At 45.9% G+C, this 144179-nt stretch overlaps 1 pseudogene; it reads right to left on the bottom strand.

The window, feature by feature from the left end:
• Window positions 1-26616: 26616 nt before the first annotated feature.
• LOC123139219 (T-complex protein 1 subunit epsilon-like) lies at window positions 26617-134891 on the bottom strand (annotated as a pseudogene).
• Window positions 134892-144179: the final 9288 nt, after the last annotated feature.

Raw genomic sequence — 144179 nt, 5'->3', positions numbered from 1 at the left:
AAATGGAGGCTTTGTATCGACTTTACCGATGTTAATAAAGCTTGTCCCAAAGACCCATTTCCCTTGCCGCGCATCGACCAGATTGTTGACTCCATGGCCGGATGTGATTTGCTTTCATTTCTTGATGCATACTCAGGATACCATCAGATCTTCATGGCAGAAGAGGATGAGGAGAAAACCACATTCATCACCCCGTGTGGCACATACTGTTTCGTACGGATGCCTTTCGGTTTGAAGAATGCTGGTTCAACATTTGCAAGGGTAGTCCACCACGCTTTTGAGCCGCAGATGCACAGAAATGTGGAAGCCTACATGGATGATATAGTGGTCAAGAGCAAGGACAGGGCGACCCTTATTCAAGATTTAGACGAAACATTTGCAAATCTGCGCAAGATCAACCTCAAGCTGAACCCCGAGAAGTGTGTGCTTGGAGTCCCCTCCAGCAAGCTTCTCGGGTTCTTTGTGTCTCAACGGGGAATTGAAGCCAATCCCGACAAGATCAAGGCCATTGAGCAGATTGAAGCACCAAAGCGCGTCAAGGATGTACGAAGGCTTGCCGGTTGCGTGGCTGCTCTCAGCAGGTTTATCTCTAGATCTGCTAAGCGCGCCCTACCATTTTTCAAAATCTTGAAAAAGGCAGGTCCAATGAAATGGACTCCAGAGGCGGAGGCTGCGCTGCAGGATTTGAAGAGATACCTGTCCTCCACTCCAACACTTGTCGCACCTAAACCACAAGAGAAGTTGCTGCTGTATATAGCGGCAACCAATCAAGTTGTTAGTGCTACGTTAGTGGTGGAAAGGGAGGCGGATGATGAGCCAGCAACCACGGCAGATGCATCCAACGACAAGCAAGGGGCTTCGCCGACAAGCTTTGGTCCGGCAAGCTCTGGTCCCGACAAGGATGGATCTGCGCAGGAGCATGAGAAGATGCAGAAGAGAATGGTGCAGCGCCCAGTTTACTTTGTCAGTTCCCTTCTGCAGGGTGCTAGGTCAAGGTACTCTGGTGTGCAGAAGTTGCTTTTCGGCCTCCTCATGGCCTCGAGAAAGCTGCGCCATTACTTCCAAGCACATGAGATCACAGTCGTCACTCGTTTTCCGCTGAAGAGGATACTGCAAAATCCAGAAGCAACAGGCAGGATTGTCGAGTGGGCATTGGAACTGTCAAGCTTTGGCCTCAAGTTTGAGAGCACTTCAACTATCCAAAGCAGAGCGTTGGCAGAATTTATAGCAGAGTGGACGCCAACACCAGATGAAGAAACTCCAGAGATGAGCATCCCCGTCAAGGAAGCGAGCAAAGAGTGGCTGATGTACTTTGATGGTGCCTTCTCGCTGCAAGGCGCCGGTGCGGGTGTGCTGCTTGTCGCACCCACCAGAGAGCACCTCAAGTACATAGTCCAGATGCACTTTCCCAAGGAGCAGGCAACCAACAATACTGCAGAGTATGAAGGATTGCTTGCCGGTCTCAGGATCGCAGCAGACCTTGGGATCAAGAAGCTCATTGTCAGGGGTGACTCACAGCTTGTCGTCCGCCAAGTGAACAAGAACTATCAGAGTCCATTGATGGAAGCATATATTGATGAAGTGAGAAAGCTAGAAGAGAACTTTGACGGCCTACAGATGGAGCACGTTTCGAGAGCTCAGAACGACGTTGCCGATGGCCTGTCAAAGTGCGCCGCACTGAAGTTACCTGTGGAACTAGGGATCTTTGTGCTCAAGCTGACTCAACCGTCTGTAACGCCATCGACTGGACAGAGCAAGAAGAGGAAGTTGATTTCTGGTGACTACTTTCCGGCAGAGCTCCCCGAAGCCTTATGGTTTGTTCCGTCGTAGCAAACGCTCCCGACAAGTTTTGCTCCGGCAAGCTTGCCGGGGAACATCAAGCTCCGGCGGAGCCACAGGTTCTCGCCGTAGAAGCGGATGTTCTCGCAGCAGCAGATGTGCCTTTAGTCCTTGTTGTCGAGCCGCAAGCTCCAGCATGGGCACAGCAGATTGTCCATTTCCTTCAGACAGGAGAACTTCCTGAAGAGCAAGAAGAAGCGGAGAAAGTAGCCCGGCAGTCAAGTATGTACCAGTTTGTCGACAACACACTGTACAGAAGAAGACTCAACGGTGTGAAATTGAAGTGTATTTGCCAGGAAAACGGACAAAAGTTGTTGGCAGAGATACATGGAGGCATATGTGGTCACCACATTGGCGCAAGAGCACTTGCCGGCAAAGCGTTCCGGCAAGGTTTCTTTTGGCCAACAGCCCTCCAGGATGCAACTGCACAAGTGACCAAGTGTGAAGCGTGCCAGTTCCATTCCAAGCAGATACACCAGCCAGCTCAAGCTCTCCAGACGATCCCTTTACCCTGGCCATTTTCGGTCTGGGGGCTCGATATCCTCGGCCCCTTCCCCCGAGCTGTCGGGGGCTTTGAGTACTTGTACGTTGCAATCGACAAGTTCACAAAGTGCCCGGAAGTGCAACCAGTGAGGAAGGTGACAGCACAGTCAGCAGTCAAGTTCTTCAGGTCAATTGTTTGCCGTTTCGGGATCCCTAACAGGATCATCACCGATAACGGCACACAATTCACGAGCCGCACCTTCATGCAGTACGTCCAAGATCTTGGCGCCAAGGTTTGCTTCGCTTCTGTTGCTCATCCGAGAAGCAACGGTCAAGCGGAGAGGGCAAATGCTGAAGTGCTGCGCGGGCTCAAGACCAGGACTTTCGACAGGCTGCACAAGTGCGGACGGAACTGGATCGAGGAGCTGCCGGTGGTTCTTTGGTCGATCAGGACGACGCCAAATCGAGCCACTGGCCAGACACCTTTCGCTCTAGTCTATGGAGCAGAGGCAGTTCTCCCCATGGAATTCGTATACGGATCGCCTCGAGTGCTCGCTTATGATGAGCTTGAGCAAGAGCAGCTGCGACAAGATGACGCGCTGCTCCTTGAGGAGGATCGTCTTCAGGCTGCTGTACGAGCTGCTCGATACCAGCAAGCTTTGCGCCGCTACCATAGCCGCAAAGTTAATGCCAGAAGCTTCGAGGAAGGCGACCTTGTTCTTCGGCGCGTTCAGTCCGCCAAGAATTCCAACAAGTTGACGCCGAAGTGGGAAGGCCCTTACCGGGTGAAACGAGTCACTAGGCCCGGCGCTGTCCGCCTTGAGACCGAAGATGGCGTTCCGGTGAGCAACTCCTGGAACATTGAGCATCTTCGTAAGTTTTACCCATAGGGCGCGGTTGCCGGAACCTGTTCCGGCAATCACCTTTTGTACAAGTCTTGCCGATGTTGCACGTAATCCTTTGTACAAAGCCGGGCGCAGATCCCGTGCATAAGTAAAACTCATGTGCTCTGCACAGCTTGTCAGTTTCATGCATTATATCTTTTTCTTGCATGTGTTATCTGACACTTTGTGCAGCGCCAATCCCTAGTAAGCGATAACGAGCCGAAAGGCTCCATATCTTTATTTTCTCTTCTTTCTTTTTCCCAAGGAAGATTCCCTCGCGCACAAGTTTGCCGGGGGGAGGAGAAGATAATGATGTGGAACAGGCGTCGTTCAAGAAAGTTTCGCCTTAACGAAAACCTTGCCGGGAAGCAAGCGACAGAAAAGCTAAGTTGCCAAAGTTTGAGCAGTTAGTTTTAATTTTTAAGTTATTTTCCTCGAACGACCATGCTTTGTATGGAAAACCTGTGCGCGGAGGAACCAACTCGTAGCTAGTTGCGCCCTTACTTTGTTTCGAGTCCGCTCAACAACTTAAGTGCGATGCAACTAGTCACGACAAGGTTTCTTGTCGGAAGCGGCACCGCCAGCAGGCTGCTGACGTCCCGCACTCAGCGCTCGCGGCTCGGGCGCCTGCGCCGACAAGTTCCCTAAAAGCGTAGGGTAAAAACATACAAAGGAAGGAATCTAGTAAAGGAAATAACATAGCAGTCGATACCAGAAATAAAGTTATATTACAAGATAACTTGTCGCAGCTCTAACAGACTGTTTTCATAACATGATTAGCAGCGACAAGGGAAAACAAGAAACGGGCGGCCTAATCTACGCGATCGCCCTCAACCCACCTGATCTCGCTCACCTTGTCCACAATGGGTGCGACAAGGGCCTTGAGCGCTTCCCGATCGGCGTCCGGCGGCAAGGATTTGAGGATGTTGGTGAGGTTGAGGCCTAGATTGCAGAAGGCCACCTTCATCAGCACCTTCTGGAGAGCTCCTGCGCAGATCTTGCGCGACTCGTCCGCCAGCTGCTTGGGGATCTTCTCCCAGAGTCGCTGGAGTGCCGTCGCCACGCCCTTCCCCTTGTCGTCTTTTGGAGCCATGGCGAAGGTGGTGGGGGAGATCGGCGGCGTTGGTGACGCTGGTGGCGATGGGGGGCGGAGCGCTGCTCTCTCTCGGCTTGGAGAAGAAGGGGGGAGCGGCGGAGGTTTGTGAAGATGGAGTAGTAGCAACCAGCGAGGGGGAACGAACTGCCCCTATTTCCCCTGCTTATAAAGAGGGAGGGGGAGGACGTTTCGCCCTTCCGAATAAAGAAACCACCCACGATCTCTCCCATGACGCCGCATTCGACGCGTGCCGTTAGGGAGGACGCGGTGGATACGGAGTCAGATACGGCCTGGCCCAGGCCGCGTGTGCCCGTGCCCTGTTTTGGGCCTGGCCCAACAGCGCTCGGCACCGTGTATGGCCCAGGCCCAGGGGCTCCTGTCGGTGTACTAGAATAGGGGTACCCTAGTACCCCGAACATGTGCACGGGCAGTTGCAGCACCCCGCGCCAAGGCTTGCTGGGCGACCGCCAAGGTCCTCCGTGGTTCCTTTGGAGCCATTCAAAGGACAAAGTATTTAAGCTCAGGAGACAAGGCCCCGGCAAGAGGAGCTTGCCGGGAAGGCCAACCAAGGCATTTCAAGGAACTTGCCGCGACGCGTCGCGCGTCCCAGCAAGGCTCGGCGAGCGACAAGCTTCCGGGCCCAACAAGACAACGGCCGCGGCAAGGCGCTTGCCGCGGCAGGCGGCCACTCTGTGCCCGCGCTCCAGCGCATCCACCAACGTGTCGCCCTGAGGGGTTTTTCAGGCACGCGTGGCGGGAGGCTGTGCAGCCAGGGGTGCGCGGTGGCATGCGATGCTGACAAGATCGCCATCGTGGCAGGCGGTGGCGCCCCTGACGGTCCCTTTCTGCACTGTTTGGGCGACGCAGATGGGCATTTACTGCCTTTGTCCCCTGCCGTCAGGGTTAGGTAGGATACACTGTACAAGTAACTGTACCAACCACCTCGCTTTTTACATTTGTACCCTTCTCTGTGTTGCCACCTGTCGGTGACCCCTTTAGCGTATAAAAGGAGGCCCATGCACAACGTAGAGGGGGTTCGACTCTTTCGTAAGCCAGAAAACACTTAGCTCTCTGGGGCAAGAAGATAATAGAATCAGACAAGCGGCAGTAGGAGTATTATCTCTCCGGAGAGCTCCCAAGCTGGGTAAACTGCTCGTGTGCCTCGCCTCGATCCGCTCTTCGTGCGATCTCCGCCCCCCGCCGAACCGAAAGGGGCCCGGTCCGCCGGCCCCATAGGTGTTCGCGGATCAGTTTCCCCGACAATAATATACCCAAACATAACTCATTGTGTTGTCTTCCTTGTCCAACTTCAACTGATTTTCTCAAGTTTGAAAATTATTAATGGGTATTCACAATCATGAAAGATGTCCAAGATAATATATTTATATGTGAAAGTTCTCTTCCTTATACTAATCATTCATGAATTGCTTGTATAACCAATATTGTGATTGTCAAGCTTGAATAGATTTCACTTTCTAAGCCCAATATGAAGCTACTATTAGGTATGATACAAGCATATGAAGCACATATAATTTCAACTTTATGATATTCAATTCATTCAACAATTTTCCTCTTAGGATATAAGTGAACAACGAGAGTAAATGACAAACTACTCCAAAAAGATATAAGTAAAGATCAATGAGTAGTCAAATAGGTAGCTATGTGAGGACTCCCTCTAAGTTAAAAAAATCAGTCCTTAAGTGTTTTATTCAAACAAAAAAGAAAACAAAATAAAAATCCAAACATAGCACAACTCATGTGAAGAAGCAAAAACTTAGGCTCAACCGAAACTAACCAATAGTTATTGATGAAGAAAGGTGGGATGCCTAGCGAGGCATCCCCAAGCTTAGATGCTTGAGAATTCTTGGAATATTAACTTGGGATGCCTTGGGAATCCCCAAGCTTGAGCTATTGTGTATCCTTAATTCCTCTCATATCACGGTTTCCGTAAATCTCAAAAACTTCATCCACACAAAACTCAACAAGAACTTGTGAAATAAGTTAGTATAAATAAATGCAAAACCTTATAATTATGTACGGTAACAAATTACTAAAATTATAATTAAACATTGCATACTAAATGCCTATGCATATTTAATACTCCTATTCTCAAATAGAATCATTAAACAGGCAAACATATGCAAACAATGCAATCATAACAACAACCTGCCTAACCAGAACAGTCTGTAAAGGATGAAGAAGGATCCATACTTATTTAACCTAAAAAGTTCTGAAAATTTACCACACTATGGAAAATTTATCATAGCTTATTGTGTCAAAAATTCAAATTTTACCACATTCTGACTTTTCTAGAGAATTTACGCAATAGCGTGCAACTTTCTGTTTTGAAGCAGCAACTCATATACTTGTAAAACTAAGCATGGTGAAGGACATCCTTGACACTTTTATTGAAATGAAAGATACAAAACATTATTTAAAGTAACATCAAGCAAATCCTTACAAAATAAAATGACGCTCCAAGCAAAACACATATCATGTGACGAATTAAAATATAGCCTCGAGTAAGGTTACCGATAATATTGGAGACGAAAGAGGGGATGCCTTCTGGGGCATCCCCAAGCTTTGTTGCTTGGTATTCCTTGAATATTACCTTGGGGTGCCTTGTGCATCCCCAAGCTTAGTTTCTTTCCACTCCTTATTCTCCTCATATTGATATCTCACCCAAAACTTGAAAGCTTCAATCACACAAAACTTAATGGAACTTCGTGAGATGCGTTATTATGGTAAAACAAATCATTCACTTGGGTACTGTCAAGAAAAGATTCTTAATTGCTTCCACATTATGCCTAATGTACTCTATCATTTTCACAATTTACATTGACCAATATAAGCCATAGAAACCATACAACAAACAAATTATGCATTAAAAGCATGATCTGTCACTTCAAAAATTCTGAAAAAATAGGAAAAAGTGGGTAATTTGTATATAAATTATGTGTAAAAATTTCATATCAAAATAGCATTCCAGTAAAATTAGGGAATTTCTGCACTGGACGCAAAAGTTTCTATTTTTGCACGGAATCAAGTCAACTATCATCCACACTATCCCAAAGGATTTACTTGCAATTTATTGAAACAAAATCTATAAAACATGATTAATACAGTTGCTTAATCATGTGAACACACAAAAACAGTAGGTATAAATATTGGGTTGTCTCCCAACAAGTGCTTTTCTTTAATGCCTTTGTAGCTAGGCATGATGATTTCAATGATGCTCACATAGGAGTAAAGAATTGAAACATAATAAGAGCATCATGAAACACATGGCAAGATCATTTAAACCGAACCCACTTCTTATGCATAGGGATTTTGTGAGCAAATAATTTATGGGAACAAGAATCAACTAGCATAGGAAGGCAAAATAAGCATGACTTCAAAACTTTCAACACATAGAGAGGAAAATTGATATTATTGGAATATGTAAAAGCATATGTTCCTCTCTCATAATAATTTTCAGTAGCATCATGAATGAATTCAACAATATAACTATCACATAAAGCATTCTTTTCATGATCCACAAGTATAGAAATTTTATTACTCTCCACATAAGCAAATTTATTCTCATCAATAGTAGTGAGAGCAAATTCAACAAAATAAGTATTATGAGATACTTGATTCACATAATCAAATTGAACATTAAAATCGTGATGACAAGTTTCATGGTTATCATTATTCTTTATATTATAAGTGTCATCACAATAATGATCATAAATAGCAACTTTTCTCTCATAATAATCAATTCAAACCTCTTCCAAAGTAGTGGATTCATCGCTAAATAAATTCATGAGCTCTCCATATCCACTTTTATCATTATACCAATAAGATTTAACACCCTCCATAATAGTGGGATCATTACTACCTAGAGTTGACACTCTTCCAAACTCACTTTCATCAATATATCATCATAAATAGGAGGCATGCAATCATCATAATAAATTTTCTCATCAAAAGGGGGACTAAAAATATCATCTTCATCAAACATAGCATCCCCAAGCTTATGGCTTTGTATATCACTAGCATCATGGATATTCACAGAATTCATACTAGCAACATTGAAATCATGCTCATCATTCATGAATTTTATGCCAAACATTTTATTGAATTCTTCTTCTATCAATTGAGCACAAATTTCGGATCCATCATTTTCAAGAAAGACATGATAAAGACAAATAATATGAGGCAACCTCGATTCCATTTTTTGTAGTTTTCTTTTATAAACCAAACTAGTGATAAAGCAAGAAACTAAAAGATTCAATTGCAAGATCTAAAGATATACCTTCAATCACTAACCTCCTCGGGAACGGCGCCAGAAAAGAGCTTGATGTCTACTACATAACTTATTCTTTTAGACTCATGTTGGGCCTCCAAGCGCAGAGTTCTGTAGGACAGTAGAAATTTTCCCTCAAGTGGATGACCTAAGGTTTATCAATCTGTGGGAGGCATAGGATGAAGATGGTCTCTCTCAAACAACCCTGCAATCAAATACAAGAAATCTCTTGTGTCGCCAACACACCAAATACAACGGCAAATTGTATAGGTGCACTAGTTTGGCGAAGAGATGGTGATACAAGTTTAGTATGGATAGTAGATATAGGTTTTTGTAATCTAAAAATAAAAAAACATCAAGGTGGCAAGTGATAAAACGGAGTATAATGGTACTGCAATACTTTCACTAGTGCAATCTCTCAACAGTGCTAACATAATTGGATCATATAACAATCCCTCAACATGCGACAAAGAATCACTCCAAAGTTCTTATCTAGCGAAGAACATAAGATGAAATTGTTATAGGGTATGAAATCACCTCAAAGTTATACTTTCTGATCAATCTATTGAGCTATTCCTATAAGTGTCAAAAACAGCCCTAGAGTTCGTACTAAAATAACACCATATGATACGCGTCAACCAACTCTAATGTCACCTAGATACTCCAATGTGACCACAAGTATCTGCGACTTAATTATATGGTACGCATCAAACAACTTCAGATTCATAATATTCCAACACAAAGAACTTCAAAGAGTGCCCCGAGATTTCTACCGGAGAAAGTAGGACAAAAACGTGCATCAACCCCTATGCATAGATTACCCTAATGTCACCTCGGGAATCCGCGAGTTGAGTGCCAAAACATACATCAAGTGAATCAATATAATACCCCATTGTCACCACGAGTATTCATATGCAAGACATACATTAAGAGTTCTCAAATCCATAAAAGTATTCAATCCGATAATAGTGAAACCTCAAAGGTAAAAACTCAATTCATCGCAACAAGATAGAGCAGGGGAAACACCATATGATCCAACTATATTAACAAAGCTTGTAGTACATCAAGATCGTGCCAAATGAAGAACATGAGAGAGAGAGAGAGATCAAACACAGAGCTACTTGTACATACCCCTAGCCTCGAGGGTGAACTACTCCCTCCTCGTGATGGTAATCGCGGGATGATGAAGATGGCCTTCGGTGATGATTTCCCCCTCCGACCGGGTGCCGGAACAGGGCTCCAGATGGTATTTAGAAGGTACAGAGGAGTGCGGCGGTGGAGTCAAAGTTCTAGCATTATTTTTGGGGGTTTCTCTATTTATAGGATTTTTTTGGTGTCGGTCTCATGTCAAGATGGGCTATAAGGGGCCCACGCGGCACCAGGGCGTGGCCACCCCTGGGCGCGCCCTAGTGGATTGTGGGGCCCTCGTGGCTCTTCTAGTCCTCCCACGAAGCTTCTAGTGTCTCTTTGTTCCAAAAATATCATCAAAAAGTTTCGTTGCATTTGGAGAACTTTTATTTCTGCACAAAAAAAAACACCACGGTAAAAACAACGTCAGTACGGGTTAGTTCCATTCAAATCATAACAAAATCATATAAAATTATTGTAAACATGGCATGAATACTTCATAAATTATAGAGACATTGGAGACGTATCAGCCTCATCCACGTCCTCTCCCCCGTCCACATCTGGCCTAGCTTGCTCCCTCGTCGGCAACACTAAAACCCTAGCCATGGGTTTTTTGGCAAGGGGAAGCTCCATCCGGTGCTAGCTCGTCCCGAGCGCCTCCTTCTTCACCGCCACCAGCTCCTACACGCGGTGGGCCACGAGAAAGGTTGTACATCCTGGTGCACCAAGCACGCTTGAACTGGCAGTACCGCTAGCTGTTGTCGTATTCAAATGTCAACCTGCCCCATGGTTGGCATTTTGACCCGCACCACATCCTAGTGCTAGTGGTGCCACGGGCGCACGTGGAGGAGGTGCGCAAGTGCTCTCCTTACGCCAGAGCAGCGGCGTCTCCGTGCTCTCCTTACTCCGGACTCCCTCAACTGGGAGGCCTGGTCTGCGATGGAGCACGACCTGGCCCGCCGCGGTGGCGTGTAGCTTAACCCCAGCTACATGTCGCTGCCCTAGAAATCAAGCAAGAGGAGGAGGAGGTCACCTACCAGGCCTCGTTGGGGTGGTATTGAAGAACAAGGAGGATGTGCACTCGGACGGCTTGGAGGAGGCCCTCGTCCTCTCTACTATTGAGGATTGCATCACCCCCCTCCCGCCGTCGTCGGTGCTTCCTGAGCCAAAGGCCAAACTGCTGCCCACGGAGCCCGAGCTGGAAAGGTACGCATGTACCAGCTACCTCCGTGAGTGGGTGAGCACGCCACCCGTGTGGCTGGGCGCAATACCGGAGGAGGAGGCGGCATACCTCCAGTAATGGAGGGCCTGCACACTGGCGGTGGATCGCGTCGAGGGTAAGCGACAGATGCAAGAGGAGCGCGAGGAGGAGGAGCATCGTGCCCGCTAGGCATGGGAGGTAGAGGAGCGTCGGGAGAGGGGGGATCGTGCCCTCCACGTAGTAGTGTAGCCAGCGGGGCAAACAGCGGAGGCGGTGGCGCATGCGTGGGAGGAGGCATTCTCTTGGGCTGGGCCGGCGCCGAGTTGATCATCCTCACTGGCCTGAGGGAGGACGAGACTCCTAGGGCAGCGCATGGGGAGGCGCATACATTTTTAATTTTAATTTATGTTTTATTAATTTTTAAGTGAACTTTGGTTAGCTGTTGACCGGTTGTTTCATGTTTAATTATGTTTAAGTTTGCACACTTGGTTTCCCTTTTTTTATAAGTTGGCGCACACAAAAATGTGTCAGGCCAGCGTTCGATGCAAGAGTCGACCCAAATGAAAAAGCGAACACCACCGTCTATTCGGTGACCCAAGCGGACAAAAGGCAGACAAAATAGAGGATCTCTAGTAGACACCGTGAAAATGCCTAACGTGTAAAATTCGGGCCGGTATACGGTTTCGGACCAATTTTATGTTTAGAACAGACCCTGCAAAAATTCGCGTAGCCATAAACGTTTTACAGACCACCAAAACCGTGAGCCTCCAACCTATATTTCTACAGTTTGGAGGGAAGTATACAAGCCACAAACTGGCCAGAATTCTCCGCTCTCCACGGGCGTCGCTCTCCATACCAGAGGGCTCCAGCCATCGATTTCTTGACCTCCGGCGAAGTCCGGCCTTCTCTTTTCGTTTCCTTGCCTCAATCCCAACCAACTCCAAAGTTCCCCATCCAATTTCTCATGGCGGTGCGCGGGCGAGTGGTGGGGCGCATGCAGCCGGCGACCGGCGGGCGCGGGCGAACAGTGCGCGACGCCGGCGGGCAACCTGCAGCTGCGCAGGCAAGCGCGCGCGAGCGAGTCAGCATTCTGAGTGGCATGGCGCAGGCGAGCGCGCGCGAGCAGGCGAGCGAGCGGCGAGTGAGTTGTGGGCGACCTACCCCGGCGAGCGGCAGGCGAGCTGCACAGGCAAGCATGCGCGGGGGCACTTCAACAGGTCCACATTATGCATACTAGATGACTCGTTGCACCCATGGCGCAAAAAGCCAATCTGAACCGGGTTATATGGGTATTGTAGTGCATATGTCAGCGCCTTTAATCGATTGAAAGAGAAAGAAAGAAAGAAAGAAAGAAAAGCCTATTTAAGATGGTAGATCCATAAAATCAATTTAGCAAATGTTATGTCTGCATAAAACAGAACCTTATCAGCCAAAGAGGGCATTCATATTTCAGTATCGATATGGATTCATAGCTTAAATCAAACTATAAAGGGGGGCAGTCCAACAGATTATGTTTAAAGTATCAACTCAAGGTACTTCATAATAAAATCTCATGAATCATCGTCAGCTCAAAATTTTCCGACATGCCTTCCACTAACTCGCGCCTTCTTTTAGTTGAACCTGCATAAAAAGTAGAGCCGGGGAAGATTAGAGGCATGACTATTGTTAGTTGACCAAACTGAAAGACCTAGTAAAACCCATGCTATGAAAAATCTCATCTCAATTAACACAATATAACTATATATGCACGAAAAGAAGAGGCAAAACAGTACCAAAACTAGATTGAAAGAACATGCATGATATGGTAGCATCTACTGGGACATCAATGAATAAATCTAAAATATGGCAATGTATCTAATAAACACAATCAAGTTTCCAAAAGGATGTCTTTTACCCGAAGATTACAGTCAAATTAAATTAAAATTACATCACCTTATTCAATTCTGATTCAAGCACCATGAACAATAGCATCCATGGAGTTCATTTCTAAACTCTACATTTATTTAGCAAGCACTTCTAACTTCAGGATGAGTGTTTACTGTAATTTTTTGGAGATGTACAAGCATATTAACTTGTTAACTCGGCAAGTAGATGCATAAGCTAGCAGTTACTATTCTCAGAAAATGAGCAGGCAGGAAATAGTACACGACACTTTAGGGGCCCAGGCCAACGCTACATCTACAGACTATTTGCAAAGGAAAAGGAAACTGATTGTGTCTTGAATAAAGCATAAGTATCTACAGACTATTTGCAAAGGAAAAGGAAACTGATTGTGTCTTGAATAAAGCATAAGTATTCACAGATGTACTAACAAAGCACGATCACTTTGTGGCATCAGAACCATTCGGTCAAATCTTGTATATGGAAAATGTGTTGTATACTAAGATAATAGAATCACACTAAGAACTATCCATCAAATTTCTAGCTCTGGAAAACACAACAAAATGAAAAGCACTGCTATAAATTGTTGGAATCGTAGCCTAAACAAAGAGAAAATCTGCGTGCTTGAAAAACTCTAGAACTGACAATGAAATTTAGCCACTGGAAGCAACACACACACAGAGACAGACAGACACACACACGCGCGCGCGTGCGCGCGCAATAGGGAGAGTATTCCATTGAAACTATGAGTCTTTTTAAAGATTCCACTATGGACTACGTACGGAGCAAAATGAGTGAATCTGCACTCTAAAATATGTCTATATACATCCGTACATAGTCTATGTTGATATATCTAAAAAAACTTATATTTAGGATTGGAGGGAGTAGCCACTATGTAATGGCATCCTTGTTAACTCACACAGCCCTCAAGGTGCACACATCAAAGGATGTGCAATTTCCTATTGTAATCAACACTTGCAATTAACAAGATAACTCTTATCAATCAATGGCAAACAAGGAACTGACTAACCTTCTCACTATAATTGATTGGGGGTGTATTTGACTTGGTTTCCCCATCTGAGAATCTCTCATTCCCAATTTCTCTGACATAATTTTTGAACTCCATTTCAGACAATTGGGATGAGGAATGTTGCTTTATGTATACTTCATCCTTACCACCAACCATTACAGAAGTAATAATATGTGTGCCGTAATTCTCGATAAAGCTGAGTAGAAATGAGACAATGGCACCTTGTTATTATATGATAAGGGCAGGTAATATGCAAAAAGTTATGTAGGATAGCCAAATGTAAAACTGACCCTGATAGCAGGGTCAATGGAGAAGATTACCTACTGACCTAGCCAATACTGGTGGATCCCAAGTATATGAAATTGCGAGCTTTACACTCTCTTGCAGAATCAGTTTGTCACTATTTATTTTAACTCTATATAGCGGAATAGAATTGTCATCAACTGCAAGGGCCTTTGTCGCGGCTGCATCATTCTTCTAAGAACCTTTTGACACCAGATTTTGGCACGGCCAAGAACTTATTTAAGATGGCCTCAAATGTAGAAGTGATCTACATGAAAGAGTTACGTATTGTTGATATGAACATCTTTGAAGTTTGGGTCATCACCGCCCGATTTCATCTCGAAGGCCGAAACTATGCTCAAAGTACTAAGATCTTATATCCAGAGTGCAGTTTGGCCGATTAAGCCCCCAAGACGACGTCAAATGAAAAAAAAATCTACATGGATTGTCTTCGTCTCGTCGAAATGATTGATTTTGATATAAATATCGTCCAGATCCGAGTTTGTATGCAAAATTTAGAGCAATTGGAGTGCAGCCCTGTCACGAGGCGAGATGTGGCACGCCCCACCAGACGCATGTCTGATGGGTAGCGCGAGGGAATAGCCTATTTTGCGCGACCGATTTGGCCCTCAAGATGACTTCTGATTAGAAAACTTTCAACATGAAAGTTGTTCGCCTCATTGAAACGGTCAAGACTGATTTTGGGCTCGTTTTCATCCGAGATTGTTTACCACACCAAAAATTACCCGCAAGGCGCGGCCAGTTTAAACCGAACAGTTTTTGGAAAGTTTGGACAAACCCAATCCGAGTTGGACTAGGGTTTTGGACGTGAATTGAAGCCTTTCCTTGCACGGGAGGTCCAGCCGCCTCTTATATACCTAAGGGGTGACGGCCGATTGAACGACACACAATCGAACAAATCATCTACCACTTTTTATCTTTTATCTTTTCTCCTTAACCCTAGTTCTTCTTCTTCCTCGTTCTTCGTTCGTTCTTCTTGTTGCAGAACGGCGAACCAAGAGGCCCTAGGGGCGATCAGGTCGACCTAGGGCAGCCCATAGCCTCCGCGTGCCCTGACGGGGTCCCTCCCAGGCGTGTGGAGTTTCGGGTCCTCGAAAGCACCCGTCGGATTGCCTGCGTACCACGCTTCCGGCCGGGTCTCCTTTGATGTGAGATGTGGTGCATCACCCTCGGCGTTGGAGGTACACAGTGACGTGTTTGTGTGCGAACACACTTTTTGGCGACTCCGCTGAGGACAAAGCTTTGAACGGTCTCCAGTCCGTTCTTGCTACGAATAGATCGTCATCAAGTTGCTGCAATCTACAAAGATAATATGAATACCCAATTCCCCTTTGTAAATGCAAATAATTCATATGTTGTTGCTGGATCACCTAATGAGCATAATGTAACGGCTAGTGCTAATTTTATCAATCATGCATCTAATTGTGCGCATGGGCCGATGCAAAACAATCTTCATGCTTCAAACTATTATGATTTTAGCAACGTACAATATATGTATCCAAACTTTCATGCATCGGCAACCCCACAAATCCATATGCCGATGAACAACATGATGGGTTTGGTTAATCAATTTGAAACACCTCATGTTAAAATTTCAAATAACATAGAAGAAAGTGTTTCACCTTTTTATTCATCGGCAACTAATTTGCAATATATGAATCCAACCTTGCCGATGGATGGGAGCATTGGCCATGCTACTACTAGCTATTCAGCCAGTTACTCTCAACCGTCATATGCTACACCTCATGTTAGTAATTTTTTGGCACCGTATACAACTATAGATGCTCATAATTCGGCCCCGCATCTTCATGGTCATAGCCGAATAAGTGAAAATTTTATAGAAACACATGTGCCATCATCAAATACTGTAGCATATAATGCATACTCTATGCAATTCAAGAATTTCGGCAACACTCACGAATCATTGCTGAAAGAATCTGAAAGTATTGCGGAGCAATTCCTTCCAGAAGCGGTTGTGGTTGCATTAAAAAAGAGCTTGGCACAAAACAAGAGGATTAGTGCTCTTTGCCTTGAACAATATGAAAAAGGGTTGTTTCCTGATTATGCTGCAATAAAGGCTAGAGTTTTGCAGGAAGATGAAACTTCATCAATTTATAGTATTGGTGAGTGAGCATATGGTTATACAACAGTGCATACACCTCCACCTAGTACCGCAACATATTATACACCCCCTACACAATTGCAAATTTTTGGCAACACTAACACTTCATTGCCGAAAGATCCTAAAAGCATTGGGGGGCAAACTAATCTAGAGCGGGCTGAAATTGAGAGGGGAGTTAAAGCTTTGCGCGATAGTGTGCAAGTACTTCGCCAAGAGAGAATTGATAGGGAATTAGCTCAAAGAAAAGAAGCCTTGCCAATTGATGTAACCGGTGTGAAGAATGATGATTCGGAAACTAAAAGTGCTTCGATTGAAAAAGCCAAATCAAGTAGTATATATTCTGAATCCATCACATCCAAAGAGGCAAACATTGCTGAGAAAGGGAATGCCAAGCATAGGAAAACAATGGTGCTTGATTTTTCTGAAGTTAATGGAACCTACTTCCTGCACTATGAGTTCCGTGCCGTAGAAGTTGATAAGCTTCAAGGACAAGAACAAGTAGCAGAACAAAGTTCGGCTGACAAAAACCTTCAGTGTAATGATGCACGAAATCAAGAAAAAGATGATGAAGAGACGTTGGGGAGCCACCCAAAAATGAAGCAAGATATTGTTCAAGTCACACCACCATCATGCTCTCCCAACATATTTGAAGAGGTATGTTTAGCAAGTAATTTACCTATTTTCAGATTTTGTCAAAACTTTATTGTTGATGCATCTATTAGAAAAATCTTCTTAAGTAATTTTGAAAGACCAATGAAGAAGGGTAATTTATTTGTTAGCAATAAAATTGTTACAGAACATATCGGTCAACCCATTGCACCATTTATAAAGACCGATACTGACTTATTGTTGCAATCAATGCTTTCCTCATTTCTTTATTTAAAGTTTGTATCTACATGGGTAGCTTTGCTTGTTTCATATTTGGCTTACTCTTGGTCTCAATTGAGGCATGCATGTTCTAACTATTTTTGTTTTAGAAACAGAAAGCCAAGGTTAGATTCTTTTCAAAGAACCAATGCTAGTATAATATCTTATCCAATGACATCGGTAAAAGAATGCAAAATAAAAATCGTAGCCGAATGGGTTGATACCAAATCTGAACAATTCGTTTGCTTAACTCCTAAGCCGTTTTCATAGTAAGATCGGCTAGAAAATAAAAAAATTACCTTCAATTCCAATATGTGTGATCAAATCTTTGATTTGTTGTTGAGAAATAATTATATTAGAATTCTTGATCACCATGTTGAGCCATCTGTCCAGGGAAAAATGTATTGTAAGTTGCATGATTCGTCCAAGCATAATTTTGAGGATTGCAACATGTTTCTTCAAATAATTAAATCATCCATTGATAAAGGACAATTGAAATTTATTGAGACACCAAGAGATGACCAGTCTATTCCGATTGGTCCCGATGGCAGAAAGTTTTTGCATCAGCTGCTTCAAGCCGATCCACTTAAAGAGAAGGTAAAAACTGCAGGTGATGAGATCAAGCTTTCAAGTAAAGAAGTTGTTGAAGAACATAATGAACATAATATTGAGGGCGAGAATCCCATCGACGCTACAATGGAGACGCCAAGGACTGGGGGGCAGCAAGCAAATCCAATGAGCGATGAAAGCAAACCAAAAAAACAAAGGCCGAAATAAGCACAATTGTAAGGGATCAAAAATCACCTTCGCTGAACTATTGGATAAATATCAAAAGAAGAGTGAAGAGAAGAATGCTTATCGGCCAAATCATGCAAAGAATCCAAGATCACCCCCAAGGCGCAAATATGAGGATCGGTATTGGCAAAGTGAGTTCATATTGTTATTTTGGGTCGCCAATGCCAATGCCGTGAATGCCTCCCTACGCTCATATAGATCCATATTCATCATGGGACAGGTATGATACAAGGGCACATTCTCCATCTTATTTTAGATCATCTCACCAATACTATGCAGCTCCAAGAAGATCAGCATTTGAACAATCATGCGTCAAAGACCACTTTCAATCACAAGGAATTGGTCCAGAGCTCAAGGAAGAAGAAAGAGGTGGTAAAGCAAGTTTACCACGTGAAAAGAGATGGTCATCAGTGTGCTACTTCAGATTTGATCTCAAATAACAAAGAGCCAATTAAAGTGTTGACATTGGCTACAAAAGGAAAAGAAGTGAAGCAATCAATTGATAGAAATCAGAGTGTCAAACCTGAAGAAAAGAAGTTGAGGGTGCACAAGGCCCAAAACGTGTTGTCATTGGTTGAAACAAAATCACAGTCGAAGTTCTCACTCGGCTTATCGTATTGGCAAAAAAAGGAGTTACAAAAGCTTAATGCACAAGAACTTGAAGAAAGGAACATGGCATGGGTTCCCAAAGGAAGCACTCAAAATATAATTATGTGCAAGATTCGACTACAAGAAGTGTGCGAAGGTGGGGAAGGAAAAGAGTGAAAAATATGAAGGACCAAGCCGAAGATTTCAACATCTTCAGTCTACACATTATCCATATTCTTCAACTATGTCATTAACGCCTATGCCAAGGAATTTGTCATCAGGTATGATTGGTAATCCTCAATGGGCTTATTTTAATCCATGGATGCAATATAATTTCTTACATCATGAAAGGGTATTGCCAAATCACTATACATTTGGTTAGCTACAAGTTTGTTGCTGATCCAAAGGGCCTACATACTTGATTTGTCATTTCATTTGTTTATTTCGGCTATATGTGTTTTGAATGAAGTTTACATGGTAATGGATGATATTTATCTATCGTCCTAAGATTATGTCAATGCATGGCCGGTGTAGTACTCTAACACCGTCCTTAGTTTGATCGGAGAGCGAGACAAGTACAATGTAGATTATGTTTTGATAGTTGAATTCATAACAATGGCCATGGTGTTGGTGTTGTTTATATATCTCCATATAGTGTTATTCTGTGAAGCATCGTGCCTCTTAAAATATTTACTGCACAATAATCAAAGCCGAATATCCAATGTTATTCGGTTTGGAAATTTTGCCACATGTGCTAAACATATTGAGGCTTTCGGTGATTCTTTGTGAGTAGTGCAACACATATCCAAGGGCTATCAATGTTTTGACGAATCACTTATAGTTTATCTTGGAGTATGTCTAGATGCAAATTTTACCTTGGGTAGTTTTAAAATTAATCATATATCTAGGCATGAAAATTGAGGAGGGTTGGCATAGCAAACATATGGCTACCATGTTGGTCATGGTGTATTGCACTTATATCAATAGCTGATGCTTATTCTTGCCAACATAGGTAAGGCCGAATTGGAGCTCACCACCTCGGCCACTAATGCAACTTTTATGCAGGCAAAGTAAGGATTCGAGAAAGTTCATTGTTGATTATCTGCAAGATCCTAGAAGAAGGGTGGACAATATGGTTGATGGATGGTTTTGACATGCATACCTATGGAACTTTATATTCAGATTAATGAAGTTGAGAAAGTTTTACCCAAGCTTGCATCAAAATATTCACACAAGTAATGGACGATATAAACTTATCGTCCTAAGAATATGCAAAATGTCCGATGGAGTGTTGACATCATCCTTAGAGCAAGCTATGTGCAAGTTATTTTTCGGCACATAAGCTTTGCCGAAAAACAGGGGGGCATGTGTTGACACCAGATTTCGGCACGGTCAAAAACTTATTTAAGATGGACTCAAATGGAGAAGTGATCTACATGAAAGAATTCCATATTGTTGATATGAACATCTTTGAATTTTGGGTCATCACCGCTCGATTTCATCTCGAAGGCCGAAACTATGCTCAAAGTACTAAGATCTTATATTCAGAGTACAGTTTGGCTGATTAAGCCCCTAAGACGATGTCAAATGGAAAACTGATCTACACGAATTGTCTTTGTCTCATCGAAACAATCGATTTTGATATAAAATTCATTCAGATCCGAGTTCGTATGCAAATGTTAGAGCAATCGGAGTGCAGCCCTGTCACGAGGCGAGATGTGGCGCGCTTCACCCGACGCATGTTTGATGGGTAGCGTGAGGGAATAGCCTGTGTTGCGAGAACAATTTGACCCTCAAGATGACTCTTGATTAGAAAACCTTCAACATGAAACTTGTTCGTCTCGTCGAAACGGTCAAGATTACTTTTGGGCTCGTTTTCATCCGAGATCGTTTACCACATCAAAAATTACGCGCAAGGTGCAGCCAGTTTAAACCGAACAGTTTTGGAAAGTTCGGACAAACCCAATCCGAGTTGGACTAGGGTTTTGGACGCGGATTGAAGCCTTTCCTTGCACGGGAAGTCCAGCCGCCTCTTATATACCTAAGGGATGACAGACGATTGAACAACACACAATCGAACAAATCATTTACCACTTTTTATCTTTTATCTTTTCTCCTTAACCCTAGTTCTTCTTCTTTCTCGTTCTTCGTTCGTTCTTCTTGTTGCAGGACGGCGAACCTCGAGGCCCTAGGGGCGACCAGGTCGACCTACGGCAGCCCATAGCCTCCGCGTGCCCTGACGGGGTCCCTCCCGGGCGTGTGGGGTTTCGGGTCCTCAAAAGCACCCGCCGGATTGTCTGCGTACCACGCTTTCGGCCAGGTCTCCTTTGACATGAGCTGCGGTGCATCATCCTCGGCGTTGGAGGTACACAGTGATGTGTGTTAGACTATGTATAGCTTCTGTACCTATGTACGTATATGGTACATATTGTAACACAACCATTATATATAATGAGATAAGCCACCCCTAGAGGGTTGCGCTGGTTCCCCAAAACTTATTGTCTTACATGGTATCACGCTAGGTTACGATCGCTTCCGCTTCTAAACCCTAATACCCGCACCGCTGCCGCAGCCGCCGCCGCCTTCACCGCCGCCGCCGCCGCGCCACCGATCGCGCCGCCGCCATGTCGAGCGCCGCCACCACCGGTTCCACTGCTGCGGGCTTCCTCCCGGCCTCTCTTGCGGCTCTGCTCAACCTCCCGCTCGATGTCGTCTCTGTTCCGGCTCCGATCGGGACAAGGAGCACCGGCTCCGTCTTCTCCACGCCGCCGGCGCCCTCGCTTGGGCGTGACCTCGTGGTCCACACCGCGGCGCCGCCGTCCGCTGCGGACTCCGCAGGCGTCGTCCCGCCGCTCCTGCCGCAAGCGGATCACACTGCCCCGCTGGCGGGGTTGGCGGCGTCCGCCCCGGCCGCAGGCCTTGCGGCGTCCGCACCGGCCGCGAGCTTTGCGGCGCCCGCCCTGGCTGCGGTCCCGCCTCCTCCCGCATCGGCTTCGGTGCCTCCGGCTGCCTCCATGGTGTTTGCACCCCAGGCAGCCTCCTCGATGGGATTGTCTTCGCCGCCGCCGTTTCACTTCGGTCATCTCATCATCATCAAGCTCTCCGCCGACAACTACATCTTCTGGCGTGTGCAGGTTCTCCCGCTCTTGGGGAGTCACTACCTGCTAGGCTACGTCGACGGATCGCTTCCCTGCCCACCCGCGCTGGTAGACAGCGTGCACGGTCCGGTCTACAATCCGGCCCATCGCGTCTAGACGGGGCAGGACCAGGCGAACCTCTCCTCCATCCAGGGGTCGCTCTCGCCGGCAGTTGCCGGCCTTGTTGTCTTCGCGAAGACGTCTCATGAGGCCTGGACCATCCTTGAGCGCACCTTTGCAGCGCAGTCCCAGGCTCGTGTCTCTGCACTTCGTCGTCAGCTTGGAGAGTGTCAGAAGCTTGACTCCACTGCCACTGAGTTCTACAACAAGGTCAAGGGCCTCGCCGACACATTGGCCTCCATTGGACAGCCCCTCACCGACTCCGAGTTCAACTCGTTTATTGTCAATGGTCTTGATGAGGAGTATGATGCCTTAGTCGAGATCATCAACGAGCGGGGCAACTCGACACCCATGCTGGCACACGAGGTTTTCTCTCGGCTCCTTCTCACTGAGCAACGGGTCGAGACTCGCCGCACCAGGGGCACTGGCTCCCTCTCAGCCAACGCCGCCACCAAGGGTGGCCGCTCTTCTTCATCACCCCGGTCTCCCTTGGGGCTGCCACCGTCGCCCGCCTCGGCCCCCCACCTACTGCGACCTTACCGGGGGCTGGCGGTCCACGTGTGTGTCAGCTTTGTGGCCGCGATGGGCACTGGGCCTCCAAGTGTCATAAGCGCTTCCAGCGAAGCTTCCTTGGTCTTGGCAATGACGGCAAAGATACACGCAACAATGCCCGTCAGGTCGCCATGGCTGATCGTCCCGCGCCGCAGAAGCAACAGGGACACACTCAGTCCTACTCCATCGATCCACACTGGTACATGGACTCTGGGGCGACAGAGCATCTAACCAGCGAGATGGGGAAGCTTCACACTCATGAACCCTATCATGGCTCCGACAAGATCCACACCGCCAATGGAGCAGGTATGCACATCTCTCATATTGGTCAAGCATCTCTTCTCACTAGACATGCCAATAGGAGTCTTCAGCTTCGCAATGTTCTTCGAGTTCCATCTGTGACCCGTAATCTTCTTTCAGTTCCTAAACTCACACGTGATAATAATGTGCTTTGTGAATTTCACCCTTTTGATCTTTTTATTAAGGATCGGGGCACGAGGGACATTCTTCTTAGTGGGCGGTTGTGCCAGGGCCTCTACCGTCTGGAGCATCCTGGTGTCGCTCGTGTTTTCAGTGGAGTTCGGGTCTCTCCGTCACAGTGGCATGCTCGTCTTGGTCACCCGGCCACACCTATTGTCCGTCATATTTTGCGTCGTCATGAGCTTCCTAGTTTGTCTAGTCATAAAGATGTAGCAGTGTGTGATGCTTGCCAGCAGGGGAAGAGTCATCAACTTCCTTTTTCGGAGTCCAGTCGTGAGGTGAAACATCCTTTAGAACTTGTGTTTTCAGATGTATGGGGTCCTGCTCAGACTTCTGTCAGTGGTCATAATTACTATATCAGTTTCGTTGATGCTTATAGTCGCTTTACCTGGCTTTACCTTATTAAACGCAAATCTGATGTGTTTGATATTTTTGTTCAGTTTCAAAAACATGTGAACGTCTTCTCAAGCACAAAATTGTTCATGTCCAGTCAGACTGGGGGGGCGAGTATCGCAACCTCAACTCTTTCTTTCAGTCGCTTGGGATAGCTCATCGTTTAGCATGTTCACATACACATCAGCAGAATGGTTCAGTCGAACGTAAGCATCGTCATATTGTTGAAGCTGGTCTTACTCTTTTGGCCCATGCATCTGTTCCGTTTCGGTTTTGGAGTGATTTCACCACTTCATGCTTTCTCATCAACCGTACTCCTACTCGTGTTTTAAACATGAAGACTCCCATTGAGGTTCTCCTTAATGAACAACCTGATTATACCTTTCTCAAGGTATTTGGGTGTGCTTGCTGGCCGCATCTTCGTCCATATAACAAGCGCAAGCTTGAGTTTTGTTCTAAGAAGTGTGTTTTTCTTGGCTATAGCTCTCTTCATAAAGGTTACAAATGTCTTCATGTTCCCACTAATCATGTCTATATATCTCGGGACGTCGTGTTTGATGAGCATGTTTTTCCCTTTGCCAACCTTCCTGTGTCCACTGTCGAACCACCATCCCTGCATTCATCCTCTGTTTCTTCTGACCAATTTGATGATGTTGCATACTCTCCTTTGCTGTTACCTAACCATGGTGCAGGAACCGGACGTGGAGCTCGTTTGGAGCTGTTAGAGGATTCACCATCATCATCGTCGTCTTCTGGTGGGCACGTCGATCGCCCTATGTTGCATGGCATCGATTCGGGTGCCCATGCATGGTCACCCGACGAGCCCGTCGCGCCGAGCATCTCCACTGCTCGGTCCGTTTTGCCAGCGGCCACCGAGTCGCCCGCGGCTCGGCCCGTCACGCCGTCTTCGCCCGCGGCTCGGGTCCTCACGTCGCCTTCATCAGCGGATCGGCCCGCGACACCGGCCGCGCCACGGCCCACTATGCCGAGCTCACCATCGGCCCGGTCTGTGATGCCGGAGTCGCCAGCTGCTTCGTCTGCTCTGCCGGTTTCGCCGGTGGGTCGGCCTTCTTCGCCAACCGAGTCCGAGGCTACCGTGACTGGCTCCTCATCACCGGCTGACTCGTCAACGTCGCCGTCCTCCAGCCCGTTGCAGGCTGCTCCGTCGACCTCGGTGGTTCCTGTGTCCCGACCACATACACGCAGTCGCAGTGGCATTTTCAAACCTAAGGAATGTAAGGATGGTACTGTTGCTTGGTTGGCTGCTTGTTTGGCTGCTGCTGTTGCGGATCCATCTTCTGAGCCTCGCTCATATCAGGCTGCCCTGCGCATTCCACATTGGCGAGAGGCTATGGAGCAGGAGTTTCATGCTCTTCTTCGTAACAAGACATGGACTCTCGTTCCTCCACCACCACGGGTAAATGTTATTGACTCAAAATGGGTATTCAAAGTGAAGAAGCATTCGGATGGATCTATTGAGCGTTACAAAGCGCGACTTGTTGCTCGCGGTTTTCGGCAGCGTCATGGTCTTGACTATGAGGACACCTTCAGTCCTGTCGTCAAGCCTACCACTATTCGGCTTCTTCTCTCCATTGCTGTTTCTCGTGGTTGGTCACTTCGTCAACTTGATGTGCAGAATGCTTTTCTACATGGATTTTTGGAGGAAGAGGTTTATATGAAACAGCCGCCTGGTTTCTCTGATCCTGATCGTCCTGACTATATCTGTCGTCTTTCCAAAGCACTATATGGTTTGAAGCAAGCTCCTCGTGCCTGGCATGCCCGCCTTGCCTCTGCCCTTCGTGCTCATGGGTTTGTGCCGTCTACTGCTGACACTTTGTTATTTCTTCTACAGAAGCCAGAAGTCACTATGTATCTTTTGGTATATGTCGATGATATTATCCTTGTCAGCTCTTCTCAGTATGCTGCTGATGCTCTTGTCTGCTCTCTTGGTGCTGATTTTGCGGTCAAAGATCTTGGGAAGCTTCACTACTTTCTTGGAGTTGAGGTCACTTCTCGTGCTACTGGTCTTGTCCTTACGCAGAAGAAGTACTCCTTGGAGTTGTTACAGAGAGCTGGCATGCTGAAGTGCAAACCGACCACCACACCCATGTCGTCTACCGACAAGATAACAGCTGTTGATGGTGAGCTTTTGTCTCCTGCGGATGCCACAGAGTACAGGAGCATTGTTGGTGGACTTCAGTACTTGACGATCACGAGACCAGATATCTCTTATGCTGTTAACAGGGTTTGTCAGTATCTTCAGGCTCCCAGAGATACTCATTGGGCTGCTGTTAAACGCATTCTTCGTTATGTTCAGTTCACCCTGACATTTGGTATGCATATTCGGCCGACTTCCTCTCGGGTCCTTTCGGCCTTCTCTGATGCAGATTGGGCTGGTAGCCCAGATGACAGGCGATCCACGGGGGGTTATGCAGTATTCTTTGGCTCTAATTTGATCGCCTGGAGTGCTCGGAAACAGGCTACTGTGTCACGTAGCAGTACTGAAGCTGAGTACAAGGCTGTGGCTAATGCTACTGCAGAGATTATTTGGGTGCAGTCTTTGCTTCAGGAGTTGGGTTTGTCTCAACCACAGCCTCCTATTCTTTGGTGTGATAACATCGGTGCTACATACCTTTCTGCAAATCCAGTATTTCATGCCCGAATGAAACACATTGAAGTTGACTATCACTTTGTACGGGAACGTGTATCACAGAAGCAACTCCAGATCAAATTTATCTCATCTAAGGATCAACTTGCAGACATCTTCACTAAGCCTTTACCGCTGCCACAGTTTGAGGCTTGTAGGCGCAATCTTACCCTTCTCAGTTCTTTAGAAAGTGGCTAAGATTGAGGGAGGGTGTTAGACTATGTATAGCTTCTGTACCTATGTATGTATATGGTACATATTGTAACACAATCATTATATATAATGAGATAAGCCACCCCTAGAGGGTTGCGCCGGTTCCCCAAAACTTATTGTCTTACAATGTGTTTGTGTGCGAACAGAACCACTAAAGTTGAAGAGCGAGTTGAAGGAACCCAGTGGGACTGTTACCCAGCGGGACTGTTTCCAACAAGCTTGCCTTCCTGTTGAAATGCTCCGCGCCTGCGCGATAAATGGTGATGCCAATGTCAAATACGGTGAAGGGAACGTCCATGAAGCCTAACATGTATGGTACGATCTGCATAGCAGCAGATTTGCGTCATAGTACACGCAGAAGAGAAGAACACGTGCATGATCTGATCCAACGCCCCAAAATCGGGACTTCGGTCCAGAGCATCTCCTCACTTTCTTGAAGCTGCAGACGGAGGGCCGGGGATTGGATCTTTTGCCCCATTTTACATGGGGTTTGATGATTTTCTCCATCATTGTCTCAATGGCAAGTGGCCCGGCCCCACCCGACAGCCTCTCAGGCGGGAGGCAAATTATCAAATGAAGAAGTAAAGTGTGGCAAAAGATTCAATTTCTCGCTCGTCGAGGCAGCACCAGGGGGGCTCGCGGTTGCCGTTGTAGGCCTCCACCTTGACGTCGGGGGGCACGCCGCAGAGGACGCTGCCGCTGATGGGCAGGTCCCGCGCGCGGGCCTCGTCGAGCGTCACAAGCCCCCCGGCGCCCTTGTAGTGCAGAACAGTGAAACTGTCACGTATCTGGATACTGCCAACACTGGTAAAACTGTTTTGCACTGTATGCAACACAAGAGTATCCCAACTGTATGGACAGATTGACCACTAATTAGTTGAAGGTACAAGCACACATGACCTAATAAAGGATGTGGAGATATGCACATGCGAACATGAAGGAAGAGATACTAAGGGTGCCACATAGGCAGAAAAATGATGTGGCACAACAATTAAAGAGGAGAGAGAGCATTATGGTGATCCCAATAAGAACCAATGCTAAGCACGTGAACCTAGACAAAAAGACTATCAACCAATATATGAAGGAGTTTTATTACTAAACAATTAAATAGAGGAGGCTTAGCTACAAAATCTAAGCACCGATGCATTGGGGTCATTAGTTGTTAAGCATTTTAATGCACTTAGCACCCCACTTTAGCACCTATGCATTGGGAGAGGTCTTATCCATTGAAACATACCGCCACGGATGAAGATAGTTACAGCTCTGGAATTTGCACACCTCTCAATGCAAAGCATTCGATCCTTTGTTGTTCCAAATGACTTCTCTCTAACCAATGCAGCCTGTTTAAGCAAAGTATGCAGATAAGCAAACCATGTGAGATACAAGTAGTATAGTACGTATATACTTCCTCCGTCCGAAAATACTTGTCATCAAAATGAATAAAAGGGGATGTATCTAGATGTATTTTAGTTTGAGATACATCTCTTTTTATCCATTTTGATGACAAGTATTTTCGGACGGAGGGAGTATTATACAAAGCAAGTCATTAAGACATAGCATAATTATATTACGATTAGTTTCAGAGTAGGGCATTTTGGAGACCGAGCTCTATGGAGCCCTTTATTTTGAATAGTCAAAATTCATAAATTTTGGTTTAAAAAAATTCTGAAAAAAGTACACATGTATGCAAGGATGTAAAGTGTATGTGTGAAAAATTTCAGGATGAAATACCTTGAATTGCAAGCTGTACAAAAAAAACAAAATCATGGACTTTATAGATGAATAGTACATATGCTAAAAGGCCCTAGATCTGTCTTTTTTGTGTAGCACACATTTTAATGTATTTCGGCCTGAAAATTTGCACACATATACATTATGTATCTGGGTATAATGTATCTGGGTATATGTGTATTTATTTTCAGAATTTTTTGAAACTAAAAAGGTTGAATTTTAAAGTTTTTAAATAAGCCTCCATGAAGCTCGGTCTCTGTTTGGCATTTTCGCTAGTTTCAAGAATATTTTACTTTTGCATGGTATCTTGGTGGCAAACATCCTCATCGCTAGGTGCTGAAGGAACGCATTTATTACACCAGAGAGAAGTGGCAACCCTACTCAACTACCAAGAAACACGTAGAGATTAACATTGTTGAGAATTTAATTTTTAGTTTATTGTCCTGAGGTCAATCAAGTCACCCTCACAAACCCAGTTGCAGGTAATTAAAGTCAGCGGACATATTAACAATCACTGGATATGGTACAGAGGCTGAATCAACTAATTCGGATCAGAGGGAGTATCACTTATCTGTTTAACTTGTTATATACTATTAAGAAATAGTATAAATTATGTAACCAGGAACCCTCCATCCCCGACCCTGTCGCTTCCTCTCCGAGGCGCTCCCGCGGTCACCCCCGGGAGGAACCCTAGCGCCGCCCTCGTCGCCCCCTTCGCCTCAACCCCCTCCCTAGCCGCCACCTGGGGCGTTGGCGGCGGCGGGGCGGCTCTTTCCCACACGCAGTTGGGGACTCCGCGGGGCGTTTCCATCTGCCTGGTGGTGCCGGGCGTCGGGCTAGCCCTGCCTCGGCTCCTTCTCCTCCTTCCGGCGTCTCTCGCTGGTGCCGCCTGTGGGAGTCCTAGACTAGGGGGTCCTCGGGCGTCCGACCTATTGGTTTGGGCCGGATTGATGGGCCGTCAAGCTACAAGATAGAAGGTTATCTCTCATTCCGAAGGTGACTCTCACATGCGTGGATGGCAAGTATAAGTGTCCGGATATATTGTTCCTTTCTGTAAAACCAACTTTGTACAATCCTACGCCCCTCCGGTGTCTATATAAATCGGAGAGCTAGATCAGAGGCAGGATCATAAGATTGCTAGGCTAGCTATCTAGGGTTAGCCGAATCGATCTCGTGGTAGATCAACTCTTATAACCCCTATACCCTCGAATATAATCAAGCAGGAGTAGGGTTTTACCTACATTAAGAGGGCCCGAACCTGGGTAAACACTGTGTCCTTCTCCATTTTACTATTGATCCTTAGACGCGCAGCTTGGGCCCCCTACCCGAGATCTGCCAGTTTTGACACCGACATTGGTGCTTTCATTGATAGCTCCGCTATGTTGTCGACGGAAGGATCGATGGATCACCTCTTCATCAACAATGACGCCGCATCCAGGGAGACCTTTCTTCCTGGACAAGTTTTTGTGTTCAGTGGCTTTGTGCTTCGTGCCAACTTGATCGGCCGCCTCGAGCAGGTCGATAGTTACGCCCCCGGCCACCAGATCAGGTTCGAAAACCTGAACTATGTTGCCGACATCCGAGGAGACCTAGTCTTCGACTGGTTTGCGGACTCGGCCGCCACTCTATGTCCCCGTCAGGAAGACTCTTTAGATCCCCTGTCAGATCCCATCCAGGGGTCAACATCAAAACCTACCTCGGCCTTGGATCTAGGGTAGGACTCGTCGTCCGAAGACATGAGCTTAAGCCCCACCGGACTTTTTTCCCTTACGGAACTTCCTACCGAAGACCCAGATGCAGGCTTAGACTTGGCCCTGGGCAACCGTTCCAAACTGCCGAGGTCTGCACTTAGCCGGTCCGATCAGGCGCCTCATGCTGAACATAGCGCGGCAGGCCCGCAGTTTCCGGTCCCACTCCCGCTCCTAGATGAAGCGTTGGGTTTGATGCCATCTCTCGCCATCATGGAGGCCTTACCTCCGAACTGCACCCAACTCGGTCTGGGGGCTAAAAGAGGGGAACTTTACGCCCCACCCACCATCCACTTGATAGCCACTGTCGAGAGGACTTAACTGACATGCTAGATTATGCATCCGAAGACATCGACGGCGTGGACGACGATGCCGATGCTGAACCAAGCCAAGTCCCACCCGTCACGGGGCGTTGGACGGTTACCTCAACCTATGATGTGTACATGGTGGACACTCCGAAGAACGACAAGGATAACCCTAGCCCAGATGAGGACAAAACCCATCGACCAACCACCAAAGCGCCGACGCTAGCGGCACCGTTCACGATCGCGTCGGACAAAGGATATCAATACCGGCACCAGATACAATGAGACTCCGGATGATGCCGAAGATCTCGAATACCCCGTCGAGCCCATGTCCGAACAGGATGAGAGGGAAGATGGTGAACACAACCCCGGACATGCTGACAACGAAGATGTGGAGGACAGCAATTACAAGCCGGAATCTGAAGAGGAGGTTAGCCTCGGTGACAAAGATTTCATTGTCCCGGAGGAACCCCTCGACCAAGAATGCTTTAAGAAACAGCTCATTGCCACAGCGCGGAGCCTGAAGAGGAAGCAGCAACAACTCAAAGAAGAACAAGACACGTTGAACGAAAGGTGGACTAAGGTCCTGGCCGCTGAGGAATACGACCAAGAGCGACCTGTCAAATGTTACCCTAGGCGCAAGATGCTACCTCAATTCAACGACGAAGTCCTTGAACCAATACCGTCGAAATACAATCAGGCAGATAACCCAGACCGGCCACCACGTGGACGAGATAAAACGTCATATCAAACCGAACACCAACCCGCACCCCCTCGCTGAAGAGGCAGGGAGACTACAGCAGCGGGATATAAAGCTGGTCAGACTAGATCAATCTACGGATCAAAGGGCCGTGCCCCGGCGCGAGATAATGGCCATGAAGCCCGAAGTGACGACCGTTACTATGTTTAGGATCAGTACCAAACTTAGATGTCAGCCGACCTCCGCCACGATGTTGTGCGATATAGAGGGGCCACACCCCCCCTATGATTCACTGATGAGGTTGTGGAACATCAGTTTCCAGAAGGGTTTAAGCCCGTAAACATCAAACCGTACGATGGTACGACAGATCCGGCCGTCTGGATTGAGGATTTTCTTCTCCACATTCACATGGCTCGAGGGGATGATCTCCATGCCATTAAATACCTCCCTCTAAAGCTGAAAGGACCAGCATGGCACTGGCTAAACAGCCTCCCAGAAAACTCCATTGGAACCTGGGAAGACTTGGAGGATGCTTTTAGGGCTAACTTTCACGACACTTATGTCCGCCCACCGGATGCTGACAACTTCAGTCACATAATTCCGCAGCCTAGCGAATCAGCTCGCAAGCTTTGGAATCGGTTCTTAACTAAAAAGAACCAGATCGTAGACTGTCCGGATGCCGAAGCCTTAGCGGCCTTTAAGCATAGCGTCCGTGACGAATGGCTCGTCCGGCACCTGGGGCAGGAAAAGCCGAAGACCATGGCAGCCTTAACGACACTCATGACCCGCTTCTATGCGGGCAAAGATAGCTGGTTGGCTCGTAGAAGCAACAACTCAGGCAACCCCGGCACCTCTGAGGTGCGGGACGGCAATGGTAAACCTCGCCGCAATAAAAACAAATGTCAGAACAACTGCACCGACAACGCAGATGATACGGCAGTCAATGCCGGATTCCGCGGTCCTAAGTTCGGTCAGCGAAAGAAACCTTTCAAAGGCAGCAAGGATGGGCCATCCAGCTTAGACAAAATCCTCGAGAGGCCCTGCCAGATTCATGACACACCCGATAAACCTGCAAATCATACCAACAGGGACTATTGGGTCTTCAAATAGGTCGGTAAGTTAAATACCGAAAACAAGGGAAAAGGGCCTCCAAGCAAAGACGAGGATGAGCCTCGTCAGCCAAACACTGGGGGTCAGAAGCAGTTTCCCCCTGAGGTGAGGACAGTGAACATGATATATGTCACTCACATCCCCAAAAGGGAGCGCAAGCACGCACTTCGAGATATCTACGCCGTAGAGCCTATTGTCCCCAAGTTCAACCCATGGTCAGCCTGTCCGATCACCTTTGATCGTAGGGATCACCCAACCAGTTGATCCAAACATTGACGGATACCACCTCAGTAGAGTCCTTATGGACGGAGGAAGCAGTCTCAACTTGATATATCAAGACACTGTCCGTAAGATGGGGATCGACCCGTCACGAATCAAGCCTAGTAACACTACCTTTAAAGGTGTGATACCAGGAGTGGAGGCCCGTTGCACGGGCTCAATCACACTGGAGGTAGTATTCGGCTCCCCAGATAACTTTCATAGTGAGGACTTAATCTTCGACATCGTCCCTTTCCACAGTGGCTACCATGCACTGCTCGGACGAATTGCCTTTGCCCGCTTTAATGCAGTCCCGCACTATGCTTACTTGAAGCTCAAAATGCCCGGACCTCGTGGCATTATTACAGTCAATGGTAATATGGAGCGCTCACTCCGTACTGAAGAGCACACCGCAGCCCTTGCAGCAGAAGTGTACAACGGCCTCATCGAGCCGAACAGCTCGCCGGCCAATAAAGCCAATGACGCATCCAAACGAGTCCGGTCCGCGCATAATAGCGATAAGTCAATGGATCCGGACCTTGATTAGCAGTTCGGCCTCCGCTGACCACCCCATCAGGTCGCGGCTTACGTACCGTGCGTACATAATTACGCACTAAAAATACCTTGGGTGGCGTTGGAGGCACACTGCAGAATAGGTCCATTACACGGCTTGACCATAATTGGACCGCATATATCTTTTTCCTTTTAACACAGGTTCATCAAGAGCCCTACTTATAAGATGGTTGTTGCAGGAGATCCTTTCAAGGCCAGCTCGTCCCAACCATCAAACTCTCCTCTCAAAGGACTCACTACTAAGGAGAAAAGGCGCAGACGTGCGGCAGGGCATAATTGGAGTTTCTTTTCCGATATATGATTTTCAGGCCCTGTGTTAGACTTTCCCTTATGTAATTTCTTTCTTTTTTCCTCAGGCATGTAATATGACCTTAATACTGAACGACATTGCCTATCATCGACATATCAATAAAGATTTAAAGGGCACAGATGATTATCACCTTCTTGGTTGGGTTTTTGGATTTTTTTTCCCAGACATCCGCGCTCCCCTTACATTCGGCTGGCATACGTGGCTTGACTCTGTCGTTATACCGGGGGCTCTATTCGGCCCCGCAAAATTCTCAAAGTCCGAACACCCATAGGGAACTCTTCGGTGTCCCAGATATTGCATTATATGCATCTGCTCCAAATCATGTCTTTGGTCTATAGTTGGGTTTCTCGGCTCCTATGTTTGCCACCTTACGTTCTGCAAGTTCGGCTAAGGTAGTAAAGGGAGAACTACTGCGATTGTATTTCCGGTTCATCCCGTCAAGTGCCTCAGTAGAGAAAGCCGAAAACTCATTGTCATGATAAGCGAGAGTGGGTCAGCGATCCGGTGACTTAGTGTTATACTACAAATCATTCGCGATTTATGCTGTGTTATACGAGGGGCTAGGTTTTTTGACCAGCCGCGTTACAAAGGCGCCGCACTCCGAATTGTCGATGATGCAACGAGGGGCTAGTACTTAGCGCCAACAATGGACTCTTATGCTTGAAGTGAAAGTACTAAAACCACATAGTCTGATTGCCTGGTTCACTTCGCAAGACGCCTCCTACATCGGACCAAGACGTTGGATAAAGTGCGTTCATGCGATCCCGAACACCCCTGTAGTCTCTATGTGGGGGCTGAAGCCGACGACTAGTAAACTTTCAGAGATATAAACAGCAAAATAGGAGGATAAACTGATAATAAAGCATAAACGTAACTATTATACACTACGAGTTCATTACACAACTCTTACAACCGGACACAACAAATCAAATATTATGTCCTTGGAGCACTGGCCTTCTACAATACGGGCTCCCTCGAGGACCTCGTCAAAATACCTTTCCGGCTGCCGGTGCTCCTTGCCCTCAGGTGGCCCTTGATAACCCATAAGTGTAGGGAATCAATTGTAGCTTTCGATAAGTAAGAGTGTCGAACCCAACGAGGAGCTAAAGGTAGAACAAATATTCCCTCAAGTTCTATCGACCACCGATACAACTCTACACATGCTTGACGTTCGCTTTACCTAGAACAAGTATGAAACTAGAAGTACTTTGTAGGTGTTGTTGGATAGGTTTGCAAGATAATAAAGAGCATGTAAATATAAACTAGGGGCTGTTTAGGTGAAGACACAACTAAATTAGTTTTAGTAGAGAGCTTTTTGTCACGAGAAAGTAATTTGTCCCTAGGTAATCGATAACTAAACTGGTAATCACTATTGCAATTTTATTTGAGGGAGAGGCATAAGCTAACATACTTTCTCTTCTTGGATCATATGCACTTATGATTGGAACTCTAGCAAGCATCCGCAACTACTAAAGATAAATAAGGTAAAACCCAACCATAGCACTAAAGCATCAAGTCCCCTTTATCCCATACGCCACAACCCCCTTACTCGGGTTTATGCTTCTGTCACTCAAGCAACGCACTATACATGAACATATTGCAACACCCTACAGCGGGAATCCTTCACGCTTGCGCGGCACGGAGGGCACAATAGGACAACACCAATAATAAAACATGCAACTCAAACCAATCACGATCATCAATTAACCCATCATCAATTAACTCAACACCAATATCAAAGCCAATTTTAATTAACAATGATTTGTGATTTAGTAGTGAGCACAAAGTAACATATATCATGCAACAATGAAGTCTAACTCTCTTCCTATGCATCGGCATGTCATAAAAGAACAATTCATGCACACATAGTAAAGGCCAATGCATAGTATAAACAGTTTCTTACATTTTTATCATATTGGAAACATAGGGAGGTGGAGATATAGTTCCTCTCTCATAATAATTGCAAGTAGGAGCAGCAAGCACATGCATATTATATTCATCAAAATTATCATGTGCAATGGTAAAAGGCAACCCATCAATATAATCCTTAATAAGCACAAACTTCTCTGATATAGTGTAGTAGGAAGAATTCAAAAGATAATCGGACTATCATGCGTGGGTGCAATAGCAACAATTTCATGTTTAACGTAAGGAACTATATCAAGTTCATCTCCATAAGCATAATTCATATTGGCATCTGCTACGTCTTGAGCTTGCGTTGGTTTTCCTTGAAGAGGAAAGGGTGATGCAGCAATAGTAGCGTAAGTATTTCCCTCAGTTTTTGAGAACCAAGGTATCAATCTAGTGGGAGGCTCCTCAAAAGTCCCACACACCTACACAAACAAACAAGAACTCGCAACCAACGCAATAAAGGGGTTGTCAATCCCTTCACGGCCATTTGCGAAAGTGAGATCTGATAGAGATAATATGATAAGATAAATATATTTTTCATATTTTATGATATAGATTGGAAAATTAAAATATGCAAATAAAAGTAGATTGAAAGCTTATATGATAAGAGATAGACCCGGGGGCCATAGATTTCACTAGTGGCTTCTCTCAAGATAGCATAAGTATTACGGCGGGTGAACAAATTACCGTCAAGCAACTGATAGAAAAGCGAATAATTATGAGATTATCTAGGCATGATCATGTATATAGGGATCATGTCCGTGACAAGTAGACCGGCTCCTGCCTGCATCTACTACTATTACTCCACACATCGACCGCTATCCAGCATGCATCTAGAGTATTAAGTTCATAAAAAACAGAGCAACCCATTAAGAAAGATGACATGATGTAGAGGGATAAATATAAAGCCCATCTTTTTATCCTTGATGGCAGCAATACAATACGTGCCTTGCTGCCCCTACTGTCACTTGGGAAGGACACCGCAAGATTGAACCCAAAGCTAAGCACTTCTCCCACTGCAAGAAAGATCAATCTAGTAGGTCAAACCAAACTGATAATTCGAAGAGACTTGCAAAGATAACTTAATCACAGATAAAAGAATTCAGAGGAGATTCAAATATTTCTCATAGATAAACTTGATCATAAACCCACAATTCATCGGATCTCGACAAACACACCGCAAAAGGAGTTACGTCGAATAGATCTCCAAGAAGATCAAGGAGAACTTTGTATTGAGATTCAAAGAGAGAGAAGAAGCCATCTAGTTAATAACTATGGACCCGAAGGTCTGTGGTAAACTACTCACAACTCATCTAAGAGGCCTTGGAGATGATGTAGAGGCCCTCCGTGATCAATTCCCCCTCCGACGGAGCGCTGGCGAAGGCTCCAAGATGGGATCTCGCGGATACAGAAGGTTATGGCGGTGGAAATAATTTTTCATGGTCGCTTCTGATGTTTTCAGGGTACATGGGTATATGTAGGAGGAAGAAGTAGGTCGGTGGACACTCGAGGGGCCCACGAGGGTGGAGGGCACGCCCACCTGTAGGGGGCGCGCCGGACACCCTTGTGGTCGCCTCGCTTGTTTCTTGACTTCCACTCCAAGCCATCTGGATCACGTTTGTTCCAAAAAGATCGCTCCCGAAGGTTTCATTCCGTTTGGACTCCGTTTGATATTCCTTTTCTTTGAAACACTGAAATAGGCAAAAAACATCAATTCGGGCTGGGCCTCCGGTTAGTAGGTTAGTCCCAAAAATGATATAGAAGTGTAAAGTAAAGCCCATAAACATCCAAAACGGGTAATATAATAGCATGGAACAATAAAAAATTATAGATACGTTGGAGACGTATCAGCATCTTGGCCACAAGCATAGCAAGCATCATGAAAAAGGGATATTTCAAGAGAATCAACCAGATCATAGCAATCATCATAGTAATCATCCTTCGGTAAGCACGAAGGGGAATTAAACAATTTATGGGTTGAAGAGTTACTCTCATTAGAAGGTGGGCACGGGTAGCTAATCCGCTCTTCCTCCTTTTGTTCTTCGCTCTCCTCATCATCTTTTTCATCCAATGAGCTTACAGTTTCATCAATTTCTTCTTCCATAAACTCCTGCAAAATATTAGTCTCTTCTTGGACAGCGGAGGAGTCCTCAATATATAGTTTAACATAGGCATTAGAAGCATAATTATCATAACAATATTTAAGTATGGCAAAATTTTCAGATTTGTAAAGAGTAGCATCATACGTTTCAATCAAAGAAGCAATTTCATAAGCACCCGTAAAAGCAACAAATTCTTCAATTTGTTGAACATCATAGTAATTATAAACAACCTTAGCATACAAAGATACGATTCCATTATCACTAAACTCACATTGGTAGGGAAGGTGTTTCTTAGGGTTTTCAGAACAACAAGTAACACCATATATTTCACATAAATTCCAAGCATACATTGCAAACGATGAATTTGATCCAGTAAAAGTTTCCCTTTTCAGATATGCGGTGTCGCACATAACAAGCATGCTCATCTAAAGATTTTCCCTCAACTAAGCTAGTGGGGGGTTCAGCACGAGCACAAAGGGATCGAAGATGATCTAAGTAAAAAACTTCAGGAGTGTGATAGATTTTGAGTGGTTCTTCAACCATTGGTTCAGTAGGTAGAACTAATTTTTTTGGTATTTTGTGTTTCCTACCCATAACTAAAGATAGAGAACAACTTAGAACAGCAAATAAAAATTACTTAGTGATAAAGCAAACAAGCACACATGAGAATATTCACCCCATGCTATGACTCCCCGGCAACGGCGCCAGAAAAAGGTCTTGATAACCCACAAGTGTAGGGGATCAATTGTAGCCTCTTTCGATAAGTAAGAGTGTCGAACCCAATGAGGAGCTAAAGGTAGAACAAATATTCCCTCAAGTTCTATCGACCACTGATATAATTCTACGCACGCTTGACGTTCGCTTTACCTAGAACAAGTATGAAACTAGAAGTACTTTGTAGGTGTTGTTGGATAGGTTTGCAAGATAATAAAGAGCATGTAAATATAAACTAGGGGCTGTTTAGGTGAAGACACAACTAAATTATTTTTAGTAGAGAGCTTTTTGTCACGAGAAAGTAATTTGTCCCTAGGCAATCGATAACTAAACTGGTAATCACTATTGCAATTTTATTTGAGGGAGAGGCATAAGCTAACATACTTTCTCTTCTTGGATCATATGCACTTATGATTGGAACTCTAGCAAGCATCCGCAACTACTAAAGATCATTAAGGTAAAACCCAACCGTAGCATTAAAGCATCAAGTCCCCTTTATCCCATACGCCACAACCCCCTTACTCGGGTTTATGCTTATGTCACTCAAGCAACCCACTATAAGCGAATCATGAACATATTCCAACACCCTACAACGGGAATCCCTCATGCTTGCGCGACACGGAGGGCACAATAGGACAGCACCAATAATAAAACATGCAACTCAAACCAATCACGATCATCAATTAACCCATAGGGATTCTCAAAAAAAATAACCCATAGGACAAAACGGATCTACTCAAACATCATAAGATAGCCATACATCATTGGGAAATAATATATAGCGTTGAGCACCATGTTTAAGTAGAGATTACAGCGGGTAAAAGAGAGGTTACATCGCTGCATAGAGGGGGGAAGAGCTAGTGATGAGGGTGGTGAAGTTGTTGGTGTAGATCGCGGTGATGATGATGGCCCCCGGCGGTGTTCCGGCGCCACTGGAAGCAAGGGGGAGAGAGCCCCCTTTCTTCTTCTTCTTCCTAGACCTTCTCCCTAGATGGGAGAAGGGTTTCCCCTCTGGTCCATGGTCTCCATGGCGTGGGAGGGGCGAGAGCCCCTTCGAGATTGTATCTGTCTCTCTATTTTATGCGTTCTCAGATTCTGCCCTTCCACCGTTTCTTTTATATCCGGAGATCCGTAACTCCAATTGGATTGAAACCTTCGCCCAGATTTTCTCCAAAAATTAGCTTTCTTGCGGCAAAAGAAGAGCATCAACCACCTTACGGGGTGCCCACAAGGGTCAGGGGCACGCCTGCCCCCTGCCTCGTGGCCCCCTCGAGCACCGTCTCGCGTTGATTCTTCTTCCCAAAAATCACAAATATTCCATAAATATTCTCCGTCTGTTTTTATCCCGTTTGGACTCCGTTTGATATTGGATTTCTGCGAAACATAAAGCATGCAACAAACAGGAACTAGCACCGGGCACTAGATCAATATGTTAGTCCCAAAAATAATTTAAAATTTGCCAAAAGTATATGAAAGTTGTAGAATAATGGCATGGAACAATCAAAAATTATAGATACGACGGAGACGTATCAGCCCTACGGTGGCAATCTCGGTGGCTTTCATCTTCGCCCACTAAACCTTCACACGGGCAAAGGCCATCCGAGCACCCTCAATACAGGATGACCACTTAACAGCATCAATTCGAGGGAGCACCTCCACCAACCTATTCACGATCCTGAAGTGGCTGCTGGGTACGGCTTTGGCCGGCCATAGACAGACTATTACGTCCTTCATGGCCAGGCCGGCCACCCTATGCAGCTCGGATAACTGCTTCATCTGGTCACTCAGGGGCACTGGAAGCTCCGGCGCATGATACTGCGACCAGAACAGGTTCTCAGTTGAGCTCTCCTCTTCGACTTGGAAGAATGCGGCGGCATCCGCAATACTCCTTGGCAAGTCGGCGAAAGCGCTTGGAGAACTCCGAACTCCGATTAGTAAAATATATCTTCTACTAGCATACCTACTATGCATAATAAAGGCCTTACCAGCCGCAATCCACCTCGCCTCTTGGATCTCCTGGCGAACGTCTTGGGCATCAGTCCGGGATTCTTTCAGGCTCTCATGGGAACTCGTCTGCTCCAAGGACTCGCATCTGGCAATGGCATCCTTGAGCTCTTTTTCAACCTCACCCACCCGCGCCTCATGTCGTTGGTGGGAGGTCTGCTCTTCTTCTAAGCTTTTGGCCGCCTTGTCTGCGGCCACCTTGCTCGCCTCTGCCTCCTTTTTGGCTTCGGCAAGGGCACTTTTGAGGGACTCAATCTCATAGGCGCCAACTGCAGGCATAGTTAAAGCATTTTTAGTCTGTTTCAAATGGCTAACACATATATAACTGGAGATATATACTCAATGCATGCATACCTTGCATCTCCTCAAGCCGCTTATTAATGTGGACGACCTCTTCATCAGCCAGCCACAACTTCCGAGTAAGTTCGGAGACTTCGGTGGATTGGGCGCTCGCCGCCAGTAGGGAAGCCTGTTGTACAATAGAGTGTCACCTTTTCCAAACACTATGTGATCCTCTGTCGGGCTTCGTCAAAGCCAGACAAAGTCTCAGGGGCTACTATCTGTACACAGGCATATTCCTCTATTAAAATTGGTTAGAAAATTACATCGCATACCTCAAAGCTTCTTAATAGGCTGGTAAAGGCTTCGTTCAGCCCGCTTTTGGTGGACTGAATCTTCTCAACCACCATACCCATCAGGGTACGGTGCTCCTCCACGATGGAAGCACGATGAAGCGCTTCCGCCAAAGTATCCGGCACCTCCAGATTGATGGAGGCCGTCGGTGAAGTCGACGCTCCCCCCTCCTTCAAATGGGTCCGCTGGCCCATTCAGGACCCGTATGGGTCTTCAGAATGATGCTCGGCTGGGGGCCTGATTAGTCATGGCCCCGTCGTCAGTCTCCATGGGGGTAGGACCCCCCATATCTTCGGAGGTCGAGGTGTTACCCTCTGATGTCGTCTTCACGGCCTCCCGCCTCTCTCCATGGCCTGGAAAGGCTCTTCAGGACAAAACTTCAGTTTCATCCACGGCGGTTGGCGGGGAGGCCCGTGGAGGCGTTTCACTCTCCCCCATCCCCGGCTCCAGCGAATTCCCCGAAGATGAGGATAATTGGGGGAGGTCGCGGGCCGGACTGAAACACATAATATAATATGTTAAAAACTACAATTATAAAAGCTGATATATGTAAGGCATCCTCGGATACTTACGAGTCGGCCAGGGGCTTCGACCTGAGGCGCCGCTCGGGGATGGCTTCAGCATCCGAATCTGAGTCGTCGGAGAGGGATATCTTCCCCCTTTTGGATGCCTCCGCCTCTTGGTCTTTGGAGGCCGCTCTTTTCTTCCTCCTCCCCTTAGGGGAAGAGTCGCTCTATTCTTCCTCCTCCTTTTCATCTTCATCTCCCTCACGGGAGGAAAAGGCTTCGGAATCCCCAGACATAGCATCTGGAGGACCTTTACAACGGGGGCCATTTTTGGCCTCCTTGCCCTTCTTCTTGGTTTTCTTCTCCGGTGCCTACTATGGCGCCAGAACCAGCATCCTCGTTAGCAGAGGATCAGCTGGGTTTTTTGGCAGCGGAGCCGTACACTTGATCCGCTCCGCCTTCTTCGTCCAACCCTGGTTAAAATATGAGAATCTCAATACACCCTTGTGATTTCCGGACTAAGTTATGTTCGGAAACTAGAAAACTTACCAGAGTGGCTGGGTGAGCACAGTCGAGGCCTATGTCATCGGTCATCTACGGCCACGACTTCTGCTTTCGGGCCTTGAAAAGCAGCCTCCAGATATCTTTGTATTGTTCGGGAATGTAGTAATAATTCAAAATTTTCCTACGTGTCACCAAGATCAATCTAGGAGATTCTAGCAACGAGAGAGAGAGGGAGTGCATCTTCATACCTTTGAAGATCGCTAAGTGAAAGCGTTACAAGAACGCGGTTGATGGAGTCGTACTTGCGGTGATTCAAATCGTGGAAGACCTGATCTAGCGCCAAACGGACGGCGCCTCCGCGTTCAACACATGTACAGCCCGAGGATGTCTCCTCCTTCTTGATCCAGCAAGGGGAGAGGAGAAGTTGAGGGAGAGCTCCGGCAGCACGACGGCATGGTGGTGGAGCCTGTGGTTCTCCTGCAGGGCTTCGCCATGCTCTATGGAGGAGGAGGATGTGTTGGAGGAGGGAGGAGTTGCGCTAGGGGAAGGGTACGGCTGCCCTCCCACGCCCTCACTATATATAGGGGGAAGGGAGAGGGGGCCGGCCCCTCTAGATGGATCTAGAGGAGGGGGCGGCAGCCAATGGAAACCCTAGATGGGTTTGGGCGCCCCCACCCCTAGGAAACTTGCCCCCCCCCCAAGCCGGGAGGGGTGGCTGCCCTAGGGGTGGCGCCACCACCTCTCCTGGTTATGTGAGATGGGGTGGAAGGGGCGCACAACCCCTTAGTGGGCTGGTGTGCCCCCTTCCCTTGGCCCATAAGCCCCCCCCCCCCAGCACTTGTCAGGGCCTCCGAAACTCCTTTCGGTCACATTGGTCGTCACCCGGTACCCCTGGAACAATTTATGACTCCAATACCCTTCGTCCAATATATCGATCTTCACCTCCGTACCATTTTGGAGTTCCTCTTCATGTCCGGGATCTCATCCGGGACTTCGAACAACCTTTTGTAACCACATACTATTTCCGATAATAACTCTAGCATCACTGAACCTTAAGTGTGTAGACCCTACAGGTTCGGGAACCATGCAGACATGACCGAGATACCTCTCTGGTCAATAACCAACAGCGGGATCTAGATATCCATGATGTTGGGGATTCAATCAATCCCGTACATAATTCCCTTTGTCCATCGGTATGTTACTTGCCCGAGATTCAATTGTCGGTATCCCCATACCTTATTCAATCTCGTTACCGGCAAGTCTGTTTACTGATTACGTAACGCATGATCCCGTGTCTAACTCATTAGTCACATTGAGCTCATTATGATAATGCATTACCGAGTGGGCCCAGAGATACCTCTCCGTCATACGGAGTGACAAATCCCAGTCTCGATTCGTGCCAACCCAACAGACACTTTCAGATATACCTGTAGTGCACCTTTATAGCCACCCAGTTACGTCGTGACGTTTGGTACACCCAAAGCATTCCTATGGTATCCGGGAGTTGCACAATCTCATGGTCTAAGGAAATGATACTTGACATTAGAAAAGCTCTTAGCAAACGAACTACACGATCTTGTGCTATGCTTAGGATTGGGTCTTGTCCATCACATCATTCTCCTAATGATGTGATCCCGTTATCAGTGACATCCAATGTCCATGGTCAGGAAACCATAACCGTCTATTAATCAACGAGCTAGTCAACTATATGCTCACTAGGGACATGTTGTGGTCTATGTATTCACACATGTATTACGGTTTCCAGTTAATACAATTATAGCATGAACAATAGAGAATTATCATGAACAATGAAATATATTAATAACCATTTTATTATTGCCTCTAGGGCATATTTCCAATAGTCTCCCACTTGCACTAGAGTCAACAATCTAGTTCACATCACTATGTGATTGTAATGAATCCAACACCCATGGGGTTTGATCATATCTTGCTTGTGAGAGAGATTATTAGTCAACGGGTCTGAACCTTTCAGATTCGTGTGTGCTTTACAAATCTCTATGTCATATTGTAGATGCAGCTACCACGCGCTATTTGGTACTATTCCAAATAACTGCTCTACTATACGAATCTGGTTTACTACTCAGAGTCATCCGGATTAGTGTCAAAATTTGCATCGACGTAACCCTTTATGACGAACTCTTTTACCACCTCCATAATCGAGAAAAATTCCTTAGTCCACTAGTTACTATGGATAACTTTGACCGATGTCATGTGATCCATTACTGGATCACTCTTGTACCCCTTGACTGACTCATGGCAAGGCACACTTCAGGTGTGGTACACAACACAACATATTGTAGAGCCTACGTCTAAAGCATAGGGGACGACCTTCGTCCTTTCTCTCTCTTCTGCCGTGGTCAGGTCTTAAATCTTACTCAATACTCACACCTTATAACACAGCCAAGAACTCCTTATTTGCCGATCTATTTTGAACTCCTTCAAAATCTTGTCACGGTATGTATTCATTTGAAAGTACTATCAAGCGATTTTGATCTATCCTTATAGATCTTGATGTTCAATGTTCAAGTAGCTTAATCTAGGTTTTCCATTGAAAAACACCTTTCAAACAACTCTATATGCTTTCCAGAAATTCTACATCATTTCTGATCAACAATATGTCAACAACATATACTGATCGGAAATTCTATAGTGCTCCCACTCACTTCTTTCGAAATACAAGTTTCTCATAAACTTTGTATAAACGCAAAATCTTTGATCATCTCATCAAAGCATATATTCCAACTCCGAGATGCTTACTCTGGTCCTTAGAAGGATCGCTGGAGCTTTGCATACTTGTTAGCATCTTTTAGGATTGACAAAACCTTCTGGTTGTATCACATACAACCTTTCCACAAGAAAATTGCCGAGGAAACCATGTTTTGACATCCTATCTGCAAGATTTCTTAAATAATGCAGTAACTACTAATATAATTCCAACAAACTCTTAGCATCGCTATGAGTGAGAAAGTCTCATCGTAGTCAACTCCTTGAACTTGTCGGAAAACATCTTAGCGACAAGTCGAGCTTTCTTAATGGTGACACATACCATCATCGTCTGTCTTCCCCTTTAAAATACATCTATACCCAATAGCCTTACGACCATCAAGTAGTTCTTCCAAAGTCTACACTTTGTTTTCATACATGGATCCTCTCCTGGATTTTATGGCCTCGAGCCATTCATCGAAATCCGGGCCCACCATTGCTTCTCCATAGCTCATAGGTTCATTGTTGTCTAGCAACATGACCTCCAAGACAGGATTACAGTACCACTCTAAAGTAGTACGCGTCCTTGTCGACCTACGAGGTTTGGTAGTGACTTGATCCGAAGTTTCATGATCACTATCATTAGCTTCCACTTCAATTGGTGTAGGTGCCACAGGACCAACTTCTTGTGCCCTGCCACACACTAGTTGAAGTGACGGTTCAATAACCTCATCAAGTCTCCACCATCCTCCCACTCAATTCTTTCGAGAGAAACTTTTCCTCTAGAAAGGACCCGTTTCTAGAAACAATCACTTTCACTTCGGATCTGAATTAGGAGGTATACCCAACTGTTTTGGGTGTCCTATGAAAATGTATTTATCCGCTTTGGGTTCGAGCTTATCAGGCTAAAACTTTTTCACATAAGCATCGCAGCCCCAAACTTTTAAGAAATGACAGCTTAGGTTTCTCTAAACCATATTTCATACGGTGTCATCTCAACAGAATTAGTGAATGCGGTTGTCTCTAATGCCTAACCCATAAACGATAGTGGTAATTCGGTAAGAGAGATCATGGTATGCACCACATCCAATAGGGTGCATTTATGATGTTCGGACACACCATCACACTATGGTGTTCCAGGCGGTATTAGTTGTGAAACAATTTCCACAATGTCTTAATTGTGTACCAAACTCGTAACTCAGATATTCATCTCTATGATCATATCATAGACATTTTATCCTCTTGTTACGACGATCTTCAACTTCACTTTGAAATTACTTGAACCTTTCAATAATTCAGACTTGTGTTTCATCAAGTAAATATACTTAGCATCTACTCAAATCATCTGTGCAGTAAGAACATAACAATATCCACTACGTGCCTCAGCACTCATTGGACTGCACACATCAAAATGTATTACTTCCAACAAGTTGCTTTCTTGTTCCATCTCACTGAAAACCAGGCCTTTCAGTCATCTTGCCCATGTTGTATGATTTGCATGTCTCAAGTGATTCAAAATCAAATGAGTCCAAACGATCCATCTGCATGGAGTTTCTTCATGCATGTATACCAATAGACATGGTTCACATGTCTCAAACTTTTCAAAAATGAGTGAGTCCAAAGATCCATCAACATGGAGCTTCTTCTTGCATTTTATACAAATATGACTCAAATGGCAGTACCACAAGTAGATGGTACAATCATTACTATCCTATATCTTTTGGTATGAACATGTGTATCACTACAATCGAGATTCAATAAACCATTCATTTAGGTGCAAGACCATTGAAGGTATTTTTCAAATAAACAGAGTAACCATTAGTCTCCTTAAATGAATAACCATATTGCGATAAACATAATCCAATCATGTCTATGCTCAACACAAACACCAAATAACAATTATTTAGGTTTAACACCAATCCCTATGGTAGAGGGAGTGTGCAATGTTTGATCACATCAACCTTGGAAACACTTCCAACACATATCGTCATCTCACCTTTAGCTAGTCTCCGATTATTCCATAGCCTTTTATTTTGAGTTACTAACACTTAGCAACCGAACCGGTATCTAATACCCTGGTGCTACTAGGAGTACTAGTAAAGTACACATTAATATAATGTATATCCAATATACTTCTGTCGACCTTGCCAGCCTTCTCATCTACCAAGTATCTAGGGTAGTTCTGCTTCAGTGACCGTTCCCCTCATTACAGAAGCACATAGTCTCGGGTTTGGGTTCAACCTTGGGTTTCTTCACTAGAGTAGCAACTGATTTGTCGTTTCATGAAGTATCCCTTCTTGCCCTTGCCCTTCTTGAAACTAGTGGTTTTACTAACCATCAACAATTGATGCTCCTACTTGATTTCTACTTTCACGGTGTCAATCATCGCGAACAGCTCAAGGATCATCACATCTATCCCTGATATGTTATAGTTCATCACGAAGCTCTAGTAGCTTGGTGGCAGTGACTTTGGAGAACCATCACTGTCTCATCTGGAAGATTAACTCCCACTCGATTCAAGCGATTGTAGTACTCAGACAATCTGAGCACAAGCTCAACGATTGAGCTTTTCTCCCTTAGTTTGCAGGATAAGAAACTTGTCGGAGGTCTCATACCTCTTGACGTGGGCACGAGCTTGAAATCCCAATTTCAGTCCTTGGAACATCTCATATGTTCTGCGACGTTTCAAAAACATCTTTGGTGCCTCAATCCTAAACCGTTTAGCATTACGCACTAAACTATCACGTAGTCATCAAAACGTGTATGTCAGATGTTCGCAACATCCACAGACGACGCTCGAGGTTCAGCACACCGAGCGGTGCATTAAGGACATAATCCTTCTAAGCAGCAATGAAGACAATCCTCAGTATACGGACCCAGTCCGCATAATTGCTACTATCAACTTTCAACTAAATTTTCTCTAGGAACATATCTTAAACAGTAGAACTAAAGCGTAAGCTACGACATAATTTGCAAAGACCTTTTGACTATGTTCATGATAATTAAGTTCATCTAATCAAATTATTTAATGAACTCCCACTCAGATAGACATCCCTCTAGTCATCTAAGGTGATACATGATCCAAATCGATTAGGTCGTGTCTGATCATCACATGAGACGGACTAGTCATCAACGGTGAACATCTCCATGTTGATCGTATCTACCATAGACTCATGTTCGACCTTTCGATCTCTCGTGTTCCGAGGCCATGTCTGTACATGCTAGGCTCGTCAAAGTCAACCTAAGTGTTTTGCATGTGTAAATCTGCCTTACACCCGTTGTATGCGAACGTTAGAATCTATCACACCCGATCATCACGTGGTGCTTCGAAACAACGAACCTTCTCAATGGTGCACAGTTAGGGGGAACACTTTCTTGAAATTTTAGTGAGGGATCATCTTATTTATTCTACCGTCGTTCTAAGCAAATAAGATGTAAACATGACAAACATCACATGCAAGTCATAAAGTGACATGATATGGCCAATATCATCTTGCACCTTTGATCTTCATCTTCGAGGCGCGGCATGATCACCATCGTCACTGGCATGACACCATGATCTCCATCATCGTGTCTTCATGAAGTTGTCTCGCCAACTATTACTTCTACTACTATGGCTAACAGTTAGCAATAAAGTAAAGTAATTACATGGCGTTTTTATTGACATGCAGGTCATATAATAAATTAAGATAGCTCCTATGGCTCCTGTCGGTTGTCATACTCATCGACATGCAAGTCGTGATCCCTATTACAAGAACATGATCAATCTCATACATCACATATATCATTCGTCACATCCTTTTGGCCATATCACATCACATAGCATACGCTACAAAAACAAGTTAGACGTCCTCTAATTGTTGTTGCATGTTTTGCGTGGCTGCTATGGGTTTCTAGCAAGAACGTTTCTTACCTACGCAAAAGCCACAACGGTGATATGCCAATTGCTATTTACCCTTCATAAGGACCCTTTTCATCGAATCTGATTCGACTAAAGTGGGAGAGACAGACACCCTCTAGCCACCTTATGCATCAAGTGCATGTCATTCGGTGGAACCTGTCTCACGTAAGCGTACGTGTAAGGTTGGTCCGGGCCGCTTCATCCCACAATGCCGCCGAATCAAGATAGGACTAGTAATGGTAAGCAACTTGAACAAACCGTCGCCCACAACTACTCGTGTTCTACTCGTGCATAGAATCTACGCATAGACCTAGCTCATGATGCCGCTGTTGGGGAACGTAGTAATAATTTAAAATTTTCCTACGTGTCACCAAGATCAATCTAGGAGATGCTAGCAAAGAGAGAGAGAGAGAGGGAGTGCATCTTCATACCCTTGAAGATCGCTAAGCAGAAGCGTTACAAGAACGCGGTTGATGGAGTCGTACTTGCGGCGATTCAAATCGCGGAAGATCTGATCTAGTGCCAAATGGATGGCGCCTCCACATTAAACACACGTACAGCCCGAGGACGTCTCCTCCTTCTTGATCCAGCAAGGGGAGAGGAGAAGTTGAGGGAGAGCTCCGGCAGCATGATGGCGTGGTGGTGGAGCTTGTGGTTCTCCTGCAGGGCTTTGCTACGTCTTGAGCTTGCGTTGGTTTTCCTTGAAGAGGAAAGGGTGATGCAACAATTGTAGCATAAGTATTTCCCTCAGTTTTTGAGAACCAAGGTATCAATCCATTAGGAGTCTCCTCAAAAGTCCCACGCACCTACACAAACAAACAAAGAACTCACAACCAACGCAATAAAGGGGTTGTCAATCCCTTCACGGCCACTTGCGAAAGTGAGATCTGATAGAGATAGTATGATAAGATAAATATATTTTTGGTATTTTATGATATAGATTGGAAAAGTAAAGATGCAAATAAAAGTAAATTGGAAGCTTATATGATAAAAGATAGACCCGGGGGGCATAGATTTCACTAGTGGCTTCTCTCAAGATAGCATAAGTATTACGGTGGGTGAACAAATTACTGTCGAGCAATTGATAGAAAAGCGAATAATTATGAGATTATCTAGGCATGATCATGTATATAGGCATCATGTCCGTGACAAGTAGACTGACTCCTGCCTGCATCTACTACTATTACTCCACACATCAACCGCTATCCAGCATGCATCTAGAGTATTAAGTTCATAAGAACAGAGTAACGCATTAAGAAAGATGACATGATGTAGAGGGATAAACTCATGCAATATGATATAAACCCCATCTTTTTATCCTCGATGGCAACAATACAATACGTGCCTTGCAACCCCTATTGTCACTGGGTAAGGACACCGCAAGATTGAACCTAAAGCTAAGCACTTCTCCCATTGCAAGGAAGATCAATCTAGTAGGCCAAACCAAACTAATAATTCTAAGAGACTTGCAAAGATAACTCAATCATACATAAAAGAATTCAGAGGAGATTCAAATATTTCTCATAGATAAACTTGGTTATAAACCCACAATTCATCGGATCTTGACAAACACACCACAAAAAGAGTTACATCGAATAGATCTCCACAAGAGAGGGGGAGATCATGGTATTGAGATCCAAAGAGAGAGAAGAAGCCATCTAGCTAATAACCATGGACCCGAAGGTCTGTGGTAAACTACTCACAACTCATCGGAGGGGCTATGGTGTTGATGTAGAAGCCCTCCATGGTCGATTCCCCCTCCGGCGGAGTGCCGGCGAAGCCTCCAAGATGGGATCTCGCGGATACAGAAGGTTACGACGGTGGAAATTGTTTTTCGTTGGCTCTCTGGATGTTTTCGGGGTACGTGGGTATATATAGGAGGAAGAAGTAGGTCGGTGGCTGCCCGAGGGGCCCACGAGACAGGGGGCGCGCCCTGTAGAGGTGGGCGCGCCCTCCACCCTCGTGGCCGCCTCGGATGCTTCTTGGCTTGCACTCCAAGTCCTCTGGATCACGTTCGTTCCAAAAATCACGCTCCCGAAGGTTTCATTCCGTTTGGACTCCGTTTGATATTCCTTTTCTTCAAAATACTGAAATAGGCAAAAAACAGCAATACGGGCTGGGCCTCCGGTTAGTAGGTTAGTCCCAAAAAATGATATAAATGTGCAAAATAAATCCCATAAACATCCAAAAGGGGTAATATAATAGCATGGAACAATCAAAAATTATAGATACGTTGGAGACGTATCAGGCTTCGCCAAGCTCTATAGAGGAGGAGGAAGTGTTGGAGGAGGGAGGGGCTGCGCCAGGGGAAGGGTACGGCTGCCCTCCCACCCCCTCTGTATATGTAGGGGAAAGGGAGAAGGGAGCCGGCCCCTCTAGATGGATCTAGAGGAGGGGCGGCGGCCAGGGAAACCTTAGATGGGTTTGGGAACCCCCACCCCTAGGAAACCTGCCCCCCCCAAGCCGGGAGGGCCGGCTGCCCTAGGGGTGGCGCCCCCACCTCTCCAGGTTATGTGAGATGGGGTGGAAGGGGCGCACAACCCCTTAGTGGGCTGGTGTGCCCCCTTCCTTTGGCCCATAAGCCCCCCCAACACTTGTCGGGGCCTCCGAAACTCCTTTCGGTCACACTGGTCGTCACCCGGTACCCTTGGAACAATTCTGGACTCCAATACCCTTCGTCAAATATATCGATCTTCACCTCCGGACCATTCCGGAGTTCCTCATCATGTCCGAGATCTCATCCGGGACTCCAAACAACCTTTGGTAACCACATACTATTTGCCATAACAACTCTAGCATCACCGAACCTTAAGTGTGTAGACCCTACGGGTTCGGGAACCATGTAGACATGACCGAGATACCTCTCCGGTCAATAACCAACAGCGGGATTTGGATACCCATGTTGGCTCCCACATGTTCCATGATGATCTCATCGGATGAACCACGATGTTGGGGATTCAATCATTCCCATACATAGTTCCCTTTGTCCATCGGTATGTTACTTGCCCGAGATTCGATCGTCGGTATCCCCATACCTTGTTCAATATCGTTACCGGCAAGTCTCTTTACTCGTTATGTAACGCATGATCCCGTGGCTAACTCATTAGTCACATTGAACCCATTATGATGATGCATTACCGAGTGGGCCCAGAGATACCTCTCCATCATACAGAGTGACAAATCTCAGTCTCGATTCATGCCAACCCAACAGACACTTTCAGATATACCTGTAGTGCACCTTTATAGCCACCCAGTTACGTTGTGACATTTGGTACACCCAAAGCATTCCTATGGTATCCGGGAGTTGCACAATCTCATGGTCTAAGGAAATGATACTTGACATTAGAAAAGCTCTTAGCAAACAAACTACACGATCTTGTGCTATGCTTAGGATTGGGTCTTGTCCATCACATCATTCTCCTAATGATGTGATCCCGTTATCAATGACATCCAATGTCCACGGTCAGGAAACAATAACCATCTATTGATCAACGAGCTAGTCAACTAGAGGCTCATTACGGACATGTCGTGGTCTATGTATTCACACATGTATTACGGTTTCCAGTTAATACAATTATAGCATGAAAAATAGACAATTATAAGGAAAAAAGGAAATATAATAATAACCATTTTATTAATGCCTCTAGGGCATATTTCCAACACGTACGTCAGCTGACCCCTAGTCCAGACCCTTGTTGATCCATGATGCTAGCCGCATTGGGGGTCCGGATCTAAACTCAGGAGTGGCCTCCCAGTTGGCGCCACGCGGTTCGGTGATGTAGAACCACTCCTGCTGCCATATCTTCACTGTTTTTACAAAAGCCCCTTTGGGCCAACTGACGTTGGGAAGTTTGCTCACCATCGCGCCTCCGCAGTCTGCGTGCTCCCCGTCCACCACCTTTGGCTTCACGTTGAAGACTTTGAGCTAGAAGCCGAAGTGGGGGGATGCAGAGGAGCACCTCGCACACGACGATAAACGCCAAAAATGTGGAGGAAGGAGTTTGGGGCTAGATCATGGAAATCTAGCCCGTAATAGAACATGAGGCCGCAGACGAAAGCATGAAGTGGAAACCCTAGTCCATAGAGTAAGTGACGGATAAAAACCACTCTTTCTCCTGGCTCCGGAGTGGGGATGACTTGCTTCTTGGCAGGGAGCCTGCATGCGATGTCCGCACTCAGGTACCCCGCCTCCCAGAGCTCCTTGATGTCCTTCTCCCTGACGGAGGAGGCCACCCACTTGCCCTGAAAGCCGGACCCAGACATAGCAGGAGAGGTTGATGGCAGTGGGGAGGATCGAAGCTTGGGCACTAGAGCTTGAAGATAGAAACGCTGAGGGAGGAAGAAGGCGTGGGGTAGGAAAGATGGGTCTTTATTTTTTTAACCGCTTATATAGGCTATGAATGCCGAACTCCCACTACCCTAGCCTTAAAACCTTGCCTATTCCCAATGTATGTATGCGCCGCAGTCGGTTGGATTACCCAAATATCATTCATATGCAATCCCATATTAAGTGGGCATGATCTCTATTTTGACGGGACATGCCAATGAGGCGTGGCCTCGGAACACAGATAGCGGGGTGTGAAAATGGTTCGAAATGCCGAAAGGTCAAGTCTAACGCTTCATCGAAAAAGTTATCAGTAAAAGACACCATTCTCATTTTTTATATATATCCTGCCTTCACGGCTAAGAGTTGTGTTTATTGCAAAAAGTCGGATACAATTCTTTTACACAAGAAAGTCGATGTGTATTCTTTAAAGAACCCGCCTTGCAATGCCGAAGACAATCTGAGCGCCGAATATATCATCATTGAAGACTGGTTCAAGGGCTACTGTGGGAGTCCTGGACTAGGGGGTCCTCGGGCATTCGGCCTATTGGTTTGGGCCGGACTGATGGGCCGTCAAGCTACAAGACAGAAGGTTATCTCTCGTGTTTGAAGGGGACTCTCACATGCGTGGATGGCAAGTATAGGTGTCCGGATATATTGTTCCTTTCCATAAAACCGACTTTGTACAACCCTACGCCCCTCCGGTGTCTATATAAACCAGAGGGCTAGATCGGAGGCAGGATCATAAGATTGATAGGCTAGCTATCTAGGGTTAGCCGAATCGTTCTCATGGTAGCACTACTGCAGGATGCTGCTAAGCGACACTATGATCAGAGACCCTTCGAGAAACTGTGTGCGAGGCAATAATCGCAAACGGTGGTGTCAGAGAAACGTCTAAAATGTGCAAAACGTTTGCGATGACGGATGCATCAAACACGGTTCAGATTTTAGTTGTGTGTGTGATGCAGGGCATACGGTTCAGTTCAATTAACTATTTGCGATGAGGAGGAACAAAAGAAACGGGCAGCCAGATGAAGGTGTGTGCGATACACATCATACGGTTCACTCAGATGAACTATTTATGATTAGGCAACACAAAAGAAACGGTCAGCCAGATCAAGGTGTGTGTGCGATATACAGCATGCGGTTCACTCGTATGAACTGTTTGCGTTGAGACAAGAGAATAGAAATGGTTCAATATAACAAGATGTGTGTGATACGCGGCAAACAGGTTTGTAATCAGAAATGTGTGCGAAGACCGATAATAACACAGACGATTGCTTCTAATGAGACGTATGTGATATGCTCTGTCTACACAACATGTATTGGCCATTGGGGGGCGGGCTATCATCAGCAAGGACTAGTTGTTCCACCAGTAGCTCATCTAAGAGAACTCTCAAGTTAAGTGTGCTCAGGCTGGAGCGGATGGGTGACTAGATGGGAAGTTGTGTTGATGTTAAATTAACTGATAGGATGGGTCATATCGGTCAAATGACAAAAATGACCCATTCCCTTAGCTAATTTAACCCCGAGGTCCTTGTTTTTTATTTTTATTTTATTTTTTAACATATGTTAAAGAAGGTCTACCGCATTACTTTTTGACAATGTGTATACATGGCATAGAGTTGATCCATTCGACCTGTTTGTGATGGAATAAGCTGTGTGTGTTGTGAGCAAACGCTTGCTAGTGTACAACCGTTTGCGATTGATGAATTCATCACCGACGGGTTCCCTAGTGTGGTCCGTGTTCATCTTATCATCATCTACTTCTTGTGCTAGCTCGACATTCCTTTATATTGTAAGTTTCCATTAATTGATGGTGTTCTATGAACACGCCACCGTTTCCCACCATTTCCTCACATGTTTCTCGCCACCCAGCGATATTGCACATAAACCTAGGCGCAAGGCAACAAGCACAGCCTGTAGTACATCCACCTTTTCCAAGCATGCCAACGCACCAAAGTGCCGCCTCTGCCATCAACCTCGTCGATGAGGAAAACTAGAAGGCGCTACGGCCCGTCGAGGCCGCGGCGCTCCTCGGCAACGCGATGGACGACGCCGTGATGCGCGTCATCGCCAGGGTTGAGCAGACCTTTGGCGCATGGCGCTTCAGCGCCGCGGATCAAGATAGGCATGTCAGCGCCGAGAGGCTGCAGCTCGCCGCACAATATGATCGATGGCACGCCGCAGAGCAAGCTAGGCGTGTCCACGCCGATAGGCTGTGGCTGGCCACACGGTGAGAGTGTTGGAGCGCCGCAGAGCGAGAGGCGCGGCGCACCGCACAGCAAGAGCAGACCATCGGCGCTTACTTGCTATCGACAGGGCATCGCAGCTGGCTACACGTCCCGTCAGTACCTCCATTCCTCGCCAGGAGTGGGCACAGACCCTCTGCGTCGTACTTTCACTAGAGGCCGGCCGCGTCATACTTGCACCGGACGCTCGCCGCGCTGTTCGCCTTGTCCGCAGACCGCTCGATGCTAGGCTCGACCGCCTCCTTGGCCCAGGTGTCCACCTGGGCGCAGTAGAGGAACATGGTTGTCGCATCCTCGAGGTGGTGATCTCTGATGAAAGCCAACTTGTATCTCGAGATCTCGCTCCAGATGTACCGCGAGCGTGTTGACCACTTGGACGAACGCCTACACGAATTCAGGCAGAGCCAAGAGCTACCGTAGGCAAGGGCTGCTAGTCATGGTCTCATTGATGTGTTTTATTTTGTTGAGTCGTTTCAACATGGATAGCTATGTATTCACACCAATCATACTATTGCTCTGTTTCAATGTGTGTACTCTGTTTTCCGTTCTTATGTTCTGTTTCAATGTGTGTTTATACGCTTTCCATTCTATATATGTGGATGATAATAGATAGATTCAAATTAGTGCACAAAAGTAGATAGAAAATGGAATTCATAATATATATATAATATTAATTGTTCATTAGTTCATCACAGAATATATATAATATCATCACATATACATGATGATACTTAACTACTAGGTACAATGCATAAAATTGAAAACGAACAATACTAAAACTAATAATCCCTCCTGGGGACAGTATTCTGGTAGCCACTCGCCAGCATCTCCCTGGTGTGCGGCGTCTTCCCAGAGTGGAGGCAGTACTCCGCCTCCTCCGCCTCGCAGCGCTTGTCGTGCCGATCTGCCTCTTGCAGGCGGAGATGCGCGAACGATCTTGCCATTTCATTGGGCGCCCACCGGAGCTCCTCCTCGGTGGCATGCTGGAGCTTATCGGCCTAGCTCCATGCAGCGACAAGGTGCTTAGTGCCTCTGGCCTTCCTCGCGAAATACCCATCTTCGTACACCTCATCCGCACGACGATGCGCCCGCCCCCAAAGCTCCATCGCCTCCTTTTTCCAGGCGACATCGCGGCTTCATGGGCCGCCTGGTACCTGCCATCCTCCTCCGCCATCTCCTTCTAGAAATCCACTTGCCTGGCTTTCTCAGCCGGCGGCAGCGAATTCCAAAGACAAAGATCGTACTGGCCCCAAAACCAATCCAAAGTTGGGGGCTTCGGCGCAACCTCGTCCGGCGGCGCGTAGGTGTCCTCGTCGTTGCTCTTCATGAAAATTTGGGTCTATTTAAGTCTTCCTCCTTAAGCTTCGCCGGCTCGTCTGCTCTAGTGCCGGCAACCCTCGAATCCACAAATGCCGATCACCATTCCTGCACCCCCTTCTTGCAAAGATGACATCATAGAAACGCTTCGTGAAGGCCCGTACGATGGCCGCGTCCCCCCCGAGCGTCGCCGCCTGCGCCGAGAGCGCAGCCGCCTACGCCGAGAGTGCCGCCGCATCTGCGTTGAGCGCGGCCGCTTCCGCCAAGAGGGCGTCTGCGGTAGCCGACGGGGTAACTGCAGCAGCCGAGACGGCTGCAACTGCTATTGCAACAGCGGCTAAACATGCCGAGAGCGCTCGAGCTGTCGTCTGTGCCGCCGATGTCACCCTGGCCTGGGTCGAGGCCATCCACGCCAAGATATTCCAGGCCACCTCGGAATCCAGCATGCAACCCACATCAAAAAAGGCTGCGGTGGCCATGGAGCACCTACTTCCTCATGAGGTCGTCCAGTGGGAACTGGAGATGCAGGAGGCGGCGGAGATCGAGGAGCGTCGGGAGGAGGAGTTGCGCGTGGCCCAGGTCAAGGTAGAGAAGAGTCTGTCCATCGAGGAATCGGTGGTGGAGTACCAGCGCGAGCTCTGGTGCAGCCACTACTACGAGTACTACGACCTTGAGGGCGGCGCTGAGGACGAGGATGTGGTCGACTTAAGCAGGGGTGAAAGTGCAACTAATCCCTGGGTGGTTTTGGTAATTCTTAACAACATATAGTTCATTGAACTAATGCTATTTCAAGATAATCATTTCAGAAAGTTCAATGTTTGGCATGGCATGGATTAGAGATGTGGACCCCTAAAAATGCAAAGGACATATATTGGCAACAAGCTCAAGACTCTACATTTTCATTTTAGTGATCCAAGATCACATTGAGTCCATAGGAAAGCCAATACTATTAAAAGGGGATGAGGTGTTGCTTAATGAGTTACTTGCTCAAAATGCTTTGTGATATGCTCCAAAACCCTCAACCACTTTCTCATTTCCACATATGTCCTAAACCTAAAGTCAAATTCGGCCCCACCGATTTGATCTATCCGGCACCACCGAGTTTACTTGACATAGCCACAGCCACAAACCCTAGTTTCTTCGGTCTCGCCAATAGGGATCTCAGTCTCACTGAGATGGGATTGCAAACTCTATGTTTCCCCTTTGTAACATTTTGGTTTCACCGAAATGAGCAAATCGGTCCCACCAAGTCTGCATTGCAAACTTTCTTTTTCCTTTTTGTAACACTTCGGTCCCATCAAAGTGAGCGAATAGGTCCCGCCGAGTTTGCCTGACCAACCATCTGTGTACCTATTTGCTGAAATCGGTCCCACAGAGTTCATGTGATCGATCACACTGAGATTACGTTATGCCCTAACCCTAGCATATCGGTCCCACCGAGATAACTATATCGGTCCCACCAAAACTCCTAACGTTCACATTTTGAACTAAATCGGTCTGACCGAGTTTGCTGATTCAGTCTCACCGAGTTTGGGAATCTGTGTGTAATAGTTAGATTTTGTGTGGACTCTATATATAACCCTCCACCCACTCTTCATTCATGGAGAGAGCCATCAGAACAAACCTACACTTCCACTACTCATTTTCTAAGAGAGAACCACCTACTCATGTGTTGATGCCAAGATATTCCAATCCTACCATATGAATCTTGATCTCTAGCCTTCCCCAAGTTGCTTTCCACTCAAATCATCTTTCCACCATAGCCAAATCTGTGAGAGAGAGTTGATGTTGGGGAGACTATCATTTGAAGCATAAGACCAAGGAGTTCATCAACAACACACCATCTATTGCCTTTTGGAGAGTGGTGTCTCATAGATTGGTTAGGTGTCACTTGGGAGACTCTGTCAAGATTGTGGAGTTGAACAAAGGAGTTTCTAAGGGCAAGGAGATCGCCTACTTTGTGAAGATCTACGCTAGTGAGGCAAGTCCTTCGTGGGCGATGGCCATGATGGGATAGACATGGTTGCTTCTTCGTGGACCCTTCATGGGTGGAGCCCTCCATGGAACTCGCACAACCGTTACCCTTAGTGGGTTGAAGTCTCCATCAACATGGATGTACGATAGCACCACCTATCGGAACCACGCCAAAAATCTCTGTGTCAACATTGCGTTTGCTCCCTCCAAACTCCCCCCATTTACTTTCTTGCAAGTTGCATGTTTTACTTTCCGCTGCTCATATACTCTCTTCATGTTTGCTTGAATTGTATTGTGATTGCTTGACTTGTGATAAGTTGCTAAAATCCGCCAAGAACTAAAATTGAGAAAAGGTTAAGTTTTCAATTGGTCAAATAGGCTAATCACCCCCCCTCTAGACATACTTTCGATCCTACAAGTGGTATCAGAGCTTTGGTCTCCATTTGCCTTGATTCCCATAGCTTTGGTGATCATACCTTGGTTTCACAACCTAGGAGAGTATGGCGTCTAGCGAGGGAAAGTATCACCATCGAGGTCCTTACTTTGATGGTACTAGTTTTGCTAGTTGGAAACATAAGATGAAAATGCATATTCTTGGACATATCCCCGCCGTTTGGGCTATTGTGTGTATTGGCTTGCAAGGTGAATTCTTTGATGGGAGAGAACCAAACCGTGAAGCTACCACGGAAGAATTGAAGATGCTGCAATACAATGCTCAAGCTTGTGATATCCTCTTCAATGGATTTTGCCCTGAAGAATTCAGCAAAATCAGCCGTCTTGAGAATGCAAAGGAAATTTGGGATACACTTATTGATATGCACGAAGGTACCTACTCCGTCAAGGAATCCAAGTTGGATGTGCTTCAAAGTCAACTTGACAAGTTCAAAATGAAGGATGGTGAAGGTGTCGCCGAAATGTACTCTAGGCTTGCTCTTATCACAAATGAGATTGTCGGCTTAGGAAGTGAAGAGATGACCGGCAAATTCATCATCAAGAAGATCTTGAGAGCCTTGGATGGAAAATATGATACCGTGTGCACATTGATCCAAATGATGCCAAATTACAAAGATCTCAAGCCAACCGAAGTCAATGGAAGAATTGTTGCTCATGAGATGTCACTCATGAACAAAGAAGAGCTTCACAACAAGTCTAGTGGTGCTTACCAAGCCTCATGTGATGCTCCTACATCATCAAGTGAGAAACAAGCCTTCAATGAAGAACTGGGCTTAATGGTAAAGAACTTCAACAAATTCTACAAGAGTAGAAGAAAGGAAAGAAGTTCCAAGTCAAGATCCTACAATAACAAAAGATCTTCTAGTCGTGAGCGAAACTGCTACAATTGTGGAAGACCCGGACACTACTCCAATGAGTGCACAGCTCCCTATAAAAGAAGAGAAGACTCACCTAAAAGAATAAGCAAAAGGGAAGAATCGCCTCCAAGAGAGAGAAGGAGTAGAGATGATCGTTATGAACGAAGAACCTCTCAAAGAAGCAAGGATTCGGAAAGGAAGGACAAGTCATCAAGGAGCTACACAAAACAAAGACATCAAGCTCATGTTGGTGAATGGGTATCCGGCTCCAACTCCGACCACCACTCCGAGAGAAGTTATCACTCCGACTTCGAATATACTCAAGATGAAGGTGTTGCCGGTCTAGCACTTGTGTCAACCAACTCCTATGACATATTTGACTCACCAAATGAAGGAATAGGGAGATGCTTCATGGCTAAAGTCCCCAAGGTAACACACCCCGAGTATGTTGATTTCAATAGTGATGAAGATGACTTGCTAGGTGATGATGATTTACTTGTTGACAACTCTAGTGATGAATACTATGATGAAACATTAATTAATCATGCTAATCAAGATCAAACGAATGACAATGATAAGGAGAAGATTGAGTGTCTAACTAAAGAACTAAACACTCTTAAGTTAGCTCATGAAACTACTTTAGAAGATCAATGAGAACTTTTAAAAACTCATGAGAAGATACGCTTCGAAAAGCTCAATCTTGAGCAAGAGCATGAGTTCTTAAAGGCCATCAATGATGATCTTCGGAAGAAAAGTTTTTCTTACATTGCCAAGCGTTTACTCTTGTCTACTTACATGCCATAAGTAAAGTCTAGCAACAAGAACAAGAAAGATTCTTCTTCTAGTAGTAACAATAATCATGCTAAATCCAATATTGTTGCTTCTAGTAGTTCTCTTGATTCTACTAATGATTCTCTTAGCCAAGTTACACTTGAGCAAGAAAATAGCTTATTGAAGGGAATTATAGAGAAAGGTGTTTACAAAAGCCTTGCTGGAAGTAAGCAATTTGAGGAAATTGTACGCAAGCAAGGTAGGCACCGGAAGAATCAAGGTGTTGGTTTTGAACGAAAGTTCAATCCCAATGGAGTTGAATGGGAAGAAGATCAATACCCCAAGACAAAGTTTGTTCCTCAACAAGAGAAGTATGACCATACTTCCTTCAAGGGGACACAAGCTCAAGATGATCTTCCACCACAAGACCACAAGCTAAAAGGCAAGGACAAGCTTAAAGAAGAGATTGATGCATTTGAAGATGTTCCGAAGGCCTTGGTCAAGTGGGTTCCCAAGACTAAATCGAGTTCTCCTTCATCAAGTACTTCCACAACTCCAAGGATTCCCATCAAGATGATGTAAATCCTGAAGAAGAAGAACTAGAGAGTCCTTGAGGGTGACTCCACCAACATACTTCACTCATATTCATTTTTGCAAGGACAAGTGCAAACAACTTCCACATCTTGCACTAGTTCAAGGAGTCACAAACCCTATTGTTGGTAAGACAAGGGACAAGGTAACTTAATGCTTTCATGGACATCATCATGTGTGTGCTTCACTCTATGTCTATGGATATCCTTGTTTGTTCCTTGTGGGACTAACGCATGTAGGTATTGAAAGTGCAACTCACTCCAATGGATTGCTTCAAATGATCTACATCAACAATGAGCATCCACATCTTCGATATCTACATGAAGTCATGATCGACAAAACCCAAGGTTAGTTGATTCCTCTTAGGGGGAATATCACATCTAGAAGGAGCTTTACTATAAGGATTGAGCTAAAGCAACTCTAATGGCGTGAACACAACAATGCTTTATGTAAAAGTGGTAACCCCACTTGTGCTTAAACGATGAGTATGACCTATGATCAAATGTTCTCATTTGACTCCTAAGTCAATATACTCATATATAGATGACCTAGTTATCGCCAATTGCTTGATAGATGCTAGAGTGATTGTGCATGCTTCGCGACATATTTCATTTGTCATTTTATTGTGCGAGCATGTTGGTTGCATACTTTTTCTCATTCGAGGACATCCATTTGTTGCTTTGATTGTTTGGAGATTCTTCTTTTTGCCAAATGGATGGACAAGAATGCCTAAGAACCCTCTCTAGCTATCTATACTTTTCTCTTCTCAAACTCTATTCATGCTACATCACAAAGTTTGATCTAAGTCAAATTCAAACCCTCTGTGTGAGGAGCAACCGGAGTCCCATTTTTTCATAGACTTAAAAGTTCCAAAACCTCACTGTGTATTTCGGTCTGACCGACTCCTCCATTTCGGTCACACCGAGTTCACTGGGTTGATCAAGTTTCAATCTCGGTACAACCGATTAGAACCTTTCGGTCTCACCGAGTTGCAGTAACCGCTTGCGATCATGCGTCTCGGTGTCACCGAGTACTCGGTCACACCGACAGTGTCAGGATATAAATACTGACGGGCCAGATTTTGGAAATCACTTTCCCAAAACCCTGTCGCCCGCATGTGTCCTGCTTTACTTCTCGAGTCTCCGGATCGTCACCTCGTCGCCAGCGACCTCCCGCCTCTTGCCTCCGCCGCCGTCAACGGATTTCTTCACCGCCGTTGTCGCCATAGAGAACTCATTGCCGAACTAGGGTATGAGTTCGACTCCTTGTGCACTCCTTTTACTTCTAATTCTTTGCACAAGGTCAATGCCATGTTCTATTCCACGTATGAGATCGATCCATCCACAGAGAATCTCCATTAGACTAGACTTGAATCGAAAATTTAGGGTTAGGTTTCCACCGGACTCATCTCGGACCGACCGAGTTGTAGGAATCGGTTCCACCGATTTGGCTTAGGCCAAAGCACAAGTGATTTTCAGTCTGACCGAAAATTGCAAATTGGTGTGACCGATACCAAGACTTTGTGAAACCCTAGCAAACTTGGAGCTACCGAACTATGCCTCGGTCTGACCAATTCCACATGTTTAGACTCCAAAGTTGCTTCGGTGTCACTGAGTTTTACAAATCGGTAGCTCCGAAATGCTTCCTGTAGAAAACTAATACTAAGTTTTTGACTCATTCCTTTTGCAAAAACTATGCACTTTGTGATGCTCATTTAATCTACCTCATCTACATCTATTCACAGGGACAATTCTCAGTTTGCTATGCAGAATGTCTAACCAGAGTGATAGCCAGAACAAATCCGAAGAGCAAGTGCACATGAGTGAGGGCACTAGTCCCTCCAGCAGTTCTGATGATGGCAGTAGGAGCACTCCAAGCAACTTGCCCAAGGCAGCAACAAGGACAAGGAAGAAGAGAACCTCAGATTCAGAGGATGAGGACTATGTGGCTACTGAGGAGGAAGTTAGCTCCAAGAAGAAGGTACTGAAAAATGAATATGGAACTGCTGCTGCAACAAAACCTGGAATGCAGAAGAAGGCACCTACCAGGAGAGTTCCCATGTCAAAGGCTAGAACTTCCACTCAGGAAACTATGTTCTTCTCACTTGATCCAAAAGCAGGTGATGAAGGGAAGAAGAGGGTCAGAAAACAACAACTAGAGTGATTGGAAATCCTTCAATGAGGAAGGATTCTGAAAGTGGAGAGGAAGAGGAAGAAGAGGTTGCTGCTCAAGCACCTCCTGCAAAGGCACAGAAGCTGATGGGGGATGCCATCAAGTTTGGGGCAGCTCCTTCAAAGCCCAAGACATCCCCCAAAGCTCCATCTCAAGCTCCAAAGAGAAGTATCGGGAACATACCTGCTATAGAGAAGAACAAGCCCCAATGCCTGGAGCTGCTGAAGAAGCTGAAGCCCAAGTGCTTAGAAAGCTCAAGCCCAAGATTCCAGACAGTCACCCAGTGGCTGAAAATATGAAGGAAAGAAAGGATGCTGGTCTCAGGAAGTGGAGACAAGCTGATCCTTATGCTGTGAGGAGGAGGACTGCAGTGGACTACAGGTTCCACACCAAAGAGCAACAGGATTTCTATGAGACAATATTGCTGGACAAGAAACCCATAGTTAGTGACATGAGATGGGTGGACTGGAAATTCATTGATGCTAATGTTGATCATTTCCCAGGAGTGCATGAAAGCTTCAAAGCTAATGGTGTTGATGACTTTGTTCATCAGAAGCTCACCAAATGGAATGATGAGCTCATTTTGCAATTCTACTCAACAGCTCACTTCTATCCAGATGGAAGAATTGTGTGGATGACAAAAGGACAGAGGCACCAATCAACTGTTGATGAGTGGGCTAGGCTCATAAATGCCCCTGAAGAAGAATAACATCAAATAGATGTGTATGCTGAGAAGAGGAAGGATCACAATACCATGGCCAATATGTATAAGGAAATTCCAGATGAGGCCTTGAAAACACACAAGTTTGGATCAGTCTACTATCTGCTATCTAGTTTGGCCACTATAAACACTATCTTGAGGCACACTTTGTTGACCAAATCTGGAGATCACAGGATGATCAGAGGCCATTCCATCAACTTGCTACAGTTTTTTGATGTTGTGCCATAGAAATTCAAGGTCATGCGCCTAATTGTAGAGACAATCAAAAGGACAGCAGCTGACCAGAAGAGGTCTTGTGGATATGCTCCACACATCCAAGAGCTAACCAATTACAAGATCAAGCAATGAGTGTATCTTTTGGACAAAGAACACCTTCCTTTGCTGCCTGAATTTGAGGACAACATAGTTGTCATGGATGCTAATGATCCATCTTCAGTTGCAGCTCATGAGAAGAAGGAGAAGGCCAGGGCAGCAAAAGCAGCAAAGATGCCAAGTGCAGCAGAGGCTTTAGAAGTCTTTCTCAAGTCCAAACAAGACTAGCTTGGATTTCTAATTCAATCAACCCTGAGGGTTGAGAAAGGACTAGCTACCCTGACTCTGAACCAGGAGAGCTTGGAGAGGATAATAGAGACAAAATTCAATGATCTGGACTTGAAAGTAACTGAGATTCAGACTGCTGTTGAAGAACTCTAGGAAGAAGCTCAGGAGAAAAAGGGCAAAGCTACTACACAGGTGTTCCACAGGGTGCCTAGGGCACAAAGGTCTGCAGCAGTGCCAGTGATAGACACTAGAGCCACAACTTCGGCACCTGCACCCACATCTCCCACAGCTCTTGTTGCCCCTCCAGTGGCAACCCCTCCAGCTCCAACAACATCTACAAAAGCTTTCGTCCTTGAGGTCATGTCAACACCACCTCCCGAAGATCAAGCCTAGAGAGACGCATAACACTATGCATTTTCGAGCTTTTTGGTAACTTGTTGCCAAAGGGGGAGAAAGTGTATAGATCATAGGCTTCGGAGAGAGAGAGAGAGAGAGAGAGAGAGAGAGAGAGAGTTGTCTCTTTTTGCTACTTATTTGCTTTGCTTGCTGATGTCTACTACACAACCTTCTTCTTGTAGACGTTGTTGGGCCTTCAAGTGTAGAGGTTTTTGGTGGCTACAGACGCTTGCGGCGGCGGAACTCCCTATCTAGGTTATTTTCTGGAGGTTTCAGTATTTATAGGAATTTTTGGCGTAGGTCTCACGTCAGGGGGGGTCCGAGCTGTCCACGAGGCATGGAGGCACACCCAAGGGGTGGGCGCGCCCCCCACCCTTGTGGGCAGCCGGGTACTCTCCTGGCCCAACTCTTTCACTCCAGGGGCTTCTTTTGGTCCACAAAAAATCGTCAAAAAATTGCACGTCAATTGGACTCTGTTTGGTATTCCTTTTCTGTAAAACTCAAAAACAAGGAAAAAACAGAAACTGGCACTAGGCTCTAGGTTAATAGGTTAGTCCCAAAAATGATATAAATGTGTATAGTAAATCCCATTAAACATCCAAAACAGATAATATAATAGCATGGAACAATCAAAAATTATAGATACGTTGGAGACGTATCAAGCATCCCCAAGCTTAATTCCTGCTCGTCCTCGAGTAGGTAAATGATAAAAATAGAATTTTTGATGTGGAATGCTACCTAGCATATTTCTCAATGTAATTTCTCTTTATTGTGGCATGAATGTTCAGATCCAAAAGATTCAAGATAAAAGTTCATATTGACATAAAAATAGTAATACTTCAAGCATACTAACAAAGTAATCATGTCTTCTCAAAATAGCATGGCCAAAGAAAGCTTATCCCTACAAAATCATATAGTTAGGCTATTCTTCATTTTTGTCACACAAAATACTCCCATCATGCACAACCCCGGTTTTAGCCAAGCAATTGGTTCATACTTTTTAACGCGCTTCAGCTTTTTTCACTCTCATCCAATATATGAGCGTAAGCCATGGATATAGGACTATGGGTGGAATAGAATATGATGATGGAGGTTGTGTGGAGAAGACAAAGAAGGAGAAAGTTTCACATTGATGAGGCTAATCAACGGGCTATGGAGATGCCCATCGATTGATGTCAACATGAGGAGTAGGGATTGCCATGCAACGGATGCACTTAGAGCTATAAATGTATGAGAGCTCAACAAAAGAAACTAAGTGGGTGTGCATCCAACTTGCTTGCTCACGAAGACCTAGGGCATTTTGAGGAAGCCCATCATTGGAATATACAAGCCAAGTTCTATAATGAAAAGTTCCCACTAGTATATGAAAGTGACAAAATAAGAGACTCTCTATCATAAGGGTCATGGTGCTACTTTGAAGCACAAGTGTGGAAAGGGATAGTAACATTGTCCCCCCCCCTTTTTTTTTCTTTTTTTTGGGCCTTCCTTTTTTATTTGGCCTTTTTTTGGCCTTTCTCTTTTTTTGGCGTTTCTTTTCAAGGGATAATGCTCTAATAATGATGATCATCGCACTTCTATTTACTTACAACTCATGGATTACAACTCGATACTAGAACAAAATATGACTCTATATGAGTGCCTCCGGCGGTGTACCGGGATGGGCAATGAATCAAGAGTGACATGTATGAAAAATTATGCATGGTGGCTTTGCCGCAAATACGATGTCAACTACATGATCATGCAAGGTAATATGACAATGATGAAATGTGTCATAATAAATGAAACGGTGGAAAGTTGCATGGCAATATATCTCGGAATGGCTATGGAAATGCCATAATAGGTAGGTATGGTGGCTGTTTTGAGGAAGATATAAGGAGGATTATGTGTGATAGAGCGTATCGTATCACGGGGTTTGGATGCACCAGCGATGTTTGCACCAACTCTCAAGGTGAGAAAGGGCAATGCGCGGTACCGTAGAGGCTAGCAATGATGTAAGGGTAAGAGTGCGTATAATACATGGACTCACGTTAGTCATAAAGAACTCATATACTTATTGCAAAAAGTTTATTAGCCCTCGAAGCAAAGTACTACTATGCATGCTCCTAGGGGAAGGGTTGGTAGGAGTTAACCATCGCGCAATCCCGACCTCCACTCATAAGGAAGGCAATCAAAAAAGCACCCCATGCTACAAATTTGTTACACAAGTTTTACCATACATGCATGCTACGGGACTTGCCAACTTTAACACAAGTATTTCTCAATTTCATAATTACCCAACTAGCATGACTCTAACATTACCACCTTTATATCTCAAAACAGTTATCAAACATTGATCATAGTGTTCAATGCACTTTCTATGATAGTTTTTATTATACCCAACTTGGATGCCCGTCATATTAGGACCAATTTTATAACCAAAGCAAATACCATGTTGTTCTAAAATACTCTCAAAATAATATAAGTGAAGCATGAGAGATCAATTATTTCTACAAAATAAAACCACCGTTGAGCTCTAAAAAGATATAAGTGAAGCACTAGAGCAAGATTGTCTAGCTCAAAAGATATAAGTGAAGCACATTGAGTATTCTAATAAATTCTGAATCATGTGTGTCTCTCACAAAGGGTGTGTACAGCAAGGATGATTGTGGTAAACTAAAAAGCAAAGACTCATATCATACAAGACACTCCAAGCAAAACACATCTCATGTGGTGAATAAAAATATAGCTCCAAGTAAAGTTACCGATAGACAAAGACGAAAGAGGGGATGACATCCGGGGCATCCCCAAGCTTAGGATCTTGGTTGTCCTTGAATATTACGTTGGGGTGCCTTGGGCATCCCCAAGCTTAGGCTCTTGCCACTCCTTATTCCATAGTCCATCGAATCTTTACCCAAAACTTCAAAACTTCACAACACAAAACTCAACAGAAAACTCGTAAGCTCCGTTAGTATAAGAAAATAATTCACCACTTAGGTACTGTTGTGAACTCATTCTAAATTCATATTGGTGTAGTATCTACTGTATTCCAACTTCCCTATGGTTCATACCTTCCGATACTACTCATAGATTCATCAAAATAAGCAAACAACACATATAAAACAGAATCTGTCAAAAACAGAACAGTCTGTAGTAATCTGTATCAAATATATACTTATGGAACTCCAAAAATCCTACCAAATTAGGAAAGCCTGAGAAATATGTGTGCCAATCCATATAAAATATAATCAGATCAAAAGCACGTTTCTGTGAATTATGAAAACTAATTTACTGAGCGCAAAAGTTTCTGATTTTCAGCAGGATCAACACAACTATCACCGTAAGCTATCCTAAAGGTCTTACTTGGCACTTAATTGAAACAAAAGCTATAAAACATGATTACTACAGTAGCATAATCATGTGGACACACAAAAACAGTAAGGATAAATATTGGGTTGTCTCCCAACAAGCGCTTTTCTTTAATGCATTTCTAGCTAGGCATGAAGATGACAATGATGCTCACATAAAAGATAAGAATTGAAACATAATGGGAGCGTCATGAAGCATATTACTAACACATTTAAGTCTAACCCACTTCCTATGCATAGGGATTTTGTGAGCAAACAACTTATGGGAACAATAATCAACTAGCATAGGAAGGCAAAACAAGCATAACTTCAAGATTTTAAGCACATAGAGAGGAAACTTGATATTATTGCAACTCCTACAAGCATATGTTCCTCCCTCATAATAATTTTCAGTAGCATCATGAATGAATTCAACAATATAACCATCACATAAAGCATTCTTTTGATGATCTACACGCATAGAATTTTTTTTACTCTCGACATAAGCAAAATTCTTCTCATTCGAAATGGTGGGAGTATCATAAGAGAATCGAATACTATAAATTGTTTCCATATTAAAAGAGTAATTTTCAGAAAAAGGGTAATCATAATCATAACAAGTTTTATAAATATAATCATCACAACTTTTTATAGCATAAGTTTCTGTTGACACCAGATTTTAGCACGGTCAATAACTTATTTAAGATGGCGTCAAATGGAGAAGTGATCTTCATGAAAGAGTTCCGTATTGTCGATATGAACATCTTTGAAGTTTGGGTCATCGCAGTCCGATTTCATCTCGAAGGCCGAAACTATGCTCAAAGTACTAAGATCTTATATTCAGAACACAGTTTGGCTGATTAAACCCCCAAGACGACCTTAAATGGAAACATTATATACATGGATTGTCTTCGTCTCGTCGAAACGGTCGATTTTGATATAAAAATCGTTCCAATCCGAGTTCGTATGCAAAAGTTAGAGCCATCGGAATAAAGCCCTGTCAGGAGGCAAAAAACTGGCGCGCCCCACCACACACCGTGTCTGATGGTTAGCGCGAGGATAGCCTGTTTTGCGCGACCGATTTGACCCTCAAGATGACTTCTGATAAAAAACGTTCAATATAAAAGTTGTTCGTCTCGTCGAAACGGTCAAGATTGCTTTTGGGCTCGTTTCCATCCGAGGTCGTTTACCACCACAAAAAAGACCCGCAAGATGCAGCCAGTTTAAACCGAACAGTTTTGGAAAGTTCGGACAAAACCAATCCGAATTTGACTAGGGTTTTGGATGTGAATCCAAGCCTTTTCCTTGCACGGGAAGTCCAACCGCCTCTTATATACCTAAGGGTGACGGCCGATTGAACAACACACAATCGAACAATCATCTACCACTTTTATCTTTTATCTTTTCTCCTTAACCCTAGTTCTTCTTCTTCCTCGTTCTTCGTTCGTTCTTCTTTTGCAGGGCGGCGAACCTCGAGGCCCTAGGGGCGGTCAGGCCGACCTAGGGCAGCCCATAGCCGCCGCGCGCCCTGACGGGGTCCCTCCCGGGCGTGTGGGGTTTCGGGTCCTCAAAAGCGCCCGCCGAATTGTCTTGCGTACCGCGCTTCCGGCGGGTCTCCTTCGACATGAGATGCGGTGCATCACCCTCGGTGTTGGAGGTACACGGTGATGTGTTCGTGTGCGAACACACTTTTTGGCGACTCCGCTGGGGACGAAGCTTTGAACGGTCTCCAGCCCGTTCTTGCTACGAAGAGATCGTCATCTAGGGTTTGCAATCTACAAAGGTAACATGAATACCCAATTCACTTATGTAGATGCAAATAATACATATGTTGTTGCTAGATCATCTAATGAGCATATTGTATCGGCTAGCCCTAGTTTTATCAATCATGCATCTAATTATGTGCAACAGCCGATTCAGAATAATCTTCATGCTTCAACTTCATATAATTTTAGCAACATACAACATATGTATCCCAACTCCCATGCATCGGCAACCCCACAAATCTATATGCCGATGAACAACATGAGGAGTTCGGTTAATCATGTTGAGACACCCCATGTAGGAACTTCCAATAGTATGCAACAAAGTGTTTCGACTTTTTATTCATCGGCAAATAACTTGCAGTATGTTAATCCAAACGTGCCGGTGGATAGGGGAATTGGCCATGCCACTACTAGTTATTCGGCCAATTACCCTCAAACATCGTATGCTACACCTCATGCTACGAATTTTTCGGCACCATACGCAATTGTAGATATTCGTGATTCGGCTCCGCACCTTCATGCTCATGGCCGAATAAGTGAGAATTCTACCAGAGCGCATGTGTCTTTACCTAGTAACGTAGCATATCATGTTGCCCCTGCACAATTACAGAAATTCGGCAACACACCATTGCCGAAAGCGTCTCAAAGTATTGGGGGGCAATCCGATGAAGATTGGGCTGAAATTGGTCGAAAAAAGCTTAAAGATAGACTAGCTACAATGTTTGCTGAATTTAGACAAGAACAAGCAACCTTGCAAATCAAAGAAAGAAAGAGTGGTGATTCGGATAACAAAGTTAATTCGGTTATTAAAAAAGCCGAATCAAATAGTATGTGTACCGAATCTATCAAAGAAAAAGAGGATGCCAAGGCATTGGAGAGTCATTCAAAAGTGGAACAAAGTATTATTCAAGTGATACAACCATCATGCTCTCCCAACGTAATTGAAGAGGTATGTCTAGCAAGTGACTTGCCTATCTTCCGATTTGGTCGCAACTTTATTGTCGATGCTTCTATAAGAAAAATTCTAATAAGTAATTTTGAAAGACCAATGAAGAAGGGTAATTTACTTGTTAGCAACAAAATTGTTATAGACTATATCGGTCAACCCATTGCACCATTTATAAAGACCGATAATGACTTATTGTTGTGGCCAAAGCTTTCCCCGTTGCTTTATCTAAAGTTCATATCTAGTTGGGTAGCTTTGCTTATTTCTTACTTGGCTTGCACTTTGTCTCAATTGAGACATGTGTGTTCTAAATATTTTCGTATCGGAAGTTTAAAGCCAAGGTTAATTTCTTTTGAGAAATCCGATGCTAATATAATATCTTATCCAAAGACACCGGAGATAGAGTGGAAAACACAATGTATAGCCGAATGGGAAGATTCTAAATCTGAACCATTCGTTTGCTTATCTTCAAAGCCGTTCACACAGCAAGATCGGCTAGAAAGCAAGAAGTTTACCTTCAATTCAAGCATGTGTGACCAAATATTTGATTTATTGCTGAAAAATAATTACATAAGAATTCTTGATCACCATGTCAAGCCATCAGTTCAAGGACGAATGTATTGTAGGTTGCATCATTCGTTCAAACATAATTTTGAGGATTGCAATATGTTTCGTCAAATAGTTAAATCGGCCATTGAAAAAGGACGATTGAAATTTGTTGAGACACCAAGAGATGACCAGTCTATTCCGATTGGTCTCGATGGCAGAAAGTTTTTGCATCGGCTGCTTCAAGCCGATCCATTTAAAGAGGAGGTAAAAACTGCAGGTGATGGGGTCAAGCTTTCAAGTAAAGAAGTTGTTGAAGAGCATAATGAACATAATTTTGAGGGCGAGAATTCCATCGAAGCTACAATGGAGACGCCAAGGACTGGGGGGCAGCAAGCAAATCCAATGATTGGTGCAAGCACAACCAAAGGAAACAAAGGCCGAAATAAGCGCAAGTGTAAGAGATCAAAAATCACCTTCGCTGAACTATTGGATAAATATCAAAAGAAGAGTGAAGAGAAGAATGCTTATCGGCCAAATCATGCAAAGAAACCAAGATCACCCCCAAGGCGCAAATATGAGGATTGGTATTGGCAAAGTGATAATTTTAATGCAACATATTCATATCCTTATTTTGGGCCGCCAATGCCAATGCCGTGGATGCCTCCCTATGCTCATATAGATACATATTCATCATGGGACAGGTATGATACAAGGGCACATTCTCCATCTTATTCTAGACCATCTCACCAATACTATGCAGCTCCAAGGAGATCAACATTTGAACAATCACGCGTCAAAGACCGTTTCAATCATAAAGAATCGGTCTGGTGCACAAGGAAGAATAAGGAGGTGGTCGAGCAAATCTACCGCGTCAAAAGAGATGGTCGTAAGAGTGCCACTTCAGATATGATCTCAAATGAAAAAGAGCCAATTAAAGTGTTGACATTGGCTACAAAAGGCAACGAGGCAAGTCAATCAAGTGCCAAATCTGAAGGGAAGAAGTTGAGAGTGCACAAGGTAAAACAAGAATTGCCATTACTTCAAATAAAATCGCAGCTGGGATGCCCACTCGACTTATCGTATTGGCAAAAGAAGGAGTTGCGGAAGCTTAGTGCACAAGAACTTGAAAAGAGAAATATGGCGTGGGTTCCCAAAGTAAATATTCAAAATAAGAATTATGTGCGAGCTTCCTTTACAAGGAGTGCGACAAAGGTGAAGAAGGAAAAGAGTGAAAGCTACGAAGGACCAAGCCGAAGGTTTCAACATCTTCGGTCCACACATTATCCATTTTCTTCAACAATGCCGTTGATGCCTATGCCATGGAATTCTTCATCAGGTATGGTTGGTTACCCTCAATGGGCTTATTTTAATCCATGGATAAAATATAATTTCTTACATCATGAAAGGGTATTACCAAATCATTATATGTTCGATTAGCTTCACTTTTGTTGCTAATCTAAATGGCCGATATATACTTATCGTCTTAAGAATATGCAAAATGGCCGATGGAGTGTTGACATCGTCCTTAGAACAAGCCATGCGGAAGTTATTTTTCGGCACACAAACTTTGCCGAAAAACAGGGGGGCATGTGTTGACACCAGATTTTGGCACGGTCAATAACTTATTTAAGATGGCGTCAAATGGAGAAGTGATCTTCATGAAAGAGTTCCGTATTGTCGATATGAACATCTTTGAAGTTTGGGTCATCGCAGTCCGATTTCATCTCGAAGGCCGAAACTATGCTCAAAGTACTAAGATCTTATATTCAGAGTACAGTTTGGCTGATTAAGCCCCCAAGACGACCTTAAATGGAAACATTATCTACATGGATTGTCTTCGTCTCGTCGAAACGGTCGATTTTGATATAAAAATCGTTCCAATCCGAGTTCGTATGCAAAAGTTAGAGCCATCGGAATACAGCCCTGTCAGGAGGCAAAAAACTGGCGCGCCCCACCAGACACCCTGTCTGATGGGTAGCGCGAGGATAGCCTGTTTTGCGCGACCGATTTGACCCTCAAGATGACTTCTGATCAAAAAACGTTCAACATAAAAGTTGTTCGTCTCGTCGAAACGGTCAAGATTGCTTTTGGGCTCGTTTCCATCCGAGATCGTTTACCACCACAAAAAAGACCCGCAAGATGCAGCCAGTTTAAACCGAACAGTTTTGGAAAGTTCGGACAAAACCATTCCGAATTTGACTAGGGTTTTGGACGTGAATCCAAGCCTTTTCCTTGCACGGGAAGTCCAGCCGCCTCTTATATACCTAAGGGCTGACGGCCGATTGAACAACACACAATCGAACAATCATCTACCACTTTTATCTTTTATCTTTTCTCCTTAACCCTAGTTCTTCTTCTTCCTCGTTCTTCGTTCGTTCTTCTTTTGCAGGGCGGCGAACCTCGAGGCCCTAGGGGCGGTCAGGCCGACCTAGGGCATCCCATAGCCGCCGCGTGCCCTGACGGGGTCCCTCCCGAGCGTGTGGGGTTTCGGGTCCTCAAAAGCGCCCGCCGGATTGTCTTGCGTACCGCGCTTCCGGCGGGTCTCCTTCGACATGAGATGCGGTGCATCACCCTCGACGTTGGAGGTACACGGTGACGTGTTCGTGTGTGAACAGTTTCATCACAATAATCATCATAAGTAGCAACTTCGTTCCCATCATAATCAATTGAAACCTCTTCCAAAATAGTGGATTTATCACTAAATAAAGTCATGGCCTCTCCAAATCCACTTTCATAAGTATTATAAGATTCAACACCCTCCAAAATAGTGGGATCATTACTTCCTAAAGTTGACACTCTTCCAAACCCACTTTCATCAATATACCCATCATAAATAGGAGGCATGCTATCATAATAAATTTGCTCATCGAAACTTGGGAGGCTAAAAATATCATCTTCATTAAACGTAGCATCCCCAAGCTTGGGACAAACATCAATTGCAGCAAATATATTCTCAAACATGTCATTCTGATAAAACATAGCATCCCCAAGCTTGGGCCTTTTCATATCATAAGCATAATCACTCTCATCATTAATAGTATGGATAGCACCAATAGTATAGCAATTATCATCACCACAATGAGTAATAGGAGCAACTTCATTTGAGAGGGATACCTTTCTACCTTTGCTTCTCCGTCTTTTCTTTTTCTTCTTTACATCATGTGTGGGTTTAACCCTCTTCTTTGAGCTCCTTATTAATGAGATTGGTTGAATAGAAAGCTCCTCCTCGTTACCTGATTCATCATAAGAAATAATAGGAGGATATTGGGAAGTGTCTTCCCTTTCATTAGTATTCTCTTCATCTTCTATTTGCTTTTTTTCTTTATGTAATTGGCAATATAAGGATTTTCAATGCAATTCACCGCGCAATACATAAAAATTTCTTCTAGATCAAAATCAAGAACTTTATCAAGGACAAATTCTTGCATATCTTTAGTTAAATGTTTTGTTTCTTCATAACCCAAAAGCAAGCTAAGTTCATTATGATGTGCAAGGGAAATCAAGTCATCACAATTTTTGGACACTATACGATCATGAAACAATTTGCATTGGGGATTTAATGATCACGTTCATTGCAAAGTCCACAAGGATGGCTGTCGGTGTTAAAACCGGCGGATCTCGGGTAGGGGGTCCCGAACTGTGCGTCTAAGGCTAATGGTAACAGGAGGCAGGGGACACGATGCTTTACCCAGGTTCAGGCCCTCTCGATGGAGGTAATACCCTACTTCCTGCTTGATTGATCTTGATGATATGAGTATTACAAGAGTTGATCTACCACGAGATCGTAGAGGCTAAACCCTAGAAGCTAGCCTATGATTATGATTGTTGTTGTCCTACGGACTAAATCCTCCGGTTTATATAGACATCGGAGGGGGCTAGGGTTACACAGAGTCGGTTACAGAGCAGGAAATCTACATATCCGAATATCCAAGCTTGCCTTCCACGCAAAGGAGAGTCCCATCCGGACACGGGACGAATTCTTCAATCTTGTATCTTCATAGTCTAACAGTCCGGCCAAAGTATATAGTCCAGTTGTTCGAGGACCCCTTAATCCAGGACTCCCTCAGTAGCCCCTGAACCAGGCTTCAATGACGATGAGTCCAGCGCGCATATTGTCTTTGGCATTGCACGGCGAGTTCCTTCTCCGAATACTCCATAGAAGATTTAGGACACAAGGGTCGTGTCCATCTCTGCAAAACGAACTCCACATTCCATCATGGAGAGTATAATATTCCACAAATCTAATCTGCTGACAGCTTTTTATAGCATGACATCACGCCACGGTTTGGTCACTATTCGAACCGTTACTCCCAACCAACCACCATGCATATCACGAAGCGGTTTTATCGGCATGTCCTGTTGAAGCAGAGATCGTGTCCCCTTATCGCGGGATCCTCATCAATATAGACGTGGGTAATCCAACCGTGCCATCAAACATGGGGATTAAGCAACTTTAGCGGGTGAGTTGGGGGGCACAGGATATTCGCTGCCTTTATAAGGGGAGGAGAGTCTTCCCCTTCACCCACGCCCTTTTGTATTCATCCATTCCTTTCTGCCCGAGCCCTAGCGCCCAAGCGTTTCTCTTCTTCGCCAAAAAAGGCTTCCCGAAAATGTCTGGATCTGGAGCAGGAGGCAACTGGATGGCCTCTACCGTCCAGGAGAAGGACATCAAAAAGCTTCGGGGGGCGGGTATCTGGCCAAGAGAATTGGCCACCGTCTTCTAACGGCGGGACAGATAGTCCCCACTCTGGAACCCCATGAGAGGGTGGTATTCCTCCCTCATTTTGTCCGCGGGCTAGGGTTTCCCCTCCACCCATTTGTTCGCGATGTCATGTACTATTACGGGATTGATTTCCATGATCTATCCCCGAATTCCTTTCTCAACATCTCGACATTCATAGTCATGTGCGAGGCCTTTCTCCGTGTTCCACCGCACTTCGGCTTATGCCTGAAGGTTTTTAATGTAAAGCCCAAGGTAGTGAGCGGCAAGCATGCCGAATGCGGAGGCGCCATGGTGAGCAAGATGCCCAATGTCACATGGCCGACTGGAACTTTCAATGATTCCGTCAAGGAGTGGCAGCAGCAGTGGTTCTATATCACCGAGCCGCGTGGCAAGGAGTGGACCGCCATTCCAGAGTTCAGATCCGGTGCCCCCCTACGACTTACGTCATGGCACGAGAAGGGCCTGAGCTGGGCTTCATATGACGAGCTATCAGAGCTCCAGACGCGCGTCCAAGACATGGAAGATAAGATCGGCAAGCTCGTTAATGTAGTCCAGGTGATGTTGGTTCGCCGGATTCTACCATGTCAACACCGAGCTTGCAATCTATGGGAGTTCGACCCGGCCAAGCACCAGACCCTGCTAGAGCTCTTTGGCTCTACTCACAAGGACATCTGGAAGGTGCTTATCAAGTCCGGTAAACCGTGGCCGGACTCCATCGAGGACCGCGGATATCAACTGTCCCACCCCGCAAGTTCGGTAAGTAATTGAATGTCTGATAATTCATACATTCTGTCCGTACATCCTCAGAGAGATACTTAACGCATTTCCCATATTTTCCTAGGGCTGGGTGAAGAAGGCAGGGCGGATCTATTGTCCTGCCCCTCTACTAGAAGAACCGGCCGGCCCACTTCTGACGAAGATGCTGGTCCCGGCGCCATATAAAGCACCGAAGAAGAAGGCCGAGAAGGAGGCCAAAAAGACTAGGGGCGGCCTTCATCGCCGTGGTACCATGGACACAAAATCCAAAGACTCTAATGCCCATTCTTCCTTCGAAGAGGACGGGGAGGAGGAGGACAAATCCCCCGCAGGGGGAAAGAATAAAAGAATGGCCTCCAGCTCTTTGGAGGCCGATTCGCCTAAGTGGGGAAAAACTCTTCTTCAAGAGGAGTCCACTGGCGCCACCGATAGCAGCCCGGAGTGGGATCCCAGGGCCGAGCCCCTGGTGAACTCGTAAGTATAAAATCCGAACATGCTCATGCGTGTGGCCTTATCGTGGCATCACATTCTAATCTGAGCCGTGTTTCTCTTTTTCAGTCTGGCGAAGCCCCGCGCTGAGCAATCCTCGTCAGAGGATCTGCTGGGTTCGGACGCTATGGGGAGCGGGACACCCCTGAAGGCCTCTTCCTCCAAACGTAGGAACGAAACCGAGGTTTCATCCCAGAAGGATCCGGGCAACGGAGGAGGGGAGAAGGTCGCGAAGGCGGCACTAGGAGGCCATACTTCTGGGGCCGATTACACGGGAGAGAAAAATCCCGTGGGTGTCGATGGCGAGGGTCATCTTGAATCCGGAATCAAGCCGGACACTATTGTAGAGACCCATAAGGTCCCCGAGTCCCATCCACCGGCCGCCTCTGTCCAACCAGGGGCGCCGGGTACTTTATTGGCGGCGCTGCAGGGTGCCTCCATCGTTGATGAACACCGTGACCTCATGGGTGTGGTGATTGAGAAGATTCAGTCCGCTGAGAGTGGACTGAACGAATCCTGTGTTAGCCTTATAAGAGGCTTTGAGGTATGTTTTATGAGTTTCTGGGAGAATGTCATGGTATAGATAGTAGCCACTCATACACTGTTCGGTGAAAGAGAGAACCGGGCAGGGGATCAAACTCATGTTCGCAGGAGACTCACTTGATAATATTTATCACTCTATTTAACCAGTAGGCATCTGTAGCGAATGCGGCCTCTCAAGCTGCGGAAGTATCCGAACTAAGGCGTTGAACTTGTCCAAGTGAAGAGACAGCTGGGGGATAATCAAGGTATATAGAAACCTTGTTTATGTAGCACAAAAGGATGAGTGGGCATGATAACAATTTTTTTATAATGTGCTCTAGGGGCGTCGGCGAAATTGAGACCTTGAAAAAGGTTGTGGCCGAAGCCGAGAATAAAGCAGCCGCGGAGCAGATGCTCCGTGAGAAGCACGAGGCCAGGGTTATTGAGGCTGAGCGAGAGGTTCAATAGGCCGTGCAGAAATGTGAGACCCTGGAGTAGAGTTTAGTAGGGAAAGAATCCGAACTCTCCCACGCTCGCCAAGCCGCAAGTGATGCCTGGGGGGAAGCCCAAGGTGCCCTGAAGGAAATCCAGGAGGCGAGGAAGATTACGGCTGGTAAGGCTTTTTCTGTAAAAAGCAAGTATAGGGGATGAGAAAATCAAATTTGACAAGCTTGAGTTTTGATGTATACAGGGGTGTTTGCGGAGCTACTGCGCAGCATATCTGATGCTGCCCAATTCTACCAAGCCAAAGGGGGGAATACTATGGATAAGCTCTTCTGGATGCAGTATCTGACGCCGAATTATCCCGTGCCTTTCTCCGATCAGCTGAAGCAGCTGGTCAAGCTACACAAGGCGGCCGAATTAGCCATGAAGGATTTAATTATTCGGTTGTGGCCTACTCAGCCGATTCCAACCAGCTATTTCGGGCTTGTGAAGCGGCCTGTAGGTGCCTGCCCTCGACTTGAAGTCATCAAGCGATCGGTCTGCATAGAGGGTGCGCGAATGGCCTTCACCCGTGCCAAGGTGCACTGGGGAAGATGGATGCGAAGAAGCTGATGACCGAGGGACCGCCGGAGGGGAAGGAGCACCGCAAGACCGAACTGTATTATGAAGGTGTATTGAAAGGAGCATGCCTTGCGGCGGAGCAATGCACCAAGGATGTTATATTTCCATGAATACAGTCATGTTCGTCCGTTGTAATATTTGAACAAGAGCATTCTTATCATCTATTGCTTTGTCACATGAATGTTTTTCATCCTGTGCGGCCGTTGTATATAGTAATTCTGAGAGTCGGCCAGTCGTCAGCTTCCGCCCCCACGTAGTAAGTACGAGGGTGTTCGGGATAAACTTGAGCACTCTTTATCCCAGTTGTGGGTCCCTAAAGGAGGTGTTCAGCACAGCGAACCAGGCAATCAGACTATAGGGCTTTATCGCTCTCACTTAGCCATAGGAGTTGTTTCGAGGAAGGTAGGCGCAGCCCCTAGTGTTCGGAAGACCGTACTAGGGGCTCTATAAGCGCCTGATCGGAAAAGCCCGATCCTTCGCACGTTGCATTGGTTATAGCATTGTGCGGAAAGAATCCTTAAAGATTTTAGAACCTCTCGAATAGTTGACCAGCTCTCGCTGCATCATGACAGTCAGTTTTCGGCTTTCTCTACTGAGTTTCTCGTCCGGAAGAACCGGGACACAATCGTAGTAGTTCTCCCAGTGCTACCTTAGCCGATACAGCGGAACGTAAGGTACCAAAACGTAGGGGCCGGGCAAACCCAACTATTGACCCAAGACATGATTCGAAGTTGATGCATATAATGCTATAAGTTCGGGGTGCCGGACTACCGTGAAGGTGTTCAGACTTTTTTGCCGTAGTATGGGCGTGACGAAGCCCCTGGCATCTTAAGGCATATCGCGGTAAGCGGCCGTCTTTTCAAAAGAGTTTTGAATGAGAGATGGAAATAGGTAAGCATCACATAAATCCACATGTTGTATTTGAGTAATACGTCAATGTGTATGAGTACAGATGATGTGATAAAAAGAAATATGACTGCAGAACCTGTTGATACCAGGCGTGCGGAATTTGTGTTCGGATCTGGGGCGTAGTCGGACGATTATAGGGGAATATCTAGAGGTTCCCAGATGCGCTCGAACTGTTCCCACGCCCTCCATCCTGGCCTACGTCGGGGTGAACCTGTAAAGAAAACGTAAGAAATAGTTTTGCGCCACCTCGCGGTTTAGCCGCAGTATGTGGCTTGTATTATTCATTTTCAGAGTGTTTTTAATTAATCTCCGGGCGGGCCGGGCTATCCTGCCGCGCAGTAGTTCGGACTCCTTTGATGGTGTCCGGGAGCTTGGCAGTCGACTCGAGGTTTGACTGTAAGGTGCCGTCCATTGTTCTTGCTGTTAAAGCGGTAGTAGACTCTTCGACCATGAGGGGGAGTTTTCACCTGTCATTAACCGTAATGACGCCACGTGGACTGGGCATCTTTAATTTACGGTAGGCATAATGTGGCACCGTGTTGAACCGATCGAATGTGGTTCGTCCGAGCAATGCCTGATGGTCACTGCGAAAGGGGACGATGTCGAAGACTAAGTCTTCGGTACGGTGATTGTCCGGAGATCCGAAAACCACTTCCAGTGTGATTGAGCCTGTGCAATGCTACGTCTTGAGCTTGCGTTGGTTTTCCTTGAAGACGAAAGGGTGATGCAGCAATAGTAGCGTAAGTATTTCCCTCAGTTTTTGAGAACCAAGGTATCAATCCAGTAGGAGGCTCCTCAAAAGTCCCACGCACAAACAAACAAATATCTCGCAACCAACGCAATAAAGGGGTTGTCAATCCCTTCACGGGCACTTGCGAAAGTGAGATCTGATAGAGATAGTATGATAAGATAAATATATTTTTGGTATTTTATAAAATAGATGCAAAAAGTAAAGATGAAAATAAAAGTAGATTGGAAGCAAATATGATAAGAGATAGACCCGGGGGCCATAGGTTTCAATAGTGGCTTCTCTCAAGATAGCATAAGTATTACGATGGATGAACAAATTACTGTCGAGCAATTGATAGAAAAGCGAATAATTATGAGATTATCTAGGCATGATCATGTATATAGGCATCACGTCCATGACAAGTAGACCGACTCCTGCCTGCATCTACTACTATTACTCCACACATCGACCGACTCCTGCCTGCATCTAGAGTATTAAGTTCATAAGAACAGAGTAACGCCTTAAGCAAGATGACATGATGTAGAGGGATAAGCTCATCCAATATGATATAAACCCCATCTTTTTATCATCGATGGCAACAATACAATACGTGCCTTGCAACCCTTTCTGTCACTGGGTAAGGACACCGCAAGATTGAACACAAAGCTAAGCACTTCTCCCATGGCAAGAAAGATCAATCTAGTAGGCCAAACCAAATTGATAATTCGAAGAGACTTGCAAAGATAACTCAATCATACATAAAAGAATTCAGAGGAGATTCAAATATCTCTCATAGATAAACTTGATCATAAACCCACAATTCATCGGATCTTGACAAACACACCGCAAAAAGAGTTTACATTGAATAGATCTCCACAAGAGAGGGGGAGACCATTGTATTGAGATCCAAAAAGAGAGAAGAAGCCATATATCTAATAACTATGTGAAGGAAATATGCCCTAGAGGCAATAATAAAGTTATTATTTATTTCCTCATATCATGATAAATGTTTATTATTCATGCTAGAATTGTATTAACCGGAAACATGATACATATGTGAATACATAGACAAACATAACGTCACTAGTATTCCTCTACTTGACTAGCTCATTAATCGAAGATGGTTATGTTTCCTAACCATAAACATGTGTTGTCATTTGATTAATGGGATCACATCATTAGGAGAATGATGTGATTGACATGACCCATTCCGTTAGCCTAGCACTTGATCGTTTAGTATATTGCTATTGCTTTCTTCATGACTTATACATGTTCCTGTAACTATGAAATTATGCAACTCCCCTTTACCGAAGGAACACTTTGGGTGCTACCAAACGTCACAACGTAACTGGGTGATTATAAAGGAGTACTACAGGTGTCTCCAAAGGTACATGTTGGGTTGGCGTATTTCGAGATTAGGTTTTGTCACTCCGATTGTCGGAGAGGTATCTCTGGGCCCTCTCGGTAATGCACATCACTATAAGCCTTGCAAGCAATGTAGCTAATGAGTTAGTTACAAAATGATGCATTACATAACGATTAAAGAGACTTGCCGGTAACGAGATTGAACTAGGTATTGGATACCGACGATTGAATCTCGGGCAAGTAACATACCGATGACAAAGGGAACAACGTATGATGTTATGCGGTTTGACCGATAAAGATCTTCGTAGAATATGTAGGAACCAATATGGGCATCCAGGTTCCGCTAATGGTTATTGACCGAGAATAGTTCTAGGTCATGTCTACATAAGTTCTCGAACCCGTAGGGTCCGCACGCTTAACGTTACGATGACAGTTTTATAATGAGTTTATAAGTTTTGATGTACTGAAGTTTGATTGGAGTCCCGGATGTGATCACGGACATGACGAGGAGTCTCGAAATGGTCGAGACATAAAGATTGATATATTGGACGACTATATTCGGACACCGGAAGTGTTCCGGGTGGTTTCGGAGAAAACTGGAGTGCGGGAGGGTTACCGGAACCCCCCTGGGAGAAGTAATGGGCCTTAGTGGGCCTAAGGGGAGAGAGAGGGCAGCAGCCCAGGAGGTGGCGCACCCCCCTTGAGGAGTCCGAATTGGACTAGGGGAGGGGGCGCCCCCCCCCTTTCCCTCTCCCTCTTCCTCTCTTTCCTTCCCCCTTCCTCCTTCCTAGTAGGACTAGGAAAGGGGAGTCCTACTCCCACTAGGAGGAGGACTCCCCCCTCCTTGGCGCGCCCCTAGGGCCGGCCGGCCTCCCCCCTTGCTCCTTTATATACGGGGGCAGGGGGCACCCTAGAGACACACAAGTTGATCTACGGATCGTTCCTTAGCCGTGTGCGGTGCCCCCCTCCACCATATTCCACCTCGGTCATATTGTCGCGGAGTTTAGGCGAAGCCCTGCGCTGGTAGAGCATCATCATTGTCACCATGCCGTCATGCTGACGGAACTCATGCCCGACACTTTGCTGGATCGGAGTCCGGGGATCGTCATCGAGCTGAACGTGTGCTGAACTCGGAGGTGCCGTACGTTCGGTACTTGGATCGGTCGGATCATCAAGACGTATGACTACATCAACCGTGTTGTCATAATGCTTCCGCTTACGGTCTACGAGGGTACATGGACAACACTCTCCCCTCTCGTTGCTATGTCACCACCATGATCTTGCGTGTGCGTAGGAAAATATTTGAAATTACTACGTTCCCCAACAGTGGTATCAGAGCCAGGTTTTATGCGTACATGTCATATGCACGAGTAGAACACAAGTGAGTTATGGGCGATACAAGTCATACTGCTTACCAGCATGTCATACTTTGGTTTGGCGGTATTGTGAGATGAAGCGGCCAGGACCGACATTACGCGTACGCTTACGCGAGACTAGTTACACCGTTACGAGCACTCGTGCTTAAAGGTGGCTGGCGGGTGTCTGTCTCTCTCACTTTAGCTGAATCGAGTGTGGCTACGCGCGGTCCTTGCGAAGGTTAAAACAGCACTAACTTGACGAACTATCGTTGTGGTTTTGATGCGTAGGTAAGAACGGTTCTTGCTAAGCCCGTAGCAGCCATGTAAAATTTGCAAAAACAAAGTAGAGGATGTCTAACTTGTTTTTGCAGGGCATGTTGTGATGTGATATGGTCAAGACGTGATGCTATATTTTATTGTATGAGCTGATCATGTTTTGTAACCGAAGTTATCGGCAACTGGCAGGAGCCATATGGTTGTCGCTTTATTGTATGAAATGCAAACGCCCTGTAATTGCTTTACTTTATCACTAAGCGGTAGCGATAGTCGTAGAAGCAATAGATGGCGTAACGACAATGATGCTACGATGGAGATCAAGGTGTCGCACCGGTGACGATGGTGATCACGACGGTGCTTCGAAGATGGAGATCACAAGCGCAAGATGATGATGGCCATATCATATCACTTATATTGATTGCATGTGATGTTTATCCTTTATGCATCTTATCTTGCTATGATTGACGGTAGCATTTTAAGATGATCTCTCACTAAATTATCAAGAAGTGTTCTCCCTGAGTATGCACCGTTACGAAAGTTCTTCGTTCTGAGACACCACGTGATGATCGGGTGTGATAGGCTCTACGTTCAAATACAACGGGTGCAAAACAGTTGCACACGTGGAATACTCAGGTTAAACTTGACGAGCCTAGCATATAACAGATATGGCCTCGGAATACGGAGACCGAAAGGTCGAGCGTGAATCATATAGTAGATATGATCAACATATTGATGTTCACCGTTGAAACTACTCCATCTCACGTGACGATCGGACATGGTGTAGTTGATATGGATCACGTAATCACTTAGAGGATTAGAGGGATGTCTATCTAAGTGGGAGTTCTTAAGTAATATGATTAACTGAACTTAAATTTATCATGAACTTAGTACCTGATAGTATTTTGCTTGTCTATGTTTGTTGTAGATAGATGGCTCGTGCTGTTGTTCCGTTGAATTTTAATGCGTTCCTTGAGAAAGCAAAGTTGAAAGATGATGGTAGCAATTACACGGACTGGGTCCGTAACCTGAGGATTATCCTCATTGCTGCACAGAAGAATTACGTCTTGGAAGCACCACTGGGTGCCAGGCCTGCTACTGATGCAACTGACGATGTTAAGAACGTCTGCCAGAGCAAAACTAATGACTACTTGATAGTTCAGTGTGCCATGCTTTACGGCTTAGAACCGGGTCTTCAACGACGTTTTGAACGTCATGGAGCATATGAGATGTTCCAGGAGTTGAAGTTAATATTTCAAGCAAATGCCCGGATTGAGAGATATGAAGTCTCCAATAAGTTCTATAGCTGCAAGATGGAGGAGAATAGTTCTGTCAGTGAACACATACTCAAAATGTCTTGGTATAATAATCACTTGATTCAACTGGGAGTTAATCTTCCTGATGATAGTGTCATTGATAGAATTCTTCAATCACTACCACCAAGCTACAAGAGCTTCATGATGAACTATAATATGAAAGGGATGGACAAGACTATTCCCGAGCTCTTCTCAATGCTAAAAGCTGTGGAGGTAGAAATCAAGAAGGAGCATCAAGTGTTGATGGTTAACAAGACCACCAGTTTCAAGAAAAAGGGCAAAGGGAAGAAGAAGGGGAACTTCAAGAAGAACAGCAAACAAGTTGCTGCTCAAGAGAAGAAACCCAAGTCTGGACCTAAGCCTGAAACTGAGTGCTTCTACTGCAAACAAACTGGACACTCGAAGCGGAACTGCCCCAAGTATTTTGCGGATAAGAAGGATGGCAAAGTGAACAAAGGTATATGTGATATACATGTTATTGATGTGTACCTTACTAATGCTCGCAGTAGCACCTGGGTATTTGATACTGGTTCTGTTGCTAATATTTGCAACTCGAAACAGGGACTACGGATTAAGCGAAGATTGGCTAAGGACGAGGTGACGATGCGCATGGGAAATGGTTCCAAAGTCGATGTGATCGCGGTCGGCACGCTACCTCTACATCTACCATCGGGATTAGTTTTAGACCTAAATAATTGTTATTTGGTGCTAGCGTTGAGCATGAACATTATATCTGGATCTTGTTTGATGCGAGACGGTTATTCATTTAAGTCAGAGAATAATGGTTGTTCTATTTACATGAGTAATATCTTTCATGGTCATGCACCCTTGAAGAGTGGTCTATTTTTATTGAATTTCGATAGTACTGATACACATATTCATAGTGTTGAAACCAAAAGATGCAGAGTTGATAATGATAGTGCAACTTATTTGTGGCACTGCCGTTTAGGTCATATCGGTGTAAAGCGCATGAAGAAACTCCATACTGATGGGCTTTTGGAATCACTTGATTATGAATCACTTGGTACTTGCGAACCGTGCCTCATGGGCAAGATGACTAAAACGCCGTTCTCCGGAACTATGGAGCGAGCAACGGATTTATTGGAAATCATACATACTAATGTTTGTGGTCCAATGAATGTTGAGGCTCGCGGCGGGTATCGTTATTTTCTCACCTTCACAGATGATTTGAGCAGATATGGGTATATCTACTTAATGAAACACAAGTCTGAAACATTTGAAAAGTTCAAAGAATTTCAGAGTGAAGTGGAAAATCATCGTAACAAGAAAATAAAATTTCTACGATCTGATCGTGGAGGAGAATATTTGAGTTACGAGTTTGGTCTACACTTGAAACAATGCGGAATAGTTTCGCAACTCACGCCACCTGGAACACCACAACGAAATGGTGTGTCCGAATGTCGTAATCGTACTTTACTAGATATGGTGCGATCTATGATGTCTCTTACTGACTTACCACTATCATTTTGGGGTTATGCTTTAGAGAAGGCCGCATTCACGTTAAATAGGGCACCATCAAAATCCGTTGAGACAACGCCTCATGAACTGTGGTTTGGCAAGAAACCGAAGTTGTCGTTTCTTAAAGTTTGGGGCTGCGATGCTTATGTGAAGAAACTTCAACCAGATAAGCTCAAACCCAAATTGGAGAAATGTGTCTTCATAGGATACCCAGAAGAAACGGTTGGGTACACCTTCTGTCACAGATCTGAGGGCAAGATTTTCGTTGCTAAATTCGGATCCTTTCTAGAGAAGGAGTTTCTCTCGGAAGAAGTGAGTGGGAGGAAAGTAGAACTTGATGAGATAACTGTATCTACTTCCTTATTGGAAAGTAGTTCATCACAAGAACCGGTTCCTGTGACAACTACACCAATTAGTGAGGAAGATAATGATATTGATCATGAAACTTCAGATCAAGTTTCTACTGAACCTCGTAGGTCTACCAGAGTAAGATCCGCACCAGAGTGGTACGGTAATCCTATTCTGGAAGTCATGTTACTTGACCATGATGAACCTACGAACTATGAGGAAGCGATGATGAGCCCAGATTCCGCAAAATGGCTAGAGGCCATGAAATCTGAGATGGTATCCATGTATGAGAACAAAGTATGGACTTTGGTTGACTTGCCCGATGATCGGCAAGCCATTGAGAATAAATGGATCTTTAAGAAGAAGACTGACGCTGATGGTAATGTAACTGTCTATAAAAGCTCGACTTGTTGCAAAAGGTTTTCGACAAGTTCAAGGGGTTGACTACGATGAGACTTTCTCACCCGTAGCGATGCTTAAGTCTGTCCGAATCATGTTAACAATTGCTGCATTTTATGATTATGAAATTTGGCAAATGGATGTCAAAACTGCATTCTTGAATGGATTTCTGGAAGAAGAGTTGTATATGATGCAACCAGAAGGTTTTGTTGATCCAAAAGGTGCTAACAAAGTGTGCAAGCTCCAGCGATCCATCTATGGACTGGTGCAAGCATCTCGGAGTTGGAATAAACGCTTTGATAGTGTGATCAAAGCATATGGTTTTATACAGACTTCTGGAGAAGCCTGTATTTACAAGAAAGTGAGTGGGAGCTCTGTAGCATTTCTGATATTATATGTAGATGACATATTATTAATTGGAAATGATATAGAATTTTTGGATAGCATAAAGTGATACTTGAATAAAAGTTTTTCTATGAAAGACCTCGGTGAAGCTGCTTATATATTGGGCATCAAGATTTATAGAGATAGATCAAGACGCTTAATTGGACTTTCACAAAGCACATACCTTGATAAAGTTTTGAAAAAGTTCAAAATGGTCAGGCAAATAAAGGGTTCTTGCCTGTGCTACAAGGTGTGAAGTTGAGTCAGACTCAATGCCCGACCACAACAGAAGATAGAGAGAAAATGAAAGATGTTCCCTATGCTTCAGCCATAGGCTCTATCATGTATGCAATGCTGTGTACCAGACCTGACGTGTGCTTAGCAATAAGCTTGGCAGGAAGGTACCAAAGTAATCCAGGAGTGGATCACTAGACAGCGGTCAAGAACATCCTGAAATACCTGAAAAGGACTAAGGATATGTTTCTCGTATATGGAGGTGACAAAGAGCTAGTCGTAAATGGTTACGTCGATGCAAGCTTTGACACTCATCCGGACGATTCTAAATCGCAAACCGGATACGTGTTTTTATTAAACGGTGGAGCTGTAAGTTGGTGCAGTTCTAAACAAAGCGTCGTAGCAGGATCTGCATGTGAAGCGGAGTACATAGCTGCTTTGGAAGCAGCAAATGAAGGAGTCTGGATGAAGGAGTTCATTTCCGATCTAGGTGTCATACCTAGTGCATCGGGACCAATGAAGATCTTCTGTGACAATACTGGTGCAATTGCCTTGGCAAAGGAATCCAGATTTCACAAGAGGACCAAGCACATCAAGAGACGCTTCAATTCCATCCGGGACCAAGTCCAAGTGGGAGACATAGAGATTTGCAAGATACATACGGATCTGAATGTTGCAGACCCATTGACTAAGCCTCTCTCATGAGCAAAACATGATCAGCACCAAGACTCCATGGGTGTAAGAATCATTACTGTGTAATCTAGATTATTGACTCTAGTGCAAGAGGGAGACTGAAGGAAATATGCCCTGGAGGCAATAATAAAGTTATTATTTATTTCCTCATATCATGATAAATGTTTATTATTCATGCTAGAATTGTATTAACCGAAAACATCATACATGTGTGAATACATAGACAAACATAACGTCACTAGTATGCCTCTACTTGACTAGCTCATTAATCAAAGATGGTTATGTTTCCTAACCATAGACATGTGTTGTCATTTGATTAATGGGATCACATCATTAGGAGAATGATGTGATTGACATGACCCATACCGTTAGCCTAGCACTTGATCATTTAGTATATTGCTATTGCTTTCTTCATGACTTATACATGTTCCTGTAACTATGAGATTATGCAACTCCCGTTTATCGGAGGAACGCTTTGGGTGCTACCAAACGTCACAACATAACTGGGTGATTATAAAGGAGTACTACAGGTGTCTCCAAAGGTACATGTTGGGTTGGCGTATTTCGAGATTAGGTTTTGTCACTCCGATTGTCGGAGAGGTATCTCTGGGCCCTCTCGGTAATGCACATCACTATAAGCCTTGCAAGCAATGTAGCTAATGAGTTAGTTACGAAATGATGCATTACGTAACGAGTAAAGAGACTTGACGGTAACGATATTGAACTAGGTATTGGATACCGACGATCGAATCTCGGGCAAGTAACATACCGATGACAAAGGGAACAATGTATGTTGTTATGAGGTTTGACCGATAAAGATCTTCGTAGAATATGTAGGAACCAATATGGGCATCCAGGTTCCGCTATTGGTTATTGACCGAGAATAGTTCTAGGTCATGTCTACATAAGTTCTCGAACCCGTAGGGTCCGCACGCTTAATGTTACGATGTCACACCCTAGTTAGCCATGCATTAGAGTGTTGCATCATGTTTACTCTTTCATTAGAGTGTTGCATCATGTTTAACCCCCAGTCCCCTCTGAAACCAATTAGGGTTTACTAAAAACTTTTTCAATGAACCTGAAATGCCCTTCTAAAATGCCCATCATTTTTTGTCTTGGTTCAGAACCTCTGCCAAAAGTGATGCACATTTTCCTAGGCCATCTTAGGGTTTTTGAATTAAATCATAAATATTTGAATTTGGGCATTTAAAATTATATAAAATATTTAAATGCTCAAATATCTCCAAACTAAAATGTTTCATGTTGGAAATAATCCAACTATGGACCAGGAGTAGTTTGGTGATTTTAGGAGTTGCCTAAGTATTTTATTTAATTCAACAAAGTTGCAGAAGTATTAAAAAAACAGAAAACAGAAAGAAAATGGAAAAACTTACCTGACGCCTGCTCCCGGCCCACCTGCCGGCCCAGCCCAGCGCCGCTCCAGCGAGCTGCTTGCCGGCCAGGCAGGCAGGCAGGTGCCCGACGGCGACCACAGCGCGCGCCACGCACCTGCTCGCCGCCTCGCCGCTCCCCTCGCCCGGTGACGTCGTGGATCGGCCTCCCTCGCTCCCCCGAACCCCCCAGACACCCCCTCTCCTCTCCAGCTCCTCCCCCTCGCGCTCCCCCGCCATGACCGACGCCACCATAGCCGTGCCTTCGTCGTAGCCGTGCTCCCCGCCGCCCGTGCGTCCTCTCATCGTGTCCAGGAGCTCCGCCGCTGTCCACTCCATCGAGCAAGCCGAGCCCCGAGCGCTCGCAACGCCCGAGTCCACCGCAACGACCTCGCCCGAACCACCGTCGCCGGAGATCCCCTTCAACGCCGTCGTCGCTCCGGTCCATCTCCGGCCGCACCAAGGGCTTCGTCGCACTCACTGTGAGCTTAGCCATCTTTCCCCCCTCCTTTTCTTGCTCCCGAGCTGTGTAGCGACCTCCCGGAGCTCAACCGCACTCACCGCCGTGGAGCTCGTCGCCGACGTGCTCCCGGTCACCCTCCGACCACTCCACGGTGTCCATCATGCTCACCGTGTCACGTAGCACCTAGCTAGCTACTCCCCGCGCCTCACCGACCCCTCTAGCGTCAAGTTCGTCTTCGGCCGAACCCCGGTGGCCGCCAAAGTCGTCGCCGGCGCCAACTCCGGCCACCCCGACCCCAACGGACTCCACCAAGAGCTGCGACTCGTCCTCAGCTCCACTCCGGTGGTCTCCGCGGTCCATTTGGCGGCCGAAACAGCCAAAACCACTTCCACCGCCGCGTCGGGCTCGCCGGCGGCTAAATGCCGGTGCAGCCGACCCGGGTTTGACCACGGGTGGGCCCTGGTTGACTCCCCTGAGTCAATGACAGGTGGGGCCCAGCCCTGTTAATTAAACAGGTTTAGTTTTAATTAAACTTTAATTAATCTAATCACACTGACACGCGGGACCCACTGTCAGGTTTGACCCGGACGTGTCCCGTTGACCTGCTGACATCACACTGACGCCAGGCTGACGCAATAATTGATTTTCTGGAATTAATCTAATATAGGAAAATTCCAGAATATAGTTTAAACTTTAAAAATTCATAACTTTTATTCTGTAACTCCAAATCAGACAAATTATATATGAAAAATGATCAGAAAAATCCAATCTATCCATCTGTACTATTTTCATGCATGATTAAACAAGTTAACCTGATGTTTAATACAGAACAAGGAAAAACACTTTAAAGGGCCATGTTTGAGTTTGAAATTTGAATCTTTGATTCAAATTGGTTCAAACCCTTCTGGTCTTAGTTGCATTAGTCCAACACACTCATATTGCTATGTTTCATGCATGCATCATATTGTCGCACATTGTTTGGTGATGGTTGTGTATCGGTGTTCTTTGCGGCAGGTTCTGCCTCCGAGGAGTACCGTGATTACCCTAACGAAGAACCGTATCAGTGCATCGAACCATCAGGCAAGCAACCAACCATTTGATCATATCGATACAATCCCATGTTCTCGCTCCTGCTCTCTTTTACTCCATTAAGACAACGCGTTTCAAACTGCTGTGTGCTACGGTAGTTGAACCCACTTCCTCTGCATGACCTGTCATTGCCACAGTAACTAGATGAAACCCACTAGCATGTGTAGGAGTTGATTGAGCCATATGAATGTGTTGTTCCTACCTTGCTATGCCTGCTATGCTTAGAGTCGTGTCAGGTGTGGTTCATCTGGGTGATGGGCTAGAGTGAAATGATTATGTCGGTAATGAGAGTGATGTGGTGAACACGATTTGGTAAAGGTATCGATGAGAGGCCATGTAGGAGTACATGGTGGGTTGTTTCATTGAAGCCAACCTTAAGCACTGAGATCTGTATGTGTGATTTAAGAATCAGCTACTACCATGCATTGGGCCCGAAACCAATGGACCCTCTCGGCTTCTTATTCACCCTAGTTCTCCGTCCAGGAGTTGCAAGTAGTTTCTGGTGTTTGTAGCCTACTGGAGGCCGTGGACAGCGCTGACCGTAGGGGTGGGCTGTGATGCGGTAGGTACGTGGCCGGGTGTACGGAATACACGTTAGGTATCTCAGGAACCCTGTTCACATCGTTCGGGGCCGTATGGGAAACCTCGGCCGGACTCCCTACGGATGGAACCTGGATAGGCGATAAACCTGGACTGGAGGCTTAGGTGATTAGGTAGGTCGTGGCCGACACCCACGTTGGGCTTCCGCTTGAAGGTTGCCGAGTACATGTCGTGTAAACGACGGTAAGTGGTGAGAGCGTGTATGAAGAAGTACACCCCTGCAGGGTTATCATGATCTATTCGAATAGCCGCGTCCACGGTAAAGGACTACTTGGTTGCCTATACAGTTCATAGACAAGTAAATGGAAACTACTAAAAGCCTCAAGGGTGAGTGCCGAGGATGGCTCTTCCATAGGAAGACGGAGGTGGATCCTCGGTAGTGTATTGAATTGGTGAGTAGTGGACTCGTGTACGCAAAACCATTTCAAGTTGGAGTCTCGTAGGTTAGCCTAGCCAAGAGTCAAAGCTGGCTTGCTGCAACAACTCCACCAACCCTTCTTGATAATATGCATGTATGTAGGATCTGATGTAAGACTTGCTGAGTACCTTTGTACTCATGTGGCTATAATTTACATTTTTACAGAAGACGCTGCAACCCCTTCTGATGGGTTCTACGTAGACGTTGACATCAATGAGTAGGCTAAGGCCCAGGTGGTGATCCTGAGCTTGTGAAGGACCACGTAGTATAGCTAGGCTTTCCAAGCCTCTTTTATTTTTCTAGTTGTCTGTACTCAGACAAATTACTTCCGCTGTTGGTTTGTATGACTGTATGACTTGAATGCTGGGTCGTGTGACCCGTACCTTTGTGTATGTTATGTATGGCTCTCTGAGCCTTAAATAAAGTACTTGTGTCATAGAGTCATGTTGTGATGCCTTGTTGTGTTTGCACATATCGAGCATATTGTGTGTATGATTGAAATGCTTGGTATGTGTGGGATCTGACTATCTAGTTGTTTATCCTTAGTAGCCTCTCTTACCGGGAAATGTCTCCTAGTGTTACCACTGAGCCATGGTAGCTTGCTACTGCTCTGGAACACTTAGGCTGGCTGGCATGTGTCCTTCTTCGTTCCTGTGTCTGTCCCTTCGGGGAAATGTCACGCATTGAGTACCGGAGTCCTGTTAGCCCGCTACAGCCCGGTTTACCGGGGTCCTGCTAGCCCAGTGCTACAGCCCGGACCCACTTGCTGATGACAGACACGTTCGTTGCTGGGTCATGGATGCCTGTCCCTGTAAGTCTGTGCCACTTTGGGTTTACGACTAGTCATGTCAGCCCGGGCTCCTTATCATATGGATGCTAGCGACACTATCATATACGTGAGCCAAAAGGCGCAAACGGTCCCGGGAAAAGGTAAGGCGACACCCGTGGGGATACCGTGCGTGAGGCTGCAAAGTGATATGAGGTGTTACAAGCTAGATCGATGTGACATCGAGTCGGGGTCCTGACATACGATGACAATTTTATTATGAGTTTATAAGTTTTGATGTACCGAAGTGTGTTCAGAGTCCCGGATGTGATCACGGACATGACGAGGAGTCTCGAAATGGTCGAGACATAAAGATTGATATATTGGACGACTATATTCGGACACCGGAAGTGTTCCGGGTGGTTTCGGAGAAAACCGGAGTGCCAGAGGGTTACCGGAACCCCCCCCCCCCCCCGGGGAGAAGTAATGGGCCTTAGTGGGACTGAGGGGAGAGAGAGGGCAGCAGCCCAGGAGGTGGCGCCCCCCCCCCCTTGAGGAGTCCGAATTGGACTAGGGGAAGGGGCGCGGCACCCCCTTTCCCTCTCCCTCTCCCTCTCTTTCCTTCCCCCTTCCTCCTTCCTAGTAGGACTAGGAAAGGGGAGTCCTACTCCCACTAGGAGGAGGACTCCCCCCTCCTTGGCGCGCCCCCTAGGGCCGGCCGGCCTCCCCCCTTGCTCCTTTATATACGGGGGCAGGGGGCACCCTAGAGACACACAAGTTGATCTACGGATCGTTCCTTACCCGTGTGCGGTGCCCCCCTCCACCATATTCCACCTCGGTCATATTGTTGCAGAGTTTAGGCGAAGCCCGGCGCCGGTAGAGCATCATCATCGTCATCATGCCGTCATGCTGACGGAACTCATGCCCGACACTTTGCTGGATCAGAGTCCGGGGATCGTCATCGAGCTGAACGTGTGCTGAACTCGGAGGTGTCGTACGTTCGGTACTTGGATCGGTCGGATCGTGAAGACGTACGACTACATCAACCGCGTTGTCATAATGCTTCCGCTTACGGTCTACGAGGGTATGTGGACAGCACTCTCCCCTCTCGTTGCTATGTCATCACCATGATCTTGCGTGTGCGTAGGAAATTTTTTGAAATTACTACGTTCCCCAACACTATGGACCCGAAGGTCAGTGGTAAACAACTCACAACTCATTGGAGGGGCAATGGTGTTGATGTAGAAGCCCTATGTGGTCGATTCCCCCTCCGGCGGTGCGCCGGTGAAGGCTCCAAGATGGGATCTCGCGGATACAGAAGGTTACGGCGGTGGAAATTGTGTTTCGTTGGCTCCCTGGATGTTTTCGGGGTACGTAGGCTTATATAGGAGGAAGAAGTACGTCGGTGGCCGCCCAAGGGCCCACGAGACAGGGGCGTGCCCTATAGGGGGGGCCTACCCTCTCGTGGCCGCCTTGGCTGCTTCTTGACTTGCACTAGTCCTCTGGATCATGTTCGTTCTAAAAATCACGCTCCCGAAGGTTTCATTCCGTTTGGACTCCGTTTGATATTCCTTTTCTTCGAAATACTGAAATAGGCAAAAAACAGCAATACGGGCTGGGCCTCCGGTTAGTAGGTTAGTCCCAAAAATATATAAATGTGTAAAATAAAGCCCATAAACATCCAAAAGGGGTAATATAATAGCATGAAACAATAAAAAATTATAGATACATTGGAGACGTATCAAGCATCCCCAAGCTTAATTCCTGCTCGTCCTCGAGTAGGTAAATGATAAAAATAGAATTTTTGATGTGGAATGCTACCTAGCATAATTATCAGTGTAATTTTCTTTATTGTGGCATGAATGTTCAGATCCAAATGATACAAAATAAAAGTTCATATTAACATGAAAATGGTGATACTTCAAGCATACTAATCAAAGTAATCATGTCTTCTCAAAATAACATGGCCAAAGAAAGTTATCCCTACAAAATCATATAGTTTGGCTGTTGCTCTATCTTCATCACACAAAGTATTTAATCATGCACAACCCCGATGACAAGCCAAGCAATTGTTTCATACTTTAATAATCTCAAACTCTTTCAACTTTCACGCAATACATGAGCGTGAGCCATGGACATAGCACTATATGTGGAATAGAATGGTGGTTGTGGAGAAGACAAAAAGGAGAAGACAGTCTCACATCAACTAGGCGTATCAACGGGCTATGGAGATGCCCATTAATAATATCAATGTGAGTGAGTAGGGATTGCCATGCAACGGATGCACTAGAGCTATAAATATATGAAAGCTCAACAAAAGAAACTAAGTGGGTGTGCATCCAACTCGCTTGCTCACGAAGACCTAGGGCATTTTGAGGAAGCCCATCATTGGAATATACAACCCAAGTTCTATAATGAAAGATTCCCACTAGTATATGAAAGTGACAACATAGGAGACTCTCTATCATGAAGATTGTGGTGCTACTTTGAAGCACAAGTGTGGAAAAAGAGATAGTAGCATTGTCCCTTCTCTCTTTTTCTCTCATTTTATATTTTTTTTCTTTTTTCTCTTTGGCCTTTTCTCTTCCTTTTTTTGGCCTTTCTCTTTTTTTTGTTTTTTTCTTTTTTTTCTTTTTGTAAAGTCTGAAGTCTCATCCCGACTTGTGGGCGAATCATAGTCTTCATCATCCTTTCCTCACTAGGACAATGCTCTAATAATGAAGATCATCACACTTTTATGGATTTACAACTCAAGAATTACAACTCAAAGCTAGAACAAGATATGACTCTATATGAATGCCTCCGGCGGTGTACCGGGATATGCAATGAATCAAGAGCGACATGTATGAAAATTATGAAGGTGGCCTTGCCACAAATACGATGTCAACTACATGATCATGCAAAGAGCAATATGACAAAAGTAATGCGTGTCATATGAACGGAACGGTGGAAAGTTGCATGGCAATATATCTCGGAATGGCTATGGAAATGCCATAATAGGTAGGTATGGTGGCTGTTTTGAGGAAGGTATATGGTGAGTGCATTGTACCGGCGAAAGTTGCATGGCACAAGAGAGGGTAGCAATGGTGGAAGGGTGAGGTGCGTATAATCCATGGACTCAACATTAGTCAAAAGTACTCATATACTTGTTGCAAAAATCTAGAAGTCATCAAAAACCAAAGCACTACGCGCATGCTCCTAGGGGGATAGATTGGTAGGATATGACCATCGCTCGTCCCCGACCGCCACTCATAAGGAAGACAATCAATAATTAAAATTGTGCTCCAACTTCATCACAAAGCGGTTCACCATACGTGCATGCTACGGGAATCACAAACCCCAACACAAGTATTTTTCATGATCACCTCAACTAGCATGACTCTAATATCACTACCTCCATATCTCAAAACAATTATCAAGCATCAAATTGATCGTAGCATCTAATTCCTTTCTATGATAGTTTTTATTATACCCAACTTGGATGCTCATCATTCTAGGACCAACTTTGTAACCATAGAAAATACCATGCTGTTCTAAAAGACTCTCAAAATAATATAAGTGAAGCATGAGAGACTAGCAATTTCTTCAAAATTAAGTCACCACCGTGCTCTAAAAGATATAAGTGAAGCACTAGAGCAAAAACTATCAAGCTCAAAAGATATAAGTGAAGCACATAGAGTATTCTAGCAAATTCTAATCAAGTAGAATTCTCCCAAAAGGGTGTGTACAGAAAGGATGACTGTGGTAAACTAAAAAGCAAAGACTAATATAATACACGACGCTCCAAGCAAAACACATATCATGTGGCGAATAAAAACATAGCTCCAAGTAAAGTTACCAATGAACGAAGATGAAAGAGGGGATGCCTTCCCGGGGCATCCCCAAGCTTAGGCTTTTGGCTATCCTTGAATATCTTGGGGTGCCATGGGCATCCCCAATCTTAGGCTCTTGCCACTCCTTATTCCATAGTCCATAAGGGCTTTACCCAAAACTTGAAAACTTCACAACACAAAACTCAACAGGAAATCTTATAAGCTCCGTTAGTGAAAGAAAACAAAACCACCACATAAGGTACTGTAATGAACTCATTATTTATTTATTTTGGTGTTAAACCTACTGTATTCGAACTTCTCTATGGTTTATAAACCATCTTACTAGCCATAGATGCATCAAAATAAGCAAACAACACACGAAAAACAGAATCTGTCAAAAACAGAACAGTCTGTAGCAATCTGTAACTAACACAAACTTCTGGAACTCTAAAAATCCTACCAAAATAGGAAGTCCTGGACAATTTGTCTATTCATCATCAGCAAAAAGAATCAACGCAAAATCACGTTTCCGTGATTTAAAAAAACTAAATTCATGCGTTCAAAGTTTCCATTTTTCAGCAGAATCAAATCAACTATCATCATAGGTTATCCTATAGGTTCTACTTGGCACAAACACTAATTAAAAGATAAAAACACATCTAAATAGAGGGTAGATGCAAGATTTATTACTAAACAGGAACAAAAACAAAAAACACAAAGAAAATTGGGTTGCCTCCCAACTAGCGCTATCGTTTAACGCCCCTAGCTAGGCATAAAAGCGAAGATAGATCTAAGTAGTGCCATCTTTGGCACTAAACTCATAAGTAGCTCGCATGATAGATTCATAAGGTAATTTGACTTTCTTTCTTGGAAAGTGCTCCATGCCTTTCTTTACTGAAAATTGGAATCTAATATTCCCTTCCTTCATATCAATAATTGCACCAATCGTTATAAGTAAAGGTCTACCAAGAATAATAGGGCAAGAAAGATTGCAATCTATATCAAGAACGATAAAATCTACGGGCACCAAATTTCTATTTGCAACAATGAGAACATCATTGATCCTTCCCATTGGCTTTTTAATGGTGGAATCCGCAAGGTGCAAATTTAAAGAGCAATCATCAAGATCATGGAAACCTAGAATATCACATAAAGTTTTCGGAATCGTGGAAACACTAGCACCCAAATCACACAAAGCAAAACACTCATGATCTTTAATTCTAACCTTTATAGTAGGTTCCCACTCATCATTAAGTTTTCTAGGTATAGAAACTTCCAAATTAAGTTTTTCATCATAAGATTGCATCAAGGCATCAACGATATGTTTGGTAAAAGCTTTATTTTGACTAGAAGCATGAGGAGAATTAACAACAGATTGCAACAAGGAAATAAAACCTTCTAAAGAACAATTATCATAATCAAATTCCTTGAAATCTGAGATAGTGGGTTCAATACTATTTAAAGTCATGACCTCTCCAATCCCACTTTAACCAAATTTAGCATCAAGATCTAAAAACTCCGAATTCTTGGGACGCCTTCTAGGTAAAGTTGACTCATCTTCAGTCCCATAATTATCAAGATTCATATTGCAAAACAAAGATCTAATAGGAGACGCATCAATAACTTTAAGATCCTCATCATTATTTTCATGGAAACTAGAAGAACACGCCTTTATAAAGCTATCTTTCTTAGCACGTAATCTAGCGGTTCTTTCCTTGCACCATCAATGGAAATTCTCATTGCTTTGAGAGACTCATTGATATCATGCTTAGGGTAAGACCTAAGTTTAAGAGAATCAACATCAAGCGAAAGTCTATCAACGTTCCTAGCCAAATCATCAACTTTGAGCAATTTTTCTTCAAGCAAAGCATTAAAATTCTTTTGAGAAATCATAAATTCTTTCACACTATTCTCAAAATCAGAGGGCATATTATTAAAATTACCATAAGAAATATTGTAGGAATTTCCATAATCATTAGAGGAATTACTAGGGAACGGTCTAGCATTAAAGTTTCCTCTATAAACATTGTTTCCAAAACTATTCCTACCAACAAAATTCACATCCATAGATTCATTATTATTCTCAATCAAAGTAGACAAAGGCATATCATTGGGAGCAAGAGGAGTATTTTTAGTAGCAAAAAATTTCATAAGTTCATCCATCTTTCCACTCAAAACATTGATTTCTTCTATACATGCACTTTTTTACTAGAAGATCTTTCGGTGTGCCATTGAGAATAATTAGCCATAATATTATCAAGAAGTTTTGTAGCATCTCCTAACGTGATTTCCATAAACGTGCCTCCTGCGGCCGAATCTAAGAGATTTCTAGAAGCAAAGTTCAAACCGGCATAAAAATTTTGTATGATCATCCGTAAATTCAAACCATGAGTAGGGCAATTGCGAATCATCAATTTCATTATTTCCCAAGATTGGGCAACATGCTCATGATCAAGTTGTTTAAAATTCATAATATTGTTCCTAAGAGTGATGATCTTAGCGGGAGGAAAATACTTAGGGATAAAAGCATCTTTGCACTTGTTCCAAGAATCAATACTATTTTTAGGCAAAGACAAAAACCAAACTTTAGCACGATCTCTAAGTGAAAACGAAAATAACTTCAATTTAACAATATCATTATCTATATCTTTTTTCTTTTGCATCACACAAATCAACAAAGTTGTTTAGATGAGTAGAGGCATCTTCACTAGGAAGGCCGGCGAATTGATCTTTCATAACAAGATTCAACAAAGCAGTATTGATTTCACAAGACTCAACATCATTAAGAGGAGCAATCGGAGTACTAAGGAAATCATTATTATTGGTATTTGAGAAATCACACAATTTGGTATTATCTTGCGCCATGGCAACAAGTAATCCAACACACAAGCAAGCGGAAAAAGGCAAGCGAAAAGAGAGGAGGAGTTTGGGAAAGAGAGGGCAAATAAAAAAGCAAGGGTGAAGTGGGGGCGAGGAAAACGAGAGGCAAATGGCAAATAATGTAAATGCGAGGGAGATGAGTTTGTGATGGGTACTTGGTATGTCTTGACTTGAGCGAAGACTTCCCCAGCAACAGCGCCAGAAATCCTTCTTGCTACGTCTTGAGCTTGCGTTGGTTTTCCTTGAAGAGGAAAGGGTGATGCAAAAATAGTAGCGTAAGTATTTCCCTCAGTTTTTGAGAACCAAGGTATCAATCCAGTAGGAGGCTCCTCAAAAGCCCCACGCACCTACACAAACAAACAAAGAACTCGCAACCAACGCAATAAAGGGGTTGTCAATCCCTTCACGACCACTTGCGAAAGTGAGATCTGATAGAGATAGTATGACAAGATAAATATATTTTTGGTATTTTGTAATATAGATGCAAAAAGTAAAGATGCAAATAAAAGTAGATTGGAAGCAAGTATGATAAGAGATAGACCCGGGGGCCATAGGTTTCACTAGTGGCTTCTCTCAAGATAGCATAAGTATTATGGTGGATGAAGAAATTACTGTCGAGCAATTGATAGAAAAGAGAATAATTATGAGATTATCTAGGCATGATCATGTATATAGGCATCACGTCTGTGACAAGTAGACCGACTCCTGCCTGGATCTACTACTATTACTCCACACATCGACCGACTCCTACCTGCATCTAGAGTATTAAGTTCATAAGAAGAGAGTAACGCCTTAAGCAAGATGACATGATGTAGAGGGATAAACTCATGCAATATGATATAAACCCCATCTTTTTATCCTCGATGGCAACAATACAATGCGTTCCTTGCAACCCTTTCTGTCACTGGGTAAGGACACCACAAGATTGAACCCAAAGTTAAGCACTTCTCCCATGGCAAGAAAGATCAATCTAGTAGGCCAAACCAAACAGATAATTCGAAGAGACTTGCAAAGATAACTCAATCATACATAAAATAATTCAGAGGAGATTCAAATATTTCTCATAGATAAACTTGATCATAAACCCACAATTCATCGGATCTCGACAAACACACTGCAAAAAGAGTTTACATCGAATAGATCTCCACAAGAGAGGGGGAGAACATTGTATTGAGATCCAAAAAGAGAGAAGAAGCCATCTAGCTAATAACTATGGACCCGAAGGTCAGTGGTAAACTACTCACAACTCATCGGAGGAGCTATGGTGTTGATGTAGAAGCCCTCCATGGTCAATTCCCCCTCCGGCGGAGCGCCGGTGAAGGCTCCAAGATGGGATCTCCCGAATATAGAAGGTTACGGCGGTGGAAATTGTGTTCCGTTGGCTCCCTGGATGTTTTCCGGGTACGTAGGCTTATATAGGAGGAAGAAGTACGTCGGTGGCCACCCGAGGGGCCCACGAGACAGGGGCGCGCCCTATAGGGGGGGCGCCCTACCCTCTCATGGCCGCCTCGGCTGCTTCTTGACTTGCACTAGTCCTCTGGATCATGTTCGTTCCAAAAATAACGCTCCTAAAGGTTCCATTCCGTTTGGACTACGTTTGATATTCCTTTTCTTCGAAATACTGAAATAGGCAAAAAAAACAGCAATACGGGCTGGGCCTCCGGTTAGTAGGTTAGTCCCAAAAATAATATAAATGTGTAAAATAAGGCCCATAAACATCCAAAAGGGGTAATATAATAGCATGAAACAATCAAAAATTGTAGATATGTTGGAGACGTATCATGCAACAGGCCTCTGCGCCTGGTATTATACCTTTAAAGGTGGTTTTTGTGGGCTTGATCCTTGAGGGGTTGATGCCCATTTTGCGCACTGTATCCTGGTAAAGCAGATTCAGGCTGCTCCCTCCGTCCATAAGGACTTGTGTGAGGTGGAATCCGTCAATGATGGGGTCGAGGACCAATGCGGCCGAACCGCTATGACGGATACTGGTAGGGTGGTCCCTTCGATCAAAGGTGATCGGGTAAGAGGACCATGGGTTGAATTTTGGGTTGATTGTATAGACCTCCCGTAGTGCATATTTCCACTTAGGGATGTGGCTTGTGCGTATCATATTCGCCGTTTTTGCCTGGGGAGGGAATTTCATATTTCCTCCTATATTCAGTGGTCGGGGCTCCTCGTCATCGTCGTTGTCGCTTTGAGACCCCTTCCCCTTCTTTTCAGCGTCTGACCTGTCGGTTTGTCTGAAGACCCAGCATTCTTTATTGGTATGGTTGGCTGGTTTTCCAGGGGTTCCATGAATTTTGCATGGACGGTCGAGCATGCGGTCAAAACTGGACGGGCCTGAATTGTTTTTGTTGAATGGCTTCTTCCGCTAACCGGACTTGGAGCCGCTGAATCCGGCATTGACTGAGGTATCTTCGGCATTATCCCCATTTTTGCGGTGCTTGTGCTTGTTGCGCCGTGATTTGTCGTTGATATCCTTAGCTTTCGATGTGCCCAGATTGCTTGATGTATTGTTGCTGCGGGCCAACCAGCTATCCTCCCCCGCGCAAAAGCGGGTCATGAGTGTTGTGAGAGCTGCCATGGACTTTGGCTTTTCCTGACCAAATGCCGGGCAAGCCATTCGTCACGGATGTTATGCTTAAAGGCCGCTAGGGCTTCGGCATCCGGACAGTCAACAATTTGGTTCTTTTTGGTTAGGAACCGGGTCCAAAATTTCCTGGCTGACTCTCCGGGCTGTTGGGTTATGTGACTTAGATCATCAGCGTCTGGTGGTCGCACATAAGTGCCTTGGAAGTTGTCAAGGAATGCGTCTGCCAAGTTCTCCCAACTCCCGATGGAGTTTGCCGACAAGCTATTCAGCCAATGCCGAGTCGGTCCCTTTAGTTTTAGTGGGAGGTACTTGATGGCGTGTAGATCGTCTCCGCGGGCCATGTGAATGTGGAGCAAAAAATCTTCTATCCATACCGTAGGGTCTGTGGTGCCATCGTATGATTCAATGTTCACGGGTTTCCGAGAATTCATGATCCATTACTTCATCAGTGAAGCATAGGGGGTGTGCGGCGCCTCTATGCCGGGCTACATCCCAGCGTAGTTCAAATGAGTCTGGTGTATTGTATTCGGCCCGGTCGGACTTTAGTTTATTGTATCCGGCATGACGGTCATCATCACGTCTTGTGGTGCGCCCCCGTGATCCATAGATCGATCTAGACTGTCCTGCTTTGTTTTCTAATACATCGTCCTTCGTGTGGCCCCGGGCTTTAGTGTTATTGTTTGACTGGCCACGGGGTGCGGTCTGGACTTTTGGCTAGTACACCGCTTTGTCACGGCCACGGGGTGGCCGTTCAGCCGCATCATGCGCTAGTAGCGTGGGTTTTAAAGCCTCTTCCTCGAGTTGAGGTAGCAGCCTGCGCTTTGGGCGCTCGAGTCCGTATTCCTCGGCAGCCAGGACATTAGTCCATCTGTCAGTTAGCAGATCTTGATCAGCTTGCAGCTGTTGCTGCTTTTTCTTCAGGCTTTTTGCAGTGGCTACAAGCCGGTGTTTGAAGCGCTCCTAATCGACGGGATCCTCCGGCACGATAAATTCTTCGTCGCCAAGGCTCACTTCATCTTCGGAAAGAGGCATGTAATTATCGTCCTCTGATTCTCCATCATTTGCATGTTCTCTAGGGCTAGCTTGCCCATCCTCTTGTTCGGCCTGCTCGGAGCCTGGCTGGGCAGGATTATATTCGTCTTCGGCACCATCCGGATTGTTAGCCCTTGTGCCGGTATCACTATTTTTGCTATGGCGGGGCTTGGAGCGGCACCGATGACGCCATTGTCTAGGTTGCTTCCCCAAGGGGTTATCTTCCATTGCCTCATCGCCATTGTTTTCTTTGGGGTATCCACCATATAAATATCATATGAGGAGGTGGTGGTCCAGCATCCTATAGGCGGTGGTTCCTGTTCTTCTCCTGCATCGTCATCCATACCATCGATGTCTTTGGAGTCGAAGTCGAGCACGTCGGTTAAGTCATCGAAAGTGGCTATAAAGTGGGTGGTGGGTGGGGGACGAATTTCTTCATCGTCCGCTCCCCACTCGAGCCGGACATAGTTCAGCCAAGAATCACCTGACAAGGACAGAGACCTTAATGAGTTCAGCACGTCACCCAAGGGTGAGTGGTGAAAAATATTCGCGGCGGTGAACTCCATGACGGGTGCCCAATCTGATTCGATAGGCACTGATGCACGCGGTTCAGATCCTGCAACCGGGGAAGAGCCCGGGGGTCCGATGACACCAACCTCATAGGAGGCGGGTTTGGTGTTCGGCTCCGACACCGATGAGTGTGTGGCCTCCGTGGTGGGGTCCATCCACCCATCCTCGGAAGGCACGATCTGCTCCGAGTTGATTCTCGGCGCCAACGCGGGTGCGATTTCCCAAATACTGTCCGACGGCAGATCAAAATCATGCCCGTCGTGATTGTTCGCCGCACCTATCATGGGCTCGAATCCATCGAAGATCAAGTCTCCGCGGATGTCGGCAGTATAGTTTAAGCTTCCAAACCTAACCTGATGGCCAGGGGTGTAGCTGTCGATCTGCTCCAGATGGCCAAGCGAGTTGGCCCGCGGTACAAAGCCGCCGAATACGAAGATCTGTCCGGGAAGGAAAACCTCCCCCTGGATCGCATCGTTGAAGTTGATCGAGGGAGCCATCAAGCCTTATCGCGACGGCACACTGGAACACTCAATGAAAGCACCAATGTCGGTGTTAAAACCGGTGGATCTCGGGTAGGGGGTCCCAAACTGTGCGTCTAAGGCTAATGGTAACAGGAGGCAGGGGACATGATGTTTTACCCATGTTCGGGCCCTCTCGATGGAGGTAATACCCTACTTCCTGCTTGATTGATCTTGATGATATGAGTATTACAAGAGTTGATCTACCACGAGGTCGTAGAGGCTAAACCCTAGAAGCTAGCATATAATTATGATTGTTGTTGTCCTACGGACTAAACCCTCCTGTTTATATAGACATCGGAGGGGGCTAGGGTTACACAGAGTCGGTTACAGAGAAGGAAATCTACATATCCGAATATCCAAGCTTGCCTTCCACGCAAAGGAGAGTCCCATCCGGACACGGAATGAAGTCTTCAATCTTGTATCTTCATAGTCCAACAGTCCGGCCAAAGTATATAGTCCGGCTGTCCGAGGACCCCTTAATCTAGGACTCCCACAATGGCAAAGAAATTTTAAATTTTCAGCACAAACATCTAGCCTTTCTTGCAACCATTTAGTTTCTAAATACTTATGACTCTTGCAAAATCTATCTTCCCTATTTAATGTGTACTTGCAAACTCTATGCACTTCACAAAAGTTGACATGCTTATAAGAGACATTTTCATCATGACTAGTGCAATCATCATTAGTACTATGGATATTCAAAGAGTTCATACTAACAACATTGCAATCATGCTCATCATTCAAAGATTTAGTCCCAAACATCTTATAGACTTCTTCTTCTAGCACTTGAGCACAATTTTCCTTTCCATCATTCTCACGAAAGATATTAAAAAGATGAAGCGTATGAGGCAAACTCAATTCCATTTTTTTTGTAGTTTTATTTTATAAACTAAACTAGTGATAAAACAAGAAACTAAAAGATTCGATTGCAAGATCTAAACATATACCTTCAAGCACTCACCTCCCCAACAATGGCGCCAGAAAAGAGCTTGATGTCTACTACACAACCTTCTCCTTGTAGGCATTGTTGGGCCTCCAAGTGCAGAGGTTTTTGGTGGCTACAGAGGCTTGTGGCGGCTGAACTCCTGATCTAGGTTATTTTCTGGAGGTTTCAGTATTTATAGGAATTTTTGGCATAGGTCTCACGTCAGGGGGTTTCTAGGCTGTCCACGAGGCAGGGAGACACGCCCAGGGGGGTGGGCGCGCCCCCCTCCCTCGTGGGCAGCCCGGGACTCTCCTGGTCCAACTCTTTCACTCCATGGGCTTCTTTTGGTCCACAAAAAATCGTCAAAAATTGGCACGTCAATTGGACTCCGTTTGGTATTCCTTTTCTGTAAAACTCAAAAACCAAGGAAAAAGCAGAAACTGGCACTGGGCTCTAGGTTAATAGGTTAGTCCCAAAAATGATATAAAAGTGTATAGTAAAGCCCATTAAACATCCAAAACAGATAATATAATAGCATGGAACAATCAAAAATTATAGATACGTTGGAGACGTATCACTTGCCTGTTTGAGATACATTATGTCTGTTTGTGTGAGATACTTTGTATGATCATGTGCTTGATCATATCACTCTTTATGCTTATGCTTGGATGTTGACATTATCTATCTCATGTATGATCATTCACTTTGCCTTGGTGATGAGTGATTTTTCTTATTTAACATCATTTTGAGCGCTCCATCAAGATGTATGTGACATGGAAGAGTAACCCATGATCCTAATAGATTGTGCATTTGCGGTCCAGAGCAAATTTTAACAATGCACAAATTTAGGGGGAGCTCTTACTTATCACATACTTCTCAAACCGACAATGTACTTCAATTCTTACTATCATTTGTCGAAGCTTTGATCTATATGTTGTCATCAATTACCAAAAAGGGGGAGATTGAAAGTGCAACTAACCCCTGGGTGGTTTTTGGTAATTCTTAAGAACATATAGTTCATTGAACTAATGCTATTTCAAGATAATCATTTCAGAAAGTTCAATGTTTGGCATGGCATGGACTAGAGATGTGGACCCCTCAAAATGCAAAGGACATATATTGGCAACAAGCTCAAGACTCTACATTTTTGTTTTAGTGATCCAAGATGACATTGAGTCCATAGGAAAGCCAATACTATTAAAAGGGGATGAGGTGTTGCTTAATGAGTTACTTGCTCAAAATGCTTTGTGATATGCTCCAAAACCCTCAACCACTTTCTCATTTCCACATATGTCCTAAACCTAAAGTCAAATTCGGCCCCACCGATTTGATCTATCCGACGCCACCGAGTTTCACTTGACATAGCCACTACCACAAACCCTAGTTACTTCGGTCTCACCGAGATGGGATTGCAAACTCTCTGTTTCCCCTTTGTAACATTTCAGTTTCACCGAAATGAGCAAATCGGTCCCACCGAGTTGGCATTGGAAACTTTCTGATTCCTTTTTGTAACACTTCGATCCCACCGAAGTGAGCGAATCAGTCCCACCGAGTTTGCCTGACCAACCATCTGTGTACCTATTTGCTGAAATCGGTCCCATAGAGTTCATGTGATCGGTCGCACCAAGATTATGTTATGCCCTAACCCTAGCATATCGGTCCCACCGAGATAACTGTATCGGTCCCACCTAAACTCCTAACATTCACATTTTGAACTAAATCGGTCTGACCGAGTTTGCTGATTCGGTCTCACCGAGTTTGGGAATTTGATTGTAACGGTTAGATTTTGCGTGGAGGCTATATATACCCCTCCAGCCACTCTTCATTCATAGAGAGAGCCATCGGAACAAACCTACACTTCCACTACTCATTTTCTGAAAGAGAACCACCTACTCATGTGTTGAGGCCAAGATATCCCAGTCCTACCATATGAATCTTGATCTCTAGCCTTCCCCAAGTTGCTTTCCACTCAAATCATCTTTCCACCATAGCCAGAGAGTTGAGTGTTGGGGAGACTGTCATTTGAAGCACAAGAGCAAGGAGTTCATCAACAACACACCATCTATTACCTTTTGGAGAGTGGTGTCTCCTAGATTGGTTAGGTATCACTTGGGAGCCTCCGTCAAGATTGTGGAGTTGAACCAAGGAGTTTCTAAGGGCAAGGAGATCGCCTACTTCATGAAGATCTACCCTAGTGAGGCAAGTCCTTCGTGGGCGATGGCCATGATGGGATAGACAAGGTTGCTTCTTCGCGGACCCTTCCTGGGTGGAGCCCTCCGTGGACTCGCGCAACCGTTACCCTCCGTGGGTTTAAGTCTCCATCAACGTGGATGTACGATAGCACCACCTATCGGAACCACGCCAAAAATCTCCGTGTCAACATTGCGTTTGCTCCCTCCAAACTCCCCCCCCCCATTTACTTTCTTTCAAGTTGCATGTTTTACTTTCCGCTCCTCATATACTCTTTGCATGCTTGCTTCAATTGTATTGTGATTGCTTGACTTGTGATAAGTTGCTAAAATCTTCCAAGAACTTAAATTGGGAAAAGGTTATGTTTTTAATTGGTCAAGTAGTCTAATCACCCCCCCCCCTCTAGACACACTTTTGATCCTACAAGGGGGGACGCGGAGTCCACCAATGGTGGCATGTCACGAGGACAAGTCATCAACGTCTCATCTCACACCGGCGATGCATAGGCCGGCGCGGCAGCGGATTTGTTAAAATCATTCGTATTTAGGCTTTGTTTTTAATGCTGGTCTTTTGTTAGAGCAATGTTTAGATGAACTGTCTTTGTTTAATTACTAAACTTGCTCGATTCAGTAGGTCTGGTCTGTGTGTTGTACGCTCTTTTGTGTGCCCAAATTAGCAAGCGATGTTAAATTATGCAATGACGTACCCGGGGAAATTTCCACCAAAATTTCAATTATCAAACTCATCCCATGCGCGTTAAGCATAAGAATCATTTGCGATGCACACTATCGTTCAAAGTGAATGGTGTCCGGCGGCACCGCGTGCAAAGTATCCCTCCACATTTCGAAATTTTTGGCCTACCGCTGAAATATCTACCCTCCATCCTCCCCATCCCCTTTTCTCCCTGACCACAAGTCACATTTCCCATGTTTCCCCCTTCCTTCCTTCCTAAACTATAGCCGCTTCCTTGCTTGCTTCCTCACTCTCTCCGTCTGCATCCTACCGTCGGGGTCGCCATGGTCTTCTTCAAAGACCTCTCCAGCGGTTTCTCCTCCTCCTCCGACTCCTTCACCACCCCGGTATGCATCTCTTATCTCTCTCAGGCTATGACTTTGAATGAAGGATTTTTACCCGGTGGTCGATTTGAGTTATTTCTTCCTCTTGTAGTTCCCTAGGACCATCAGTTGCAACGAATGGAGCAGGGTGGTTGAAGATCTGTCTGCCCGTTGTCACCATCAATCTCCATGTGTGAAGCTAGTTGCGTTTGAATCGGTGGACAGTGGGAGGAAGTTTCTGGCATGTGCAGAGAAGGTTAGACCCTCTTTCGTTGTTACAAATCATTTGTTAGATGTGATTCAGACACTAGCAATAAATTCATTTGCATGTACACACCTGGTAGTATCAATTTGCTGTCATCCAAACACTATCGATATGTTGTTGCAGTTATATTTACCTTCCTCTTAAAATGTTCAATTTGTTATTTATAGTACATGAGTAAGAACTTGTAGCATTGTTGTAGTTAATTATAGCTTCTGATGTTTCATAATTTGGTTGTTGTGTCACTAGCAATAAATTCATTTGCTCATTGATATTTTGAGAAGATATGTCATAATTAGCCTATTTCTTCAGTTTTTCAAAATAAGTATTAGTGATTTTCTATGTTGCTATAAACCCATATTCCCTACAATTGTTACTGATCTAGTTTTAAATATTATAGGATGAACGAAAGTGTTCTTACTTGGAGTGGGTTGATCAAGAGTGGCCATAGTCTTTGAAGATGTGCCTAGCAAAGCTCTAGAGCATGTATCAGGAAGAGAACAGAGGTTGGCTTAGAGATAGTGTTGTGAACGCTAAAGAATATTTGAAGATGCGGGATAAAAAGAGGAAGGTGGAGAATGAGCTCAGATTTTTTTAAATCAAACTTTGCTAAGATGGTGTTGGTGAAGGAGGAGGCACTTTCCTAGTTGGCCAGTGCAAAACAGGTTCTTATTGAACTGAAAGTAGAGGTGGATAAGGCGAGCCTGGATGATCTCGATTAGGGAAATGAATATATTGTTCTTATGAAGTTGAACTATCTATATGTTGTACTATGATGTTTTTCGGTAGCTATCGTACTGTGATGTTAAAATATATCTATGTGCCTGATATAAAATTGGCAAACAGTTGTTCGATATGAAATGTGAATTTCCATAATACTAGAATTATTAATTGTAAACTAATAAATCTACGAAATGGGTCATGGAACTTTGCAAACGGTTCTAGAAGTAAAAGCGCTTGTGATGGATAGCCCAATGCCACACAGTTTTCTTCATCAAATCGTGTATGATGTAGTTGATAAAAGCAAACGGTTAACCAAGGCAGAGCGTGTGTGATAGTTACACGTATCACACACGAGCCTATACTTAAACCTGTGTGGGATGTACATATGAACGGAAACGTTTTCCCTGGATTGACTATGTGGGATGTACATAAGAACGGAAACGTACTCCTTGGATTGACTGTGTGTGATATACATACCTACGGAAATGTTTTTCTAGGATTCACCGTGTGGGATGTACATACCTATGGAAATGTTTTCTGGGATTCACCATGTGGGATGTACATAGCTACGGAAATGATTGGGTTTCCATGGGTCACCCGATCGCACATGAACTCATTTGATGTCCCAGGAGGGCCTATCCCCGAGGATTTCTAGGTCGTGTGGGAAGGACCCCCCCTATCACGCACACTCACTTGGCAACGGTTCCAAATGCCGTTGCGGAAAGGGGTTAAAAACCGTTTGTATAGCACCGACGCGTACCAGTGTAGATCAACTCTTGTAACCCCTATACCCTCGAATATAATCAAGCAGGAGTAGGGTTTTACCTCCATTAAGAGGGCCCGAACCTGGGTAAACACTTTGTCCCTTCTCCATTGTTACTACTGATCCTCAGACGTGCAACTTGGGCCTCCCTACCCGAGATCTGCCGGTTTTGACACCGACACCGCCTCCTCCCCTCCATGGTGGTGGGTGGTGGGGGATGGATCTGGGATCCCTGCCCGGATCCGGTGGATGTGGGGTTGGTGTTGGCAGCGGTGGCTGGTGGCCCAGGCGTGGTGGCGGCGAGTCTCGCAGCCTCTGGGCATCATGGAGGTGCCGGCAGTTGTGAGTGTTTAGCCTGGTGGTGGTGGCGGCCGTGCACGGGAGTTGGATTCCTTCGAACAGATCTGGGTGAAAACTTGCTTTCGGCTATTGCCAAGGCCGGCGGTGGGAGCGCTATCTGCATCATTCCCTTCTTGGAGACATCGCCATGAAGAAGTTCAAGGCCACTCTCTGCTACCTTCGGGGGACCCTAGATCGGATGATCGGATGACGGAGGCGCTCTAGTGTCGTTCCCCCCTTTGGGGCGTCATTCTTGGAGGTACACACGTGATCGAGGGACTAGGGGACGGATTCTTTGGTGGAGCGGTGCTTCATCTCACTCATTGATTGTGGCGGATCTCGACGGCATGGCGATGTGGTGACTCGGCGTCCAATGCACGGAGATGGACTCGCGCAGGAGGGTGACATTATCTAGCATCGTGGTGGCGTCGGCGGCAGCTAGACTGGGCAAGGTAGATGGAGCAGTACAGCTCTAAAGATGTATTGGTGGCAGGTGGCTGCGGCGGCCTCATACGTGGCAGGCGTCCTGGTTGAGGAGCATGTCGGACTGTTGGGTGCCCATACCCGGCAGGTTTCCTGGTTGGGACCCCAGGTCTTAGATGTTAGGTTTGGTTGCGAGGTATGTTTGGTATTAGGCCCAGACTATCAGCGCCTCTTCATCAACTGGATAGGAGTAGCGAAAGATGTTGCTTAGACGGTGTCTTTAGCCTCTTTTTTTTGACCCTGTGACCGTAGAACAATAGTTCTACGGTATAATTTCATTAATAAAATATTTACAGTTACAAAACATATCAGTACGGTCCTTCAACCAATACCAGCTCTAGGAAACATCATCATATATGTTTAAGTTTAATTCAACCCAGGACCGAATCTTGTCTGCTTTTCCTTGCTTGGCCCTCAGCTGGCATGCCTCCTTCTTGAAGGTAGAATTTCCAGGTATCAATGTTGATGGCTGCCATTTAGAAGATTTTGTCATTTCTGGGACTCCAAGTAGCCCAGCACCCCATAACAATAATTTCTAAGGCAAATGTCGGAGGAAGCTGAGACATAGCAAGAAGGATTTCATCATAACTTGAGATACCTCTCTGTCTACTTGGAATGATGCTATCCCAATAGGAAAGTGTGAAGGGACAATTCCAGAAAAGGTGATTAGAGGTTTCATCTGTGTGATCAAGACAGAGAGCACATTCAAAACTTGGGAGTTGCATTGAACGTCTTTGGAGCATGTTCCTAGTGTTATTCTGTCATGTAGCAAAAGCCAGAAGAATATCTTGTTCCTAAGTATGCATGTCGTTGACCAGAGGGCAATGAATATGTTGTGTGTTGATCCTTTGTCCATAATGAGTCGATACATCTACATAGATGAGTATGCTGAGTTGCTCCCTGTTAACTTCCAACAGTCCCTTGTATCCACTGTGGTTCTTTGTTGTAGATGTTGTTGTAGAGTGAGGAATTGTTGATGTGCTTGAATGGAGAGAGGTCGGTGGAATAAGTTGCTTGCATCTGGAGTTGATATGGCCTGGCTCAAAGTGATGTCTTTGTAGATGGCAAAAGAGTATAACTCAAGAAACTGGTGGCATAATCCTTGGTTCCACCAACCATCAGACCATAAGAGAATAGTGTTTCCAACTCCAGCTTGGCATATTGTCCATTGCTTTCCACCAAAATGAGCCCACCAACCGAGTGCCAGGAAGAGAATGTAAATAATGTGTCTCCCAAATTATCTTGACCCATGGAAATCATGCTTGTTGAGGAATTTGAACAAAAATTTCATGAGCAAGGCCTTGTTATGTGTTTCAATATTCAACACTCCTAATCCTCCCTGTTTTTTGGGTTTACTAATCTGCTCCCAAGCAATGAGTGCCACCCCAGAATCCTGAGAACCATATTTCCTCCAAAAATAGTTTTTGAGATAAGTATTGATCTATTGGACCATAGTGGTAGGTATTGCTAAAGTGCTCATGACAAAAGTGGGCATGCTAGTGAAAACAAATTTGATCAGAGTCAATTTATCTCCAGTGGAGAGCAAAGTAGAGCATCCTTCTAGCCTGTTGGCAATTCTTTGGATTAGTGGCATGAAATCTTCAACCCTAGGCTTGCTGAGGCTAAGAGGTAAGCCCAAATAAGTGTGTGGAAAAGATCCAGTCTTGCAGCCAAAAATGGTTGTATGAGTTTGTAAGGTCTTGTTTTAATAATTAATAAAATGGTTGTATGCATCGTCTAGATGCAGAGGCCGGGGGTCTTTCTCCTTTTCTGAAAAAAACAAAGTATGTAACTACGTATACAGACAAAACTCCCGCAAATTAACAGCTAGTCTCCGCATATGCTCTGTAGTCTCACCTACCTACCTAAGATTTCACATACTTGGGGTTCTAAAATTAGACACCTGACTATACAACCTGCACCAATCCATGCATATTTAATATTACTTGTGTACATTATCAGAAAAAATTATTCCTTGTTACAAGAAATAGCACAAAACTAGTTGTACCTGCCCAAGCTTATCAGGAGTCAACTCTTGGAATCTTGGAACAATGTGTCCCCCTGTAGTCAGTTTTCAAATGTTAGATAGTGTACTTATAAGAGAAACTCCAACGGGGCGACCCAAACGGACGCGCGCTTTGTCTGCTTTTCGTCCGTTTGGGTCGGCCAGGCGGACGTGCGCGTCCGCATTTTGAAATGGGCCGGATTGACCGCCCAACGGGAAGGCTGACCCAAATGTGCTGGCGTGGAAAAAAAATGCTCACATGAAATAAACATAATTAAACATAAGTGGTTGGTCAAACGTCGGCCAAAGTCCACTTAAACATAATTAAACATTAATTAAAAAAGTCTGCGCCCGCCTTCTGCCGCCCCGCATGCTGCGCTAGACGTCGTCGGCCTTTCCCTTGCCCTTGGTGTCGATGCCGCCGGCGTCATCGCCGGTGAGGTCGATGAAGACGGGAGCAGGGCCAGCCCACCCGAATGCCGCCTGGTACACTGCCAGGGCAGCCTCCTCCCACGTCTGCTGGGGCGGCAGCATTGCGGCTAGCCGCGCACACTCCTCCTCCTCCTCGAGTCGGCGCACCTCTATATCGCGTTAGAGCATGGCCTCGTAGCACATCTGCTCCTCGCCGTCGGCCTGCTCCTGGCGGAGCCAGTGCACCGTCCAGTGCTTGAGGTGGGCAGACTCCTACTCCGACGTCGTAGCGAAGTGGGCGGGAGGCGCGCTTGAGGGAGTCCTGGACTAAGGGGTCCTCGGACAGCCGGACTTTATATTTTGGTCGGACTATTGGACTATGAAGATACAAGATTGAAGACTTCGTCCCGTGTCCGGGTGGGACTCTCCTTTGGGTGGAAGGCAAGCTTGGCAATTCGGATATGTAGATCTCCTTCTCTGTAACCGACTCTGTGTAACCCTAGCCCCCTCCGGTGTCTATATAAACCGAGGGGTTTAGTCCATAGGACGACAACAATCATAATCATAGGCTAGCTTCTAGGGTTTAGCATCTATGATCTTGTGGTAGATCAACTCTTGTAATACTCATATCATCAAGATCAATCAAGCAGAAGTAGGGTATTACCTCCATCGAGAGGGCCCGAACCTGGGTAAAACATCGTGTCCCCTGCCTGTTACCATTAGCCTTAGACGCACAGTTCGGGACCACCTACCCGAGATCCGTCGGTTTTGACACCGACATTGGTGCTTTCATTGAGAGTTCCACTATGTCGTCGCGATAAGGCTCGATGGCTCCCTCAATCATCTTCAACGATGCAGTCCAGGGGGAAGTTTTCCTTCCCGGACAGATCTTCGTATTTGGTGGCTTCGTACTGCGGGTCAACTCGCTTGGCCATCTGGAGCAGATCGATAGCTACGCCCCTGACCATTGGGTCAGGTTTGGAAGCTTGAACTATCCTGCCGACATCCACGGAGACTTGATCTTCGACGGATTTGAGCCCATGTCATGCGCGCCGAACGGTCACGACGGGCATGACTTTGATCTGCCATCGGACACTATTTGGGAGATCGCGCCTGCGGCGGCGCCGGGAATCGGTCCGGAGCAGATCGTGCCTTCCGAGGATGGGTGGATGGACCCCGCCACGGAGGCCGCGCACTCATCGGCGTTAGAGCCGAACACTGATCCCACCTCCTCTAAGGGTGTTGTCATCAAACCCTCGGACTCGTCTCCAGCTACAGGATCCGAACCGTGTGCGTCCGTGCCTATTGAATCTAATTGGGCACCTGTCATGGAGTTCACCGCCGTGGATATTTTTCAACACTCGCCCTTGGGGGATGTGCTGAACTCATTAAGGTATCTTTCCTTGTCGAGAGATTCTTGGCCGAACTACGTCCGGCTCGAGTGGTAAGCGGACGATGAAGAAATTCGTTCCCCACCCACCACCCACTTAATAGCCATTGTCGATGACTTAACCGACGTGCTTGACTTCAACTCCGAAGACATCGACGGTATGGATGACGATGCAAGAGAAGAACAGGAACCACCGCCTATAGGGCGCTGGAGAGCCACTTCATCATATGATATATATATGGTGGACACCCCAAAGAAAACAATGGCGATGAGGCAACGGACGATAACCCCTTGGAGAAGCAATCTAAGCACTGGCGTCATAGGTGCCGCTCCAAGCCCCACCATAGCAAAAATAGCGATACCCGCACAAGAGATAACAATCCGAATGGTGCCGAAGACGAAAACAATCCTGCCCAGCCAGGCTTCGAGCAGGCCGAGCAAGAGGATGGGCAAGCTAGCCCTAAGGAACAGGCGACAGATGGAGAATCAGAGGACGATAATTACATGCCTCTCTCCAAAGATGAAGTGAGCCTTGGCGACGAAGAATCCGTCGTGCCTGAGGATCCCGTCGAGTAGGAGTGCTTCAAACGCCGGCTTATAACCACTGCAAAAAGCCTGAAGAAAAAGCAGCAACAGCTTCAAGCTGATCAAGATCTGCTAACTGACAGATGGACCGAGGTCCTGGCTGCCGAGGAATACGGACTCGAGTGCCCTAGCAAAAGCTACCCAAAGCGCAGGTTGCTACCTCAACTCGAGGAGGAGGCTTTAAAGCCCACGCTCCCAACGCATGACGCGGCTGACCGGCCACCCCGTGGCCACGACAAAGCGGCGTACCAACCCGAAGTCCAGACCGCACCCCGTCGCCAATCAAACGATAATACTAAGGCCGGGGGCTACATGAAGGACCTGCGAGATGTAATGGAAAACAAAGCAGGACGGTCAAGATCGATCTACGGATCACGGGGGCGCGCCACAAGACGTGACGATGACCGTCACGTCGGATACCATAAACCAAAGTCCGGCCGGGCCGAATACAACAGACTAGATTCATTTGAACTACGTTGGGATGTAGCCTGACATAGAGGCGCCGCACACCCCCTATGCTTAACTGATGAAGTCATGGATCACGAATTCCCAGAGGGGTTTAAACCCGTAAACATTGAATCATATGATGGCACAACAGACCCCGCGGTATGGATCGAAGATTTTCTCCTCCACATTCACATGACCCGCGGTGATGACTTACATGCCATAAAGTACCTACCACTTAAGCTCAAAGGACCGGCTCAGCATTGGCTGAATAGCCTGCCAGCAAGCTCCATTGGCAGTTGGGAGGACTTGGAAGATGCATTCCTCGACAACTTCCAGGGCACTTATGTGCGACCACCGGATGCTAATGACTTAAGCCACATAACCCAACAGCCCGGAGAGTGAGCCAGGAAATTCTGGACTCGGTTCTTAACTAAAAAGAACCAAATTGTTGGATGTCCGTATGGCTCGCCCGACACCTAGGCCAAGAGAAGCCAAAGTCCATGGCAGCCCTCACGACACTCATGACCCACTTTTGCGCGGGTGAAGATAGCTGGCTGGCTCGTAGCAACATCACACCCAAAAACTCAGACAATTCAGACGCCAGGGACAACAACGGCAAGCCACGACGAAATAGACACAAGCGTTGCAACAATGGCGACAACGCCGAAGACACGGCAGTCAATGCTAGATTCAGAGGCTTTAAATCCGGGCAGCGGAAAAAGCCATTCAAAAGAAACAGTCCTGGCTCGTCCAGTTTGGACCGCATACTCGATCGCTCATGTCAAATTCACGGCACCCCCGATAAACCAGCCAACCACACCAACAGGGAATGTTAGGTGTTTAAACAGGCCGGCAAGTTGAATGCCGAAAACAAGGAAAAGGGGCTGCATAGCAATCACGACGAGGAGCCCCGGCCGCCGAACACAGGAGGATAGAAGAAATTCCCTCCCTAGGTGAAAACAGTAAATATGATATACGCAACCCATATTCCCAAGTGAGAACGGAAGCGTGCACTAAGGGACGTCTATGCGATGGAGCCAGTCGCCCCAAAGTTCAACCCATGGTCCTCTTGTCCAATCACCTTCGATCGCAGGACCATCCTGCCAGTATCCGTCATGGCGGTTCAGCCGCATTGGTCCTTGACCCCATCATCGATGGATTCCATCTCACACGAGTCCTCATGGACGGTGGCAGCAGCCTGAACCTGCTCTATCAGGATACAGTGTGCAAAATGGGCATCGACCTCTCAAGGATCAAGCCCACAAAAACCACCTTCAAGGGTGTCATACCCAGTGTAACGCCCCGAATCCGTTGCGCCAGGTGTATGCCAGTTATTCACCTTCGTTGCCATGTCATTTTCTTGCGTGTTGCATTTTGCCATGTCATCTTCTGCATTTCATCTGCATGTTTTTCAAAACTTGCATTCGTTCGGGTTTCGTCGGTTCTCTCCGTTGTCCGTTCGGAGTCTAGACACACTCGCACGCGCCCGCGGCACCTCCGAAATATATTTTATAAGTGGCATAAAAATGTTCTCAGAATGGGTTGCAACTTGTCGTGCGGTCTTATTATAGTGTAGACAGAGCACCTGCCAAGTTTCATCGCATTCGGAGTTCGTTTGACTGCCCAACCGTTAAATATATAACCGCGATATAGTCGGTATATTCGTCGGATGTTTCGGTCTTCGAGACTGTCGCCGGGCCTCACCTCTCTTCTCTCCCCTCAGTCCAGACCCTCTTTTCACAGCCCGCCTAGGCCTGCCTAACCCCCTTCGTGATCAGATCCGTCGGATCATGATCGGAGGCTCCGAAACAGACTCAAACCCCCCAACCCTAGTCCCCTTTTGCTATATATAGACCCCTCCTTCCATCTTTGGGCATTTCCTAGTCTAAACCTAGCCCCTAGCCTCCTCCCACCTCCAGCCGGCGCACCTTCCTCGTTTTTTGCGCCGGACAGCTCCCCCGCCGCCACTTGTCGCCGCCCCACTCGCCAGCGCCGTCACCCGCCGTCGCCCGCGGCCTATCAAAGCGCGACACGTCGCCCCGGCCTACTCCCTCCGCCGCCAGCCCTCCAGGGCCCAGATTCGGCCCGTCGCCGGGCCTAAACGGGCTCGCCAGCCCGCGCGCCTCCCACCTGCGCCCGAGCGCTGCCCGGCCACCCGCTTGGTCGCCTCCTCCTCGTCGCCGCCTCGCGGGACCCTGCCGGAGCCACCGCCGGCGACAAACCTCCACCAAGTCGCCGCCCCGCCGCCCTCTTCCACTCCTTCTCTCCCCCTGACCCGGTCATCTCTCTCTCACGCGCGCAGGAGCCCCGCCGTCCCTTGGAGCTCGTCGTCGACCGGAGTCGTCCCTGCCGCCGCCGCCACCGGGAATGGAGGGATCCGGCCGGGATTCACTGGATCCGCCCCGTCCCGTTCCCCTCCGGCCTTCCCCGCGCTCTCGCCGGAGCATCAACCTCGCCGCAACCGGCGGCGCCGCCGCCCTGACCCTGCGCCCCGTTGACCGCGCCCACATGGGCCGCGGCCCAGCTCCTCCTTCCCCGGCCCAGTCGGCCTCGCAGGCCCAGCCGGCCTGCCTCCTCCTCCGTCCTGGGCCGAAGCCCGCTAGGTGAGCGAGCCCGCCTAACCTCCGCCCTGGGCGCGAGATATCTATATAACGCTCGTCCTGTTTTTTTTCAGTAAAATGACTAAGTCCTGAATCTGTGTAATTTTCATGCCCTGTTTGACGTGCCGTATCTCTGCATCCATAGCTCCGTTTCGTGCGTGTAATATGTCAAATTGTTCGTCTCAATGAGTACATCATTTCGTTCCATCGCTCATATTCATTTGAGGTCATCTTGATGCCTGAATCATCGTTGTAAGAGTGCTTCATGACGTTTTCTGCTGTCTGTTAACAGAACGAGCTCTTTTGTTATTTTTGCCATGATTGATGTGTGCATCGTATGAGGTTGATGTCTACATGTGTTTTGGACTATGCCATGTCTTATTTACAGAGGTGCTTACCATGTATTTTTGTGATCAATGTGGTGACTATCACAAGCATGCAAACTAGGCATCATGATGTTGCTGATTTCAGTCCCTGATCTGTTGTTATTTTCATGCCATGTAAACTTGATGCTACAAAAAGATCCATGCATATTTTGAGATACTTCAGTAAGGGTGTTTTGAACATGTGGTTATTGTCTATCCATTCATACCCTTGGTTGCAATTATGGAGTAGTCTAGCATGTCATTTGAGTGCTCTACTTTTGCTTCAAAATATTTCCTGGCAGATTGTTTACTTGTTATTCAATTTGGCCAAGGTGGCTATAGTTGATCCTTGCATGCTATGGACTTGTTCTTGACTTGGTTTGTTCCACAAACATGTCTTCTTGATGATGCTATGCTTATCTTGTCATGCAATGACTTGTGGTGAGTGAATCGAGCTTGTTAAGTAGGGTACATGATGTTGCTGTTTTGCTAAGCTGAATCTGTTATTTCGTGATGCTATATAAACATGCTTCTACAAATCATTCTATGCATAATCTGGAGATGTTCTATAAACATGTTTTGATCTACATGTCATCCTCTATCCATCCATGCCCCTGGTTGCATTTATAGCTTGCTGTAGATTGTTCATATCTTGCTCCAAAGTTGCTTCATAATGTTGTTGTCAGCCTGTTTACATTAAGTTCAGTTGTTTACATCTGTTTTGCTAGTGATCCATGCATCCTATGACCTTGCTCTTGCCATGCTTAGCTTCACAAATATGTCTTCTTACTGTTGGGTGCCTTGCCATGCCATGTTTTGCTCTGTAGTGAGTTGCACAAGCTCATCTACATGCCTTCATAATTATGTTCCTGCCATGTTTGAATCTGTAATATAACTTGCTATGTTTACGTGGGTGCCATCATATTTTCTGATCCTTTTTGGCTTATGGTCAGTAAGGGACTTTTGATCTATGCATTTAGTAGATTCATGCCATGCCTTTGTTGCCATGATAAGTTCCTGTAACATGTTGTTTGATAGCTCTAAACATTGCAACCTGATGTTATTTTCTGCAAAGTCTAAAATTGTTATAACTTGCAATCTTACCATGTGTGTTTGAGCATGTTCTAGTGATTTCTGGAGATAGCTCAGTGTTCATGTTTTATAATGCTTTACCTGTACATCATGCCCATGCCTTTTGTTTTCATATTGTGGTGTTGTAGCATGTTGTTTTGATGCTCGCAATATGCCTAGTTGCTGTTTTGGGCAGATTGTTGCTATAACTTGTATAGTGTGTGTATGTTGAACCGTTGCTCCGTTTTGAGTGTGCTCTATATGAAACTTCCTTAGGATTGCATGTAGTTTCATATTATCATGTTGCATCCTTGTTTTGAGGTGTTTTCTTGATGTTTGGGTGCATTTTGCGTCAATGTCAGGTTTAACTTGTTTTGCTCATATCTTCTAGGTCGTAGCTCCGAACTAAATGAACTTTATATGTAACTTGACTAGAATCTCGTGTAGATCATCTTGGTGCATCTTAACTTTCTGTTTAACAACTTGAACATAAGGTTTATTCAGATCTGGACCAATTTTGAAATATGCATATGAGGACTTACCGGAATTGTTATATGTTGTTCCCGGCCTCATTTAAACTTGCCTTGATGTGTTGCTCTTGTTTGCATCATCTCTTGCCATGAGTAGCTTCATGTAGTCTTGTCATGCATCATACTTGTTGTGCATCATGCCTTGTTCATGTGTGGTGTGTTTACCTATGTTGTGTGCTTCTTTTCGATAGTTCCTGTTTCGTTGCGATCGTGAGGATTCGTTCGTCTCTGCTTGGTTCGGTTTCATCCGTTCGTCTTCTTCATGGACTCGTTCTTCTTCCTTGCGGGATTTCAGGCAAGATGACCGCTACCCTGGATCTCACTACTATCATTGCTATGCTAGTTGCTTCGTTCTATCGCTATGCTCTGTTACCTATCTTTTGCTCATCAAGCCTCCCATATTGCCATGAACCTCTAACCTTTGACACCTTTCCTATGCAAACCATTGTTTGGCTATGTTACCGCTTTTGCTCAGCACCTCTTATAGCGTTGCTAGTTGCAGGTGAAGTTGAAGATTTCTCCATGGTGGACAGGATTTTGGTTGGGATATCACAATATCTCTTATATTATTAGTGCATCTATATACTTGGTAAAGGGTGGAAGACTCGGCCTTTTCCTGGTGCTTTGTTCCACTCTTGCCGCCCTAGTTTCCGTCATACCGGTGTTATGTTCCTGGATTTTGCGTTCCTTACGCGGTTGGGTGATTTATGGGACCCCCTCGACAGTTTGCTTTGAATAAAACTCCTCCAGCAAGGCCCAACCTTGGTTTTACATTTGCCTCACCTAGCCCTTTTTCCCTTGGGAGTCGCGCTCTCGAGGGTCATCTTTATTACAGCCCCCCCTGGCCAATGCTTGTCTAAGTGTTGGTCCAAACTAGAGCACCGTGCGGGACCATCCCTTGGCAACTTGGGTTACGTCGGTACCTATACGCTTAGCTTATCCGGTGTTGCCCTAAGAACGAGATATGTGCAGCTCCTATCGGGATTGTCGGCGCATCGGGCGGTCTTGCTGGTCTTGTTTTACCATTGTCGAAATGTCTTGTAAACCGGGATTCCGAGTCTGATCGGGTCTTCCTGGGAGAAGGTCTATTCCTTCGTTGATCGCGAGAGCTTGTCATGGGCTAAGTTGGGACACCCCTGCAGGGTATAATCTTTCGAAAGCCGGGCTGGGGTTATAGGCAGATGGGAATTTGTTAATGTCCGGTTGTACATAACTTGACACCAGATCCGAATTAAAACGCATCAACCGCGTGTGTAGCCGTGATGGTCTCTTCTCGGCGGAGTCCGGGAAGTGAACACAGTTTCTGGGTTATGTTTGACGTAAGTAGGAGTTCAGGATCACTTCTTGATCATTACTAGTTGGCGACCGTTCCTTTTGCTCTCTTCTCGCTCTTATTTGCGCATGTTAGCCACCATATATGCTTAGTCGCTGCTGCAGCCTCACCACTTTACCCCTTCCTTTCCCTTTAAGCTTTGCTAGTCTTGATACCCATGGTAATGGGATTGCTGAGTCCTCGTGGCTCACAGATTACTATAACAACAGTTGCAGGTACAGGTTATGCGATGATCATGACGCGAGAGCGATGCTTGCTTGCGTTGAGTTCTTCTTCTGCTTCTTCGATCAGGGGATAGGTTCCAGGTCGGCAGCCTGGGCTAGCAGGGTGGATGTCGTTTGAGTTTCTGTTTGTGTTCCATCCGTAGTCGGATGATGATCTTATGTATGATGATGTTGTATTCGTGTGGCATTGTATGCCTCCTGTATGTATCCCCATCTATTATGTAATGTTGATGTAATGATATCCACCTTGCAAAAGCGTTTCAATATGCGGGTCTATCCTTGGTGGGACCTTCGAGTTCCTTTTGGATAGGGTCGCATATTGGGCGTGACAAGTTGGTATCAGAGCCTCGACCGACCCTAGGAGCCCCCTTGATTGATCGTGTAGTTTGGCCGTTGTTGAGTCTAGAAGAAAACTGTTTTCGAAGTCTAGTTATATCGGAGAGTAGGAATTCTTTTTACTCCTCAGCCCCTTCGTCGCTCTGGTAAGGAATCTTGACGTGGGTGTTTTGAATTACTCCTCTCCCCTTTCAAATTTTCTTTAGGTTCACGCAGTTGGTTTTTCGATCGTTGGTTCTCAGCTCTTTTCATCCGGTGCATTTCTCGTCAAGTCGACTCAAGCCTCTTCATCTTTGAGTTCATTCCTCAGTTGTTTTATTTTCCCACCCGCCCACCCTTCTTCTTCTCGAAACCGGAGTCTGTAATCGAGTATCCATCCTACTCGTGCGAAGTTTTTGCTCTATCTCCTCAATGATTTCAACCGGTGTTTTCCTCTTCAAGATATTCGTCAATTCTCCCCTCCAAGTTACCTTTGTTTTCCCGCCCTCCCACCCTCTTCTTCCTGGAGCCTGAGTCTGTTTCGAGCATCAATTCCATTTGTGCGGAACCTCTTCAGTCTTCCGTAAATCATTTCAACCGGTGAATTCTCGTCTCGGTGGACATTCTTCATCTCTTTTCTTTTCCGGTGGACTCAATTCAAGTTTTTTGGGTTGATCATATTCTTTTCCTCGAAGTGTTCTCCTTGCCCGTTTTCCTCTCGCCATTTTATCATTCCGTAGCTCAAGACATCTCAGGAGATTCGTCTGTGTTTGAATTAATTCGAGGTTGTCACCTCATTCAAATATTTCAATTGTTCCGGTGCATTATCTATCTTTTCAACAATCCTTTTCAACGGTGTTATCTCTTCAGTGGACCCTAACCCACAGGTCTTTTCCCAGGATCTTACCTGACTCTTCTAATTCCCCCGGAGTTATTCCTAAATTCTTTTCAAGTGTGACGTAAGAATGGATTCCATTAGTCACATGCCTTTTTTTCCAACATCGATTTCAAATCATTTCATTGTTGGCTCAACCTCTTCGGTTTTCATTCTCCCGGAGTATCTCAGTAATTTAGTTGGTGTTTCTCGTCGTCATTTGAAGACCGAAGAAGAGTCTTCCCTCTAAATCTTGTCCATTCTCTCGAAGATTTGCGGTTCTAGCTTCTTGTTGTCCTATCGAATTATTTCAGTTTGTCAGATATTCTTTTCTTACCCATCCGGAGTATGTCAGGAGTTGTTTTTCCATTTCTTTTCATCGGAGGCCATCATTTCAACTACCGTTATCCAAATTATCCCGGTGCTTCGTTCAAGTGTTCTTTAACCAGCTCAGCATCTCTTTGTTCTTTTGCATCTAAATCCCCTCAAGCATATTTGTTCTTCTAATTCTACCCTGTGATTCAGTCTCTTTTATCAGTCATTTTCGAATTCTTACGGTGGTTCGTTCAAGATTCTTTTTCCTTGATTATCATTTTATCCATTCCTTCGGAGTTTGTTCTTGATGAATAAATTCTAGTCCCAAGAGTTTTTCATCTTTTCTTTTCTGGAGTTCAATTTCCTCGGCCTTTTCGTCGGAACCTCCATCTAAATCATCGCAAGGCTCATCTTATTCTTTCATCCTTCATTCTATCTCATCATCCTTTTGTTACCGGAGTTCTTCACGGTGGTTCTTCATGACTTAATTCATTCCTCAAGAGTTCATCAAGATTTTGTTGATGGAGTTCAAGTATCTTTCTCCTCCCGTCGTGAAGAGCAAGTAATTCTTCATTTTCTTTTGGAGTGGAGTTTTGCATTTCTTCGTTCTTCTCAGTTATCCAATCATTTCCGTTTGTGCTCGGTTATCACCTTATGATCTTGAGATGTTACCCATAAGTCCACAACAAGCTTATTCTTTCGTTGTTGATTTCCTCAACAACTCCAGTCAATCCTTCCTTCTAAGTTCTTTTCATTCCATTCTTTCAATTCTTCCGGAGACATTGTATTGTTCATCTCATCAAGTGCCATCCCATCTTGTGAAGTTCTTGTTCTATTCATTCCATGTTTAGTCAGAGTTCTGCCTAAATCCTTTCAGTCTTATTCTTTTCTTATCTCGTTCTAACCGGAGTTGTTTCTTAGTCTATCTGATTCAGTGAGCTTTCGATTCTTGTCATTCTCGTCGTTCCTCTCTTCTTCTCGAGTGCTCAAGATTCTTTGCTTCTTATCTTGAGTTCTTGTTTCACCTCATCCCTTTTTCCCTTCCGTCTCGATCCTAAGATCTCGGGACGAGATCTCTTGTTAGTGGAGGAGTGTTGTAACGCCCCGAATCCGTTGCGCCAGGTGTCTACCAGTTATTCACCTTCGTTGCCATGTCATTTGCTTGCGTGTTGCATTTTGCCATGTCATCTTCTGCATTTCATCTGCATGTTTTTCAAAACTTGCATTCATTCGGGTTTCACGGGTTCTCTCCGTTGTCCGTTCGGAGTCCAGACACACTCGCACGCGCCCGTGGCACCTCCGAAATATATTTTATAAGTGGCATAAAAATGTTCTCGGAATGTGTTGCAACTTGTCGTGCAGTCTTATTATAGTGTAGACAGAGCGCCTGCCAAGTTTCATCGCATTCGGAGTTCGTTTGACTGCCCAACCGTTAAATATATAACCGCAATATAGTCGGTATATTCGTCGGATGTTTCGGTCTTCGAGACTATCGCCGGGCCTCACCTCTCTTCTCTCCCCTCAGTCCAGACCCTCTTTTCACAGCCCAGCTAGGCCTGCCTAACCCCCTTCGCGATCAGATCCGTCGGATCATGATCGGAGGCTCCGAAACGGACTCAAACCCCCCAACCCTAGTCCCCTTTTGCTATATATAGACCCCTCCTTCCATATTTGGGCATTTCCTAGTCTAAACCTAGCCCCTAGCCTCCTCCCACCTCCAGCCGGCGCATCTTCCTCGTTTTCTACGCCGGACAGCTCCCCCGCCGCCACTTGCCGCCGCCCCACTCGCCAGCGCCGTCACCCGCCGTCGCCCGCGGCCTATCAAAGCGCGACACGTCGCCCCGGCCTACTCCCTCCGCCGCCAGCCCTCCAGGGCCCAGATTCGGCCCGTCACCGGGCCGAAATGGGCTCGCCAGCCCGCGCGCCTCCCACCTACGCCCGAGCGCTGCCCGGCCACCCGCTCGGTCGCCTCCTCCCGCAGGAGCCCCGCCTCCTCCTCGTCGCCGCCTCACGGGACCCTGCCGGAGCCAACGCCGGTGACAAACCTCCGCCAGGTCGCCGCCCCGCCGCCCTCTTCCTCTCCTTCTCTCCCCGTGACCCGGTCATCTCTCTCTCTCTCACGCGCGCAGGAGCCCCGCCGCCCCTTGGAGCTCGTCGTCGACCGGAGTCGTCCCTGCCGCCGCCGCCACCGAGAATGGAGGTATCCGGCCGGGATTCGCCGGATCCGCCCCGTCCCGTTCCCCTCCGGCCTTCCCCACGCTCTCGCCGGAGCATCAACCTCGCCGCAACCGGCGGCGCCGCCGCCCTAACCCTGCGCCCCGTTGACCGCGCCCACATGGGTCGCGGCCCAGCTCCTCCTTCCCCGGCCCAGTCGGCCTCGCAGGCCCAGCCGGCCTGCCTCCTCCTCCGTCCTGGGCCGAAGCCTGCTAGGTGAGCGAGCCCGCCTAACCTCCGCCCTGGGCGCGAGATATCTATATAACGCCCGTCCTGTTTTTTTTCAGTAAAATGACCGAGTCCCGAATCTGTGTAATTTTCATGCCCTGTTTGACGTGTTGTATCTCTGCATCCGTAGCTCCGTTTCGTGCGTGTAATATGTCAAATTGTTCGTCTCAACGAGTACATCATATCGTTCCATGGCACCATATTCATTTGAGGTCATCTTGATGCCTGAATCATCGTTGTAAGAGTGCTTCATGACGTTTTCTGCTGTCTGTTAACAGAACGAGCTCTTTTGTTATTTTTGTCATGATTGATGTGTGCATCGTATGAGGTTGATGTCTACATGTGTTTTGGACTATGCCATGTCTTCTTTATAGAGGTGCTTACCATGTATTTTTGTGATCAATGTGGTGACTATCACAAGCATGCAAACTAGGCATCGTGATGTTGCTGATTTCAGTCCCTGTTCTGCTGTTATTTTCATGCCATGTAAACTTGATGCTACAGAGAGATCCATGCATATTTTGAGATACTTCAGTAAGGGTGTTTTAAACATGTGGTTATTGTCTATCCATTAATGCCCTTTGTTGCAATTATGGAGTAGTCTAGCATGTCATTTGAGTGCTCTACTTTTGCTTCAAAATGTTTCCTGGCAGATTGTTTACTTGTTATTCAATTTGGCCAAGGTTGCTATAGTTGATCCTTGCATGCTATGGACTTGTTCTTGACTTGGTTTGTTCCACAAACATGTCTTCTTGATGATGCTATGCTTATCTTGTCATGCAATGACTTGTGGTGAGTGAATCGAGCTTGTTAAGTAGGGTACATGATGTTGCTGTTTTGCTAGGTTGTCTGTTATTTCGTGATGCTATATAAACATGCTTCTACAAATCATTCTATGCATAATCTGGAGATGTTCTATAAACATGTTTTGATCTACATGTCATCCTCTATCCATCCATGCCCCTGGTTGCATTTATAGCTTGCTGTAGATTGTTCATATCTTGCTCCAAAGTTGCTTCATAATGTTGCTGTCAGCCTGTTTACATTAAGTTCAGTTGTTTACATGTGTTTTGCTAGTTATCCATGCATCCTATGACCTTGCTCTTGCCATGATTAGCTTCACAAATATGTCTTCTTACTGTTGGGTGCCTTGTCATGCCATGTTTTGCTCTGTAGTGAGTTGCACAAGCTCATCTATATACCTTCATAATTATGTTCCTGCCATGTTTGAATCTGTAATATAACTTGCTATGTTTACGTGGGTGCCATCATATTTTCTGATCCTTTTTGGCTTATGGTCAGTAAGGGACTTTTGATCTATGAATTTAGTAGATTCATGCCATGCCTTTGTTTGCCATGATAAGTTCCTATAACATGTTGTTTGATAGCTCTAAACATTGCAACCTGATGTTATTTTCTGCAAAGTCTGAAATTGTTATAACTTGCAATCTTACCATGTGTGTTTGAGCATGTTCTAGTGATTTCTGGAGATAGCTCAGTGTTCATGTTTTGTAATGCTTTACCTGTACATCATGCCCATGCCTTTTGTTTTCATATTGTGGTGCTGTAGCATGTTGTTTTGATGCTCGCAATATGCCTAGTTGCTGTTTTGGGCGGATTGTTGCTATAACTTGTATAGTGTGTGTATGTTGAACCGTTGCTCCGTTTTGAGTGTGCTCTATATGAAACTTCCTTAGGATTGCATGTAGTTTAATATTATCATGTTGCATCCTTGTTTTGAGGTGTTTGCTTGATGTTTGGGTGCATTTTGCGTCAATGTCAGGTTTAACTTGTTTTGCTCATATCTTCTAGGCAGTAGCTCCGAACTAAATGAACTTTATATGTAACTTGACTAGAATCTCGTGTAGATCATCTTGGTGCATCTTAAATTGCTGTTTAACAACTTGAACATAAGGTTTATTCAGCACCCCATAACCTGGCAAGACAAGTCCGAACACTTTCGACAGTGCGGCACCCCAAACTTATAACACTATATGCATCAGCTCTGAATCATGTCTTGGGTCAATAGTTGGGTTTGCCCGGCTCCTATGTTTCGGTACCTTACGTTCCGCTATATCGGCTAAGGTAGCACAGGGAGAACTACTGCGATTGTCTCCCGGTTCTTCCGGACGAGCACCTTAGTAGAGAAAGCCGAAAACTGACTGTCATGATAAGGCGAGAGCTGGTCGCTGTTCGAGAGGTCTCAAATCCTTAAAGATTTTTTCCGCTTCAGGCGAGGAATCGGCCTCGTCCGATTTAGGCGTGGATAGCGCCCCAAGTACGGCTTTCCGGACACTAGGGGCTTCATCAACATTTAAAATTGTAGACTTCCATGGCGAAGTGAGAGCGATAAAGTCGTATAGTCCGATTGCCTCGTTCGCGGCACTAAACACCTCCTTAAAAGGACAAAAAATTTGGATAAACAGTGTTTATATTTATCCCGAACATCCCAGTACTAGTTACATGGGGGCAGAATCCGACGACTGGCCAACTCTTAAGATTTTGTAAACGGCCGCACAGAAGGTAATATTTTAAATTAACAAGCGCTATATAGCGCACATGCACTGGTTTTCATATTACAGGATGACATGAGTACATTCATTCAAACATCACATCCTTAGTACATTCATCCGCCACAAGGCAGGCACCCTTAATGACATTGTCATAGTACTGTTCGGGGTGGCGATGCTCCTTGCCCTTCGGCGGCCCCTCTATCACCAGCTTCTCGGCGTCCATCTTCCCCCAGTGAACTTTCGCACGGGCCAAGGCCCTGCGTGCACCCTCAATGCAGACGGACTGCTTAACGACTTCCAGCCGAGGACAGGCATTCACCATCCTCTTGACAAGGCCGAAGTAGCTGCTGGGCAGGGGCTTGCCAGGCCACAGCCGGACTATGAAGTCCTTCATGGCCAGTTCGGCCGCTTTGTGAAGTTCGACCAGTTGCTTCAGCTGGTCGCTCAAGGGCATCGGATGCTCGGCCTGAATATACTGGGACCAAAACAGCTTATCTGTCGAGCTCCCCTCCTCAGCCCGGTAGAACTCTGCGGCATCAGAGATGTTGCACGGCAGATCTGCAAATGCTCCTGGAGAGCTCCGAATTCGGGTAAGTAAAAGGAAAGTCTCCTCCACATGCTTGCTTTGCATAATGAAAGCCTTACCCGCAGCTATCTTCTTGGCCGCCTTAGTTTTCTGGAGGGCTTTCTGGGCTTCTACCTTGGCATCTTGCATGCTCTGACAGGCCTTCGCAAGCTCCGACTCTTGCGTCTTGGAGTCACGCTCCAAGGACTCGAATTTTTTGATGAAATCCTGGAGCTCTTGCTGGATCTCATCAACCCGAGCCTCTTGTTTTTGGCGCTCGGTGTGCTCCTTGGCCGCTTTGTTTTCGGCCTCGGACAGCGCCTTCTTAAGGGCCGCCACTTTGGTCGTGGCCCCTAGTAAAATTCATCGTGCTTCTATTAGCATCAACGATTTTTTCCTTTATATAACATTCAGACGGGGTATTACTTACCTTTGTTCTCCTCGAGCTGCCTCTACACGAGGCCGAGCTCTTCTTCGGCCTGCCCCAGGTTCTGCCTCAGTCCGGAGACCTCCGCAGTGGCAGCGGCAGCGGCCAGCACCGACGCCTGCTTATTCACATAGACATAGTATGATTAGACTCCTGGGAATAATATTTGATCCTCTGTTCGGCTTTTCTTCCCGAACACCAAACAGAGCATCAGGGGCTACTATCTATACTATCATACTTTCTCATAATTCAAATTACTTACCTTAAAGCCTGTCAGGAGGCTGACACAGGCTTCGGTCAATCCGCTTTTGGCGGTCTGAACCTTCGCAATCACCGTACTCATAAGAGTACAATGTCCTTCATCAAGGGAAGCGCTCTGAAGCGCTTCCACCAAGTTATCCGATGCCTCTGGATGGACAGAGGTCATCGTCACAGGCGGCTCGCCCCCCTTGGCGGGGGGCTGCCTGCCTGAATCCGGAACCACGGGAGGTTCCGGCGCAGTATCCGGCTGGGGGCCAAGCCTGCCGCGATCCCCCTCAACAGAATCCATGGGGATCTTCCCCCCCCCCCCTCCCATGAGCCCGGCATCGGGGGTCTCGCCCTGAGGCGCCTCCAGATCCATCTCTCCCTAGCCCCATATCCTCTAAGACAACACTTCGGTGTCGTCCGCGGGCCGGGGAGTGGAGGCCATCGGGAGCTAATAGTTGTTCATCTCCGACGAGCTCAAGGACCCATCCGAGGAGGATAAGTCAATGTGGGCTTTGGACGGACTGCACAAACATATCTTGACATAATAAGAAGCCATAAAGCTAAAACATGCAAGAAGTATTATGGCATCCGGATACTTACGACTTCGCCAGGGACTTGGCCCTGGGTAGCCACTCCTCCTCGCTATAGGCGGCGATTGTGGAGTGGTCCGGAGGGAGGGTCATTCCCTTCTTCGACCCTTCGGCCTCCCCGGAGGGGGCGGCCTTCCTTTTCTTCTCCCCCTCGGTTTGAGGGAGAGGGTTTTCCTCTTCTTCCTTCTCATTGTCGTTGGAGGAGTGTGCCTCGGTGTCTTCGAATGATGAGTCTGACACCACCTTGCGCCAAAGACTTTTCCTGGTCCCCGTGGCCTTCTCCTTGGCCTTGTTCTTCGGCACCTCATAGGGCGCCAGAACCAGCATCTCCGTCAGAAGAGCGGTTGCTGGATCTTCAGGCAACGGAACCGGACAGTCGATCCGCTCTGCCGTCGCCACATAATCCTGTTAAATCAGTACGGTGGCTTAAGTTCCTCCCATGAATATACTGAGGAAAGGCACATCTTGAGAAATGTAGAATGCTTACCGAATTGGCGTGGCGCTTGGTGCTAAATCTGCGGTCCTCGGTGGTGGGAGGAGGAACTTCGCTGGCCTTGAACAACACCTTCCAGATGTCTTTGTGCGTCGTGTCGAAGAGCTCTTGCAGTGTCTGGTGTTGGGTCGCGTCTAACTCCCACGGGTTGAATGCCCGTCTTTGACACGGGAGAATCCGACAAAATAGCATGACCTGGACCACATTGACAAGCTTGATCTTCTCGCTTATCATATTTTTGACGCAGTTCTGGAGTCCGGTCAGCTCCGCAGGCGCGCCCCAGGCTAGGCCCTTCTTCTTCCAGGAGGTGAGCCGCATGGGGATGCCGGATCTGAATTCGGGGGCCGCCACCCAGTTGGCGTTGCGCGGCTCGGTGATGTAGAACCACCCCGATTGCCACCCCTTCACGGTCTCCACATAGGAGCCTTCAAGCCAGGTGAAGCTGGGCATCTTGCCCACCATGGCACCTCCGCACTCCGCCTGCTAACCGACCACAATCTTCGGCTTCACGTTGAAGATCTTCAGCCACAGGCCAAAGTGGGGCCTGATGCGGAGGAAAGCCTCGCACATGACGATAAACGCCGAGATGTTGAGAATGAAATTAGGGGCCAGTTCATGAAAATCCAGCCTGTAATAAAACATGAGCCCGCGGACAAATGGGTGGAGGGGGAATCCCAGTCCGTAGATGAAGTGGGCGAGGAACACAACCCTCCCGTGGGGTCCCGGAGTCGGAATGATCTGCCCTGCGTTCGGGAGCCGGTACGCGATGTCTATGGACAAGTATCCGGCCACCCGAAGCTTCGTAAGGTCCTCCTCCGTGACGGAGGAGGCCATCCACTTGCCTCCCGCTCCGGACATGTTTGGCTGTATGGAGAAGGTGAGAACTGGGGTGCTGGAGCTCGAGCGTGCGAGAATGGATGAGCGAATAAGGAAGAAGGCATGGGTGAAAGAGGAGAATCCCTATCTCTTTATAAAGGCGGTAGAAACTGTGCGCCTCCCCACTTGCCCGTTAAAATCGCTTATTTCCCAAGTGCCACGATTGATGGCGCGGTTGGGTTACCCATACCCGTATTGATGAGAATCCCGTGATAAGGGGACACAATCTCTGCTTCGACAAGACGTGTCAAGGAAGCCGCCTCGCATTATGTGCAGTAGCTGGTTGTGAAAAATGGTTCGAATAGTGACTGGACCGTGGTGTGATGTCATAAAAAGCTGTCAGCAGATTAGATTTGTGGAATATTGTACTCTCTATGGTAGTATGTGGAATTTGTTTTGCAGAGCCGGACACGATCCTTGTGTTCAAAATCTTCTATGGAGTATTCGGAGAAGGAACCCGCCTTGCAATGCCGAAGACAATCTGCACGCCGGACTCATCGTCATTGAAGCCTGGTTCAGGGGCTACTGAGGGAGTCCTGGACTAAGGGGTCCTCAGACAGCCGGACTGTTGGACTATGAAGATACAAGATTGAAGACATCATCCCGTGTCCGGGTGGGACTCTCCTTTGCGTGGAAGGCAAGCTTGGCAATTCAGATATGTAGATCTCCTTCTCTGTAACCGACTCTGTGTAACCCTAGCCCCCTCCGGTGTCTATATAAACCGGAGGGTTTAGTCCGTAGGACGACAACAATCATAATCATAGGCTAGCTTCTAGGGTTTAGCCTCTACGATCTCATGGTAGTCAACTCTTGTAATACTCATATCATCAAGATCAATCAAGCAGGAAGTAGGGTATTACCTCCACCGAGAGGGCCCGAACCTGGGTAAAACATCGTGTCCCCTGCCTCCTGTTACCATTAACCTTGGACGCACAGTTCGGGACCCCCTACCCGAGATCCGCCGGTTTTGACACCGACAGCGCTCACCCACTCGCGGTACTAGCCCGTCCACGAGTAGGCCTCCTCCGGCCAAGTGGGTGGAGGCGGGGAGCGCTTCTGCGTCGGCTCCAGCTCCGGCTTGGGCTGGATCGGCGGTGACGGTGGCGGTGGCGGCATGAACATCAAGGTGTGGATGGAGTCCCCTGCCGCCAACAGGGCAAGGGCTTTCTCCAGCCCATCCCAGCGCATGTCCTCCTCGAGGTGGCTAGCCTCCAGCGCCTGCTACAGGGATTCCTCGAGGGAGGCCTAGTACTCCACCTCCGCCTCCATGTCCTCCGGCTGTACCTGCAGGGCGGCGGTGGGAACGGCGGCGGGACGTCGTCGACACCCGAACGCCATTGCTCCTCGTGTTCGAGGGCGAACCAAGCCTCCCAGTTGGGAGAGTCGGCGGCGTACTCAGGCAGCCGATGCTGCTCCGGCGTGAGCTGTATGCGGTGCCGACGAACCTCGTCATTTTGCGCCTGCTGGCTCTGTGGAACCACCAGCACCGGGATTCGCTGCGGATCCAGGTGCCAATGGTGCGGCAGCGTGACATCGGGGTATGGCAGCGGCTGCCTGTACTCCCAGTGCCATCGCGCTTGGTGCACCGGGATGTGTAGGCACCGGCGTTTAGGGCGGAAATGTGCCGATGCTGGAGGAGGAGGGGGAGGGAAGCACGGGAGGACGAGGTGTCAGGGGTGCCCTTGCTGCTGCCGAAGATGCCCATGGCGCGCTAGGGTTTGCTGTCGCCGGCGAGGAAGCAAAGGGAGTGGTAGGGGGCCAGATGTGGACGGGAGAAGTGGATGAGCCCCCCCCCTGCAGTACGCATGCTTAAAAAAGGACACTTTCACTGGCTGACTAGTGGGACCGCTATCGGTGGTCGTCATAAATAAGACGACCGGTGGCGGTTGGGTGCCCTACAGGTGGGGACGCGGCGGACGCCCAGGAGACACGCAGCACATCCGCGCCGAAGCATTCCAGGCGCAATTTTGGGCCCGAAATGGATCGGCGCGGACGCGATTTGTGTTTGGCTCGGCGCGTAGGGCCTCCACTTTTGTCCGCGCCGATCCAAACGGACGCAGGCGGACAAAATGGGTCGCCCCATTGGAGTTGCTCTAAGACATTTAGGTTCACAAGGAGAGGTACTCATATCAACATGTAGCTATGGCAATCAATTCCAATTCAACACCACCAACCCATCTGACAGCGGGCAGATTTTTTTGCATGAGCAAATGATTGGCTTCATCATTAAAACCCCATTGTCAGATAACTAAGGTTGCACCAACATCCTGCAAGTGTGTACAAACAAATCTTTAAGTACTTATATTAAGAAATCAAACATGATATGATGCAAAGTAAATAAACTTTGTGCGAAATCATGACTTTGCCCTACTATAAAATATACTGAAATTTTGTAGGCTTTTACCGTGCATTTCTGAACCATTTCATCAAAGTATTTCTGCTCTTGTCCATGCATCGTCTGGAATTTTCTACGGTGTCAATGTCAACCTTATGCTTAGTCTTGGGCTTTGGGGGCTGAAATGGGCAGGTAAGGATGGCAATATTAGCATCCTCGATTCTCTTTGGCATTTGTGGGTGTCTCATATCTTTATCAATAGCAATTCTATATATTCGCTCAGTGTCCTCTAGCTTCCCACCAACTTTATCTTCTACTTTAATCAAGTCCAAGTTTACGTCCTTCCTTTCCAAATCAGCAATAGCAAAGACTTCCCTGACAGCAATCTCAGCAAGCATCCACTTACAACGGTTAACACTACTGTTTAAGAATGACGGGTCCCGTTAGACAAAGGGAGAGAAATGTAAATTGAATCTACTCTGCTTCCTGGCAGATCAAAACATTGGTTGCATAACTTAGAAGTTAAGAGTGAGTATCTTTGCCTTACATCTTTGAGGACAGAGTTGTCATGCAGGTCTGCACCAAGGGCTCTATATTTGTAGCAGTGAACTCAAACCTAGTGGAGATATGTTCAAGGTGATCAAAAGCTATCTTGGAAGCCATCTCATATCCTTCGGTGATTCTTACTTGATAAATACCACGCTCTAGCAGTTTCTCAGCTTGCTCCAGGAGCGACCCTGCCAGGACCACCACCCCAGTAGTACCATCCCCAATTTCATAGTCTTGACTACGGAAAAGCTCTACCATCAATTTTGCAACCTGGTTGTCAACATCCATTTGCTCCAGGATCGTCGCTCTGTCATTTGCTGAAAAACATAAGGGAGGTAATTATTCAGAAACTTGGACTTCCCTTCTTATGGGAATAAAATCCAGGTAATATCCAACAGAACTAACAAATAGACCTTAAGTTAGGCTAGCACACACACGCAAATTCTAGAACTCCAGACAGATACTGCATAGCACACACCCAAAATCCCTAGCTGAAATGAATGGAAGGGCCAGATCACATGCTAGCAACGACTAAAGAACCTTAAGTTAGGCTAAGATCAGGAAGTGGAGCGGGGAGGGGAGTGAGAGACTGTGTTGTAGTAGTTACTGATGGTGACATCATCGTCGGGGGAATGGAGAATCTTGTCGATGCCCTTGGAGCCGAGGAGGTGCGAAGGTTGTGCGCGACGGCCTTGTCGGCGGCGACATTGGCCTTGTGCATGTCGAACCCCCGCGGTCGGAACTTGCTCTCCTGCTCCCTCGGGATGATGAATGGGACGCGCGCGACGCTTCTAGATGGGTTGGGTAGGGTTCCTGAGGTGGGAGGAGGGTGGGAGGAGGGAGGCGACTGAGGTGGGATGTGCGAGGAAGGGCACAGGCTCGTTTTTTTGAGGTGGGACGTGCGAGGAAGGACGCGGGGCTCGTTTTTTCTTTCGATGCCTCCCCGAGTCACTGCACTATTCACTGCCAATGTGGATGCAGTGGTTGTGCCTGCACCCCACTCATCCTTTATATGTTCAATTGCTATTGCTACATTCCAGATGGATCTCGATCATGCATACTGCTACGTAGGAGATGGACACGGGCGAGCTACGCTACAAGGACGGCTAGCGCGAGCGGGCTCCTTTTACCGTATCTGTTCTTTCGAAGCCCGTATCAGATCAAAAATGCGTTTTGAGAGACACTGTAAACATGTTTTACGATTTCTATTTTTACGGTGGCTGCTAGAGATGCTTTAATATTAGTGGCAGTCATAGAACTTGCATATGTTAAGATTAGTGCTAAAAGTTACAAAATACGTGATTGTGGTCCCATACTTGTCTATGTGTGCAGATACGGTCACTTCTTCTGTATCCATTTGTCTCTTGTGCTCACGTAGCGTATCAGCATGAATGCGGCTCACATGTACTCCCTCCATTTCTTTTTACTCCGTGTATAAAATTTGGTCAAAGTCGAACCACACAAAGCTTGATCAAATTTATATAAAAAAATCTAAACATCTACAATACTAAAACTGTATAGTATGTGAATACATTTCATGATGCATCTGGTAATATTGATTTCATATTGTGATTGTTAATATTTTTCAATGTAACATTAGTCAAACTTTACAAAGCTTGATTTTGACCAAGCTTTATATGCAGATAAAAAGAAACGGAGGAAATAAGTGTCCGAGAGTGGTGATGCATTGGGTGGGGCACGCATTTTCTTTTCTTTTCGCAGAAAGCATCCTTGACTTTGTTTAATTACGCACCTTCCAGCACATGGTTTGTGAGAAACACGAATAAAAAATAGCACCTGTGTTGGGGATATAACTATTAGGTATGACCCGCCTAGGAGGGGCCGGGTCATACCTATGGCGATTCATGAAGCCCAAGACGGCACTGGAAGATGGCGGTTCAGTTAAAGGGGCGAAGGCCCAAAGGCGACTTAAAGCCCATAGAGATAAACTGCCATATGTATGTAACTTGTATTGTAAGGCAAGAATAGAGAGAGACCGAGCCGGACACTGTTTATGAGCCGGCTGGGACTCTGTGAGCCACTGGGCGTCGACCTCTATATATAAAGGGACGACCCGGCGGCGGTTCAGGACAAGTAAGATCAGATTGAGAACTAGGTCAAGCGGATTCGCTCCCTGGTAATCAAGACATAAGCAATCCCACCTCAAACTGGATTAAGCCATTACCTTCACTGCAAGGGGCCAAACCAGTATAAACTCCCGTGTCCTTTGTCCTGTTTTAACCCCTTTAAGCTTCCTAGTTGCAATGGCTCCACAACTAAGTCCTTTCACTAGGACATCTGCCGTGACAATTCCATGATAGTTGGCGCCCACCGTGGGGCCAGCGCATGGTGGATTTGAGTTCTTGAAGGGAAGCTTCGAAGGGCTCAAGGGATACGCTGTGGGCCGGATGACCAAGAGTCATCGCGGCAAGCTCTACATCAATGACGCAGGCTGGGGCCCCGACACCGGCTCAATTGAGTACGGGTACCGGGTCCCTTCAGCGGAATCCACGTCTTCATCAGCAAGATCAGCGAGCCGGGCCTTGAGCCGGACATCTGCACCGACATCGTCGAGACGGCTCAGCGTGCGAGACCTGCTCGGGCTCAGCCTGCCGTGAAGTGTGCCTTCGTGGGATGCATCCATGGAGGGGAATTTTCTGAAGGATCTGTGTCTAGTGGTGAGACGGCCATCTACTCTGATGGTGAGTCATCCACGGGTGAGACGGATTCGTTGTATCAATTGCAAGACGGCGGGCTTGGGGGCTGTTCCCATGGCAGGAGTATTCCGGACCCCTTTGAGCCGCCAAGCAGAGTTGGGATCTTCATGGCTGGCACACAACCGATTCAAAACTCTATGGCTGCGGCAGCAATAACCTCTGGGTCAGCGGCAGCCGGGGCAGGAGGCCCCGCGTGCGCCGGCTCAGGTTCTGATGGATCTAATGGATAGGATGACTGCTCTGTTAACCGCCATGGTCAATCCGGCGGATCAAGCTCAACACGGTGCAGAAGTGGCACAGTTACGTGAGGAGGTAGCACAAGCTAAGGAAAACCTGGCAGCGAAGGACGTCGAGATGGCCATGGAGCGGGCGGCTCTGGATGCTCGAGCCCAGCAGATTCAATCAGAGGCCCTCCAACTTACAATGGATTTGAACGCGTCAAACGAGGTCATGAGGAGAAGACACCAGAAGACTCAATCCCGCGTGCCTCCGGTTTATGATCCTAGAAACCTCTTTCGCACGCCCGGTGCAGGCCCGAGTAACCCGCCGGAGGTAAACCGGGTTGCAACACCCGGGGCCGGGACGCTGGTTCAGCCACGGGTGATGGAACCTCCTCGTCTGAATACTGCTCCACCTCACTATGTTCCAACACCACCGAGTCATTTTTCTAACCCTTTAGAGAACATGATCGCTGCAGCATCACGATTGGTGGCTCTCCCGGTGGATGGCGACACTACAAAAACAATACACTTCCATGATGATACGTGTTTGTCACAGTAGGTCGTGTTTTTTTTCATGCATGTACATCCATGACGATTTTATGACAGAATCAAGATAGTCATACATGTGCTGTCATAGAAGTGTTCCATGACATTACCAAAATTATCATCATGGAAGTGTCCACTTCCATGACGATGAATCGCGCGTCACAGAAGTGCTTTCGTCAAGGGTGACTGACACGTGGCATCCACCATAACGGAACGCTATTAAGCTATCGGGTCGGGTTTTGGATCCGATAACCCGTTAACAGCCCCGACCAATGGGGATTTTCCACGTGTAAAATCATCATTGGCTGGAGGAAACACGTGTCGGCTCATCGTTGGGACAGATGTCATCCACTCATTGGACAGAAGGCGCCTATGATACGTCGACACGTGGCACGGCCCAACAGAGGCCCATTCCTGTGAAAAGGCCGGCCCATTTGACTTGGTCAAAAGGTGACGGGCTGGCCTATGGAAAGCCTGTTAACGCCATGTTCGCATATAGCCCATTTACAGCCCGCTAACCCAAGGCTCGTTACGCCCTATCCGAATTAGGCCCGGTAGCGTCATCTAGGCCATCCAATATGATTCCAGCCCGTTTCACTTCTGGCCCATGTATGGCCCATGATGTCTTTCGGCCCATATGTGGCCCTATGTAACTCTTGGCCTATTAACGGCCCGTGGTGAAACTGGCCCGTAATGAACAGTGTATCACTTTACACCCATTAACGGCCCGTGGTGAAACTGGCCTGTAATGAATAGTGTATCACTTTATACCCATTAACGACCCGTTATTCCGTTGGGCCGTTTCCAGCCCATGTTATCTTTCGGCCTTCTCGGAGCCCATTTATTCTTGGGCCAATTTCCAGCATTCGTTTACTTACGGCCCGTTACTGTCATTTTCTGCTTGTGGGCCAAATTCAGCCCGTGGTTACAGTCGGCACGTTTGTGGTCCGTTAATACGTTGGGCCGTTTTCATAGCCTCATCAAATACGGCCTATTAACGATGGCCCATTATGGTCGGCTCATGAAAGGATGATTCCAACTCTAGCCTGTTTACGGCCATAATGCGGTCTGTTTGGCCAATCGATCATATGGCCCGTATAAGGCCCATTGATGATACGGCCCGCAGAAGGCCCATTGTTTCTACGGCCCGTAGAAGGCCCATTGTTTCTACGACCCGTAGAAGGCCCACTGTTTCTACGGCCAGTAGGAGGCCCAGTGTCACTACAGTAAATATTAGCCCATGGTTATTGTGGCCTAGTTTTAAAAAATAGGTTATTGCAGCCACTAGAAAACCGCGGAAAAAGAACTGCAATGACTACAAGCAAACAAATAAATAAGACAACAAGGAAATAAATAAGCAAGCAACTAACGCTAGGGCTATCATGGTTATTACACATATTACATCCACTAGGCATCAAAGTTCGCCACCAGTGCAAATATAGGGAACAAAGCAGCATATCATATACACTGGTTGTCAAAGTTGGCGACCAGCGCAAATAAACGCCGCAGCAAAACAAATCCAGAACTGAAACCACTTCAGAAGATCTCAAGAAACAATATCCTGGGTACCCATAATGCTGGCAAGATGCTTAGCAAGCTTATTAACTTTCTCTTGTTTGGCGCTTAAATCCTCCAGCGCTTGATGTTGCACCAGGAAATGTGCATCTGAATTCTGCTGGGACTTCCTCAGTCCTTCAGCTTCCTATCGCAGCACATCTGATCAATCTCTTTCAACTTGAAGTTGAGACTCAAGAAGACGAATTGATTCAGGCAGCGAGTTCGAAGAGCTTGTGCCAGCAGTAGTGGCCAGTAACTCGAATACTACATCAAGAAATGACTTTTGGGTTCTCTCAATGTCATCAAGATAGTTTTTATCAGCTTTCTTGGAGACCAACAGGGATGTCTCACTATCTTGAACCTTATCTGCATTACTTCCTTTACCATTGGATAACGCGGTACTGTTCTCCAATATTTTGTCCGCATTCTAAAAGAGAAACAAGCAGACACATCACATGTTTACCATGTTGTATATGAAACTCATTTTGGTAAATGAGTTCAGTAGTAAAGTGGACAGGATAACAGCATGAAACAAACATATATCTATGTACCATGGTCACTTTATGGTCTATATCATTCTAGTTTTTGTTGCCAAATCAAGATAGAGACACAGTTCAAATAATATTTGTTCAAGACAAAGCAGAATAGACAGAATATAAGTGTGGGTAACTATAGAGCAATAACAACACTTGTAATGTGCATGACATGAGAACATAACTGTTTATTCAATTGAAACTGAAATCAACATAGAGCAGGTTACAACAGCAAACCAGTTAAAGAAACAGGTTTAAAACATACCTGTTGCACCATTGGAGTTTCAATTCCATCCTTCAAATTTGAAAATAGTTGGTATGAGTAAATACAGTAATGCAAGAGCAAAGGTGTATGAACCATAGCTACAGAACCTGACCTGAGAACAGATCTTCTTCTCCTTTAAGCATTGAGTTGGGATTCGGAGTGGTGGTCCTTGTGCTTTGGGCACTGTAGTTCCCTTACTAACTACTCATGTTTGGGTGCTTTGTGGTGGAGATGGTGTTGTGTCAACTGGAACTGGGTTACTATCTGCCGGGGTTGGGGTTAGAAGGGGTGTAGCTGGTTCTCTGTCCAACTGGGTAGGGGTACAATCTGCGAGAGTCTGGGTTATGTGTGGTGGATCTGGTCCTTGGGCAAGTACAACCGTGGTTCTATCTGCATCAACTAGTAGCACTATCTTTTCTGAAGACCGTGTTGTTACTCCCTTAGATACTGCCATCACGCTCTCCAATTCAAATGGCTGGTAAACAAGAAAAGTAATTTAAAGTATAGACATTATATGATAAACAAGTGCAATGGATAGTGGGGAATAAAAGAGGGCATGAAATAATTCATATTTATGTTGTCTAACCAAACAGGATAGCATGACACAATTTCACATATATGATGACTAACTAAACAGGATAGCATGACACAATTTCACATTATGATGGCTAACTAAAAAATATGGAAAGACATAGTTCAAAATATGAGACTATGTAAACAGGATGACATGACATAACTATATAATGTGTTTATTAAATAGGTTGGCATGCCATAATTCACATATTCATGGATAGAATGCCATAATTCAAAATATGATGACTGTAAATACTAAACATGATGAGATGATATAACTATATGATGTCTTTATTAAATGGGTTGTCATGCCATAATTTAGATAGATGATGTGTATGTACTATGTAAACATGATGGCATGATATAATTCAAATATATGATTTATATAGTAAGCAAGTAAGCAGATGGCAATCCATCTATGATGTAAAAACTAAGCAATGCAAGACAACATGCATGACATGGGTAATATAACCCTGCCAAGTTTGAGCATAGACCTTAGGGGGGAAATAGGACTGGTCATCAGTCTCTGAATCCTCCACTAAGGAGCTCTCTGTAACCAGCAAGATGTCTGCTTCAGCAGGTAGCATTGTCTGCTCTGAATACCTTGTTTTCACTCCAGATACTTCCGTCACCGCTTCAAATGGCTGATGCACAGGAAGAGTAGTTGAATATACAAACGTTGTCGACAAATGGAACACGTAATACAAAAAAATGATAGCATGATATAATTCACATACATGATGATTGGCTAAACAGCATGGCATTGCATAATTCACATATATAATGCCTTTGCAACAAGATAGCATTGTATAATTCACATATATAATGTCTTGCAACAAGATGGCAATGCATAATTCACATATATGGTAATTAGACACTGAACAGGTGCCATTCACACAAAGCATGTCTAAACTAATCAAATGACATAGCAATGCGAGACATCATACGCACGATATGAGCAACATAACCCTGCCAAGTTAGAGCATACACCTCGGGGGGGGGGAATAGGACTGGTCATCTGTCTCTGAATCCTCCTCTAAGGAGCTATCCGTAACCAGCGAGATATGCGCTTCGTCAGATAGCATAGTCTGCTCTGAAGACCTTGTTTTTACTCCAAAATTTGCCATCACCGTGTCAAATGGCTAATGCACACGAAGAGCAGTTGAATGTACTAACATTGTTGACAAATGTAATATTTAACAAAAAAAAGGATGGCCAGATATAATTTACATATAAGATGACTGGCTAAGCAGGATGGCATTGCAAAATTCACATATATGATGCCTGGCTAAACAAGATGGTGTTGCATAATTCACATAAACAATGAATAAACTAAGCAGATGGCATTTGCAAAAAGGATGTCTAAACTAAGCAGATGACATATTTGATGTATAAAGTAAGCAATGCAAGACACCATATGCATGATATAACCAACATCAGCATGCCAAGTTAGAGCGAAGACCTCAGGGGGTAAATAGAAGTTGTCTTCTCCTTCTGAATCCCCTCAGAACAGATATCTTCCTCTTGATTACAATCCGAAATGCGTGGAGGGGGGTTGCCTTTGCGCCTACCATGGAGCGATGTCTGCATGAAATTTTATTGCCATGCAAGGCTCGTCTCTTTTGCTCTACATGTTCAGTTCCATTGTTTACAATAATTGTCATGCATAGGAATAAAACATAGTGAGATTATGTAAGGAGTGCATGCAGAAATCCAGAGTGATGGTAGCAACCTGTGGATAGACCCAAAACCAATAATAGCAGGTAGATAATGGCTTCAGTTAAAAAATATAGATAATGGCTTCTTTACTGTTTGTTTCCCACCCAATATGAAACTCATAGTAGACACCGGAGATTAACCAGATAGTAGATAGATACTATTGATAGCGGCCCCGATATGTACCCCACAACCATTTAAAAACTCAAGTTTGACCATTAGTTTGGAGCTGACTCAGAGTCTAATCGGTGAACAGGACGATAAGTAGCATGTAATATTAAGTGATGCATAACGTAAGCAGACACGAAAGAGTGTGACCTCTCTTGCGGACCCGTGTAGTCCTCGAGGTCATCTACTCGGTTGATGATGGTAATGCAGTTTTCATGGCTGCCGGCGGCGGGGAAGAAGATCTGAGGCAGCAAAAGACAGTCTGGAGGCCGGATCCCTACTGTGCTGGACCCTTCTGTCGTTGGAGCAGCTGAGCTGGGGTGGACGACGGCGTAGAAGGAGCGGGACAAACCACGCAAGGTTTTCTTTGACAACTATCTGTAAGAGAAGTAATTCTGTAAGGGCTCATTTGAATTGGAGGATTCCAACAATGCAGGGATAGGAAATAGACAGGAATAGGATAGGAATGCACGTGCAAAACAGAGAATTTAAAAACACAGGATTTCTGCCAATCTGGGTGTTTGATTCACAACAATTGGAAGATCACAGGATGCAAAGAAGCATGGTGAGATTAAGTCAAACCACAAGAAAATGTACGGTTATAATGCTATTATGCTACTATCTCTTAGTCTTGTGCTTCATGAATAGGAATTTGAAAAGGAGGACAAGTGAAAATTAAAATTCCTACATTTTTTCTTTCAAGGAAACACTAAAGGAACAAATCCGTGTGCTCAGTGGACAATATATATAACAAGTAGAGTAAAAAAGAGATGCAACAAGTGTACAACCTCTTTGGCGAAGCCATGTCGATCTCAGTGTGATTGGGTTGGCTGGTGAGGATGCTCCGACTGACTTTGCTGTCAAAGGAGGAGAAGAAGATCTTAGGCGTCTGGAGATGGAGCCCGAGGTACTGTTCCGCTGTGATGGAGGGTTTCGTCGTTGGAGCAGCTCTGATGAGTTGTACGACGCCGAGGCTGAAGCAGGACAAGAGAGACAATGAACAACGTTAACCTGAGTGGAATTCTAATAGCATCTCCAATACATGACGTAAAATACATAACCACAAACTGCTAGATGTAAAATACATCATCTGCTCATCTATGAACTTAACTGTCGAAACTGAACTTAACTGCCAAAACTGAACTTAACTGTCGCAACTGAATTTTGCTGTTGAAACTGAACGCACTAGCAAGGTGAGGCTACACGTCGATCGACTGACTTTTTCATCTCTGGTCAGTCAATTTTGCAGCCGTTGGATACGAAATCAAGGGCCTGCGGTTCATCTTCAACCTCCACCCCCCTGAGCCGCCAGCCACCACCGGCCAAACAGCAGCCCCCCGCCGCCCCGCCTGCCCCGAAAACACTCCCCACCGCCGGTCCCCCACTGCCCCGTCCATCCCTCTAGCCCCCCCCCCCCCCCGTGCCGAGCTTTTTCTCCGGCGATCCCCACGCCACCGCCCCACCACCGCCGGCGACCACCGCCCCTACCCTGAACCCTAATATAGATAGTGGGGTACCTCTCCGGCGAGCCCCCCTCCCTGTTGCGGCTGGTTCTTCCTTCACCTCGGTGAGCCCCCCCCCTCCTCCCCCCCCTGAAAATTGATTGACCCAAAAGTCGATTCAGTCGACTGGAGTGTAGCTAAATCGGAGCAGCATCGCAAGCAAGAATAAGAGCGAGAGCAGCAGCGCGAGCAAGAGCAGACCGAGCAAGGGACTGAGAGCAAGAGC

This window comes from Triticum aestivum, chromosome 6B (genome assembly GCF_018294505.1).
Source record: "Triticum aestivum cultivar Chinese Spring chromosome 6B, IWGSC CS RefSeq v2.1, whole genome shotgun sequence".
Taxonomy (NCBI): domain Eukaryota; kingdom Viridiplantae; phylum Streptophyta; class Magnoliopsida; order Poales; family Poaceae; genus Triticum; species Triticum aestivum.
The sequence above is the reverse complement of the archived record's forward strand: the minus strand, read 5'-3'. Positions and strand labels throughout refer to the sequence as shown.